The sequence below is a fragment of the Lytechinus variegatus genome, chromosome 18 (genome assembly GCF_018143015.1).
Source record: "Lytechinus variegatus isolate NC3 chromosome 18, Lvar_3.0, whole genome shotgun sequence".
NCBI classification, from domain to species: Eukaryota; Metazoa; Echinodermata; class Echinoidea; order Temnopleuroida; family Toxopneustidae; genus Lytechinus; species Lytechinus variegatus.
Window position 1 is genome coordinate 12,309,474 of NC_054757.1, and position 136,811 is coordinate 12,446,284.

The window sequence follows — 136,811 nt, forward strand, 5'->3', positions numbered from 1 at the left end:
CATCTCCCCGACTGGCCTGCTAAATGTAAATTAATCTCACCGTTGTTCGAAAAGGTTTAGCTGTTTATTCTTGGCAAACTCACATAATTACATGTATCCTCGAAACGTTTGAATGAATTATTCGAATTGCGTTCAAAATATTCTTCTCTCTGAAAAAAAAACAGTAAATAGAATCAGGGACATGATAATTTGTGAAATATTTTTTTTTAATCGAAGAAAAGAAAAGGAAAACGAGTTACGCTCTGTATGCTAAGTGGTCAGTTTATAATAGGTCGCATTGTTTACGTAGAAAGCTTGTGATGATACTAAGGGGAACTTACGAATAAAGAAGACATGATGCAATTTATTTCACATCATTGTACTGAAATAGGCTTCTTTTATCGTTTTGTTAAATAAATAACATATTTTCTCACACATCTCTGATTGTGCTCTTCAGAGATCATAATAATAAGTGGTTTCATCGAGAAGCTTTATAAAAGTATAGTCCACAAAACACCCAGGTCAACAAGGCTAATCTTGTAACAAAAAGTATACAAAGTATCAACATGTATTCAGGGTGTACCAATTATCTTCCACGGAACGTCAATTCACTGACCACTCTTGATAGGAGGGGTACAAGGTTGCACCCCATTGGCACCGATGGATTACCCCTTCATCAAGGGCGTGGCTCCTTAAGGGACTCTTCGGATTCCCTTAACCCCTCAAACATTATATGAATTCTCCTTAGTCATGACATGGGCCAAACTTTGGCCAAGTGTTTCATTTGTAGCGTGTTGATACCGATGTAGCTAGCGAGACGTTTCTCTGCTTATAAAATGACTGGAATGTCCAGCGAGCAGCTGAGCTCTTTTAAATCCTCGTTACAAGTCCATTACTTATCGAAAAAGATGTAGGGCACATATTCCCCGGCATATTCACGATGTTAAGGCAATGCCAACTGTATATGTTGTGAGTCAAGAATTGGAATAATGGGAATTATTGAAGCATAATTTGTGAAGAACCTAAATGTCTTTAAAAAAAAAACCCATAAAATTACAGGGGCCGCGGAACGGGGGGCGGGGGGCTTCAGCCCCCCCCCCCCCACTTTTTCCAAAACCGTGTACAAAAACTAAAAAATGACCATACAATTGATATTTTTTGCGTGGTCAGCCCCCCCCCCCCCTTTGAAAACCGTTCCGCGGCCCCTGAATTATACAACTGTGGTCAGTGGTAATGGTATCATTATATAGATGAACTATCAAGATGCCTTACTATAATCATGATAGGTCCATGCTATAATAGAGCCCGATACAATTTCAATAGGTAATATCAGTAATATAGTTAGCCAATATAGTTTTGAGGAGACTGAATGAGCTAAATTCCTGACAAGTCGCGAGAGCGCAAAGCGAAGCGAGCAAAACGAGCTATTATAATTTCATCTTTAATCAAAATCGAAGATTTTGATAACTTTTGATATGATATGGATATAATATTTCACCATTTTCTATTCTAATCCTTCTGTTCCTATTTCTCTCTCTATTTGTTCCCCTTTGTCGTGAAACTTTTTTTTTGGGGGGGGGGGTCAATTACCCCCAAGCTCCCCATCCTATCTACACGTCAGTGCTAAAAATAAATCGTCAAGCTCCTGGCTCCCACGAAAGGGCGATGGCCGGAGAGAAATCACTTCGATGATTGACCAGTGGTCAATATGACGATGACCGTGAAGAAGAGGGGTGTGTCCTCCCAGACGTCCACTCTTCATTAGACCTATGAAGGTCAGCATACGTGTGGAAGCGTCGGGCAATGAATTTGAATCATGGTATTTTACATTTCTTTTATTAGCAAACATACTTTTTATACACTGCAAAAACTCCGGTGTTGATTTAACACTAGCACGGAATCGATATCTGCCCACACCAGAGAAGCATTGAAATAACACCAGTTTGGAATCAAACCGATGTTGTTGTATCAACACATATCTGGTGTTCGACCAAAACCAAACTGGTGTAGTTTAACACTTCTCTGGTGTGGACAGATATAGATTCCGGGCTGGTGTTAAATCAACACCGGAGTTTGTGCAGTGTAGTAAAATATGCCGTCATGTTCTCGCCTTCCCTTGATTCTGTCCGCCCCCACCCCTTCCCTCCACCCCCCCCCCCCCCTCTACCTAACCTATACACACCGCCATTCACATCCGACATTCATCTACGTCAATCTATCTATCCCTCTATTCATCCATCTCTCTGCCGTCTGCCTGTCTGTCTATCAATCTTTATATTTCTTGATGCATGATAAAGGCATGTAGTCTATACATATTTATATATATTTATCTATCTGTATTCATATTCTAAATCTATATTCTACATTCAACATGTTCAATTGGTGTTTCAATGAGGTTAATGAAAATATATCAGCTTGGAATTGCGAAGAACTGACCAATATTGCCGTCAAATAGATTTTGTAGAACAGGCCTTTGGGCGCTGAGATTTTCCTACGTTTAAATAAAGCTGAATTAATAATGACATAAAATTATACACTCCATAAATCAAAGTAAACTTATGATTCTCAGATTGACATAGAACTGTCTACTTTTTTTGTCTCTCTCGAGAAGCAACTATACAGTTTCATGTGTCTTGCATGGCAGTAACGCAATGTTCCTGCAGCGAACATGTCCAATTCAATTTGCAGACCTGCTGCGCTAAAAATTTATATGTTCTGGATGAATTTTTGTGACGACGTGACCTACTTTCTATCCTCCTTAACATCCCTCGGAATATTTGAAAGTATACAAACGTATTTTAAAGAGTGGCGTAGCGAAGGTCAAGACGTTCTGGGTGGGGCGGGGGCGGCAGACGTAGGAGCCGCAGTGTTCGCAAGGTCGTGCATCTTCTAGGGATCACGATTTTCTTTATTGTTGTTGTTGAATTTTTTTATGAGTTACTAAAATATAAATTACTCTCAATAAATTGGGGCAGGACCCTCCCCCCCCCCCCCCAATATGCCCATCGGAGCCAATCTACTACTTATAATGCATGAGCGTACCTGGAAAATGTCGAGGGCACCTAGAGGAGAATTAGGGGGGCGCAAATACCTTCTCTTATTTCTTTCTCTCCGTAACCGGCTTTTTGTCCATTTTACACTCGTCAGGGGCAGTCTGAATTCCCTCATCCTGTCCCCCCCCCCCCTTCATAAGCCCGTGTATTCAAGACAGACATTTAAAAAAAACACGAGTGTAGGCAGGCGTAAACAAAATCGGAAGCATCGAACGACTCGGTTGCTACGTCAACAGTTTATTCCGGAGTCGTAGAAATAGCTTTCTACGAGTCCTTCTTTTAAAGCTCTGTTTAGCATGACAAAAACATCTTGACAGGTATTCCTCTTGACATAGAAACCAATCATGTTAACCTTGATATTTAATCATCTGGGAAGTCAGAGGGTAGTTGCAGTTAAAGGGGGGGTTGAGGTAGGTCTGACTGTGTATTGGGGTTAGAGCACTGTTGACCAGGGGCGGCGCCCGTACATTTTTTTACAGGGGGTCTAAATATAACGTCTCATTCTTATTCTCAATTTTATATCATAGGGGTATTGTAGAGTTAGTAGACGCAGCAACTCGTTTTGTGTTTCGAAGTCGTCTTTCTTTTCCTTCCTCAATACCATTGTCTCTCTTTTTAACTTCTTGAAAAATCATATAAGGCGCCCCTCCCCCCTCCCCGCTCACCACTGACAAAAATGCGCAAATGAGTGAACGGGACAGGGACTGTTTTTTTCCCCTAAAATTAAAATGATCAAGAACATATGCAAGCGAGTGAGCATTTACTTTTTTATCATTTTGAAAAATACAGTCCAAGCAACTGGTGCACACTTTCAATATGATTTTTTTTTTCGAATTCCAAGGACCCCCCGCCCCCCTCATCTGTTCCTCTCCTCCCCTGCTTGTGACCGTAGTTAAAAAATAGAGGCAGGACACGGTGATACAATTCGTTGTTCATCAACATGGTGTTAATAAAGAAAGGCATCTTGGTGTACGAAAAACTTGAAGGTTATATCCATAGACGAGCAGTTAATTGGGGGCAATAAGGGGACTGGGGCCTTGACGCTATTTTCAGGGGTCCAAACTCATTTCGATTTACTAAGGGGGGGGAGAAAATAAAGAATTGAATAAAAAGCCCACTAAATCACTCAAACTCACAACGTAAGATTACAGTGAAAGTCTCTGGCTGCAAATGTTAAAAATTGTGCAAGTTTTTACCAAATTTCATGGTTGAGAAGTGGTGCCCTATCAAAAAGAAAAGTATATGCATTGTTATTATCGTCGGAAATTTACCTTTTTCATTATCAAGACATTTCAATGGCAAATCTTACATATCAAACATTATATCGCATCATTGACATCGCTTTACTAAATTCTATTTCATTGACTACGAATTCAAACATTGAAACTGAATGATCTTTACAATTACCAGAATTTAAGAAGGGTTAAGCTTCTTCATGTTTGTTAAATGTAGTGCATAATCGCAACAAGTCAATTTAAAGCCCTTTGTGTGCAGAAAAAAGGGAAAAATAGAACACAAGCCACCCTATACAAATTCTCCAGGGTGGCAGCTTCGGGTCACTGGTTCATAGTCCTTCTTGAAGCTGTCGCTGGGTTGACCTGCATGTGATTTTGCAATTAAACTTTCAACTAGCTCACACTTCGTGGGTTATTCGACTCTTATTGAATTTTATGAGTTGTTTCTGGTGGTGTTATTTTCACTTGTTATAAACTCAAGGTTTGGAAAGTGTGAAGGTATTAAAGAGAATTTCATCACATGTGGTCTTCGCCCCCCCCCCCTCCCTCCCCTCCACCCCCACCCCCTCTCTCTCTCTCCCTCTCTTTCGAGATCTCTCTCTCCGTCAAAAGTAAATTTGTTTTGAGTTAAAGGAGAATGAAACCATTGGAACAAGATAGCTTGTGTGAAAACAGAAAAATCAAAGAAACAGATCAACAAAAGTTTGAGAAAAATCGGACAAATAATGAGAAAGTTATGAGCATTTGAATATTGCGATCACTAATGCTGTGGAGATAGCAAATTGGCAATGCGACAAAGATGTGTGAAGTCACTGATGAACAACTCTCCCCATTACTTTAGTATATATTTCACTTGAATTGCCTCTTTTATCACATCTATCCATAGATCATGTGTTCTTTCTACATGAGGGCATGTAATACATATTTTTTAAGAATACATCATGGATAAAGAGTTTGCATCATCATAAGAAAAAGCAAAAAGAGACATTTTAAGGGTATTTTATAGTCCACCAAAGGGAAAGTTGTTCATCAGTGACATCACACATCCTTGTCGCATTGCCAATGTGAGGATCTCCATAGCATTAGTGATTGCAATATTCAAATGCTCATAACTTTCTCATTATTTGTCCGATTTTTCTCAAACTTTTTTATTCTTATTCTTTGATTTTTCTGTTTCTACACAAGCCTATTTGTTCCAAAGGTTTCATTCCCCTTTAATATCGCTTGGAGTGCAAGCGTACAGGTGCAGGAGGCATGGGGTGGCGAGTCGGAACCCCCAAATACCTTAATGATATATTTTTTTATTATTATTGAAGCCTAAAAATGATAATCAAATACCTGTAATATCTTACCAATTGTACTTTTACATGCCAAATTAATGACAGGCGTGAGGATGAATTACTTATATTCTAAAATGCTATCTATTTTCTCGCTCAATCGCTTCTCTCACACGCAATCATTCAAAAGACTGTAATACACTCACCTCCTAAATAACCTTTGCCCCGTTCTACCAATGATATGTCGTAGAATTAATGGTGTCAGTTGATTAAACAGCATTTAGGTCCATACTAGGCCAAACATGCATTGATATTACACACAATTAACAATATTTTTTTAATCAATGCCCCCTTTTTAAAGTCCCGTTTGTCAAAATATGTTTGCGTAAATACCAATCGAATATAATTATGTTAGTTAGTTTATTAAGGGACTATTTACAATTATGCTCAAAGACGATCTATGAGCCAATGATATTAATACTACAATAAGCAATGTATTGTATGGAAACTTAATAACACGGAGAAACAATTTTTGAGGGTTACGGGGGGGGGGTTAGAGTCGGGAAATCACTTTTATTTTATTGAGCAATATCAGATGTAACTTGGTGCCAAAAGTGACCACTGGAAATCGTAAATTAACGCCACTAAAGAAATTTCCTCTTCTGACTTAAACCCGTGACCATGATGACGTCGGCTGCAAGATAGTTGAAAATATCAAGAAAAATTATCGAATTTTTGTATAAGTAACTATATTTATTTTAAAAGACAAGTATTTGCATAGTGAACACGAAAAAATGAATATAAGTGTAGTAAGCGATTTTTTTTCGATTAAATGAAATTGAGTTAATTTGATGTCGGTCTGTATTTCCAATTCACCATCCATTCCCCCCCCCCCCCCCCCCTCCCCTTCAAAAACTAAGTAGAAAAAAATAAGGGCGGCGGTTACTCATGAATTCCTGGAGAGAAAAATACCCTCAAATGTTATGAAGGAAATCAAATCTCGATATGAATGTTTGTGCACAGGTAGCCAGGCTTCACAACAACATCCTAAGTTATTTATAGGACAAGAGGGGGTAAGGTGTTCCCTCAGGTATACCCTACCTACCGTCATATAGGTGCACCCTTAAATCACGCATCACGTTTTTCTTTATTTAGTACCTCAGTTCTACGCATTCAGGTATATGGTTTATAGAGGCCTGCCAGCGTTGGGAGATTAAAACATCTGTATGATATCTGCCATTTGTCCTTGAGCGTTGTCATTAGGACATACTGTAACCATTATTTTCTAGTCACATGTCATGGGTCAAATTCTTTCCTCTTCTTTCTATATTCTTCTTTGTCTATATATACATATCTCACCTTACGCGTTCCTTTCTCTGTCTTTTTCTATTTCATTCCATTCTGTCTCTTATTTTCTAATGTAAATTCCAAGATCTAATCGATCATTTACTCAACCGCTGTTACCCTCCCCCATCTACCTCCCTCCTCCCCCCCCCTCGCTCTCTCTTTCCCGTCTTCTATTTTTTTATTAGAACTATTAATTTTCCTTCCTCCTTATTTTTCCGCATGCAACTTCTGCAGATACACGCTCACACAACAATAGCAATTCAAATGATGTAATGCAACTTTACGAAACTTTTGCAGATCCACGTTAATTTGAATACCTTTAAAAAAAATCACCAAAATATGAGTAATATGTACGTTAATTACTGGACAACGCAAGTCTTGTTTATTGACTGCCAACTTTGGGAGGTTTACATTATGACACAAGCAATCAAAATTAATGAGCGACGAGGAACTACTCTCTTCGCGCAAGAACTTTAACCAATGAGTAAAGAGGAAGCCACTCGCTTCTTAATTCACTGCGTACTAACCCGCATTGATTGGAGGAGATGATGATGACGTATTACAGTAAGCGGCCAATGAAAAACCGGAATGATAGATCATTCGTACACGTGACCGGGGCTTCAGCCAATGAGCAACTCAGTAATCATCATGGTCAAGTGTCAATAATAAGCCAATGAACGCACAGGAAATCACCGCAAGACTCTTGTCATTTAACACCTAACAATCTGAAGGTAATTCCCCTTTTCTTCATAATCATTATGTAACCATCAATTCGATGTCTCCTGAGCGCAAAGAACACGACTTTACTATTTAATTTCCGTTATTATTCATCAACCATACAAAAAAAATTTATAAGCACGCTTTACATGCAAATAAAAATGGATAAATGAAGTCAGGGGCATATTCCTGGGATATGTACGCTCCAAATTAATGTTTTGATCAGAAACAAACCACAAATGTTACTGAATATTAAGTCCACCATGTAGGTCTACTGTACCAATTTACAAGAATGCGTTGTCGGATTTTGGATATATTCCTTAGTTTTACTTGTAGTTCACACATGATTCTGCAAAGCTCTACTGATCTTAAATTGATTTTTGATTTCATTTATTTATTTCCACATTCCAATAACAAAAGTATATACAATTGTAATCATTTTTTCTTAGCATAACAATAAGTAATTGACATAATGAATAACACATGCATATATACATTCTAATAACTAATTGAAATATATTTATATCTGATAAATTTCTTTCTTTTTTTTATTTAAACAAATAGCGGAATCATTTTTTATATGTATACATATATTGACATAGTACATTTTGAAATGTGGGAGATCTTCATCTTAAGCTCATAGAGCTTGAAATTGATAAAGGCCTCAAAAGGAAAGGGGAAGGAAACCCAGACAAACAGTGCAATAATACCCAAAAATATCAATTTCAAAATGGATTAATCACAGTTTGATTGCTGAATGTTTTTTAGGGGTATTCATCTCAAAAGAGGAAATAATGGGCACATTTATGAAGAATTCAAAATTTTCTATGTTGCCAGAGGACATAGCCTCATTCGACGACCTATTTTATCCAGACCGGACTTCCTGTCCAATTGCAGTACGCACTGATTTTTCCTTAAAAATTTGGACGCACTTTTATGCTCCAGTTCACACCAACGAAACCGACTCCAACCCGACGTATGCTATGCCATTGGAAATAGCGTGATAGGTTTGATCGGTCTGGAGTCGGTTTCACCGGTGTAACCGTGGATTCAAGACGGTCTGGAATGTCTCGAAAATCCGAACTTTCCGGATTCCTTCCTTCCGACATACCGCGGCATTGATGCAGCGCAGTTTGGCAGACATATCGGAAATGATATGCATCCCTCCCTCTTAAATAAATAGGTTATAATCCTATCAAGGACATCGAAAAGAGCATATAGAATTTAACAGTGGAAGTGATGAAATATACATTTCAAAATCTGATTTTATTTATTTCATTAATTTTCTTTTAGGGAGAGAATAAAATGTTTTAATTTAGCCGACTCAATTTGCACAGGCTTCGCTTCGTCGGGTAATGAACTTAGCATGAATTTGACGTCATGATTTAGGATTTAGCCTTTTATGTACGCAGTTAAAACCCTTATACTCTATATCTCAAATAATCTCTGCAAAAAATGTACCTTGACTACTGAACATTGGTTTCAAAAGTTGAATTCGGTCAGAACCTTCATTCCATGTTCTCATTAAAAAAAAATAAAAGAACCGTATTTATACCGTTATGTTTCTAACCAGAGTATAAATACTGAATGCATTTTAATCATTACAATGAAATAATTTCTTTGACTTATTGAATTGGCATCTACCAAAAATTGATTAACCTAGTTTTATCTTTCGGATGGGTATTCGCCAAACCCATTTTTCAGTCATGTCAGATGTGTAGCTGAAAATATTGATATAAAAAAACAGCGTTCTCTTCGAAAAAAACAACCACACAAATTCATGACCGACGAGTAAAAAAAGGGGAATCTTTCTTTTCCAAGAAATATTTTGAAAATTGCAAAGAAGTTCTGCTTCTTTCTCCCTTTCTCTTGAAAGGAGCAGCCAGGACGGGATTTATTTATTTTTATATCCCTTACTTAAGATTGTTGTATTGAGAGTGTACACAAGGAGAAAAACAATAGTTTTACTACGATAAACGTTTGCCGTGATATAGTTCATTTTCCTTGCTGACGTCACGCATAGTCCATTTTTTCCCTAGGGAAAAAGTGAACTATACGTTTTTTTGACCCCCCCCCCCCTACCTCGCGATACGCGAGGTGTGCGGTGCGATGCATGCGAGCAGAGCGCTACTCAGCCAAACGGTACTCTCCACTGCATGCCACGGGAAACTTTCGGCGAGCTGCACTAACCAGGTGCGCTCGCTGAACAGACGATCCATTATTATTTTCTCAACTTCTCGACGATTGTTCTATATCAACTTATTAAAAATCGTTTCGCTGTAAATGGTATAAGTGGAAGGGATATAAAACAAATATACAATGACATATTCTCGGAACCGGCTAAAAGTATTCGCACTCAGGAACATCACATAGTACTATTCTCCCTCGGGCCGATGGCCCTCGGGAGAATAGTACTATGTGATGTTCCTTCGATGCGAATAGTTTTAGCCAGATCCTCGAGTGTCATTGCATATTTGTATAATATATTCAGGGACAGCCCTATTTACATATTCCCATATGAACTGCAAGTGCAAATATGTGAGTATTCACGAACTTATTAAACTTTTGTTTAAAATTTAGGGAACTGGAGAGAAAAATGAAGAAGGATAAAAAAAAATAGGGGTTCACTATGTAAGCAGCCTTTTAAGAATGGAAAGAACTCCAAAATGCTTGGATTTAACAGCCAGCTACAGAAGGGAAGATGAGGTGAGAGATTTGCCGTGACACATCACCTATACGTTATTCGCTTCATCGAATTAAAAATACTAAAAACGTCTGGAATTTTCAGCATCCTATAACTTTAAGGTTCACCATTATTAAACAGTGTCATTCCGCATGAATGAACACGACAATGAAATACTAAATGTTGACCTATTTTCTTGCAGGAACCGATAATTTTAGATACCTTCTGACTTTCAAACTGACACACTTGCCACTTGCCAACATGACCAGACAGACAGGCGGATATACGCCCACGCATCATCATTATGGTGTCAATCAAGGACAAATGAAAAAGGAAAAGGATTGGATTTTGATGGTGGTATTTTATGAATGAAATGTTTGATCACCTGGGCATGAACACGGACCTGGGTCCAGTATGACGGGCAATAATTGGATGTGAAGATTTTATTGATTTTCCCCTTTTTTCCGCTTTGATATAAGATTCTGTATTCAAACTTTAATCCATTACTTGCACATTCTTCCACGGATCTGTTCACATATACATGCAAATTTATCTTCATTTTGCCAAATTTCGATGTATTTTAATGTATTTTGATGGACACGATGGATATCGTACATGTATTTTTGTTTCGATAAGACAAATAAAAATTGTATTTGACCCAACAAAAATCTGGTGTCAAGGTTTCATCTTCCTTGGTATGAGCTTGCGTGACATAGACCTTTTACAGTGGTGTATCCAGATATTTTTTCTCACTTTCTTTACAAGCAAGTAAAAAAGAGGTCTCCCTCCTCCTAACGGACATAACTTAAAACAACCCCCTCAAAATCAAAAGAGAAGATAAAAGCGTTAAGGGTGGGCAATTTCATAAAACAAGAAACACAAGGAAACTTTTGCGAGGGGCAACCTCAACCCACCCCCACCCCCTTCCGGTGATTCTGCACCTGGACACGTGACCATGAAACCACTGATATAACTCTGTCATTGGACTTGATAAACATGCAACAAACTTGGTCAGACCAGTAGGCGGTACATGCAGCTGTTTCTCATAAAGGAAAACGGTTAACCTATCTCGTTGGCCTATACTCTTCAGTCTCAAAAGTCGGTCTTTTTCTTTTCAAAAAGTGGTGGACACGGTGAGAATGATTATGATAATTATCATGATTGAAATATACACTTTAAAAGCATGGCCGATGGTGAATCTATCAACTAAATCAATTTCAAAATCGATTCTAAGATGTTGGCACAGTTCAATAGTTATAAATAGTGGCATACTCTTGAAAGATCATAAAATGGGGACTGAATTTGACACGTCAGTTCTCTTATGACTAAAATTATTTGTAAAATCGTAGTAACTAAATGAACAGCTTAAAAAATACAGTCTTGCTCCATCGTAGACCCTTTCCATGGTTGCAAAAGGAGTTGTGTTTAAATGCAACTAAAAGTTAATCGCAAGTCCAAAATAAACCATTCTGATTCGTTGAAAATAAATATAACGTTAGATTTCAACTCTTTATTCAACATGCCCCTGTTAGAGTTGATCTTCCTTGACCTACGGTAGGCCCAGGTCTAATTACTCTAGAAACCAATAAATATATATAGAGCACCGGACATACTACCATGTCAAAGTAGATCTTACAATAATTCTGGAGACAATTACTCATTTTGTAGATGTCTAATGATATCTTTGAACCTTACAATGAAGTAGCCATACGACCAGAATGGGCCGGAATGGAAACCCCTATTTTGTTTAAATGCGTCCCTCAAATATTTTATACAATATCGAACATTCAATACACTGCACTAAACTCTTTTAACTTAAAATTTCAGTAATTGATTTCATTTCTTCTGATGCTTTCAGGCGATGATGACAATGATGATATAACGACAGCAATTATGTTATTTACATGTACATCATTAGGTTACCACTTAGCTGAATCCCCAACAGGATTGGTGCATAGCTGCACCCATTCCTTACCAGGTGAGCGCCCGACAAGATATGACTCGACCGGGTTTCGAACCCACGATCTCCCGTAGTAACTATTGCATGTTTTTAATGGCCGAATAAATAATAATAATAATAATATGGTGATCTGTCACTGATTATGCATGCTACACACAAGGCGCTTATAGTACCATCTTTATTTTCTCAAAACAACTAGGCCTCAATGATATTACTGATATGATATTTTGAAAAAACAAAAAAAATGACTGTTAGTCACTAATACCTTGGTCACATTTGTACTACGGCGGCCGTACGGCGAGTCGAAACCAGCCGTTTTAACCTTTTTTTTGTACCAGCTACATGTCGGTGGTTATAATAAAAATGAATAAAACGACTGTTTCCGACTCGCCGAACGGCCGCCGTAGAGCAAATGTGACCATGGTATAAACATGCTAAATGTACTGTATATCCTAACTGATACACCCGGGGGGCCACTTCCATTCACGAGTGGATACCATGCGCGACCATGGGGTCTCGAAAAGCCCCCTAAACACGTAATTTTCCTAGCGAAATAGATACCCTTTTTCATTATTTTTGTGTTTTTGACACCCTTATCACGTTACGTACGTAACGTGCCCTATCGTGAAAAGGACATCCTTTTTACGTGTTTTTTTGGTCGCGCATGGTATCCACTCGTCAATGTAAGTCCCCCCCCCCCCCGGGCTGATACAGCTTCCAGGTAAACAGCCCGAGAATCACCAGTAGGACAGGTTTCTTCTACAGTTACATCAATGAAACCGACTCCAAACAGACTTATGATGTGCCATTCGAAATACTTTTATAGATTTGATCGGTCTGAAGTTAGCTTCGTTCGTGTGGCTGGGGCATTGGCCATTGCATTTCCTTAGACAGATGAACGGCAAGTGACCCATGCGAGGTAAACGATAGTACAGGTCCACACTTATCCGGCCAGTCTCGCACCAACTTACTAATTCAGATGTTAGAAACGATTAGTGATATTTGATCTATGATCTTCGGTTCTAGCATGACAACTCTAACAATATCTTGCCGGGTCAATACTCAGATGTTTATTTCACTCGATGTGGAGTATGCTCATTCATATACTTACTTCTCAACTGAGATATGAGGGGACATCCTAACTTAATGAAAAGTTGACGGGCAAATGGGTAAAGGTCATGGAATTTTTAAAATGTAAAAATTCGATGGATATTTGCGTTTATTTGGATGGTGTGGATTCAAATGCCTGCCATTTCGGTGGCAGGGGTGGGGAAAGGCTTTCGATAGCATGGATTAAAATGCTACTGCTGCCACCAAAATGGCAGTGTACTAAAACAGCCTTAGTTACAGCATCATTCATGTCATTTGGGTGGCAGCGGTGGGACTTTGAATCCTCACAACGTCAGTGGCAGCGGTGGGACTTTGAATCCTTACACCGTCATTTGGGTGGCAGCGGTGGGACTTTAGATTTAGATTAGATTTAGATTAGATTTAGATTTATTTCCGTTCAACAATTTTTTTTCTTCAAAATACAATCAAAGTAACAATACATATTCAATATAATAGATATTACAGACAAATCAATGACATTTCGTAACAAATGTTGAATATAAATTAAACAAAACTACAATTTGTTGCAGTAATTTGTTGCAGTAATTTGTTGCAGTAACTTTGAATCCTTATACCGTCATTTGGGTGGCAGCGGTGGGATTTTGAATCCTTATACCGTCAATTGGGTTGCAGTGGTGGTACTTTGAATCCTTACACCATCATTTGGGTGGCAGCCGTGGGACTTTGAATCCTTATACCGTCATTTCGGTGGCAGTGCTGGTGGTACTTTGAATCCTCATAACGTCAGTGGCAGTGGTGGGATTTTGAATCCTTACACTGTCATTTCGGGGAGTCTGGCAGTGGTGGTACTTTGAATCCTCATAACGTCAGTGGCAGCGGTGGGATTTTGAATCTTATTTGGGTGGCAGCGGTGGGATTTTGAATCTTTATAACACCATTTGGGTTGCAGCGGCGGGACTTTGAATCCTCACAACGTCAGTGGCAGCGGTGGGATTTTGAATCCTTATACCATCATTTGGGTGGCAGCGGTGGGACTTTGAAACCTCACAACGTCAGTGGCAGTGGTGGGATTTTGAATTCTATTTTGGTGGCAGCGGTGGAATTTTGAATCCTTATACCGTCATTTGGGTGGCAGCGGTGGTACTTTGAATCCTCATAACGTCAGTGGCAGTGGTGGGATTTTTAATCCTTACACTGTCATTTGGGTGGCAGCGGTGGGATTTTGAATCCTTATACCGTCATTTGGATGGCAGCGGTGGGATTGTGAATCCTTATACCGTCATTTGGGTTGCAGTGGTGGTACTTTGAATCCTCATAACGTCAGTGGCAGTGGTGGGATTTTGAATCCTTACACCATCATTTGGTTGGCAGAGGTGAGACTTTAATAATAAATAATAATAATAACGTTTTATTTACCCAGGGTAGCCACTTCAATCATAACACTGCTCTTCCAGTGGGTCCTGCATAACATAATATTTTATTATTACCCTTCTCCAGTCTGAATGCTGAGCGCCAAGCAAGAAGGCAGAAGGTCCCATTTTTATAAGTCTTTGGTATGACTCGACCGGGGATCGAACCCACGACCTCCCGTTCATGAGGCGGACGCTCTACCGCTGAGCCACCATTTTGAATCCTTACACCATCATTTGGGTGGCAGCGGTTGGACTTTGAATCCGTACACCATCATTTGGGTGGCAGCCGTGGGACTTTGAATCCTTATACCGTCATTTTGGTGGCAGTGGTGGTACTTTGAATCATCATAACGTCAGTGGCAGTGGTGGGATTTTGAATCCTTATACCGTCATTTGGGTGGCAGCGGTGGGACTTTGAATCCTCTTACCGTCATTAAGATGGGAGTGGTGTGATTTTGAATCCATAAACGACTTTTTGGTGGCAGCGATGGGATTCTGAATCCTTACCCTCCATTTCGGTGGCAGCGGTGGGATTTTGAATATTTACACCATCATTAGGGTGGCAGTGGTGGGATTTTGAATCCTTATTTTTATTTCGGATGCAGCATTCGGATTTATACGTCTTAATTTCTATAGGGCTTACCCCCAAATATTAAATAGCTCAATTTGACGGACGGCCTAGGTCTATTTGATTGTCGTAACGTTCATATTTATATTTCCTCCTCTGTTTTTGATCAAGTAGAATCGTGTTATATTTTGGCATGATTTAAAATACTTCCGGGGAATTCAACGAGTGTTTACCCGACAAACTTTTTACCCACATTTCGAGAGATTTTGTGATTTAATGAAGAACAAAAATCAACTTATCCCTTAGCAGAGGCAGTAGAGAGCTGGTATATTTAGTCTCCGGTATCATAAGACTGAAGACATATCAAAATATTAAATACAATCTTAATCTCATCAGAATCAAAAAAAATTATTGGATTTGCATTGAAAATCCACATCAAAATCAGGCTTGTCACGAAACATACAAGCAAACATGAGCAAAGCGCAAGAGAATTGAGACTATAAATGTCCAAGGCCAAGAACCATTGAACTTGATCAATCTGCTCAAGGGTGAAAATAATTTTCTAAATAACAAACCACCCCCTCCGATCAGCATGTGATAATATCACAGGTGTACCGTGGTGTAGAGGATAATGTTCAGGATGCAGATTAGATTGAAATCTTTATGGCACATGATTACAATTTTACCTAAAGAAAAATGATGATGATAAAAGTGATGATAAAAAGTGGTGTGTATGACGTAGAGGGGACTACACACTACAGTTTCTGCTTTTTAGTAGATTCCTCCATTTTCTCTGATTTTTATGTTTATGATATTTTGCTTTTATATAATACTTTGTTTTACTTATGAAAAATATATATTTTACCTATTTTAATTTATTGTTTGTATGAGTTTCATTTTAAAATGTCAATGTAATTATTTACGACCATTCTATTTTGTTCCGTTGAAAATTAAATAAAACAAATTTGATCTGAATATGATTTGAACAAATTTTTCATGTTTGTAGCACAGCATGTCTTTGTTGATTTTATCATTTTTATGGTTATCAAATGAACAGATTTTCAAATTCTATGCTTTGCGAAAAAATGTAGCAAGAACTTATACACAAAGAGCGTTGACAAACATTTGAAACATGAAAGCCGAATCAGGAGCACTATCCTATACGTCTATATAATTTTTGTTTCTGATAGGCGTAGACAATTTCCAAACAAAATATTCCTATAAAATAACGGGTAGGATATATATTGGTAATGTGTACAGCCGCAGCGCTTCCCCTTCGGCTCTTTAATCATGTTAATCATACGTTTCCCATTCAAGAATATTATATTCCAACCAAATTCTGGCCCAAAACGTAATTAGTTTGATTGCTTCGCTCCCTCGACGGTGTACATTCATACAACATTTTACCCGCTTTTCCCGCGCATGCCGGACATAACTTATCTTTGGAAATATAAACTCAATCGTTTACCTTTTAGATTAAAGCATTGCTTCCTCTATTGAACATGACTTTGCGAAAACATGAGTTATCAAAAATTTCCGTGAGGACTTTCTGAAACCTGCCAAGTTTGGAGAAACTCCCTCGGCGAAATTTTATAGAACAACCAAGCGGTGTCACGATAGAAAATCCCTTTTAAACAGGCAACTATTAACTTCCTGCTATATTACCTACAACACACGTGAGCTCAATAAGAGAGGTTATGGTTTTAAGATAAGAAATGTCAAAGGAAAAGGGTATATTCATTCATAAATCGCTTAAAACAAAAGTTGCCGTGGTTTTGTCTAAGATGGAATGATAATTGTTCAGGGTTCGGCGGAGGAAACGTGGGTAAGACGAAACTCTGATTTTCTTTTTTAAACACAAAAATAACACGTGATTTCAAGATAAGAAATGTCAAAGGAAATTGGTATTTTCATTCATAAAATCTTTTAAAACACTCAAAAGTGAATCTTCTTGGATAGAAAAGTCATATGAAAAAGAGATAATTGTTCAGGATTCGGCGGAGGAAATGTGGGTAAGCCGAGACTCTGATTTTCATTTTGAAACAGAAAAATGACACGTGTTTCCAATCGATGTAATTATGATTTTAGAGTTTGATAAGGTGTCAGGGGTAGCAATATTTTCATTCATAAAAGTAAACATCTGTACGGGTGGTTGCAAGATATTAATACCAATAATTTTGATTCCGACCCAACGCCACATCGGAAACACGCAACTACCACGAGATACGATTTGTGTATTGAGACAGACCGAATATCACAGATGTTTTGAATATTCCAATCACATTATGTTATTGTAAAACAAAGTGATATTGACATGGAATGCAAAAGTAATTATTTTCACTACGTATTATAATAAAGGTGTTGGATATATTAATCTCGAATAATTTTATATTGACGGAAAATCAAATGTTATAGATATCATATGATAATATATGACGGTATGGTTAAAATCTAGTTTTCACTCAAACAGAATATAATCTGGACAATTTTTTTCAAGGAAATAAAAGATTGAAATGTCCTCATTTGAAAAAGGAAAAATATTGACAATATTTTTCCTTTTTTAAATGAGGACGTTTGATCTTTTGAATAGATTTGACAAGACTATTGCTTGTTCGGAATAAATTAGATCTTGGGTTTTCTCAAAAGATTAGTGGTCAGGTCATAGAGCAAAATCGAAATTTAATGACAAGTTTTAACCTTAAAAAAACTTAGGAATCAATCGTAATAATGACTATATTTAGCTTTGTTCCAACATTTATTCCTATTTTTCATTTATGTTTTTTTAGCCTAATAGAGAGCAATGATTGTACGTTGTTTTGACAGAAGTGAATACTGATATTTCTTTTAATTTGTATTAATCTTATAAGTGAGAATTCTCGAGTACACGAAGCAAAAAGACAAAAAAAATATAAAAAAACAAACTTTTCAAAGGAGATAATCTGTCATTATGTTCATTTATGTCATGACGGTGCAGCAAGAGGAAATCCCAAGCCAAGGTTTTTGTGTCAAATGTAATTAGAAGATTTCAGACAGAGATTCCCAAAAGGATTAAGCTACAAATATAATCTTTAATTACAATTGGAAATCAATATTAGCGATGATTAGAATAAGTATGGTTTGTCTCAAATATATATTTGGGTATCCTCAGAGAGCAGAATGCAGTGTGTTTTCGTGTTTTTCGTCAAGCGTGACTACATTTTTTTTTGGGGGGGGGTTACTATATGAGATTCTGAAGCACATGCAGTAAGAAGACGAGAAAGATGAAAGCTCAGACATGTTAAGGGAGATATTTGTCATCATGTTCATTTATTCCATGGCCATGCAAAAGAAGGAAACCCCTAGGTTTTCGTGCCAAAGATAATTAGACGTTTTAAGACGAAAACACTCCCCTAGGACTACTCTAAAACTCACGGATGCCAAGCACTAACCATCCGTTTAATTATCCCACAACCTACGGGTTCCTTAATCTCACTTCCCGCTAAAAAATCAAAAGAGCCCAGAGGTATTTACAATAGACAAATATTTTGTCAGAAAGGTGTGTGTGTGTGGGGGGGGGTATGTTAAGCATACACCCATCCCTCTCATAGATGCATGTGTTTAATATCAGAAATATAATCAATACAAGGAGAAAGGGTGTTACTGACAAACACCCTTCCATCATATTTTACCTGCTGAATACTCATGAACTGCCTGGAAAGCGAAATGGAGGGGGACTCTAGCAGGGGGATGACGATATGGTAGACGGGGAAGGGAGACTATAGGGGAAGGGTAAGAGGTATTCACAAGAAAATTCATGACATCTCTTTGCTTTATAAATGTATATTTTTCATTTAGAAATATTTGGAAATTTTAGAAATTAACTTTGCAAATCAAATAAGTAAATTTATTTCCACATTATTACTCATAAATATCTTAATTCCAGCTCGTCTGTAATCTTTCCTCATTTTGCATAAAATATTTCGAATTCTCGCTCTATTACTACATAAAACAAATGAATCTTACAAAAGTGATAGCTTAGTGCTTTTTTGTACTTTGAGTGCCCCCGCACTTCCTTCCTATTCCGTAACACCTACCACGCCCCTCCTTCGCCGGCGGGACAGGGCTCCTAGATGATAGGAAATGGTCGAAAAGCAAGCAAGTTCAACAGTTTTGAAGACACTGAACTGTTCGAATCTTCCTTCTGTCTGAGGTTGTCAAAACAGGGGCCACCTGCGGTACATGGGGGCACGGGTGGACGCCCCTCTATAATCGATCAAGGAATCCGAGAGAGGGCAATGCAAACTAGAAGAATAAAAAAAATGTGTGTGTGTGTGTGTGTGTGTATTTGAATTTTGTCAGGCGTGTATCAATCAGATATGATTATTTACGTCTGGGACCGACCTTTAACGTCACCATCCGAAAGACGTGACCAGGGCTCGAATCTCTGCATCAATATGTAACTTCCCCCACATAGCTTGGATTACAGGCGCACGCCACAACCATGACAACGCCCGGTTGTGGCGTAAGAAAGAATAGCATTAAACATTCCTATAATACTGCATAAAAATACATTATCCCACAACGTGATCACAGAGAGTTCACATCGTGGAGTATATGAAAATATTATTCACGCTGTTAAAATGCTCAAATTCAACAGAAAGGCAAGAGAGAGAGAGAGAGAGCATTGGAATTGGTCATCTGGCCAATACAAGACTCAACGACTCCCAGTTATTTTAGTATCGGAAACTGAAAATTCCTTAAAGGTCAGAACTTACCCCCACAAACGAACTAAACAGTGAAAAATCAATCGAGTTAAACAATGAAAATTACACCAAAGTCTGATGTAAAATAAGAAAGTTATGACATGTTCAGGTTTCGCCTGAAAATTTAGGGAATCTCTACATATCCCCCCCCCCCCAATAAAAAGTAGTTCGCCATTGAGCCCCCCCCCCCCGGCCAATATCAATGACACAGTAAGGTGACATCCAATATTCATTGTATTCTACCAAGGAGCTTCAAGCTCCTTGATTCTACCCTCTTTTTAAAGGAATTACATTTTTACTATATAGTTTTGACCACCATTCTTTATCGTCGTACGCCAAACTTGAAGTTCAACATAAATCGTTCAACAAAAGCTTATTACACGAGAGGACATGTACATCCCTAGACTGTCGTAGCTCAAATCAAACCCGGCCATTATCATCACTGAACATATCGCATCTCTTTACATGCTTGCCGAGATGCTTGCACAGCATCGGAAGCCATCGGATGAGGCCATCTTTAGTAGGAATATGAAGTGGTAACCTGAATATTTGACCATGGACCTACTTCTCTGAATAGTAGGCCCATACTTTGACTAAACTCAAGTTTGGGCCCTTTTTAACTGGCCCAAGTGGCCACATGCAGCAGATAGGCCCCGGCAGACGCCCATATTTGCATATACTACATTCATTTCTATATGCTCTAATGGTCAGACGTTGTTGGTACCTTGTTCGTTTGATCAAAATGCACCTGGCTCCGGGTTATAAAGGCCCTTTTACCTAGTCGATCCTTTGTTTAATCTTATAGAATGAAGCTACATTGGTATTTACCATTAAAATAGACTTAATAATTATCTACCACCAAACTCATTTCACAGCCGATTTCTAAACTATTTCTTTTAATTTATAGTTTATGTCCACATTGGGCCCTCCTTTCTTCTGCCCCCAACCAAAAAAGGCAAAAAAAAAAAATGTTTGTGGATCCCATGAGGTCTTAGGGTGCAGACGAAGAATAATACACCCCCACCCCACCCCCCCCCCCCCCCCTCTCTCTCTCTCTCTCTCTCTCTCTCTCTCTCTCTCTCTCTCTCTCTCTCTCTCCCGTCCATAACCCACCACTGTTTAGTGAGTTACGACAGGTCGTAAGACGTTTTAATCCTGTAAGTGTGCCATGGGATGAGATTTAGTGCTGTGTGGTTGAGACCTACATCAGCAACAACCGTCGACGAATTGAGGTCATGCCACCGGGCTATGCCGGGCCAGGCTTCCATCAATGACCCGATTGTCTCATCACGGAGAGTGACGTCGCCGGCCGAACTGACTCCTTTTTGAAGTCTCCTCAGTGACTCTTAACATATCCCTTGGATGAGATCATGGACCCTATACTGATGAGATATAGGATTCTCTGTCGTGGGGTGGCATTTAAAGGTTAGGTCTTGGTTGTATGGTAATAAGGCAAGGTTTATGAGTAAGTAAGAGTGACGTGTACTTGAAAATTTACCACAGGCATGCTACTTACTTACGAGTGAAGAGTCGAGCAAAATTTTGACAATTTTGATACCCCCCAAAATTCTAATTTTGTAATGAATTTTTATATAAATTCGTAAAATGATGTCATATATATTACACCCCAAGCCCCAATCTATATCTTGAATGACAAGCACTCTGCGTAAAACAAATTGGAGTAAAGGAGGGGGGAGTGGAAGAGATGGAGAAGAGAGAGAAGAATACGCAGTAAAAACGCTTTTTACTATATGAACCTTACAGTATTTGTTTAACCGTTTAAACAATCATGTTCAATTTATTGAAGATTAGATATTGAAAATTAAACTTTGTTGCTTAAGATTTAAACACCTGTTTAAACTGTTTAAACAATTGCTGTAAGGTTCATATAGTAAACAGCGATGAATAATTTTTTCACTGCGTAGGTGGCGAAATGCTATGAATCATTGCATCATTTCCATGGTTAGATATCTGTATCTAAAGTCTAACACTACCTACATTACCAAGTAACTGAAGTAAGCAAGCACTTTCAGCTTCATTCCTGAATTATCACACCAGAATCATTGAATGACATATCCTTGTACATTTTGGAGGTGTATAATATACAACAGTGAGTGACCATGTCAACTTTAATTACCGAGGCTCTTATACATCTAAACATAAGATGGCTGGAATCAGACGGCAAGGCTAACACTTCAAAGAAAGTAGAACGACAAAGGTGTCATTTCAAAGGGATGTGTTTATTATATTAAATAAAAGGTGTGTTCTCACAGGCTATCATGCTGTGTTTCTCGACATGCTTCGATCGGGGGAAAGTGTAACGAGAATGGCAAACACAGTAACAAGTTGAATAATTGCAAGATAGGTGTATTTCTTATCTCAAGTGAGTGGCGAGGTCCGAGGGGGCAAAGGGGGTGCGCTCCTCCACCCCTTGAAAGTTTTCTCCTTTTTCCCCAAAATGATAGTAATGATAAGCGAACAGGCAATGGACATGAAGGAAGGGAAGAAGGAGTGCCTGCTTGATTGGTTTATTTCCAATTCGTCTAATGCTAATTCGTCCAATTGCCAACTCGTCTACTACCATTTGGTCTATCATCAGTTCGTCTACTCACCACATGGGCCAAATGGTTGCTAGACGAAATGTTGATGGACGAAATGGCATTAGACTAAATGAAGGTAGACCATGTGGTGAGAGGACGAGTTGGCAGTGGACGAATTGGGAATTTATCGTTTAATTGACCCCAAAGCTTTCATTTCTGCAATGTAAGAAAATAGGGTAGCTATTCTATTTTTTTAAAACATACACGAAAACGCACTGGCGTAAATATTGGGAAAGGGCTTGAGACCATGCCCCATTAACAGATTAAAGTTCCACGACTAAGAAATATAAAAAAGGAGAAAAATTAAGAAAAAAAACGGGTAAAATACCATGTCATTTCTGAATATCAAATTCTATCACAAATATATATTTTCATTTAAAAAGTTCGACTTTTTTTGCTCGCTTGGGAGTTTTAAGAAATTTTGCATATAGCGCCATGCAGCTGCGCCCACTGAAATTTGTTGGCTCACATCGTAAAAAGAAAGTTTACAATATCATAACGTACAGCATTGTTTAGTATTTGCTATTTTTACAGTAATTGTTTCACGGTTTCAACAAGACAGTGTTAAAAATCTTAGAGTTTATACGCTAATGGTAGTGAGTAAGGAGAGGGCCCGCGAGATTTCGTACATGAGTGTGTGAAGTCTGTGGACTCTGGACAAAAATGGATAAATTTTTCTTTTTAAAAAAGAAAAGGAGGTTCTCATCCAAAAGGGACTAATGCTAAAAAAATCCGACAAGAAAAAACGATGATCTGTGGGGCGTTTCATGAAAGGAGTTGTCGGACGTTTTTTCCGATAAGTCTCATTTTATCCGACAGTTACCATATAGGAACAGTGCCTCTCAGCCAATCAAAATCATGGAAAGATGTCAGATCTGAAAACTTGTCGGATGAAAATATTGCTGAAACGCTCCCCTGATAGGCGATTCGGCCCCTCCCCCTGTTTTATTCTGAACTCTGATTTCGCTTAAAACATAAAAAGTATCACTCCTCATAAAATGGCAGACATAATGTCTATTTTGGACAACGGGGGTGCCCCCATTACTCCTCTCTGCATCTGAAACTGGTCACAATCAAAGATCAAAGTTCGGTTCAACTTTTGGTACAGTCGTCTCCATATTTCATTCAGTTTTATGAAAGTTAGAAATTAACTTTTTGAATTGTTTGTTGAGAGATCTTGTGTTCTCTGTATTTTCTCAAAATTCTATTGCATTTCAAAATTATCTATTGATTTGAACTATGAAAACGGTATCACAACAGCGTTATCTCAATCTTTTTTATTCTCCTTGTCTTATTGAAACTATATACTCTTAAACTATTTATCTATTTTTGCTCCCCGGGCATCAAAAAAACATTTTCTGTAAAGGTTAATTCCAATTTTATAACCAGTTCAAAACTTTGTTTTCAAAACCGCGGGAATGCTGGTCTACGGAGGCGTAAAATGTACCAGTCGTCTGATGAATTGGTTATTAGATTACGGGTCGTCCTTCTCCGTCGAAGGATTGAAGAAATAAAATGCCCTGTTTATTCTGGACTTCGGTTTAGCTTAAAACAGGGATTTTAATTTGTAGTCTGACTCTAACTTTTGCTACAGGATTGAAGAAATAAAATGCCCTGTTTATTCTGAACTTCGGTTTAGCTTAAAACAAAGATTTTAATTTGTAGTCTGACTCTCACTTATGCTACAGGATTGAAGAATAAAATGCCCTGTTTATTCTGAACTTCGGCTTAGCTTAAAACAAGGATTTTAATTTGTGGTCTGACTCTAACTTATGCTAGATACGACTCCAGTCTAACAAAAGCTAGTATTTTTACTATCGGTATCGGTTATTTTGGAGTCGGTTGATGTGACTGTGGCATATGCTGAACAATATTATAAGGCAAACGTTTACACCTTCGCTGTCTTGGTTTTATGATTCAATAATATACGAAACTTTCATTGTTTCGGACAGTTTTTGATAGTTTGAGCAGCGATGATAAAACAAATTAATGCTAATAAACATGTAATTTTGAGGATTGTTAACAAATTATGACAAGAGGTATTCAGACTAAAGCATTTGCTATGGTGACATTAACAGAGGTTCTAAAACATCTTTAAAATCTAAAGTATAATATGATTTATGGTTTTAAAGACAATAAAAATTAATTCCGAATGAAATATTTTTTTACTTACTATCTAAAGAAAATAATTGATTTCACTTGTTACCTTTTATTTTGAGGTTGAAGCAATACAGTCTCATATATTTTGACAAACTGGTACGATATGTTTACAATACAGTTTGTCTTAAAAAACATAGGACAACTATAATAGTTTTTGAAAAATTACATTCATCTTTATTATGGACACATTGCAATAGTTACAACTGAATGCGAAGAACGGTTTAATACATCAGCTGTCTGGCTAAGATAGCAACAGGCATGTGACCTCGGATTCCATACATACAAACTCTAGATTGGAAATTAATGACAGAAATGATGGTATCATGACTGGTAATTATTCTCTCTCACGTCAACCTATAAGAGCGCAAGTTAAATCTAAACCTAAGAAATATTATATCAAACCATACCGTTTTCATTGACAACCAATAACACTGATAAGTGGTGGTAGAGATGATGATGGAGATGATGAGAATGATGATGATGATGATGATGGTGGTGGTGGTGGTGGTAGAGATGATGGGTATGATGATGACGGTGATGATGGTGGTGGTGGTGGTAGTAGTGGACAGGTTGAGTTTGATGATGATGATGATGGTGATGATGATAATGATGATGAGGATAATGGTGGTGGTGGTAGAGATGATGGGTATGGTGATGACGATGATGGTGGTGGTCATGTTGAGTTTGATGATGATGATGATGATGGTGAAGATACTGATGATGAATCGGTGATAGTGTTGTTGCTTTTTATAATGTTTATAATTGAGTAAGGCCTTTATATTTCCAGCATTTTTCTTTCTTGAATACAATTAACAGGGACCTGAAAGGCACAGGAAATAGAAAAGGAAAGTTTGGAACCTTAAAATACATTATTGCTCTGAGGCGAGTCTGAGCAGTAGGATTCCCACCATCGCTTTGGGTCATTTCAATAAAGCAAAACCGAGACACCGTCACCTTTCCCCATGTTCACCAAACGTAATTCTGGCTCACAATTTTCATCCACTCCTTAACAAAAGGTACACAGATAGCAGTTCAAGAAACAAATATCAGCATTGGCACTTGCCTTCATATGAAGGGGTCGTGCAAGAGGCGGGGTTATCCCCCCCCCCCTGACACACCTTTACAGTAACCATGTTCAACAAAATCTTGAAAATGACCATCAAATTGTGATCTTATGCAATGTTCAAGCCCACCACTTTCCAAATTGTCCGCGGTTCTTCTTATCTAACAAATACTTAAAATTTTGCCTGAAAGCATGCAATCATATTAGTAATCTGAGCTGTTGTCAGAAATATAGTAAAATAACCGCAAATACTTATAAGCTCATAACTTGAACATTAAAAAAAAGTATCGTAACCGCCACATTACCATCACAATATAATAAATTGATATCGAAATATTGTTCTTCCCATTCACAACATCATCATCAACATCATCGTCGCCGTCATCATCATTACCCTCATCAGCATCATCTTCCTCCTCATCATCATCTGCATCAAACAAACTATCATCACAACGACTGCCACATCAAAAATAAGATATATCATCGCCATAAAATAATGTTTACCTTTAACATGTTCAATTCGACATATTATTTCCAATAGCATAATTTCATGATTAAAAGTAATTGGTAAGTATAGCATCATAGTTCTACTGTAAAATGAAATAAAAATACGTTTTATAAATATTTGTTCACTTACCTATACATATTCCTATCAATGAGACTCTGCTAATATTACATCCATACATCTTGGAGGAATTAATCGTATTCTCCAGAAATGAAATATTAATTCACTCGATAAAGAGCAATCCCTTAATAAAGGTTCTCCTTTCCAAAGTAAAGCTTCCAACAATCATGAAAGATCCACAACTCTAGACAAATATCCGAGATAAAAACGGTCCGTTCGAGTCATAGAAAAGGTCCAATCGCGAAAACATATAAAATCTAGAAATGTTTCTGAAGATAAGAAATCAGGTTTAAACCACGACTGTCATGTTCTTCCTCTTTTGCACATCATCTCAGCAGATTTGAACGGGAGGCCGCTGGAGATAAAGTGTGGCTTTTTGGCGCGAAATGTTTGTGGAAATGTTCGTCTGATATTGAACCACTGCTAACGACTAGGATTCTTCCTGATCATGAAATAATGTCCGTTAACTGTCATCTTGATCGTATCAGTCGAACCTCAAATATTTTCTTTTTCAAACTAAAAAATGTCAGATTTTTCACACGCTAGACAGAATACCCTCAAAGGTTTAGGCTTCAGCTACCAAATCGAACATTGCTTTTACACGGTATCCAATCAAAGATTAAGAAGGCGAATTGCAATTCCACAACGATGCAAATTTCGACATCACAGCCGAACGGAGATTTTGTTCAAGTGAATGTTGATCACGTTCCTTCACTTTAGTAATCCTTGATAATTTTTTTTATCAAATCCGAATGGGCTGAACTGTGGATGGGATGTCCTTATATTGTCGGCTGTCCTGAAAAGCTCAATCGAAGACGAATTCGCCGATTAATTCTCAGAACCGTAGAACATGTAAAATAAAGACTGGGTCCGAGACTGGAAATGAATCACTTGCACACATTCAAAACGCGACCGCCTGTATGTTGTGCATTCTCTCCTACTCCTAAAGAGACAGGTTTAATTTGGATCAAGTCCTGGTAAACTCGAGATTTCCTTGATTTGTCCCATACGCTGCGCTTGAAATAAATGCCCGATCAGCCTCCGCAGACCTATATATAATCGCGAAGACAAATACAGGCGATTAAATTTTACGGTGTGCGATATGAAAATGATATCGCGATCAATCAGAGAAAATATTTTCCCGCGTCGGATGAATGGGAGAAATAATGCACTCATGAAGTGGGAAAAATAATTCGCTGAACTGAATTCCAAGACGTCTGAAAAGAGCTTCTTGTTTACTCCGCTCACAATAGAGAAGTCTGGTCGGGGGAAAAAAATCAAATTAACCAGGTCAATATTTAAAGGATCAGAGATCCCCAAAGTGGCGGGTCAACCAAGGTTGGAAAAGTCTTATCCGAAAAAAAATTAGAGAATGGAGAAAAAGTTTTGATCGATGAATAAAGATGAGAAGGGTGACTTCCACACCGGCTTTCAAATCTGGCTCCCGCTCAAATCGTCTGTCTCTAATTTCTGACCAGAGCGACGGGTCAGTTGTGGACGCATTAAGATTTCCACATCATCCAGTTAAATATTGCATTGAACTTGTCAAATTTTTCCTCAGACGATGACAGAAGGCCACATACTGGGCTGGCTCGGTTTTTTTTTTTTTTTTACCTCGATGGAATGACTGAGAGGAAGTCAATTCTAGCGGACTTTTGAGAGGAAGACACGCCACCGGATTCCGGTTGCCCAAGCAAGCACAGCTCCGGCTGATCGACTCCTCTTGGCCACAAACCAGACAGCAAGGAAAGTTGGTTTGTAAAAAAAATGTGTGAGGGCAGCAGACAACATTTGCAGGTGCTCGTTTGAAAATGCAAACTAGTACTGGGAATCATATCAAAGATTTTAATGTAATTTAGATATTCATCTCCACATATTATTTTACACCTAAACAATGAGAATGTCAAAACAACGCCCAAATGGACTGCAATAATGCTTTTAAAGTACTGCTCACATACATGATATACTTCTAATATGGAGATCGAGATCTGTAAAATATATTAGAGGGGGGTGAAGTAAATTAGTTTTGAAAAAATAAAAAAAAAGTAAAGGCATAGTTCATTCCACACACCACCGCCATCGTCGTCGTCAATGCTTTCATCATCATTACCATCTACACCAAACTCACCAACATGTCATCACATTCGTCATTATCTCGACCACTACCACCACTACCATCGCCACGTCTTCAGGGACATCATATTGCATCATCACCAGGCATCATCATCATCGTCATAATCATCATCACAATCATCATCATCGTCATAATAATCATCACCATCATCATCAGGCACCTTTATCATTACTATCATCATGACCATCATCAGCATTATTGTCATCGTCACCGCCATCATCTTCATTGCCATCATCATCGTCATCACCATCATGGCCATCATTATCACCATCATGATCATCATCAGTGTCATCATTATCACCATCATCATCATTGTCATCATCATGGTCACCGTCATCATCATCATCACCATCGGCATAACTATTACAACCTCAATTTCTATCATCGTCTTCATTATCCTCACCAATACCACCACTGTCAGCATCAACATCATTGTTGCTCCTGCCCATTAGCGTACCTACGGGGGGCAGACTGCCCCCCCCCCCCTGACGAGTTACAACCCATGCAAGGGACGTATCCCTGCCCCACCCCCCCCCCCTGAAGACCTTTTTTTTGCTTGTCAATTTTTTTTTCTGGTACGAAATCCTGCTCCCGCCTTAACCACTATCATTGCCGTCATTATTCGGTCCACCTCTAAAAAATTAATATAATTATATAACATAAAATAAAAACGAAGACATTTTGGTAAAAGAACATTGTGAGCCTACTGGCATTTGAAGTGGATATGGTTAAACGTTAAGCGACCACGAGTTGACGGCGGGCACGGTGGGAATAATTATCAGCGCGCCTTTTGGGAAAAGTGGTATAGATTTCAGTTACGATCTTCAAAAAAGTACTATTTAAAACCTGTTTACGAACACGAAATGGAAGTTGGGAAATCATTATGAAGCCCTGTGACCTATCATAGTCATAAACAAAGACTTCCCCCACAGACAATGTATCTAGAGAGAAAATGAAGAAGATAATATTCGGACATCATCATAACACGAACCTGACCGGGAAAATGAGACTAGGATGTCGGCAATAAACCGAGATAACGAAAGGATGTTGGGTTGTACTATTCAGGTATTATCATTTTTTTTTAACTATGGGAATAGTCTGGTGGGAACGACTCATTAATTATTATTTGCAGATCAAAAGGGCAATTTTGTCGTCCTGCAAGCAACAACACAAAAAAACCTACCAAAACATCATTATCAAAAACATATAGAAAATGTGGGCGAAATGTTCCATGCAGGACTGCACGTAATCCCTTATTAACATCATGAAACTAAAAGAACGCTTTGTTTGACCCCCCCCCCCCCCCCCTCCAAAAATGAAAGAAAGGAATGAAGTATCACAATGCATGTACAGATTCATTAGGGGTTAGTAGAAGACATCATTACATCTATGAATTTCAGAGTTTGTACATAAAGTTTGGGTTAATAATAAAGGAAGGGGTTTCAGGTAAGTATAATGGTGCACGTATTACTTTTGTATTGTAAATGCGCCATCATATGTGTTTTCCAGAAAAAAAAATTATTCGTTTTGATTATTGTTCTTTCAGTGTAACACAACATTTGATTTTTGTATGACTACTGCTTCCGTTTTGAAATGAAAATTAAAAAAAACAAAAACACATAATTTCATTTCGAATTTTAATACATTGACGTATGTATGCATGAGTCCCCCCCCCCCACACACACACACCCTCTGGCATTGCCCGTATTCGATAACGGATAGCTCGGGTAACTCAAGTAAATATTTCGTGTGTAGATACGATCAATAAGGGAATATTGCTAAATTATATGAAAAATTTTCCCAAAGAAAATTATATGTTCAAACAGACCAACAAAGAATTTAAAAATGATAAGTTTGAGGGTCAAGAATCAATAAAAACCAGATAAATTAAACTTTAAGGAAAACTTGAGATCAAGTTTGAAATCTTTTAACTGGCCAGTTTTACCTCGGGTGTTGATGATGTGTGAGATCTGATGATAAGACAGTAATTTAGTAATCAATTGCATCTGTTCTGTTTTCATGTCGGTTGCCAAAGTTTCAAGGCAATGGGAAGCGGCTTTAGAAGTGGTCATTTAAAACAAATTAAAGGCCAAGAACCCGGGCCAAGAATTCCAACTCAACACCAACATCTGATCAAGTTAATTTGAATAAAAATAATACAAATGAAGAAAAGGAAATTACACTGACAGTGTCATCGAAATGGGATGTAAGAAAGCAATTTACCAAACTTTCAAAGACTTAGATTTTTCCCAAGAAACAGCGATGAGGGAGTCGATAGTCCTGTTAAGGCACATGCAATTTATTTTTGTTGTTGTTGTTGTTGGTCCAACAGTGTAAATCAGTGACTCCGCAAAGAACATTATATTATTGAAACTTATTGTGATTCAATGATGAAACTTTTTTATCAAATAGTTGAAAAATGGAAATACTTCAATTATTAATATAGCAAAAAATGAAATCATCCATCGTCGCTCTCATCTGCACACCACCTCCTTATACAAAGTCATTATTTTATCTCATCCAAATGCTACTTGCTTTGTTTACATCATATTTTGACATGTTTTCACCGGGGTTTTATGTGTCATGCTTGTTCAAAATGTAATGTTAAATACATTTTTTTTTCATTTCATTTACTCTATTTTCAACAAGATTCAAAATACAAATAATAATAATGATAATAATGGTAATGTGAATAATGACGATGAAAGTAAAATAGTGTTGATGGTGATAAAAGTAGAGATGAAAATCCTAGATTGTAAAATTCTCTTATTATTGTATAGAAAGAGAATTGTTATCTCATTTGAGGGGAATGTTGAAATGCATGTGATTACGCAACATGCTATTGTTGCTATGTTAGGTGGAAGGGAGATTTCGGGTTAGCTTTCATTCGCGGTCATCACACCATACAGGGCAGTAGCATATTTTTTCCCCCAAGAATTCTTTTATCACAGAGATTTATAAACCATATTTTTAGGGGTCAAAGATTTATTTCCGTACAAAAATCGGAAAGGGTTAGTAAAAATGTAGGATGACCTTGGAGCTATTTTCTTTGTTTGTGTGAAGAAAGGAGACTGAAATGAGATTGTTGGTGATAATAAGTTGAACAATGAATTGTATTAGGGATGATGGGGGGGGGGGGTGATGGCATTATGATGCTTGATTCCACCATACCTTAATACCATGGTCACATTTGTTCTACGGCAACCGTACGGCGAGTCGAAAGCAGCCGTTTTTACATTTTTGTCCAACTACATATAGGTGGTTTAAATCAAAATTAATAAAACGGCTGTTTTCGACTCGCCGTACGGCCGCCGTAGAGCAAATGTGACCAAGGTATAACTTGCCTCAAGCATGTCAGGTTTATTTCATTATGTGTTTTGAAATTGTGTTGCCGTTTTTCATTGTGCTGCGTTCTCGTGTGATTTCGAGGTATACCCGTTTTTATGAATGAAAAACATGTTACTATTCGGCCTTTGGAACGCAAATGATTCTTGTGCAATGAACCATTTCTATTTCTACCTGTTAGAAAATTACAGTGTGGTAATATGAATTAAGTCAATGCGATAAACAAGACTGCACCATATACTTGACATATATGATGATCATAGATAACAAAGGAATTATGACACTATTACAAACTATTTCTATCAATGGAGAGACCTACTACCTACCAACCCCCCCCCCCCCCTCCCCCAAGTCTTGTAATTTGTGGGCTCCTCAAAAGTAATTCAGTCACGTCTATATGTGAACAAGTTAAATGTTGGAGTGGACATGGTGGACCTTTAATATCTTCAATTAATTTGTGTGAAATTAAATGTCCCCACGGAGGAAGAAATAGTGGAAGTGTTGGGATTGAAAAGATGCGATTTGTCACGGAAGGTTTTAGCGGTTGAGACTGAGGAGTTCGTTGACTTGATAGGCTATGGTCAAGAGATTGTCTGAGATGGCTGAAGAAGTACCCTAAGAGTGTGTGCGGCACTCAAAGTGAAGATCTTAATGGCAAATGATAAAACTGTTAGGATTATTTTGAGAAAATAGTTCCCATCGTAAGCTAATATGGCTTTTTTACGAAGCTGTTTTTCGTTAAAGCAATTCTCATTATAAAAGTAAAACATGACATATTCATAATTTACAATCATTTCACATAGAGAATATGTAAGATGTAGTCATATATAAATGCTTAACAACAAATATCGGCCACATTTAAGAAAAACAGGGTTAGGAGTTATCACGTCTTTCGCAAACAGTTTTCCGTCAAAAATGGTAATATAAGGAAATAGAGGAGAATAGATAAGTCCTCAAAAAGAGGGGAAAACATTTCCTCCCCCCCCCCCGGCTTCTCTTCGGATTCGCGCATGGACATGACTTTGACCAGTCTTTTGATGTAGCTTGTAAATCACCGAGAACAAGATGTTTTGGGGGTTTTTTTGCGTGCTGGTTTTAATTCAATGGTCAAGTTCGTTGGATCGCAAAGGTCAAGGTCTTCTCTTGATGGTTAGAGGTCAAGAATAATGTCGGGACAATCAAAGGAAAACTTCAACATGTGGAATGACTCAACGACGTTTTAAGTGAGGAAACTAACGTTCACTTGCAAATCAAAAGGCAGGTCCTGAAATAAAGCGTAATATTACAATGAAGTTGAGTTGCAACTGAACACAAAATCGTCTATAAACATGATAAATTTGCATTTAATTAAAGGAATTTAGCTTGATTACTAATTTGGAATTTAACACAAGTTCTTGCAACACCCTATTAATGGCACACAGCACACATACAAAAAGAGAACACAAATATTGGCGTATCTGACGTTTATTACCTTATCTACATATACATGACATGAAAATTAAATACTTCAGTATTTCCATTTTTTTTCGAGTTAACATACTTGAAATAGGTAGGATTCATCGTTTGATAGAAAAGTGAATATAGTACAAAACCCCGTGTTTTGCAAGATAACTTGTACCTATGCCGTGTTTTCTTGCTACAGAAACTTGCCAAACTATATAACACTAAATTGTGAGACACTGGGTGAATCAATAACATATCTTTGAAAGAAGTTTACATCACCAATAAACTATAAATCTGAGAATAATTACAGTAAAAATGTGCAAATTATCAATACATTACAATGCACATAAATGATTATTGTATTTCTTCTTTCTGAGTGAAAAAAAATTATGGAATGCACACATCTTAAAGGGGTAATCAACCAGGATACCAAGAAAGAAAAAAAAAACAAATGAAACTAATAATTCCATCAACTTCAGATAGAAAATAAGTTACATTTTTCTGTAAGTTTGCATATAATACATGTGGGTTGCACGCATATTAAAGAGCCAACAATGTCATAAGATTACCTTTTTCTTATATTATGAGAAAAATGAAATATTTGTTAATTCATTTTTATGAAATACGTAAGAAAAGGTAACCATGACATCACATCAGCATCTCCATAATTCTTGTTCACTTTTTGGATTGCAAAATCAATGCAAACTTAAACTATGCACTGTAATATGTTATTATTCATTCACTTTGTATGAATTTACCTGTGTTAGTGGCCACCTGTCTATAGTGGCTAACTGCCTATAGAGACCACTAAAACTGATTCCCATGGTGGCAGAATGTGTGTATAAGAGCCTGTCTACAGCAGCCACCCGTCTGTAGTGACCACTAAAATTGACTCCCATGGAGGCAGACTGTGTGTATAAGAACTTGTCTATAGCAGCGAAACAGCCACTGTCCATAGTGACCACTTAAACTGATTCCTATGGAGGTATATTATGTGTATAAGAACCTATCTATAGCAGCCACCTGTCTATAAAGGCCAAATTTTGTGTTTCCCTTGAGTGGTCATTATAGGCAGGTTTCACTGAACATTCATTTAACCTGGGTCGACTACCCCTTTAAACTATGCTTTTTCCCCAAATCCTATTTTCTGTCAAATCATCTACAATGTGAATATCTAGTCATCTTCTTCACAGCATGTGTATACAAAGTGAAATGATTTGAATTGTGAAGACAGCATATAACTCACACCATGAATGCCCTACAGCGCGTTTGTGCTTCAACAGAATCCTTTAACAATCTAAAAACATTTCCTAGCTAAAGAGAAAAAAGTTGCTTTTCAGAATCGGCATTAGATAGTGACATGTTCTATACCTGTTCTTAGTTTAAATATACATATATTGCATACATATCTGAATCTCCTTATAAGTTAACATACATCGAAAGGAAAGCAAGGAAAATTAGATTACAGTTGCAAACAAACATAAGTTGGAAAGCTTTAAATTCATTGGTCAAATAATAAGCAAATTAAGAGCTTCTTCAGGGTGAAGGATCCCCAAATCAATGTGAATCTCAAATCGGTGGTTTGGTCCAGTTTATCATGTACAAAAATATTGATAATGTATATGTACGTCTTATCCCTGAAAGTGCGTTTTCTCTTGTGGCACTTGTGTCCAGATGAAAATAATGTCTCCATAAGTGTAAAGTAGTCATATTTTACAGAGACATCATCTATAGTCCAGGCCCCTGTTGTGTAAAAGTTACTATCATGGTAACATGGTATCATGGTCATTACCATGGTAACAATGCTTAACAGCCAATGTGAATCAAGGATTCCATCGTAGTTACCGTTGGATGGCAAAGTTACTATAATGGTTAACTTTTATGCAACGGGTCACTGATATGTCTCTCTAAGAGTACCATAGCCATACCTCAGGGTGACATTTACTGAAGTCTTGCATTGTCTCTTTAAATGTAACATAGCAATGGAGACATTTTGTGTTTAGTCTACATTTTATATAGCCCTTTAATGTCTCCTTCAGTGTACCATAATCATACTTTTTATGAGATATTTTGTACAGTGTCCATGTTCAGTTGGAACAGATATACACTTTGCATTTGAAATATTATATACAGCCCCTTGGTATGATACAAGTTGGTATAATGCCACAATGGCTGTGACCATAGGTGTGGTCCAAACTTTGTTTAGTCTAACTTGGTCTAGTCCCAACTTTTCCCAATCGGTCATCTCAAGGCGTGATAACTCGGTTGGGAGAGTGGTGGGTTCACGATACTTCTACCCGGGTTTGAAACCCAGTTCCTCATTACCAGGTCCCTCAGATAGGACCTTTAAGCCATCTGTCATTTGTTTGTTTTTGTAATAACAAACATTCATGCTTTATTTCAGGGATGAAACCCGGTGAGTGCACCTTTGATGAAGTTGTTACCAGGTCCCTCAGATAGGACCTTAAGCCATCTGTCTGCTTACTAACAGGCATTCAGGTAAACTAACCACCACTTTTGATTTTGATTTGATTTACTCTGTCTGGTGACCACTCCCACTACAGGTGTTTGTGTATTGTGGTCTTACACAAATAGATCATTTAGACCAAGTGGGTTCTAAACACAATGGACCGAGCCTGACCGGAATTAGAATAGTAAATTGGTTTAATCACAGTGGGTAAAATACTAGAAACATAATTATGAAGAGAGTAGTTAGATAATGCTGGATTAGACCAATGGGAATAGGCCTCCTAGAATAAAGTTACAATAAGATTACATTGCATTGGTAGATCCTGCCAACGTAACTGTTTATGAGGAATATTATCTCTCTGTTGTACATGGTAGGTACAGACTAAGCCATCAGATATTATAGATTTAACTCTGTAGTTTGAGGAAAGGAATCTATAGGAATTATGCTCATAGATTACAAAGAAAAGAAAATGGATTGCAATGTCTTAGGCAAAGCTGAACAAAGAACTCTCTTTCCCTCTCTCACCCCTCCCCCCCCTCCCCACACTCTCTTACTCTCCCCTCCTTTCCTACCCCCCCCCCCCCTCTCTCCCTCTCTAACTCACACACATACCAACACCATCCATGCATAATTGGTGGTTTACTGAAAGGTAAGTTTAGGAAATCATTTGCCAAAGAAATAATTTATATAAAATCCATGCAGAAAGTTAAATGCAGGTAGAATTGATATCACATAATCTGACCAAATAGAATGTGATGCAAGTATTGAATGATGAACAAAAAGTATTCCTTAGCTGTACGTAAATTTGCATCAAGTCATCATCCACTAGTGCCAACTGCCAAATATGTGAGATGTGCAAGATGTTATTGACTTCTTTACTTCTTTGTTTCTTTTTTTTTGCTCGAGTCTAATATCTAGCAATTCTCATTTCTTTGATTTTAAAAATGTTCAACATCAATGGCAAATAACTTCGGTGTGAAAGAAACAAATACGTATTCCTACAATTGAAGATTTGTTTAAAACAGAACATCAAATTAGTGCAATTTAACCAGTAATTTGACATTAAAATCAAGAATTTAAGGAGAATCCTGCACTTGTATCTTTCCCCGAGTAGGTATAATGATGCTGTTTTTTTTTCTTACCTGCGTGGAGGGTAAAAATAATCCTTTCAAAATTCACACATTTCGACAATCATTTACTTCACTCTCTTCATATTACAATAAATACATTTACAAAATAGCAAAACCTCTTTACAGACAAACTACAAGGTGCCATTGAAACAAGCGACAATCCCCAAGCCGAGAGTATCTGCTTGGGGGGACAAATTTGCAAACACTCCAGGGTCCCGTAACACAAAGGTTAGTGATTAATCTTACGCTTGATTTCCATGATTATTTATACATTGTAGTCAATGTAATCAATCGTAAAAAAAAGGTCTATTATGATTGCTCAGCTTTGTGCAACGGACCCCATTTCTTACAAATCCTGACAGTCAAGCGTGTACTAGCATACTGTTTTCGTGCTTCTTGCAAACTTACAAATACACATTTCATGTTTCCTTATCAATGACATTTTGGTGTTAGCACTTTAGACCCTGGATTATAGAAATCAAAAGTATATTAGATTTTTGTGCTTAAAAGGAAAAGTGTTGTATCCCATCTGGTATCAGGCTACACCAATCAATGACACAGAAGGGCTGAATGAGTTAAAGACAAAGCCATAATGATTACATTAATCCAGTTAGCTTTTAATTACTAAGAGTACCTCCGTCACATCTGCTGTAAAGCGAGTCGATAAAGGCCGTTTAATTCATTTTCATTCAAACCACCTACATGTAGCTGGTACAAAAATGTTAAAACAGTTCCCTGTACGACCGCCGTAGAGCAAATATGACCGAGGTATTAAATTATAAACAGTGGTACTTGTCTTTTCTTTTCAAATTCATTCACCTGAATATGTGGTCTGAAGTTAGGAATTTAATGCTTTGCATGGAAAGGGAGGGATTTGAACAAAATGTCAGTTGAATTTGAGGTTGAACGTAATGGGTGCATTCAGCTTCCTTGGCATAATGCAACTTTACAAGACGTGATTTGATTGCAGCCATGCCATCATTCCAGTCGAAGCACCAAGCACAAGAATGGTGGAAATGAAATGACAGATCACATTCAACCAATGACCATCAAAGTGCATTTGAATGAAAGCATTTGCAATCAACTGAGAATAGTTGCATTCATTTGCATTTGATTTCGCATGATGGCAAACAAAGGGACCAATAATTCATTCGTGCTACATTGCATGGGATCTGCCACATCGGGCATGAAATGCATTCAATTCCGAGAACCTGCAATAACACAAATTCAAATGCAATCAAGTTTGCATTCAAATTAGGTTTGATTGCATTTCAAAGTGATAGATTACATGGGGTGGTGTGGGGGACTGATTCTTCATTTGATTCAGATAAATATATTGTTCACTGAGATCAAATGGATTTTTACCCCAAAAAACTCTTTATAATAGGGGCCTAACGTATTCAAAGGACAATAACCATGAGGTACATACTACATGAATACTTTATAATACAAACTCATTCCGATAAAAAAAATATATATATAGAACTACAAGATAGTGGGTGTTTCAAAAGGATACTCAAGCTAATATCATGGTGATAAAAATGTTTTTAATTCCTTTACAAATCACAAGTTTATATTGGACTTTAAATACTAACAATTGCATCAGTAAACCACTTTAAACATCACAAATGTTCATGTTTCTACAATAAATGTAGAAATAAACAAAAACGTAGTACCATTTCAAAAGCAAACTGAATGTGATCAATATGTTCCTAGTTTGTTTTCCCACCATGAAACAGTTTGCAATTTTTTTTAAATTATGAATTATATTTTATATTTTGAATTTTTTAAAATAAAACATGATGGCATGAAAATAAGTCCTTTTGCAAACTTATAACCGATGTTTGACTAGTTTGAAGAAACACCGAGGTATAACTCTAAATGCCTTGGATGCATAATACAAGTAATATGCCGATGTTAAGTCATTCATGAATGCAATTTTCAGGGAATAATTTGTTGCAAATCTACATGATAAATATTGGAATAATAATGAGTGATTGAATAGACTCGAGAAGAGACAATCGGTCCCCTGTTTATACAAGCTGGTCAGGCATGATATGTAGATGGCGCTCTTTGCAACGCTAGCAACAATTGCACAGGGAAAAGCAACATCTATGAATCTTTACAGGAAATCTTTACAGAATCTTTACAGGATATACATTCTGCCCACGACCAGAATGTGTTACAGTCAGTTGCCCGACAATGTTGATCATTGGGGAGGTCGAGCCATTGTAGTTGATCCCTCTTAAAGTGATCGGTTCACTTTGTTCTGATTTCAAAAACTCTGATTTTGGATCTTGAAAATGGGCTTAACATTAGGATTATAGTGTAAAAATGCAATACCAAAAGTTCAAAGTATCATATCTAAAGGAACTATCTTAAATGTTTGGAGATGTAAACCAAATTTTGAAAATAATTGGGGGTTGGTTTCAATGAATATGAGTATACAGCTAATCTGTGTACCACAACACACAAACTCTAAATGAAACCAGCATGACCTACATAAAGTGTGTTCAAGGTACACTGAATGTACAGTGCAGCTAATAATAGGGTGTGCATCGGTGATACACTAAGCAGAAGGGAGTCAAGACAGCTAACCGACTTTTTGAATTTGGGAAAACTGGGCATAAGCTGAATGCGTCTTACAGACGGTTCTCAAAATCAGGCTAATAAATTGCCACGTGAGTATAATATATGAGTTTTTCATTCTATATTGTGGTCTGTTTCAGGGTTTTTGAGGACAAATACAGGCTCTCACACACGTTTCATCTTTGTTTGAGAATGTTTTAAATCAGCTGCTCACAAAGTGAAACAATCCCTTTAAGCTTTTTCTGATCACTGGTTACATTATTACACATCTCCAGACCAGTCACAAGGTAAATTTAAATTTAAGGTTAAAAAATATCACGCATTGCGATACTGTGTCCCCATCGTGATCGTGCAATGTGTGAGATACTGCAATGCCAGCAAGCCAAGTACCACTACCAGCACAGGCTCTGTAGGCCAACTGTAGGCAGATGCTTTCAAGGAGTAATTAAACACCAGCTATCGCTCTATCTTTCACAGTATTCCAGGTGTACACTTACGTTCTGTTTGTCAAAATTCATGTACGAGTAATGCATTAGCCTATAATCTGGGCGGAGGCTGCAGCTGTTGTCTTTGCCTTAATTAGCCTGATACTGTATGCAAAATGCCAGCAACAGGTCTGATGCAGAGAGACTACACACTTTGCAGCCACCGCCTATACACTCCGGTCTTGCATTGGTAATTGTTTTCTTTTTATCGTCGAATGTCAGGCAGCAGTTTTTATTCATGAAAAAAAACGCACTGAATCCTGGTTGATAAAAAGAAAACATCCAAAAATAAAAAGAAGGGTATAATGTGTATGCGATCGCGACAAAGTGTGTAGTCTTCCGCATCAGACGTATTGCTGACGTTTCACGTAACAGCAAAGATGAAGCGACAGCATCTGCTTAGATTAAAGGCTAGTATTACATTGATTTGGAGAAAGTGTGATAAAGTGCAAAAAATCCAGGAACAAAGTTGCACGTAGCGTTATCCAAAAGGCGTAGCAGGTCCCGATGACTGCTTCGTATCTGTCCACAGATTCAAACTGACTCATTAATTACAACGGTGCTTCCCTGAAATGCATCCATAGATGTTGTGCGAAGTGTAATCTACGGATCACGCCTGACCAGCATTTAAAGAGGAAGGAACATGAATGATACATAGAAATTTGATCACATATGTGTGTGGTGTGTGTGGGTGTTTTGTACAGCCCTCCCCCTCCCTTTGTTTTGGGTTCCCGCACAAAAAGAACAATAAAGACATTGGTAATAAGCATAAATCAATAGAAACTAGAGGACCACAGCCATCAGAATGTTCCCCACAATTCACTTTCCTTTCATCGCCGTTTTTGACTTGCTTTTATCCTTTTCGTCGCTCATGGCGTGTTTCGTCGTCCATTCCTTGGCTATATTGTTATACCTTGACTTGTCGACTTTGTACACTCTGGCGATTTCGGGCACTAACGGGTCGTCTGCGTTTGGGTCATCAAGCATCGAACAAATTGACAATAAGACTGCAAACAAAGGAAAAAGAGATGACAATAATGGCTTAATAACTCTTACAGTTCCACTATACTAGAGTTTGCTAGTTTAAAGATTGTTACCAAACAGTGACTATTACTACAAATCCCAAACGAGGTGTACATAAAAATACAAGGAGCGCCTTGAGCACCTAACAAGGTGGATATGTGCGCAATATAAATACCCTATATTACTATTATTATTATTACATCAATTAAGTGGAGTCAGCTCTAAAGCAGTCACTACTACGAAGAAATTTTATACATACATTATACAGAAAATGTACTGCCTTTTAAAGATGATATCCTGTGTTCCTCTTTTCAGATCAAGTTTCAAACAGGATAATGATCATAACATAGTAATGCACTCAAATTTTGGCCTTTGGTTATTTAGTTTCAATTTCTGTTGTGTTACGCTATGGGGTTAGTGGATGATTTGCACAACTGCAATTTTCTTACAAACTTCCCAGGGTAGCATAAAATGAATGGTAAAATCCGGCCTTGGTTTAAAGGTTCACTATAAATCTGAATAACATTGGAGTATCGTGGAGTACCGCATAACATACATATACCATTCCACTGTTACAAAGTGCAGTGACAACTATACAAACTTTTCCATCCCTTAATTCTTGGCAAATAACAATGACAATTGATCCATAAGCTCACATGGGAAATACAATGAGAGAGTGACATGCAATTTCATCCTCATATTATCGAAAACTGCCCCTAAAATCCCCCAAATTGGATGCTGTGGTGTGACCATCTTTTTGGAGGTCTTCAAAAGATTTGCCACAAACAATATTAAAAAAAGTTAAGAAAATCAATTTTCTATACCGGGCATGTACACCAAAGTAATGAGAAATGTTTTCATAGCAGAATTCCTTGAAATGAAAGAAGTTGCCCCAGATATTCAGCAATCGCCATAATGTGGCAAAAGACCCACGGAACGTAAAAATTATTCCCTACCCTGGTTACACCAGAGGGTGTTTTTTTTTTTATAAAATAAATTTCAACTTCAATCTTAAAATCAATCCTAAGATTGATGAACCACTCTCAGATCACTTACCTTTTGATATTGTTAATGCTGGTGACCATTGTGATCTTAGAATATCGAGACAAATGCTGCCATTGCTATTTATATTGGGATGATATATTTTTGTTGTGAAGTTGACCTGTATAAAAAGCAATAAAAACAAAATTCAGTTTCATTCGGGCGTGGGTCTAGATGAGGAAATAAAGGCCTGAAAGTGGTTGGTATTCTCTGTTTGTTAACAACAAATTTTGTATGTTTCTCTTTATTTCAGCAGTCCACCCCGGCTTCTGGAAGAAAATGCACCGGTGGACCGTGCTGTTTGACTCAGGCCTAATATGAAGTTTTCAAATTTTCTCCTCATTTTGATAGGAACAGTGAGATTCCTCCTTGAAACGTGAAATTGACATTCCTGCGATCTATTGCGATTCAATGAAGAATTTCCTTGTCGTCAAATCTTCAAAATTTGAAATATTGATTCATACAATAAAATAAAAGAGAAATAAAGAGTGGGTGACATCACTGACTCTCTCATCACTATGTTGTGCAGATTACTATTTTGTGGAAAATTAAGCAAAAGTCTAAAATGTCATAATTTTCTTATTTCACATCCGATCTTGAGGAAATTTTTAATGTTACGCCTGTCTGATTTTTGTATCGTCAATCAAATCAACTTTTTGTTGGGGGAGACTTGCCCTTTATACCACTCATATAGGTTTTCATTTTGAATCTCTAACAAATTTAATCTTGGACAAAGTTACTAACTACTTATTGATAGACCGATCTACCAATTCTTGATACTTACTTTAGGTGGTTTGAAAGGATAATCTGTGGGAAATTGGATTGTGAGACAAAATACTCCTCCTTCATACGGACTGTTTTTCTGCAAGATAAAAGATTATCAGTAAAGACAATTAGAGCAAAGAGAGTTGAAAGGAAAGTTAAAATAAAATATAGAAATAGGAAAATTTTTTGTTCATGTTCCAATGAAGTAATTTTCCCTAAATTTGTTTATACCTGTATCTATATCGCAGCAAATTAGGGGTTAAATGTCAAAACCTTGGTAGGGTCAATTTCCTCTTTGTAAGCTGCATTTAAGCTACATGTAAGTGCCATAGTGAATGCATGGGACCGTTAGGATGGAAGAACCCTGACATGAGCTGAAGAGTAAACCAGTGCTCTCCTTTTCTCTTTTAATTGCTAGTGTTTTGCTACCAATGAGGTAGAGAGGGGTTTAATTGTAAGTCTGTCCTGCATCCTTTGGCCCTTGTTCTGAAGCAGGGTTTGATTTTATAAACTCTGGTTTAAAGTTGTGGTTAAACTATGAACAGCCATTAGTGGCATAAATCTGTAATGGATAACTTTGATGTATAGATCTGCTAATTTTTCTCTCAAATCATTCCTAGCGTAAGGATAAATAAGAGAAGTTTTCTTCACCATTCACGTGTAAGGAAAGAGGACATTAGAAACATACAATGTAAGGAAAATGTCGACATTTTTGGCTTTCCATAATTTTAGCACGGCGTTAAACCATGGTCTATAAACCCGACTTCCGAATACGGGCCTTTGTGTACCAATGTATGTAGGCTGTGGTAAGTACATGAGTAATTCATTGTAAATTGTATTATTTGGATTTCATACATTCAGTTAGATCTGCAACATTAAATTGTATTTGCTTGGGTCAACCAGAAAAGGAGTTGCCAAGAAACTGTGACAAATGCCAGATAACTTAGGTTGCTTACTTCACTATGGGTGTTGGGACAAATCTCTACAGGTATACCGAGTCACAAGTTCTAAATATTTATATGTTGAAATAATGACTGAGGCCCACCCACACAAATAGAAACATTAAAAACAGATTAGATACTGAAACTATTTAAGATTGTTTTCTATGGTATATATATCCTTTTAATAAAAGCAAGCTATACCTGAATCTTAACCACATACTATCTGTAACACTCCCATAACTAAAATTCACCCACTCATATGGAATTAAGAGTCATTTAGATTCTGAGAGAGCCTCTTCACAAGTGTGAATGTCACCTAAATACAGCATTTAACCTATGAAGCATTCACACAACTTCAGTTTATGTATTAATTGCATTTACAATAATGTCAATGAACTGCTGAAACAAAATAAAGTCAATCATCATTTACCAAGGACTTAAAACGATTACCTAAAAATGAACTTTCAATCAAAGACCGAGTTGAATTCAATGAAATGAAAGTGGTACTTGAAAAATCAACCCTGAATTTTTGTTGGTTTTAATAAAAGCAGAAAAATTAAGAGAAGTATTTCACTGAAAGTTTGATGAAAATGCCATCAAAGAATATCAGTTATTGATATATAAAGCAGCTGCCCTATTCCATTAATTTCAATGGTATTATCAATGCATTGGTAAAATTCATGGAATTAACACGTGTGGGCAGCTGCTTTCGGAAGACTTCACAGAATTAAAATCTTAAAAATAAGTATTACACTATTCTATGATGGATTTTTGCCAAAACTTCAGCGACATGTTTCTTTCATATTTATCTTTTTATTAGAACCAACTAGAATCGTTTCTTTCATTGTGTGTATGCGGATGGGAGAATTTGTCAATATACTTACAGGACCCATTATTGTGGCTGACCAATGCATAACTGTATAGAAGAAAGAAAATTGAACATTATTAATATCATTATTCTTTAGCAACATTATTATCATTATTATTAATATGATGATGATGATGACGCTAGAATGATTATCATGAATTATTGGCAAAATCAGAAATACTATTACAATTATTATATTAGTATACATGTACACAATGGTGCACTTAAGTTTCAAATAACCAATTGAACTATTGTTAAAAAAACTATTTCATTGAGGAAAGATACCATAATTCAATATTAGATGTGTTTATGCATTGAATGCAGACCTGCTAACCTCTTGGAATGAAAAACTGTATTCTGTGATTAAAAAAAATGTATGTTTCCCCAAAAAAGTGTATTTTATAATAAAGTGCTTGGCGCACTCGCTCATCGCGGCGCTCAATCTGCATGCAAGCTAAAATGCACACTGCTCATGCAGATAAAAAAACAAAAACATTGAAACATGTGTATATCTCACCGTTTTTTTTTTTTACAAAAAACATATTTTTAAAAGAAAAAACGCACTGCCGAATTTTGGTTGCAAAAAACGTACTAAAATATGACTAAAATGTACTGGTTGGCAGGTCTGTGAATGTGTTAGGAAAATAAGCAATTTCCCTCCACTGACTTCAATGCCTAACATAGATGTATTGACTTTGACAAAAGTCAACATATTAGCTTGAAATCAAATGAAATACTGCATCTCTTATACTTGAAACATCAAGATAAAATTTTATCCCACATGCACACAGTTATGTTAGTATATCTAATGTGACATCAACTAAAAACAATTTTTCATAGTCAAGAAGAAAGGAAATAGTTTTCATTTTCATGCTAGTTTCCAGATATCAAAGTAATTTCAAGGAAATGTGGATAATTGATGGCCATTTCATGAATATAAGGATGTGAAATGTGAAAATTTAGCAACATTTGGGAATTTTTTCTTTTTTACCCCTGCCGGTTAACCCTAAACCAGTGACCACCTGTTTATTAAAAGCATTTATAGCGTTTTTCAAAATATACGTACCGTAAGGGCACTAGTATTCAACCCGTTTGGAGAGTTTCCTCAAATATATAGAAACATAGAATTTACCTGAATTTCAGACCCGTCTTATTTCTAAGAGCAAATGCTTGTTATTCTTTTTCCGTTATTTTTTTCTTCAACCAGTCGTCTGTGTGCGCGGGCGATCGAATTATAGGGTGGCGGTTTTTTGCACTAGTATTCAACCCGTCTGCACTAGTATTCAACCTAGCGATGAAAGATGGTCCTGTCTCTCAATCTGCCCTTGTCCCATCCGACTATGGACTAGACCATTTGAGATGAGACCAAACAGGGAATTAATCAAAGCCAGAGACTTACATACATGTAGATCTAGATCTAATTTATCAATATAAACCCTTTTGAGATTTGCTATCTATCCTCACTAGGTTGAATACTAGTGCAATTCAGTGCAAAAGGCCATCGGCGCATAATTCGATCCTACGCGCATACAGTCGACAGATTGATAAAGAAAATACCGACAACAGATTACCCTGGAAATAACAAAGGTATGAAATTAAGATAGTTTCCATATTTCTAAATATTTTTGGAAATATGTCAAAATCTTTGAATTATGCCGGGTTGAATACTAGTGCCCTTACGGTAATACAATACAAGAACCTTTTTCTAGAAGAGATGAAACTGGACCGTTCAATACAGGAAGACTGGGCTATTGAGGTCTATCACATCGTTCCATGCATACCTTGCGTGTGACTTTTATTTGCAACCCGCAGGTTGTCCACATTGGACAGTATCTCGCGCGCATCTCACATGCAGTTGCTCGCAGGAGTGCACGCAATTCTGATTTGCAGGCAGAAAAGAAAGTTTTGAACATGCTCAAAACTGTGTTGCAGGTGAGTTGCGGGCAATCACCGGCAAGACTTGCATTGAACAATGTGACAGGACCTTTATCTTTAGATAGTAGTATACTTACTGTCATTATCCATTCCCGCTGAACAGTTTGCTGGTGGGTCCCTCTGAATGTCTTGTAATTCCTAAAAAAAATAAGGGATTCAGAGCATTTTGAAATTCACGAATAAAAAAATTATTTCTATTTACTCAAAATATACTTGTTAGTTAGAGATCTATGTATGGATGTGCTGTATTTGTGAACTACATGTAGTATCACTACCGGTATTTTATTTCTCAATGTTGATAAATTCATCAAAAAAATAAAAAAATATCTGGGTTGGTATTCTGGAACACTGTCATATAACTTTTGTCATAAATTTTGTCAATGTCATTTCTCTCCGAGATGTGACCAGGTATGATTGTCACAAATCGGTATTCTGAACACTGTCTGTTCCCTGTCATATCTCTCGAAGTTCCCGCCCATCTTTTCGGAAACAAACAAATCAAAATCATTGTTAGTTCCCAGTGGGAGCCCTTTTAGCCAATAGGAAGGCCCCGTGGCAGGTAGGACATATCCCAAAATAGTTGCTGGCATTGCGCAACTACGCGTTTATTGATGCACATAATTACAAAGAGAGACAGGGAGCTTTGAAGGATTTTAGAGAAGTAGAAAAAGCAGGAAAACAGAGAGAAAAGGAATAAATATGCAGGGCCTAATTGTAGCATGAAAAAATCAATTTGAAAATTGTCACAGATGATGAGTGAAACTGATACCACAACCTAATCTAAATAATATCATTTAGTGGTATTGGGATATTTGGCACTGAAAGATATGACAAAATTTATGACTGTTACCCCCGTCATAACTTTTGTCATATCTTTCGCTTGCTTTTAAGCGCATTTAAAGCCACATATTTTTGGTACATGCTAAAAAGAGAAAAAATTTATGACAAAAGTTGTGACATCCACCAGAATACCGATTTTGTCATATCTCTAAGAAAATATAAAATATGGAGAAAAGACAATGTTCAGAATACGATCCCAGGCTTTTAATCAAGGTGGTGTAAAGGATTTTCTGTTCACGAGTCTTATAAAGCCGCAGATTACCATTTCTTTTGGCGATGCGAAATGTGTGAAATGATACATGTAGGTATGCGTATGTGATTATTTTTCTAACATTGTTGTCATCCCGCGTACCCACCCCCCCAAAACAACCCATCCCTTTTTCATGTGTTTTTTCTTGTCAATACTGTCAACTCTTCAATAGAAAAGATCCCCCCCCCCCGCCAATTCCTGGTTCCACAGCACAATGAATACTCTGGCTACTTGACAAATTCATTGTTGTCATCCCGCGTACCCCACCCCCCCCCCAAACAAAAAAAAAACCTTCCCTTTTTCATGTGTTTTTTTTTTCTTGTCAAAGCACAATACTGTCATCTCTTCAATGGAAAGATCCGCTCACCCCAATTCCTAGTTCCACAGCACAGGCCCGGGGGGGGGGGGGAGGGGTCACTTAGTATAAATGTGAAAAGCTTTGGTCTCTGTTTATGATCCGGCACTACAGTCAGAGACTGAAGTTAAGTTGTAACTTGATCTGTACAGGGACTAGATTCAAGTCAATGGCCATATGTTTGTATTAAATTCTTATAAACCATGATGTAGGGAAGTGGGAGTTGCGTGACAGCCGAGGTGAAGTAAGTCACTGTTTTTCCTTTCAAGTTTTATTTTTTTCTGTTTTAGTGCATTTCAGGCCAAAATGGAATAATAATATTTTGGTCCAGTTCTTTTTACATATTTATATGAAATAAAGACAAAAATCTATGAGCCCCCTTCAGGGGATTTGTTAACCCCCTAATTGGCGGCTGCACGATCGATCGAGAGCTGTCTGTAACTCTGTATACTTCGTAGTACGAGTCGAGGTCGAGGAGAAATATTTAAAAAATTAAAATGTTTTAAAACTCCTCGAAATGGACGACTGCCAGCCGTCTAATTCAATTGTCTTATTGATTGAGGGACTTGCTGACATTTGTGAACAATTTCTGGTGGGAAATTTGCTCGAAGTCGGTTGGTGCGAAACTGCATTAGCGCCTATACTCGGACTCAGTGACCATATATTCCATTCATCCTACCACAACATAAACATGCACACACACATCATGACTAACGTGTTGTAATCAATACGATTCATGGCAAGTTCCCATCTACGTCGTTCGCACACATCTGTACACACTTCCGCAATAAACAATATAAAATGAACACGTTATTTCAAATACTATTCCACAATCGCATTTTATGAATACATCACAACACTACGCCTTTTGATTTTTTCCTCACTGACATAAAATTCAATTTTACTTACCTTAATTAATCTTTTATGAGCCATTTTGTGTCAAGTATGTGAGTCTCCGTTGTTCTCGATCGGATGCGCAATATCAACATAATGTAACTTGCGTGCGCGTTCAATGATCCGGCAGCGCACGTACGTACTTACGCATTAAATCTTCAGGTACTTGCTTCCGGTTGCTTCATATGGGTTGCTTTGCTAAATAAATGTGACGTCGACTTATCAAGGTTTAAATTTTGGTTATGTTTACTCTTAAGAGCGAAGCGACTTTTCAAAAAGGCACATTTTATTTTGGCATATATATGAAAGCTTAAAAGTGCCACCGAGATGCATGTTGAGATAATTATCTCATCATGTTGACATCTTGTAGAAGAGATGATGAGATGACAAGATCCCGGATCTCATCATGTTGACATCTTGTAGAAGAGATGATGAGATGACAAGATCCCGGATCTCATCATGTCAACATCTTGTAGAAGAGATGATGAGATGACAAGATCCCGGATCTCATCATGTTGACATCTTTTAGAAGAGATGATGAGATGACAAGATCCCGGATCTCATCATGTCTACATCTTTTAGAAGAGATGATGAGATGACAAGATCCCGGATCTCATCATGTCAACATCTTTTAGAAGAGATGATGAGATGACAAGATCTTGGATCTCGTCATGTCTACATCTTTAAGAAGAGATGTTGAGATGACAAGATCCCGGGATCTCGTCATGTCGTCATCTTTTTATGGAAGCTTAAAAGTGCCACCGAGATGTTGAGATAATTATCTCGGGAAGTCGACATTTTGATAGCAAAAGATAAGATGACGAGATCCCAGATCTCATCATGTTGACATCTTGTAGAAGAGATGATGAGATGACAAGATCCCGGATCTCATCATGTTGACATCTTGTAGAAGAGATGATGAGATGACAAGATCCCGGATCTCATCATGTCAACATCTTAAAGAAGAGATGATGAGATGACAAGATCCTGGATCTCATCATGTTGACATCTTGTAGAAGAGATGATGAGATGACAAGATCCCGGATCTCATCATGTTGACATCTTGTAGAAGAGATGATGAGATGACAAGATCTTGGATCTCGTCATGTCTACATCTTTAAGAAGAGATGATTAGATGACATGATCATGGATCGAAGATCTTGTCATCTGATCATCTCTTCTACAAGATGTTGACATGATGAGATCCTGGATCTTGTCATGTCATCATCTCTTCTACACGTTGTTGACATGATGAGATCCTGGATCTTGTCATCTCATCATCTCTTCTAAAAGATGACGACATGACGAGATCCTGGATCTTGTCATCTCATCATCTCTTCTAAAAGATGTTGACATGATGAGATCCGGGATCTTGTCATCTCAACATCTCTTCTAAAAGATGTCGACATGATGAGATCTGGGATCTCGTCATCTTATCTTTTGCTATCAAGATGTCGACTTTCCGAGATAATTATCTCAATATCTCGGTGGCACTTTTAAGCTTCCATATCTTTTAGTAGAGATGATGAGATGACAAGATCTCGGATCTCGTCATGTCGTCATCTTTTAGTAGAGATGATGAGATGACAAGATCTCGGATCTCGTCATGTCGACATCTTGTAGAAGAGATGATTAGATGACATGATCATGGATCGAAGATCTTGTCATCTGACCATTTCTTCTAAAAGATGTCGACATGACGAGATCCGAGATCTTAATTGTCATCTCATCATCTCTACTAAAAGATGACGACATGACGAGATCCCGGGATCTTGTCATCTCAACATCTCTTCTAAAAGATGTCAACATGATGAGATCCGAGATATTGTCATCTCATCATCTCTTCTAAAAGATGTCAACATGATGAGATCCGGGATCTTAATTGTCATCTCATCATCTCTTCCAAAAGATGTTGACATGATGAGATCCGGGATCTTGTCATCTCAACATCTCTTCTAAAAGATGTCAACATGATGAGATCCGGGATCTTGTCATCTCATCATCTCTTCTAAAAGATGTTGACATGATGAGATCCGGGATCCTGTCATCTCATCATCTCTTCTTAAAGATGTTGACATGATGAGATCCAGGATCTTGTCATCTCATCATCTCTTCTTAAAGATGTCGACATGATGAGATCTGGGATCTCGTCATCTTATCCTTTGCTATCAAGATGTCGACTTCCCGAGATAATTATCTCAACATCTCGGTGGCACTTTTAAGCTTCCATACATATAACATAAATAGGAACAATAATGGAAAGAGGGTACACATGCCATATAGCTACTTATACTGAGTCCTAGATGGCCCCATCAGGTAGGAACAACTCCTAAGGTGGCCCATATGGGCTGTATGGGGTAGCCCAACGTGGGCCTCTTAGACCAGTAGGGTATGGCCATACGGGCATGACACCGGGGCATGACAGTATGGGGCCCATGTCGGAACCTACAATGGAGCCCACACGTGGCCCTTCCATATAAGAACTTCCACTAGCTTGGACGGTGATAGCTGATGGAACCAAGGTCCATAATATGATGGGCGGATCCAGGGTGGGGAGGGGCACATTCAACCCGTGCCCCCCATTTGAGAAGCAAAATTAAAATGTGTAATGAAGTGTTCCTCCCAGTGTTCCTCCTCCCCTTTGGAAAGTGAAGACCTTTTTTTTCTTTTCTTTGAATTCTTTTCTTTTTCTGCTTGTCAAAAAGTTTTGGACGAAATATCCTTGATTTTTGGTTGAAACCCCCTTTTTATTTTGCTTGTCAATTTTTTTCCTGGGAAAAATGTGCCCTCCCCCCTTGGAAAATCCTGGATCCGCCCCTGATCAAAACCTATGTAGACCCAATTACTGATTGGCTGGAATCTATCGTGTGACAAGCTATATACCAGAAAAATCGCATGCCAATGGCGGATGGTTTACAAATAACAAATATCCACATCACTGACTATCAGATAGAAATATTAAAAAAAAAAAACATACATCGATATACTACAAACCTTATAACAAATATTTCAGCGTGTTACACAAGTAGGCCTTTGTAGACGTGTAAATCTGACCAATGCCCTTGATATATATAGCCCTGCATCTTGGTCAATCGAAGTTATAGGCATGGAGCTATTTTAAAGCTCCATGGTATAGGGAACTGGACCTCTATATAAGACCACGAAGTGTTAACATGCAAAAGGGACTAAATCCACTTCCAATTTCACCTAAATCTGTGTTTCCTTTCAGGAAGTTCTTACATTATGTTCAAGATTCATCAACAGGCCTATATAGGTAACCGAAATTACAATTTAAAAAAATCCTGGAGATGTTTCATATTTTATATTATTTTTATTCTTATCATTTTAGGGGTTTGGTCCCTTCTGCATGAAAACTAATTTCAAGTTGTTGCTATGTTAGGCAAACCACACTTACACAAAAAATGATGTAACTAGTAACCATTTCAACATCTAAGCTGACAATAGGAAGGGTAGCTAAGAGAAGAGAATTATATTAATGTTAAACATTTTGTAGAGCTATATACCCCACTGGACTTTTCATACAAAAAAGTGATCCAAAAATATATAAAAATTCATATAAACATGATAAAATAAAAGAAATCAGCAGGATTTTTAACTGTCATTTTTATAACTTATATTTATGATTTTGTTAAACATAGGAACAAAACTTCCTGAATGGAAACATTGATTTAGGTTAAATAGATAATATATGTATATATATTTATACAGTGCGTATCAAAAAAAATTTTACACTTTGAAAAAATCCTGTAAAATTACCCTTTTGTAATATCCTGAAGATTTTTCCACATTTAAACCTTGGTACAGATCCATTTAAGCAAATGACGATATAACTGTCGTAAAATATTTCCGCTTGAGTGAGCACCCCTTATTTTTGAAAAATTGGTGAAAAATGATTTGCGCAGAACTTTGAAATAGTTTAGCAAATAAAAGTAGACCTTAATCATTAAGAACGCTTGGAATTTAGCTAGTAAAATTGATTTAAAGATATTTTTACGTTTTAAAACTTGTTTCCTTGCCCCAAACACTAATAAGCATAGCGCGGCCCCAGTCCAATCTCCCATACACCGAGGGCGCATCGAGACGTTATTTGCTTTACACTGAGCTGTGATCTACATGAAATGGCTTAGGCTTGATTTTCATTTTGTTAATCATTGTCAAGCTTAGAAAAAGTGTGGGGAAACAAGTATTAAATAAAAAATGAAATGTAAACCCACTTTAAATGAAAAAAGGAATTAAAAAGTGCTGGAGATGTCTGATATAACCTTTTGTTCAGATTCAATTATGTCCTTATATCCAGCTGGCACAAAAAGGGTAAAGATTGTGCTTACTAAGTGTTACAATTTCAATTTTGGTGGCAAAATTGTTACAAAATGCTTGAATGTGTCCGTTTTATTTTAATTGACTAAAAGTACCAGGGAAATGTATGAGAAATGTTGTGCAGGGTAAGTTTAATTTCGCCCTTTCCCCTTGACACAGCGTGAAAATTAGCATTTCTGCGCAAACAGATTTCTGCGAGCTTTACAAAAATGGACAGTACTCACTCAAGTGTAACATTCTGTCATAACTTTTACTCTCATTGGATAGATGAGACCCAAACCCAAGATTATATGTGAAAAAATTGCCCACATGTTGTATATTTTTTAATTCCCAGGGCTTTTTCAAAGTGTAAACTTTTTTGATACGCACTGTATATATTGAACCATGAAGATTGAGCAAAGGTGGATTTAATCCCTTTTGCATGAAAACGTATAAAATTTAACGTCCATTTTTAATGAACATCTTCAGTTTAGGGAGTTGTACCGTAAGTTTGATGCACACGGTGAATGCCAATTTAAACATGCAAGTAAATACCAAATGATAAAAAAAATGGATTTAGTCCCAAGTTTGCATGTTATATTAGCTCTTCGATGGAATATTTCAGCCCGGGATTTTCAGGAACCTTGTTCTTAACTTTGACAATGTTCGAATGATTTCATGATTAATATTATTCTTTTACTTGACCATCGGTAAATGACCTTGGCAGGGGCCGCAGAATGGGTGGGGCGACCATGCAAAACATGATAAAATGGTATAAGTTTCATGTTCTTGTAAAATGATAATGTTTACTGAAAAAGGGGCTGCATAGATGATTTCATTCTTTTTGAAAAAAAAAATGTTTTTTTTTTCTTACAATAAGAATATTGTGATGGGCCTGCTCTGCTCCAGGGGGCGAATCCAGGATTTCCCAGGGGGTGAGACATTTTCCAGATGAAAATTTAACAAACAAAGAAAGAAAACAAAAGGTTTTCACCGAAAATTTAATTTCACTTTGTCTGCGAAAAAAATGACGAGCAAAATTATTTTTTAAGTCCTCACTTTGAAAAGGGGGCACACTTGGGTAAAATGGCATATTTACATTAAACAAAAATTATATCCCCCCGGATCTGCCTCTGCTCAGTCTTAAAGGTCAAGTCCATGAAAAAAATGATTTGAATTAAAGATTCATCAAGCATATAATGCTTTAAACTTTATCAAATATAAAAAAGTTGTTCATTTTGAAGAATTGCTTAATTAAAAAAAGGTGATAGGCTATGCAAATGAGAGAGTCATGATACCACCCATTTAGACCTACCAATGATGTTGAGTTGTAGTTCAGCTTACGGATTTGACATAAAATCTGAGTCATTATCCTCTTCGTTCCACAAAATATTAAAACAATGAATTCCATTTTCAGGAATGAATAAAACGTTTTTTCACATGAAAAAGGGGGAAAAATAAAATATTTCATATAATAAACTACAAAAGAAATCTGCGAGTGGATGATGCCACCAATTCAGATGCCCTATCAAGGACCTGGGAACGATTTTTGTGAAATTGAGTGGAACTTTAAAATGACATGCTATTCTCATATCCGATCTTGATGACATGCCATCACTGGCGGATCGGGGGGGGGGGGCAAAGTCGGTCGTGTGCCCCCTTTTGAGAGGCACAATTAAAATTTTAAATGTTGTTAACGAAAACAAAAGTGTGCCCCCCCCCCCTTTGAAAGTGAACAGTGAAAAGACCTTTTTTTGCTTGTCAAATTTTTCCTCGGAAAAATGTCCCCCGCCCCCACTCCTTTGGAAAATCCTGGATGATCCACGTCCCCTGCATGCCATGATGCTTGTTTGATTTTTCTCTGTTACTTCAAATAAACTTGTTGTAGTGGACTTATTGCCCTTTGTGTTTCACCCCCCTTCCCTTAATTGGCGGCGGAAGCCAAAAATAATTGTAGGGGGGAACCACCAAACAAACAAAAAAAGGTTATCAACCAAAAATTTTAGATTTAAGGGGGGACACAGGAAACAAATTGACAAATTAAGGGGGGCACGTCCCCCGCCCACCCACCCCCCCCCCCCCGCTTTCGCTATGCCCCCTTCATAATTTCCCTCTGATTTGTTTGGGGGTCTTATTATTTTATTATAATTTATGCTAATTTCTCTTATTTAATTCTTGATTTGTATAAACACTATAGGCATCAAATTAAATCCTTTCAGTGATAGAAACACCAGCATATAGCCTTTTCAATCTTACCACTTTTCACTATTCACTATAGACATACTTAAAATTTTAGAAAGTATAGATCAGTAAAATATTGCTTGGTATGAATATAAAGTGAAACAATTTTTTTCCGTCTTTTCTGATGAGATTGTGCAATATATTACTGAGACTTTGAATTGCAATTAAAATCTCTGCCACATTTTGATGTGGCGCGCCTGCGCCAAGCCTGGATGAAACCTAGTATTCTTCATTTGGTTTGGTATCATTGAGCCTGAGGTTGAGGCAAACTTGTGCTAAATTAGTAAATATCGCCTTTTGACATGGACGCCGCCAAAAGACGAGAGGCTAGAAGAAAGAAGCTACTTGAGAGTTCTGAGGATCGATTCAAACGAATCGAAAGACTGAAAAACAGATGTAAGTAAATACAATATGTGTTTTTTGTTGATGTTTTTCTCCTGGGCAGGTTAGGACGAGGCTCGAGCGGTAGCGGGGTCCCGTGAAACAGCGAGCGGCTGGACTCGGCGTAATGGTAACTGCAGTTTGGTTCTCGATACATGCCATGAGTCGCACAAGACTGAGCTCAGCGCTCAGAAGTCAACGGCTATAAACGCCAACGCCAGTGGCAGTAGTCAGTACGGGAACTTATGGCAGTGTATCCTATTGCCGGACACCTTTATTTCAGTGCTTTAAAAGTGACAACTATTTGCTATTCCAAATATTCTGGAATTTATGAATATGATGAAATTATTTTATATTTTCCAACCGTTTTCTTTGCACCGCACTTGCCGCATACCTAGTCTTGAGGACGCAATTGCGCAATGATCATGATGATGATGATTTTTTTAAGATATGTCATATACTTCTTCATCATTGACGTCTTGACACTCTCTCCATAGTGTCTAAAGCGAAGGACCAAAACAAAGATGGATTTCCCTAAGAAATCCATCTTTTTAAACCAAAATCACGAGAATTCTATTAATTTTATTCATTCTTACACCTTCCTACGCCTAATGCGTAGGAAGGTTTTAAATATTATTACATAAAAATATAAAAAAATAAAGATTTCTTACCTAACTGATGCCGCGTAGACCCCTCGTTCCACATGTAAACAACGGGAATACAATAGCGTCGACCCTTGAACCGCTTATGTATGACGTACTTCCGGAAAGCAATGCCGTCTTAACGAACAATTTAGAGATATAAATTCTTATTTAACAAAAATAAAAATTTATTTTTCAATCATAAATAATTCATATTAATATACATAAATTATTTATGATCACAAATAAATGTTAATATTTGTTAAATAAGAATTTTTATCTCTAAATTGTTCGTTTTCCATTTAAAAAAAGAATAATTGAACTATCGAAATGGACGGCACTATCTCTCTGACCCCTCATGCTTTCTCATTATAGATAATTAAGCAACATGAAAACAAATTTTTTTATAAGAAATTATGTAAGTAAACAAGCTTTTTTTATACTGTTCAGCAAAAAACAAAAAAAAAGCTATACAAAACTAAGATGTTAAACATGCTAAATCATTATACATGTATCTTTATTTCATTTTCATTATGATTATTATTTTTTAATGAGATTTATTTTAATCACTTAAAATTAATTCTTGGATTTGGGATAACTTGAGATGTGAAACAGTGAAACAACAAAAATTTGTAGTAAAAAATAGCTAATTGAATTTAAGATACAGATTAGGCATATAGCTTACGTATCCATCACAATCGTTCCAAATGGAGATAAGTTCATCAAAGAAAAGATTATGGAAAGTCCATACGAAGAGGCGCATTTTAAATTGTAGGTAGGGATGGTAGGCCCCTTTCGGCTGCTATGTCAAGTTAAAAAAATCACTGTAGTCTCTACTCATTAACTTTGAAATGTTGAACACATAAACCTTATATTCTTATATAAACTTCCATAAATTAATTGATCAACTTTAAATATGACCAACGTATATGATCGTTGTAATTTTTAGCATTATTTTTGTTAATAGTATTTTTTCCATCGCGGATCGCACAACTTTTTCTATGTTTTAATTATTATTGCAAAGCACTACTTTATTCACTCGGACATGTTTGCAGCAATGTTCATATTTTCTTTGTCTTCGGTTACTCATGCAATTTAGGTATGTTTACACGCTAAACACTCACATTTGTATTTCTTGCATTATATCTGACAAATAAAATGAATAAATTAGATTTTTCACACGCAGCCTCTCATATTTTCCTTTTTAGTCTCATACAATCAGACACTGTTGATTTTGTTTACTCCATTCAAACCCTATTTTTACGTCAACAAATAACATATTAACGCATAATTTACAAAATTATCATTATATATGTACATGTATTCTATAAAAATACAGAATATTGAACTATAAAATATCGAAATTACTTGGTTAAATCAATTTTTATATCGGACAAGGGTCTCTTTCGTTGAAATATCAATGAAAGGTGTCTCTAAAAGGACACCGTGTTCTAAATAAGGGAAATAATGAAAATTTAGATTTTATTCAGTTATGTTTGTGAATCTTTAAAGTTTTTTCTCTTTTTACCTCATATAGTAAGCTCCATACATCAATTCTACAATCATTAATGAATAAAATATCATTCGATCTCCTTTTATTGAAATAAATTATTTTATGAAAAGTCGTCATTCTGAAATAAAAGGTTCAGGTGACGATGAAGACTAAATATTTTTCTGATACTATTGATATCAAACGATGTCGCGGACTTGGAAGACAAAATTGCCTTCTTGAAACGGAAAGCGCTGATTTGTCGCCAATCTTCCTATCTTGGAAGAATGGTCCTAGGACGTTCCTACGTATCGCTCATCTCGTCATGCAACAGGCCCCAGGAAGCCTTCTGTTTCGAGGAGTTTTTTAACATTTTTATTTTTCCTGGTACACCACTCGTACACAGAGAGCTCACTATCCTGCAGCCACCATTAGGGGGTAAACAATGCAAAATCCCCCCAACAGGACTCATTGATTTTTGTCTTTATTTCATGAAAAAAAATAAAACCACCATGACCACAGAGCTGAAACCGTGTTCTGATTTTGTTTTTGATATATAAAAACACAAGAATGAGAAATTTAAAAAAAAATGAAAGTATTTCTGATTTCAATTTTCTGTTTTTGATCGACACATCAAGTGACTTTTTGATAACCTTCACTCATGGATGAACAATGAATATTTTTAAGTTAGTCAGAGGAAAGAGAAGATTCTAAGCTTTAAAATGACCGATAGGTCGTTTGTCTATAGTACAACGTATTTGTCATTAAGTTAATGATAAATCAATAATTCTCAGACTCAGTTGCATTTTTTCTAGGATGTATTGAAAAAGAATTAGTTAAAATGGTACAGAGGAAAGAAAGTTTAGCCAAATTGTGTAAGATTGAAATGTCAGATGATACTCAAGTATAATCCTCATTACTTACTCTTTATACCTTGGTCACATTTGCTCTACGGCGGCCGTACGGTGAGTCGAAAACAGCTGTTTTAACATTTTTTGTACCAGCTGCATGTAGGTGGTTTGAATCAAAATTAATAAAATTGCTGTTTTCAACTCGCCGTACGGCTGCCGTAGAGCAAATGTGACCAAGGTATTACCAATATTTCAGACTGAAAACCAATTGAATGCACCCTCATATGATCTTCTTTGCCTCACCCCCCTCCACCCTACTCCACATTCCTGCAGCTCAAGAGCAAGAGATTATTCCCTGTGACTCTGGTAATGTAGGATCATCTGTTCAAAGTACAGTTGAGGAATCTCCAGACCTTTGCCAAGATGCAGCTACATTACAACCCCCAAATTCAGGTAAAGTTAAGTCATAATTTTGTAGTACCGGACCTCTACCAGCCACAATCCTTTAACTCACTAATTACACTATAAAAAGCACAGAACAATAGATTTGGTTTACTGAACCTATTCTATGCTCTCACGGTGTAATAGTGAATGAAAGAAATGTGACTGGTCATAAGTGCAAGTCAACCATAGCCTTTCTCAGTTTGTTTGGAATCTGAAGTCACGTAGTCATGTATTGCCTTTGATGATTTCTGAAGGCCGTTTCCAGGTGGGCGTTTCATGAGCATTTTTGTCTGGCAAGTTGTCAGATCTGACATCTTTCCTTGATTCTGATTGGCTGAACGACATTGTTACTATGGTAACTGTTGGATAAAATGGGACTTGTCGGATAAAACGTCCGACAAGTCCTTTCATGAAACGCTCCCCTGCCAGCTCTGTCAGGCCAAAAAAATATTTTGAAAAAGATGGTTTTCGGGGGCTTTTTTTCACGACCTACCGCATAAGTCTGCTACATCAGAGAAGCTTTAACCTTGCAATGAATGGAAATTTTCCAGGGCTCTTGATCATTTCATGGGTGAAATCCCCCAAGCCCTTGTGAAATTTTCCCCTGGTTCCTGACTGTGATATACTGTTGGCTAGTCCGGGATCAAATTCAATGTGGTCTGAAATCTGAGGGCAGGTCTGGAACGTTGCTGGTATCAATTCGACCATTTCCTAGCAGGAAAAAAAATGAAGAGTTAACGGGACAGTTTTGTGACGGGAATTTGATCCAAGGTAACCACAGTATTTTTTTGTGAAATGAGATTGCAAGGAAATGTGATATTAGATAATTGCTCCCTTCTAAAATATTTGATACAATATCTTCTTGATATTCTTGGTGGCTAGGTTCTACTTCTTCTATTGTGAGTAAAGCCTTGTTCAGATATGATGTGAAAATTTCAAGACAGAGGGTAAAAAAATCAGTCTCATAAACAACAATAATTTGCCTTTGCAAAAAACCCCCCCAAAAAACAGAGAATCTCATTTTCCTTCTTTTTCTTGGAAATGGTTGGTATCTGTCAAATGGCGTGTTGCAAGAAACTTGCTACCAATTGCAAGTCTATTTTTGGTCCCTAAATCAATCATATGTCTTGTAGTTAATTGTGAATTAGTGATTGATTGCTTATCTGCTCCTTGAAACAAGAAGTTTAATCTGATATGCTACTGCTAATGTTGATTTATTAGTTGTAAAATTGCAACAGAATATTTGCAATTGATCGCAAATATTTTCTTGCAACATCCCAAATTCTTCCTTCGTATTGATGATGAGTAACAATCAAATACATATTTTCAAACCAAAAAAAGAAATTTTAATACGAGTACAGGTACATGTGCCATAACAGTACATATATATCCATATTAACCCCTTTCTTATTCCTCTTCTACCCTGTGATAAACTCTAAAATCTGTCTGTTATATTTTTTTGAAGAGCAAAAGGCCTCAACAGGAAAACCAAAAGATGGAGATTCTCATACTCACTCATCCAAGTCATCTTTGCCTTCCCATCATGCATTGGGTTGTCAAACTTGTCATCATACTGATAGGTAGGTCAGAACAATGTATGGTTTTAAATAACTGTTGAATTCATTGATGCTCCTTATATGTTTTATTTTTCCATTCAGTTATTTATTTGTGCATTATTTATCACTCGAAAAAGAGAGAATCTTGCAAATAAACGGCTATACTTATTTCCCTTTGGTCAATTTTTTTTTTTACTTGGTTTGCTATGTTGCTTGATTCTACAATTGATTGAGTCTTCCATAATATTATACCAGGGTACAGACATAATGACCTAATATTTGTTTGGTATTTTGATGATTACCTAGACAAAATAAAATTAAGACTTAACTGGTTTTAATAAGTTACATAGAAAATATTTTAGTAGGCCTGTAAGCATTAATTATGATGAATGGTCTTTCCTTCCATGTGGCATCACATAGTGACATACTACTATGTGTCTATTTAATAATATATTAATGAATAATAATGTAGTTCTTGTATAGCGCATATCACTTTATGTCATAACGTCCCTATGCGCTTCCAAAGGACTTGGATATTATTACCCTGGCTTTTATAGCCCTGCAGCCTTTTACAGCACGGTGGCATTTCAAGGAATAAATTCCTGCCAGGTACCTATTCCCCTCAACTGGGTTGAGTGCAGCGCAATGTGGATGAATTTCTTTCTGAAGGAAATTACGCCATGGCTTGGATTCGAACCCACGACCCTCTGTTTCAGGTCAGAAGACTAATCCACTGGGCCACAACGCTCCACGTTTTTTTGATAGAGGTTTCTGTACCTTGAGACATGGTCAAGATTCAGGTTTTCTTAGCAAACCAAAATGTATTTTCTCTCCATCCTTTCTCAAAATTTTATTATTTTAACATTCTATTAGATTTCATGAATCACCAGGCAGCAGTACCGAGTCACCGGTAGAACCGGAACCCATACCTCGAGATATCAGCCAGGATTCTGGTTTTATGGAAGGAATTTCTTCACAAAGCAGGACGCAGTCGTCTGAAGATCAGAATTGCCAGTCCAAAGCTGTTGACCCATCCGTCCAGAGTGTAGTCTCCATCCAGACTTTGGTGTTTATTATCTTAGCAGTCATCACCAGGCTCTGGCTTGTCAACCTAATCCACGGACAGGTGGGTGTATCATAAAGCTTTTCGTAAGTTGCGAGCGACTTTACGAACGACTGGTGATCCTTTTTTTGTGCTAAATGATATACATGTACACCAAATTTTCATTGATGTTCATTTATTGCCTAAGAAACAATCTCCAGTCATCCATAACTCTCAAACAGCTTTATGAAACATCTGCCAGGTATGGTATCTCAGAATCGATAAAACAATGCAGAAAGAAAAATGGTTATTTATTTGGACATGGAGTCCCCCCCCCCCCCCTTGTCATATTTCATTGACACCGATACAAAAAATAATTGCCCCAAAATGTTATATGGGTGATCCCTCTTGCATGTGATATTTTTACTTCTTTGAAAGAAAGTGTGTGTCCTAGATATCAGGCAATATAATAATCACTGTTCACCCATTCTTAATATCAATGTAGGGCAAAGGAGAGGAGGCGATGTATACACAAGACCTTTAAAAGACTTTACTGTGTATCAGGCCATTACATTGACATACAAATTTTAAAGTCCTTGATATGAGATACAAGAAGTTGGATTCCTCTGTGGCCCTTCAGGTTTAACTTAGACCATGGTCTATTACTCTGTGCTAAATCTATGGGAGGCCAAAAGTGTCAAAATTTTCATGAAGTTGTATGTTTCTTATGTTTACTGTGCTCTTTCCTGATTTATCGATGGTGTAGATAATCATCTATTTATATTTCCCAGACAATTATGAATGATTCGAGAACCAAATGAGCTGAAAAATTACATATCTACGGTTAGAGATTTAGGTGACAATTGGCTATCCATACTTAAACCACAACTTTAAAGTTGAGTTTAGTTAAACTTGACTTCAGAATACAGGCCAGTGTGTTTAAGAACAGTTAATATTTCAAGGTCATATTGACGTAAGCTATTTCTGAATGAATTATTGACCCTTCTTTAATGTGGAGATTGGACAGGAGAGAACAGCCATCCTCTTGCAATGCATGTTAGTGTTTATCTTGCTTTGAAAAAAAATATATATTTCATTGGAAAATTTTCATCTATCCTATTAAAGTTGACTTCTTTCTTGTTTTTCCTTTTCAGTCCATCATTGTATTATTCTTAGCAACAGAACTACTGCTGTTTTTCATTGGGATTGAGCAGGTACGTTTATTTATCTCCTTACTGCTGTTACTAGATAATTTATTATTATTTTTTTTAATCATGACATAATTGTTTTGTATTTTGCATGTCTTTTTTCCAAGACGTGTTTTATGTCTCTTGACCACTGGGCAAAAAGTGATAAAGAAGTTTGTACTGGAAGACTTTTCCTCGATGTATTGCTATATCAAAACTGTTGTCATGCCTAATACCTGACACATTTCAAAATATATCTTGGACGTCTTACCCCAAGACCACTTTTTGTGCAAAGTCTTGTGAGCAGTTGGTCAAAACTGAGGGAGTAGTTTGTTCCTCATTATGTGCAATGGACTGACCGCCCAATTATTTGCTGATTCCTATACATATATACCCCATTAAAACTTAGTTTGGGAAGGGTATGAATACTTTTTGTCTCGCCCACCAGAGGTGAAGGCGAGACTTAGCAATCCAAATGTAGATGGACTTGGGGGACCTGCATGTTATGCTGCAGTCGGAGGTCACATGGTAAGGAAAAAGGTCATTTTCAGGTCAACGTTAAAGTTTACATGCAAGACTCTCTTATGACACCTAACTCCGCAACCGTAAGTTGCTTTTCAACCAAACTTGGATGGTAGATGGACTTGTGGGACCTGCATGTTATGCTGCAGTCGGAGGTCACATGGTAAGGTCAAAGGTCATTTTAAGGTCAACATTAAAGTTTACATGCAAGGCTCTTATGACAAGTGTTATTCCATCCCAGTCATTTCACAATGACGTTTCGATATAATTCCAGAGATGCCAACCCTCCCGATTTCATCGGGAGGCTCCCGAAAATTCATCCCAACTCCCGCCCTTACGATTACCATCCTTATCCTCCCGAAATTACGATTTTTTTGCATTGATCAAATTGGATTGGAAGGACATGTATCGTCTGCTAACTTTAGCATGTAGTAACTCCATTACGTTCGCTGCTACTAAATTCTGTGTGAAAGGTAGACAAATAAGGAGCAGCGAAAAGCTGGTGCATGTGATATGCCCAACAGAAATCCACTGTGCACCAGGCCGGTAGGCCCGGCTAGCTTCGCGAGGCGTGTGCGCTCGCGGCCACTGGATTTGTCGAGTCGTGCGGTGGATATCGGTGTGTGATTTCGGCGTATTGATGGGTTGATATTGACACGAAATGGCGGAAAATCGACAAAAGAAGACCAAGAAATGGTCTCAGAAGTATAAGACTGAATACAGTCTCCAGTACCTGTGTGTTCGGAAGTCGGAAAGAGGAATTTACCATGCATTTTGCGCAATTTGCAGCGTGGACATTTCAGTTTAGCACGGAGGTCGTGATGATAATTCGGAAGCACTTAACGTTCGGGAGCAAACGGCATAGGCCTACGGCCTACGGACATTGCGAAGACAAGATCTTCGAGCTCCACTAGTACCCTGTTGTCTTTATTTCACCAAGCAATGGACCAGCGCTGAGCTTTTCTTTACTGGATTTATAGTGGAACATAACCTGCCTATAGCCGATAGTGATAATTCCTCCTTATTATTATTGTTGAACAGGTACTTCTTTTGTCCCCTCATTTTTTTTACATGTAAAAATGCATATTTGATATTTTTTATGTTAAAAAAGTGGGAACAATGTTTATTTGAAAACATGTGAAATGCCCCAAAATAAGGGTCAGATTGCACCAGAGAGCATCTAGAAACCCAGAGCTTCCAGGGCCCTAAGGCGGGCCCTGGACCCCGGCCGCAAGGGTCAAGCTCTCTGTGCTCGAGATGTGCGCTACGTGCACACAATTGGGTGGCGGTTGCAAATCCTCCCTAATTCTGATTTCCAAAAGTTGGCATCTCTGTAATTCTCTTGCATGCCCTCGCAAATCACGATATTTCTGGTTATTTTCATAAGTGGGCGAGACATAAAATTGCTTTTTCCTTGTTTTGCCTTCAAATGCAGTCATAGTTTGTTCATGTGCCATGAAAACTCCGGGCCCACATTTTTGCACTTCATGATAATAATAATGCAGTTTTTGTATAGCGCATATCAAATTATGTTATAACGTCCGTATGCGCCTCCAAAGGACTTGGATATTTTCACCTTGGTTTTAGCCCCGCAATCTTTTACAGCACGGTGGCATTTCAAGGAATAAAGGTACCCGTTTATCTCACATCGGTTGAGTGCAGCATAACGTGGATGAATTCCTTGCTGAAGGAAATTACGCCATGTGGGATTCGAACCCATGACCCTCTGTTTCAAAGTCAGAAGAATAATCCACTGGGCCACACCGCTCCACAATATCTTATTTGTTTATAGTGTCATGTGTAATGCAACAGTCACACCATGAAAAAGGATTCCAGGGCCCCGTATCACAAAAAGTTACGATCGTAACTCTGGAAATCCATCAGTGTCATAATTTTTATACAGGGAAATTTGCAAAATGTCCTTTGTAAACAAAGGAGAACATGCCAAATTGTTAAGAAATCAGTGAATTTATGAATATACATTCATATCTAGAAATTTTTCTGAACAAACATGCATGTTATATGTAGATTTTGCTGGCTGTCCATAGTTGCGAGTGATCGGATCGATCGCAACTCTTTGTAAGACGGGGCCTTGACCAACCAAAGCTATGTCATTGGAAGTAACATCATAAATTTGGTCGGACTGGAGTCAGTTTCTGTGATGTGACTGTGGGCGTCATCTTTCATCTTGCAAACAGTTTTTAACATGGAAAACACCTTCCCCCGATTAACATCAGGGGCTCGTCTTACAGAGAGTTGCGATTGATCCGATCAATCACAACTATGGAAACCCAGCAAAGTTAACATATAAAATGCATGTATGTTCAAAGGAAATTCTAGATATGAATGTGTATCCATAAATTAATTGACTTCTTGACAATTTGATGTGTTCTCCTTTGTTTACAAAGGACATTTTGCAAATGTCATAAGAAAAAATTATGACATTGATGGATTTTCATATAGAGTTATGATTGATTGGATCAATCATAACTCTTTGTAAGACGGGGCCTAGATCTTAGTTTAACTCATTGAGTGCTTCGTGCACGCTACGTATCCTACTATAACATGCCACACTCGTGCTCGCACGCCTACTATTGATTGCTTTGTGCTTGCATTGTTTCCTACCCTCGCCTGCTTCGTGCATGACTGCGCACATTCGGAATAACAATCATTGTTACGCCGTTTTGCATTGTATTGCGCATCGCATGCACGCCGTAATTAGCACTATTGTGTGCAGTGTGAACTCTGCTTTCTGACAGATAAACTTACTCACGCGGTTTACATTCGACTTTTTCGAGTATTTCTACATTTTTTACAAGATATGGCTCCACCTCTGAGAGAGAAGAGACCTAGGTTTTTGATCCATACAAAACACTCCACAAAATGGAACTACTTGATACAACTCATATTTTAGCGGTAAAGATAATAACCAATCCACATAATGAGGACATCATTATAAGGGGTATGAAATTTCCTACAACTTTACTACACAATATTTTGTGGATAAACTAATCGTTAGAGAGTTACAAGCAATTGTAATCATGACTATTGGAAGGAGTGAATACGACTCGCGATCCCAAAATCAATGTGGCACAGGGGGGTTTTGTGGCTGGCACAGGGGATTAGCATCGGATTAGCACTGTGGCATTGGCTTAGTAGTGTGCGTGGCATGTTAAGAGTTAACAGATGATTCAAATTCCCCTTCTCTTTTTATCTCATCCGTTCATTGCAGGCACCCGTCCAAAGTGGCCCTGTCAGGATTCTAACCGCCCTTCTTGCCTTCAGAGGAGTTCCTCCAGCGACCGTACAGCAGGTCCAACAATATTTAGGATTCTTTCAAGGAACTCTCAAAGATTTCTCCACCTACCTCTTTGTGTTTGTCATGGTGCACATCACAATGGAGTGGTCATCTGCTCCAGAGCTTGACCAGCCCAGGTCAGTCCCTGCACTGTGACCGTGTTCTACGCCGTCTACCATGGAGCGGTCAGTGGGTGTGGGGTTTGACCGGCCTAAGTCATTCCCTACACTGCAGCCTTGCTGTAATCCCTGTGCCATGGAATGGTTTAATAGGGGATCAGAAGCTTGTTGACCGAACCAAGTCTGACCCTGCACTGCTGCCTTGTTCTATGCCATCTAGCGAGCAACGGGTACAGAGACTGACCCTCCTGATCAGGCTGTACTTCATTCAACATATGTCAAGTGTATGTGGCCAGAAACTGTTCTTGGAGTTGTTTCCATGAATGTGTCCAGTGCTTGACCGTTCGGAGTCAATTTGTGTAGTGTGCTATGCATCATACATACCTCCCAATGCAGTGACCATCAAGTACGTAGCTCATTCCTCTGTAATAAGCATTTTGCATGCAACATTCTAATGGTCATCCATCTATAGACCAGTCAACTGGTTCATATATTGTTACATCATTCTGTTGTATTCATCATAGATTCTAGTATTGGACTGGTCATTTCATCCATTCTTTGACCAGTTATATAGAACCTTAAAGTGTTTTCTCATTCCACTCGATATGTAATGCCATAATGATGTATTGACTTTACCTAGAGACTAGTGAAAGAAACCAAATTGTCAATATGTCTCCTTAGTCCAGACGCATATTCCGCTTAGGTTTGATTGACAACACAGTGCTCACCAAGCCCTCTTATTGGCCAATTATAATTATGTAGTCACTTTGTATCTGTTCAGTGATTTAAGGGTGTGGGGGAGGGGTGGTAACACGCAATGAATACTCACTGCTGTTTTGGAAAAACAACTTTCCAAGAGATGGAGAGTGTGCATACATTGTATGTTGGGAATAGTCTGTTCGAATCTTACGTCTGAAGTTAGAGAGTGGATACTGCTACAAACTAATTCTCTTTACTTTTCGAATACTCCCCATTTTTTTTTTCAAATTCAATTCGGTTTTATTCAACAATATTCATCAAAAAGTTCGAAGACCGACAATGTGAGTTTACAATAAAAAACACATAACAGAGAAAGTAAATAAATACGTAACATGCAGTGACCTTTAAAAAAATATATATATCATATTTAAAAAAAGAGTCATGTATTCTGTTAAAAAAGGAATTTCAACTGAAAGATCACTGGCGAAAAATAAACAAACTGCAGCTCAGTACGGTGGCGCAAAAAAGCCTGATCAAATTCAGTGTCTTGTGTATTAATACTCTGTAAGCACTAAGTAGATGATTTATTTGAAGCCTAATTCATTGTGTTTGAATGCCAGAATCCACTTGCCATGATTAGGTTCTGGTGTTTCGTCATATTCACAAACAGAAGCTATACATGAACATTTCTTACTGCATTTGGAGAAAAGCAGCATGATATGAAAATAACAATTGTTCTGTGTAATTCAAATCATAAAATAGCCCTGGTTCAAAAAGCAACTTTGAAGAGGCCAAAGTGGTCATAGGAAAATGATGGGAATAAGCTGTCATTCATGTATTTGCCATTCTTGTGTGCCTACAAGTCCATTATCCATTATAAAGAAAGAAAATACTACACAAATTTCAGGTTACAAATATTTTTTATGTTTCACTTCAAAAAAAAAGAAACTGATTATCCTATATTATTCTTTGATATAAGTTGACATCAACTATTTGTCAAAATTATTTTGATAAAGTGAAAAAACCCCAAACAATTGCTTCAATATGTTAGGCACTTTTTGGATGTTCACAAAGGAATGCAATACAACTTTTGATACATACTGCTTTGCCCACTAGGTATTACACAAACTAAAGACAATTATGATGTAAGCATGGAGCTATTACAGAGAAGGAGAACCATCTTCCAATTTCTCTGTTAATCCTTTCATATCGCTTCCTTCGGGCGAAGGAACGATATCTAACATCAATCGGCGAGCTAGCTGCCAGGCGAAAGTTAGAGCCCGCTTACGTAACGCGACAAGCCCCCTCGTAAAATCTGAGGTTAGAGATTTTTGAAGGACCCTGCGAGGCACCGCCGTAAATGACGTGCTCCCACATAACCTCTCCGAGCTCATTTTTTTTTTCAAATTTGAAACACGACTTGCTGTTCTTCTAACATCCATATTTCTTTGTACGGATTCCTGATTCATACAAACAGACACTTGGGTGGTCATTATATTAGATTCTGTAAAAAGTCATTTTGAGAACTAGAACTGGAATTTATCTTTAACGCAGTTGGAAGAGATATGATTTTGTTAATTATGATCTTTAAATTTTCTTTCTATTAATATTGCCCATTGGGGCCGAATATTAGCGTTTATTATTATTTATTATTATTATTGACTGAGCCTATTCAGAATTTCAGCAAGTTCAAGGCTGTCATACTACTAATACTACTGGTCCATTTATAATGCCATAACAAGGGTATTGAGTTGAAATAATATTTTTTTTTTTAATTGATTTAGAAGTACAAAAAAATAATCAGAAGTTAGTTCTACAGTCTTATCAATTAGATTCTTTTTGCCATGTTTTTTTCTATCGTGTTTTTATCTTTTTTTTATGGGGAATTTCAATGATTTTTATTTGGTTTTTGTGATTTTGTGTAACAAATCACATATAAACAAATAATGAAAAAAAAAAACAAGTATTTTGAAAATAATTAAAGTAGACACCCGAAGAATCAAAAGTATTTTATAATGCCTTTTTGTGGTCATCATTGTAAAGGGGAAGTATTACTAATCAGATATATAACTTCACTTTTCAAAATAGTGATTAGAGTTTGCAGAAATCAGCTCTCAAAAATGATTTATTTTCATGCCATATTTCTGCCTTCCACCGGTCCTCTTGCGAGCTCCAGCTGAGTGACGTCACACAATGAGCGTGAGCAGCTGAGCTGACAGCAGCCCATTGAAGACGATCTTTCCAATCAGCGTTTTTTGCTCTTAGAATTGTTTATTCCTCACAAGATTGGTCTTGTTATATAGATAAAAGTTTGAATTTACTGAACAGTGAAATAAAGTGCACATTTAATGTATTTTGGTAACCGATATTTAGCTTAGAAAAAATGATTTTTTTTCAAGAAATATATTTGAATAAACAAAGCATATTTTCACTTAGAAATCACACTTGCGACAAATTAATATTATAATCAATATAAAGCATAGACATTCTTCGTCACGACTAAAAAAAAAATTATGAAATTTCATAACGTAACAAAGTCAGGAACCACAAAATAACACGGCAATATCCATCGCGAAATGATTGAAATTGCAGTTGAATTGCCGAAACATGATTAGCCCACAGCGGCAAGCGGACTTTGTTTCATTTATCTTAAAAGACCACCGGAGAGTAGGAAACGGTCTGTGGCCAAATGTATTGGCCATTGTTTTGTCGTGTGCGAGGACCCTGGTTCAAAACTCGGAATCATTTGGGTATTTTTTTTTATTCCTTCTCGTCCCTACCCAGCTTTTTTTCTTGTGAAATCCTATTCAGACCTGTATTTATCAAATCTTAATTGCTGCTTTTGATTTTCAAGTTCTTGATTAGATTCTAATAGAGTAATTTCCCTTGTTGTTTTTACTCAAAACAGTCACAAAACAATGATATGCAAATTAGTGTTGTCACTCACATCACATTCGTTTCTAATTTTTTGTGGCATTTTGTTTTTTAATTCTTTGCAGATTTGAGGATAGGAAACTCTTCATCCGATCACAATAGGTTACATTTACGGAACTGTAACTCTAAATGTTATTTGGAGGAAAAAATTTTCAGAAAATAATTAGAAAATTAAATATTTAATCTACATGTCATGTAAATATATCAAACAACAAAATACAAAAGAACTTAGTGCATGTGACATAATCGGTTAGTGTAATTTGCACATCGAAACAGATGAGCATATTGTTTTATAAATTAGGCAAAATTTCTCAATGTTAAAATAGTAATTATATAAATTTGAATCAAAGTTTTTATGAAATTTCCTGCAATATCTTATTTTTCTTTGAATTCAAATGAATTTTTGATTGTGTGGACTTCTCCTTTACTCTTAATGTAGGGAATGCATAGCAATATTTATCCAGAAACAAAATTGTCTTAGAATATGCAAATCTGTAATTGGGCACATGTTCACTTTTCTTTCATCCAGGCCACTTCCTCACACCCACCAGGCTTACAGTCTTATAACAAAAAAAATGATGAACCATCACACAACAGCACACAACATTCACAGTGCTTCACAATAAATATTTCACTTCTGTTCATACATGTACATGCAATAAATATTGTGGAAAACAAATAAAAGGCGTACCCATATTCAAATACCGTTTAAAAGGACAAATATATTATACTTTTCGAGAAAAATCAGCACGTTAGATATCTGATAACAAAACACAATTATGGGGCACTGCAAGAAACTTATGTTCCATTGCAAATCAAGCGTAAGTCTTAAATTCAAATTCAAGCGTAATAAGGTCGAGTTGCAATAGCAATTCAACTACATGTTTGTCTTTAATCAAAGGACTTACCCTTGATTTGGGACGTGTGATTGATTAGAAAATTTCTTGCAAAATGCCCTAATAACATTAAAATTGTTCTTTCGTTTTAAGTTGTGTGTTCTTATTTTCGACAAGCTGTATTCCTGTCCAAGTCAAATTTTTTAGTTCTCTCCAAAACTGTGCTCAAAATTGTTTCCAAGATCGATAAAGATAAATTTTCTGTTGCATCATTATCAGTCCAAAACTTGCACCGTAGCTCCTGGAAAGAGTGAAGTAAAAAATGGCTATATCCAAATCATAGTAAGAGGACATGATGGAATCTCCCAGATTGAAGTAGCGAGCAGAGACCAGAAGTCACCAGAGTCAGCAAGTGTGCAGATCTGTGTGTAGAAGAGTGAGAGAAAAAAAAAGAAATAATTTAAATAATCAAATCAAAGTATGAATTTCATTATCTTGATGATTGATGACGTGCGGTGGCATGTAATTCCCGGTCAACAACAAATAATAGTAGGTTTAGACACCTGAAAAATTCCACTGAAAAATTCCACTCAGAACACTGGTGCTCTACCTCAAGTGATGTTTGTTTAGGCCCCACTCTACTTCACTACCGCTTCACTACCATACATGTACGCCACACCTACCCGGGTAGGTGTGTAGCGTAGTGTAGGCTGTAGCGGTAGTGAATCACTTGAGGTACGGTACTCTGTGTCATTACAAAGAGTGCATTTATCTTCATTGTTTTATGTTGAAGGCATTACGCATTCATATGTAGCAGCACTCTAATCAGAAAGAAACACCAGACTCTAGTTTTGGCCAGGAATCAGCATGATCAGGGTAACCACTGCTGAAAATTTGTCTTGCTTCATGACATCGGCATTATGGTGATATAATTCTGTGTATCTGGATGTATACGATGCAGGGCCCTCCTGAGCATAAACGCATTGGTTACTAGACCTGTGTATAATAAAAACTTAAACATTTGGCCTTATCGTGAAAATGTTCGATTCGGCCTTATCGTGAAATTTGGTGTTTATGCGCTCGTTGTGTACAAAGTCAATGGGAGTGGATCACCGCCGTTGACGTTGTGTACAAAGTCAATGGGAGTGGATCACCGCCGTTGACGAAATAAACGGCAGTGAATGGACTGGTGACAAAAACTACGATAATGCCAAACATTCCTCTGAAACAGCATATTTTCAGCCATGGTCCATGCCAGTGCTCCTAAATAATTTAATCGCCTGAGTCCTGACCAGTTTATTTAGAAATCTGAAGAAAAATCTGCTGGAATTGTGCAAAAACATTATTTCGACTAAAATAAAGACTTTTTAATTTTAATAGTAGTCATGCCAAAATGCATGATTCTAAAATTATATCAGATCTGTATCTGTCATCTGACCTGAATGCATCGTCAGAACAAGTACAGACTACAGTTTCCAAACATGCTTACCTTGACTTGACTTTTGACTGGATCAAACAGCGTAACCTGCATCGGCAGCAAGTGAATGGATGGGACCGTAGGGACCGCCTACAGCTTGGAGTTTTTCAATATTCAGAGCAACACAACGAAGACTGTCGAGTGGACAAAATCGGTCTTTCCAGTTCACAATTCAATAAAAAATGGACAAAGTAACACAGTTCTGGTTCTCTTATAGTCTGAAGTTGTCGAAAACAGAAATCGGATATCACAACACATGAAGAAAACGGTAAATTCGAAGAAAAATAGAGACCAGGAAGGTGTATCAGTGTATTATGCACAGAGAGAGATAGTGTGTGAAGTCGATCATGTGACGTCATTATTCTCGACTGTTTTCGATCGCGTGATTGTCTGCCTGGGGGCGGCTGGGGGGCTGAGAAGGGTCTATATTAATTTCATTTCTTGCATTTCCACGACATCTGTAAGACTTTTTAGTGACATATTTGTGTATAAAAAGACAAGACCTTTCCATTCATACATAATTTGTCTATAATCATCACTTTCGTGAATTTTCTTTGTGTGTATACTTTAAGAAAAAAAATGCAGCATACACATTAATTGTTTACATTACGAAAGTTTTTGTAACATTGGCAGAGTACAGCAATTAGCTTCGGTATATGCCCACTTAACCCAAGAAAAGTAGTTCAAGTTTAGTTTTAATAGACATTATAACTAAGGCCTAGTACAAGTAAGCTTATAATCCATTGATTTCATTCATTCATATCAAATATTAAAATTATGTTTACATATAATTACATACTGGGAGTGGGTACTTGTTTTAGTCGTTTATCTGGACGTGCCCCACACTACTCTCTGAATCATGTATTTTTAACTTTTTTATATTCCATTTCAGAAATAGAGGCCTTGTGATCATGGAGTTAGTCGTTCAATGTTGTGACGATTGAAGGTGAATCTGAAGCAGTTTTTGTAGATTCTTGAATTTTGTGTCCTGTATTTTCCAAGGAAGGCAATCATGGAAGTGGACATGCGTGCTCCCACACAAGTGCTTGATCATTTTTTCTTTGATTTTCTCTCCCCCCTGTAGACAATTGTCAACAGAAAGTCTACGGGAAACGAATTCAATAGACCTAAAAAACAAGTATACATTGTCTGACACTACAAAAAGTCCACCCCTGTTTTGGTAGGTCAACCACACTGAAGTGTAGTGGAGAAAAGTATCTGCATTTGTATCTTCATCATCATCTTTTCTCCACCCATTAAGAAAATCTGCCAATTTCTTTGCAGGGTTTGACTGAAGTTTGCTATAGCGTCTGTGGAGAGCAAACGGGATGTACCCAGCCAGGTAGCGGAGGGCTTGTTCCTCCTCACATGATAGATAGTTCATCTACTGGAGCTCCAGCATCAAAGTCCTCCTTAATACTGTCTTTCATGATTTTCTCTAACATGACCCGTAGCACATACTGCTGAAAAAACTTTGTTGATTGGTTGTCACTTCCAAGCAGCTTCACAAATATGCTGTAAGCCCTGCTACTCATCTGATAAACTTGAGAGTTCTTGATGATGGCACAGTTTGCAGACAATCCAGGCAGCTTGCCTTCTGCAGACATTACTACTTGCAAAAGATCCTTTGTGATCACCTCTGCTGCTTCAATGACGTCTTCCGCCTCGTAGTCAATGTGGCTGGCAAGTTCCACAGTCTTTTGTCCCTCAACCGTGTTCAGGTAAATTTCATCCTGCCGGAGATCTGCAAGTGCGTTCCGGGCAAAATCTTGTGCATTGGCGAGGATTTCCTCACGAGGCTTCACTAAAGCACCAAATCTTCAATGAAATAGATACACAAGTTGTTAATAGAAGATCACAAAGACCGACAAAACATTGTTGTTAACACAATATTTTGATACTTTCATATGTTAACTTTTAAAAGATTATCTTCGGAAGAGACATTTCTGTTTAAATCCCCTATTAACATTTACCAAAATATTCTTGAAATTCACATCATATTGATTTGAATAGAGGATGAGTATCATTGATTAATATTAATTTGATTTGAAAATACATGTATTATAACCACCTCAAATTTAACTAACCAAAATGTTCACATTAATAATATGGGAAAGCTTGAAAATGTGTATTGTAGGTTCCCGTGCATTTTGGAGATCTAGTTCTCACTGTCACTGTCGGATCTTATCAGATCTTGAGGTCGGCCGTGGGAACTGCTTTGACTGTTGAAGTAAAATTGGATATACAGACATGGAGATAATGAACATGGTGGTGAAGTAGCAAATCCTCCCCCCCCCCCCGAATTATAGGTAATGACTTTACAACAAACACGTGCATAACAACATGCTCATGAGACATCGAATGATACTTACTGGGCAGAATTGGTCTAGCGTGCTTGGAAGTTTCCTGTGGTCCAGGTCCAGGCATAGGGCTATTACCAGGCTTCACGCTTGTTGACAAAACTGGAGCTGCATTAAAGTAAAATTACAAATCATAACTATGTTGGCAAAGTTACAGAGATATTGGTGATTGGTTATTTCTACATGTACAATATACATGTATATTGAAGAACAGCACAATCAACTGTGCTAGATCTCTTTTGAATTTTTAACTTCTTTCCCAGTTTAATTTTTTTATAAGATCTCTGTTCCTGTAGTTTCGGCAATGGGGATAGATATAGAGGAGACAGTGTCTGTAGCATTGATGGGGGGGGTCGATATCCTACATGTAATGTCTTGGGTAATCTCAACATGTAATTGAAAATAGTTTTAAAAATCAGTTCCGCTTTGTAAATATTTACTGATTTTATACCCCAAATTATCCGCTTGCTTGCAAAAATCGTTCGTTATTTGTGTAAAATGATAAGACTTGTAATGTAATCATTGGCACAGAATAATAGACATGATGGTTCGAAAGTGGCTGAAAAATTTGACAAGCAAAACGTTAAAGTTTACATGCAAGACTCTATTATGACACCTAACTCCGCAACCGTAAGTCGCTTTTTAACCAAACTTGGATGGTAGATGTACTTGGGGTACCTGCATGTTATGCTGCAGTCGGAGGTCACATGGTAAGGTCAAAGGTCATTTTGAGGTCAACGATAAAGTTTACGTGCAAGGCTCTAATTACAAGTATTATTCCATCCCAGTCATTTCACAATGAAGTTTCGATATAATTCTCTTGCGTGCCCTCGCAAATCACAATATTTCTGGTTATTTTCATATGTGGGCGAGACACAAAATTGCTTTTGCCTTGTTTTTTACCGTGTCGCTCACTGACTTTTTATTTTTTATTGCCTTGCCTATCATTTAAGCTATCAGCTGTGTGATTGTAGATGACCGAGATTGAAACAGGAAACGAATTCAATAGACCTAAAAAACAAGTATACATTGTCTGACACTACAAAAAGTCCACCCCTGTTTTGGAAGGTCAACCACACTGAAGTGTCGTGGAGAACAGAGTCTGCATTTGTATCTTCATCATCATCTTTTCTCCACCCATTAAGAAAATCTGCCAATTTCTTTGCAGGGTTTGACTGAAGTTTGCTATAACGCCTGTGGAGAGCAAACGGGATGTACCCAGCCAGGTAGCGGAGGGCTTGTTCCTCCTCACATGATAGATAGTTCATCTACTGGAGCTCCAGCATCAAAGTCCTCCTTAATACTGTCTTTCATGATTTTCTCTAACATGACCCGTAGCACATACTGCTGAAAAAGCTCTGTTGATTGGTTGTCACTTCCGAGCAGCTTCACGAATGTGCTGTAAGCCCTGCTACTCATCTGATAAACTTGAGAGTTCTTGATGATGGCACAGTTTGCAGACGATCCAGGCAGCTTGCCTTCTGCAGACATTACTACTTGCAATAGATCTTTTGTAATCACCTCTGCTGCTTCAAGGAAGTCTTCCGCCTCGTAGTCAAGCTGGCAAGTTCCACAATCTCTTATCCCTCAACAGTGTTCAGGTAAAGTTTATCCTGCCGGAGATCTGCAAGTGCGTCCTGGGCAAAATCTTGTGCATGGGCGAGGATTTCCTCACGAGTCTTCATTAAAGCACCAAATCCTCAAAGAAATTGATACACAGTTTCTTAATAGAAGATCACAAAGACTGTCGAAACATTGTTAACTAAATATTTTGATACTTTCATATGTTAACTTTGAAAAAGATTATCTTCGGAAGAGACACTTAAATCCCCTATTAACATTTACCAAAATATTCTTGAAATTCACATCATATTGATTTGAATAGAGGATGAGTATCATTGATTAATATTAATTTAATTTGAAAATATTATAACCACCTCAAATTTAACTACCGGGTAACCAAAATGTTCACATTAATAATATGACAAAGCTTGAAAATGTATATTGTAGGTTCTCATGCATGGTGGAGATCTAGTTCTCACTGTCACTGTCGGACGGATCTTATCAGATCTTGAGGACGGCCGTGGGAACTGCTTTGACTGTTGAAATAAAATTGGATATACAGACATGGAGATAATGAACATGGTGGTGAAGAAGCAAATCCTCCCTCCCCCCTCCCCCCCCGATTAACCCTATCTAGGCCGGGGTATTTTGTGAGTTCATATGGCCGGGGGGGGGGCCTCCCAGGCCCCCCCTAAGATCTCGACCGCGCGATCGCGCCGAAAATTGGCATGCTGGTTGCCTGGGACATAATCTCCAAGATTGTATAGTAATTTTTTTCGTGCGAGTCGCTATTAAGTGATTATGCTAATTTATGCGTAATTAGTATGCGAAATCATACTTTTTCCTCTAACTCCCTAAATAAAGCTCCAAATGTACTAATTTTTGGTATAGAAACTCTTTGTGGTGTTCTTAGCAAGTGTACATGAAAAAAATTGCGATATCAAATCATTTTCTTATGTATTTTATTGTTTTTTGCAATTTCTTATGTATTTCTTTGTTTTTTTACCTTTTGTTTTTCATTGTTTTTTCAATGAAATTTGTTGGGGACTCTTCTGTGATCATAAAAAGCATAAAATAAATACATTTAGAGCAGCAAAACTAAAAATAATCATACATTTATGAATTTTGGTTGAAAACACAATTTGCATTGACTTTGTACACGAAATCACGTTTTTGAGAATTTTTCGGTCTGACATGCACTTACATAATGTTGCGTAATTTCGGAACCACGTACCCGGAGGACGCAAAGTTGGTCTCAAAAGTTGCGCAAGACTTGAAAGTAAAAAGTCAGCGAGTGGCGCGGTCAAAAAATTTCGCGCGGCGAAAATATTGCGCGATTTGTTGAGGGGGGGGCCTCCGAGGCCCCCCCCCCGGCCTAGATAGGGTTAAAGGAAATGACTTTACAACAAACGCGTGCATAACAACATGCTCATGAGACATCGAATAATACTTACTGGGCAGAATTGGTCTAGCTTGCTCTGCGATTTCCTGTGGTCCAGGTCCAGGCATAGAGCTATTACCAGGCTTCCCGCTTGTTGACAAAACTGGATCTGCATGAAAGTAAAATTACATATCATAACTAAGTTGGCAAAGTTACAGAGATGTTGGTGATTGGTTATTTCTACATGTACAATATACATGTATATTGAAGAACAGCACAATCAACTACTAGATCTCTTTCGAATTTTTAACTTTTTTCCCCAGTTTAATACTTTCATAAGTTTCGGCAATGGGAATGGATATAGAGGAGAGGAGACAGTGTCTGTAGCATTGACCTGGGGGTCGATATCCTACATGTAATGAAGTTTCGATATACATGTAATTCTCTTGCGTGCCCTCGCAAATCACAATATATCTGGTTATTTTCATAAGTGGGCGAGACACAAAATTGCTTTTGCCTTGTTTTTTACCGTGTCGCTCACTGACTTTTTATTTTTTATTGCCTTGCCTATCATTTAAGCTATCAGCTGCGTGATTGTAGATGACCGAGATTGAAACAGGAAACGAATTCAATAGACCTAAAAAACAAGTATACATTGTCTGACACCACAAAAAGTCCACCCCTGTTTTGGTAGGTCAACCACACTGAAGTGTAGTGGAGAAAAGTATCTGCATTTGTAGCTTCATCATCATCTTTTCTCCACCCATTAAGAAAATCTGCCAATTTCTTTGCAGGGTTTGACTGAAGTTTGCTATAGCGTCTGTGGAGAGTAAAAGGGATGTACCCAGCCAGGTGACGGAGGGCTTGTTCCTCCTCACATGATAGATAGTTCATCTACTGGAGCTCCAGCATCAAAGTCCTCCTTAATACTGTCTTTCATGATTTTCTCTAACATGACCCGTAGCACATACTGCTGAAAAAACTTTGATTGGTTGTCACTTCCAAGCAGCTTCACAAATGTGCTGTAAGCCCTGCTACTCATCTGATAAACTTGATAGTTCTTGATGATGGCACAGTTTGCAGACGATCCAGGCAGCTTGCCTTCTGCAGACATTACTACTTGCAAAAGATCCTTTGTGATCACCTCTGCTGCTTCAATGAAGTCTTCCGCCTCGTAGTCAATGTGGCTGGCAAGTTCCACAATCTCTTGTCCCTCAACAGTGTTCAGGTAAAGTTCATCCTGCCGGAGATCTGCAAGTGCGTCCCGGGCAAAATATTGTGCATTGGCGAGGATTTCCTCACGAGGCTTCATTAAAGCACCAAATCCTCAAGGAAATAGATACACAATTTGTTAATAGAAGATCACAAAGACCGACAAAACATTGTTGTTAACACAATATTTTGATACTTTCATATGTTAACTTTTAAAAGATTATCTTCGGAAGAGACATTTCTGTTTAAATCCCCTATTAACATTTACCAAAATATTCTTGAAATTCACATCATATTGATTTGAATAGAGGATGAGTATCATTGATTAATATTAATTTGATTTGAAAATATTATAACCACCTCAAATTTAACTAACCAAAATGTTCACATTAATAATATGGGAAAGCTTGAAAATGTGTATTGTAGGTTCCCATGCATGGTGGAGATCTAGTTGTCACTGTCGGACGGATCTTATCGGATTTGAGGACGGCCGTGGCAACTGCTTTGACTGTTTATACAGACATGGAGATAATGAACATGGTTGGGGAAGTAGCAAATCCTCCCCCCCCCCCCCGATCAAAGGTAATGCCTTTTCAACATACGCATGCATAACAACATGCTCATGAGACATCGAATGATACTTACTGGGCAGAATTGGTCTAGCTTGCTTGGCGGTTTCCTGTGGTCCAGGTCCAGGCATAGAGCTATTACCAGGCTTCCCGCTTGTTGACAAAACTGGAGCCTGCATGAAAGTAAAATTACAAACCATAACTATGTTAGCAAAGTTACAGAGATATTGGTGATTGGTTATTTCTACATGTACAATATACATGTACAGTATATTGAAGAACAGCACAATGAACTGTGCTAGATCTCTTTCGAATTCAAACTTTTTTCCCCAGTTTAATTTTTTCATAAGATCTCTGTCCCTATAGTTTCGGCAATGGGGATAGATATACATGTAGAGGAGAGGAGACAGTGTGATCGTAGATGACCGAGATTGACTGCAACTCGTTTTCCGAAAGAATGAATCCATGGTTGTTGAAGCCTTGGATGAACTTCTGGTTACTCTTTTAGGATGCTTGAACTTCATATGATGTAGCATGCTCCCAGTTTACCCACTGTAGGCCAGTTCAGTAGAGCAAATGTTACATTTTGTGAATTTGTCGTTCTTAATCTTCTCAAAACTATTCCATACAAAAGTCGCATTAGGCATGATGATGCTAGATTATCCTGAACTACATGTAACTGGCAAAGACAAATGAAAGGCTATCGTAGTTGGAACAAAACTTGATGAAAGCGTTGGAGCACATAACTTGCCTGCTCCTTATATTGAGTTTTGGCTGAAGTGAGATAATAAATGATGAAAAAAAATCATAAAGGGGCAACAGTGTTCTCAATTTCAGGCTAATTTTCTTTTAGGGCACCGTCATTCTCATCACTAATCAGTGAAAGATGTGTAATTTTTTGGAAAAGCTTAGCTTTTACTTATTGTGCAAGGGCACATCCTTTTGCCCATTTTATACCACTATGACCTGGTACATTTACAAGTCGTTAGCTCTGGAGGCGGCTCTTCCTCGATATTGATGTATGAAACGTCCGATGATAACATTGAAATACTGAAAATGTCGTCCATTGCCTCTTGAAAACTCTTCATAATATTAGTAATTTCAGCGCCCCCGTTACATCTAACAATTTGTAGCACCTCAGGAATTGAAAAGTGCACACGCTTTATGGGATACATAGCTCATATACTTTGAGTGACTACTCAATATTCCGAGTATTCATCATACCAGCGAATGTTACCGAGATAAAAAGCATTTCGCTAATCCCGTCTTTGAAAATTTAAATAAGCACCCTACTTGGGATAAGTGTCTTTGAGAAGCCAGCGAACGTACATTTGGCTCTATTTATCTCGCCGATTACGTGCCTTTAAGTTGGCTGCCAGTTCTGTTTCAACATCGTACTGGTCCCTTTATATCGATATTCAAGGCTTGCTCCTCCAAAGCTCTCTATCATCTGGCAGAATCTCATTAGGAAGATCCATGTGCGAATAACCTCCTACCTGACTTTGTATGTCTGGCAGAAATACTTCTGATTCAAGTCCCATAATATTTTCACTCATGCTTAGGTGAGAGTTTTCCATTCTGTCACTGGTGCTTGGTTCATACTAGTTTCCTTTATCTATATTCTAATTCAGGCTTGTTTATTTCCAGTCTTTATTGCTCTGAAATGAATCCAATCAGCCTTTTTATGTTGACTACATGCTAAATTAAACTCCCTCATCAGTCTCATCGTCCATACACACCTGTGTGCACAGAATTAGATCTGAAGCTTTAGTGTCTTGCTACATGTAGATCTACAATTTCAACACACCAGGGGGGTGTTTCACAACGATTTAAGTATGACTTAGAGTCGCACTTAGATGTCTAGTTGCGCGCAGTATAAAAGGCATGACAGCATTGGTCAGATCATGCCAAGAGGACGCGCACTACTGCGTATTGATCAATAAGATTGCGCGTTGCATATCATGTACGCGTCAACATTTAAGTGCGACTTAAGTCATACTTAAATCTTTGTGAAACACCCCCCAGACCTTTCTTTGACTGATGAGTCAATTCTATGAATGGACCAATTAATGCAGCATCCTATTGTGGTTCACTAAAATTCAGAGTTCAAGAACAAAACATATCGAAAACTTTTATATAGTATACTAGCTATATAAAAACTTAGCAGACTTCGTCTGTGGACGTTGCGATCATCGTGTGGCTCATAGTGAGGAATGTTCCATTGAGGGATAAAGTACATGAAGAATATTTCAGCGTTGATTTGTAAAGGACTCATCGTGATCTTCAGAAAAATATCCAACTTTTAAAGAATAAAATTGATTTGTGATGGAAAAATAATGGCATCTAATAATATATTTACATCTAGTTAAAACTGGAAATGTTCCTCAAAAAAAAGAGGGGCAGTGGTACTTATTGATATTAAGGCTCTCTCCTGGGGACACTCCCACGCATCTCCATGAAACCAGTCACATTTGTCACAACCGATCATAAACCTGGTTTTGTCATAGGGCTTGCAGCAGATGCAGTACTAGCTCCCTATTATCACACAACGCTGGACTCCCTTCGAAGAGCTCAGGCGTTAAATTTCCGTGGATGGTCCAGCCTGAGCCCCTGGATAGTCCCGGCCAGGGCTGAACTAAGCCCCAGTGCCTTGGGCTCCGCGAAGGAGCACACATTGATTGGGATTCTTCCCTATCCATTGTGGTCCTGATTTGTGGGGTAAACTACAGCCTGGTTACGATTAGATCTAATTAATAATTAGCAAAGAAAAAATTTAATATATGGAAAGTAGGTCTAATTCCAAGCACAACTATTTTATTAATTTCTTCCCTATTGCTATTTCAGGAAACTAAAATCACAAAAATCCCCAGATCTTTAGATGATAAATCATTTGACTTGTTTTGGTTTATGTATTTAAGTGACACTCGAAATTGGTGGAAAACTAAACCACACTATTGTTCAGTTATTGAGCCACGCCACCCAGACTCAACATGCAAAATATTTGCAAACAGAATAAATACACACTCCATGCACCATGCACACACACCACTCTCTTCCCACCACACCAGAAAATGAATGGGTGGGGCTACCCTTTCTCTAGTTCAAGCTAGACTAGATTCTATACCAGGCTTCGAGTGCAAGCAAAGCACAGAAAATCGTCAAATGCACTTGAAATAAAGCAATCAGAAAATGGTACGGATATTGTCCTACTTGTTCCCTGTGCTCACTCCTTTCCCTCAATGCCAAATTAGCTCAGCAAGAAATTTTAGACTCCAAAAATAATAACATTTGTTATTTTGATCCACTTGATTAATAAGATATGAATATTTGTAAACATGGTTACGGAGTGACGCAAAAATGACATGCATATTTGAGGAGAAAACATATTGCTCAAACTCTGTGAATTTTGAATTGCTATCATAATTTTGATTTATTGATTGGATTCTATGTTGTTCTAGCTTTAATATGCTGCACTACATTAAAAAATTGGTGTATTATTTCATTAATTACGACTTAAAACGTAAACCCATACCCGGTTACGGAGTAACGGTTATGGAGTGACATCTGAAATATCCACTCACTGGCAAAGTAAAATGAACTTATATTTTAAAATTTTTGTTTGATATGATGTAAAATGATGACCTTCAGATTATCCAAAAGAAAATTTTACAAAACAAGCAATAGTTTTCTGTTAATTTGAAATTAAGTAAAAAACAATATATGTAGGCCCATGTATAGAGTTTCTTGTATGGTTTGGATTCACCTAAAAGGAGATGCGTAAGAAAAAAAATATGCCTAATTATGTTCCCCTTTTGTATTTATGAAATTCCATATGAGTTTTATTGGAAAAATTTGATCAAGTTTTGAAATAGAGGCAATATAAATTGATGGAAAATGTCCACTTTTGGTTGGAATTGTCCTGATGTTGTTGGCAAAGTTGTCTCACTTCTGTCGTCTGCCAATTTAGACATTGTTGAGTCAAACAAAACTCCAAGATTCGTGCATGATTTGGATGGCATAACATTAGCATTACCTATTCTCAAAGAGGGAAGTCTAGTGCAGCTTTAGAGCCAATATAGAGCAGCTGAGATTTATCTTCATTTATTTTCAAAGAATTGCAGATCATCAACCTATTGATATCGTGATCACAAACCTCAAGATTTTTTACATTATCAATGGCATTGTTATGGTTAGGTATTAGAATGATGTGTACAGTTGGATATCATCTGCATAACAGTGATATTTAAAGCAATGGCATTTTAAAATCTGTTTATGACCACCCAAGTACAATGAGAAAAGGGTCGGGCCGCTAACTGATCCCTGCGGTACACCACAGCAGGATCGCTCTTTGAATTATTAATACAGACTACTTGAAAACTTTCAGATAAGTGATATAATAAGATGAGGTAAATTCAAAAGATGATGTAGGAAACCGTTGTTAGCTTTAGCTTTCGTCTTTATTGAGACTTCGTCAGAAGCGGTCTGAAAAATACAAGGGGATACAACACAATGAATTATCGAGTTGAAGATATTCCTTAATCTCATTAGACAAATGAATGAACAAATAGATAACAAATAATTGATTCGATTAAAAGAATAATTGTACAAATGAAGAAGACATACCTGTAATTACAGACTATTTTGGCAGTAAAGTAGGATGCCTACTGTATCCTATCTCGTTCTTAATGAAAGTGTCACAAATTGCAAAATAAAAAGATTTGATTTATTGATTTCCGTTTCACAATTGTACATATGATAAACATAACATAAGTTGAAAATACTGCAAGACATAATAAAATATGTATAAAATAATCTTAGATTTAAGGAATGAAATTGATTAGTGTAAAGATGGAAGAGTAGTCTGGAAAGATGGTCATCGAATAGGGATAATTAGCATAACAATAGCGAGTGCGGAAAGATCGGATGGCCATTGAATTTGCGCATGTAGATTGGTATAGTGTCCATATTTACAACGTTATAATATCCAAAACGGTTAATTAAGGTGTCCCATGTCCATTTATAGCATAATGGAAAATATATACAATATTGCTCGTTTGTTCTTTTTAAATTAAATTGCCTCCTCCTCCTCCAACTCATTCACTGAAGCAGATTCCGCTCTGGAGTCTGGCGGGTCTTCTTCCTCGTCCAGTTCCTCGTACCCGCTCGAATGATCTTCCCACGTACTTTCAGAGCCCGAACTGTTCCCTGATTCTCCTTCATTCAAGTGGTAGAGGTATGCTCATTCTTCTTCATCACTTGCTTCGTCACGCCAATCATCAATAGCTTTTCCTTCATTCTCATCTTGGTAATTTTCTGGATCAAACTGAAAATTACGTTTTTCAAACCCGTAAATTTCCTCAGTTTTATTTCTTATGTCTGGGAAATGTTCTCCAATTTTATTTAGTTCCCCTATTATGATTCCAAAATTCATACCTTTCATTTTCATTATGAATAGTACAGCCCAACTGTGAGGATCCTGTAAGAGATCGGGATTTTGGAGCATTGCTTCAGAGAGCCTCCGATATAAATGTTGAATCGGGTGAAAATACATACACCTGCTTGCTCCATAGACTACATCTGTCAAATCTAGCTCCTCGTAGGCTCTTGCGCTCCTCATTATTTTAACGACAACCAAGGTCACAAGCTCCAATATAGTAACATATTCCAATATTAACCAAGCTTCTACTTTCTGTTGTGATGTGTTTTCTCTTACAGTAAGAAGTGGAATTGGTAGAGCATCCATGGCTATAATGTCAACCTTTCAAATGATTCTTGGCAAATGTATTTTTGGGGGTAAAGCAAACTTGTTGATAACTCTTTTTGCCGCCTTGGTCGAATAGGTTTTTTTTTCTTATATAAATTCTGCAAATAAACTATATAGCATTAACCTTTCGGTGCACTCTGTTTTTAGGTATTTCTCTACATGGTTGAAGGTTACCATGTCTTTTCGAAAAACAACTTTTGATTGATGGAACAAAGATCTTTTCTTCGTATCTTTGCTTCAATTGGTTATATCTTTACATGGTTAAAAGCTACCATGTCTTTTCGAAAAACAACTTTTGATTGTTGGAACAAAGATCTTTTCTTCGTATCTTCGCTTCAATCGGTTATTTCTCTTGTATGTATAATTTTTTGGTCCAAGGGCATAGATTTCAGTAATGTAGCTTCCTTGTCCAAAATCCTTTTCTAATTCGTCGGTCATGTCACTGAGGTAGTTGGGATGACAGTCAAGGTGTCGTTTGTGAGGTATATAATGGAATCAGTATCAAAATAGAGCACGCGCTGTTGCAGTTGCTCGAGGTAGCTGTACAGTTTGAGTCTCGCATAACACGTGGTGAAAGCTGCCACTACGTTTGTGTTAGGAAGCACTTCTAGAAAATCTTCCTCATGCTGCACTTGCGCAATGTTTTCGTTGTGGAAATGCTTGATGTTCAATGTAGGATTGGTGATATGTTGGAAGAACCCTTCAGGTTGTGTGAAATAACTGATTTTTGGAAGATAATTTCTTTGTCTGAATTTTCCTCTAAAGCTATTCAAACAAATCTTGGCTACTGCCCTCAAATCTTTGTTTGTCTTGATGGCTGCCAGATCCAAAAGTATACCCTCCTTTTCATGGTAATTTTTGACATATTTTTGTCTTTCTTTTTCTATGTTTTCAGTGGGCGCAACATCTTCCGAACGACATTTTTTTTGCCACCCACTTGCTTCCTGTTTGACCTTCAAAAACAAATTAATGTACTCGCTGAAGAGTCCTCCCGTTTGTGAATGTGGATCGTAATGCGATGTGTTGGAGTAGTGCCATACCTCGTACACCTCCCCCACACGATAGCCCAAGTCAAGAGCTTTTTTTATTTCCTCTGTGACCCACTCCTCACTAATTATGTATACCATCAACAGGTTCAAGGTACAAGGTGTCATGTCAACATTTCATATTTTCAACAAAATCAACAACTCAGTACTAACAATAATATACAATACAAACGATAATATTGTACAATACAAATTATCATAGATAAGCATAAATAATATTGTAAAATGTATACCTAATATAACAATAGAAAAAAAAGTACTATAATGTATTCTTGTAATTTGTTGTAATGTAATGACAAAGAAAGAAAGAAAATGAGAGGTGTGGATATGAGGAGCCAAAGGTAAAAGCAGAGCTCGTTGGTTAAAGGCTCCAAAGAAAAGGCAGTGAGAGTCCCATAAAATTATCAATGTGACAAGAAAAATAGAGGAATAAATAAAAGGGCAAACAAAAACGGGGGATACACAAATACATTAATGATGAGTAAGAAAAAATAAGTGTAAAAAAGCAACAAATTGAATTAGAGCCTGTAGGAGCATGGAAATAATTATTGCTAAGAGTGGCAACAAATGGGTCATCTCATGATTCTCACCATCCTCTTTATCCCCATCAACATCAGACCTGCCAACAAGTAATTTAAGCGTATTTAGTACGTTTTTGCAACCAAAATACAGCAGTACGTTTTTTTAAAAAATCGTAATTTATTGAGAAAAATAATCTCTATATGTCTCTATTTCATAAATCGTACACAAATATGATTATTAGATCAATGTAATTTCAGGTAACTTGTTTTTTTTTTTCAATCACTTGTTAAAACCTGGGTGAGATATACACATGTTTCAATGTTGTTTTTTTTTCATCTGCATGAGCAGTGCACATTTTAGCTTGCAGGCAGCTTGAGCGCCGCGATCAGCGAGTGCACCAAGCATTTTATTATGAAATACGCTTTTGGGGGGAAAAATACAGTTTTTTTTATCACAGAATACAGTTTTTCATCCCGAGAGGTTGACAGGTCTGCAACATCATCACCCATCACTATCGTTAACTGCTCTGCATCATAATCATCCTCAATATATGGCATTTTGCATCCCCCTTTCTCATCTAAAACGACAACGACCTCATTACATCCACAGCAAACAATCATCTGCATCACCATCAAGATTTATCCATTCCAACCAAACGACGATATAATCAAACCCATAAGAATACACAATGCCACAACTCATTATGCGTATATACTTCAAGCTTTAATTACAATTCTTTTGATGAATACACCCCTCACATTTGACATACAATTTACTAACAATCTTAAGCAATGCATTTGAAATATTCTTAACATTCTTCTCCAATATTTAACTTTTTTTATCCTATCTTAATCTTCTTCATCAGAATCATGTTCGTATGAGTACCCATAGATAGCGTGGTATTCTTCGAAAAATGTTGGAAACCCCTTTCTTCTGTCATTGGGGTTGTATTCGTCAATCACATTCTGCAATGCGAGATAATCTGTACCTGGGACTCGTACGCTTCTAGAAAACGTCTATGTCTTGAACATGAATAGGAAGTCGTTCCTTGATAAATTCCTGCCAGGTTCGGTAAGGAACCAGGTGAGTCATTTGCGACTCGCCTGTTAAATGACTAAAATAGAGTACCCATTTGTTCCATAGCTTTCCTTTTGACATTCCTTTACGAAGGTTTTGGGCACCTGTTTCGAGATATTGGACAATCCCCTCTTTATTCCAGTGATAAGGCATCTTGTAATTGACACAGGCGTGGTACGAGGTGGGATAGTTGTGGTCACATCCATCTGGACCAGGCAGCATCAATCTACACACGTCTTCAAACAACTCGATGATCAGAAATGCTTCCACAAAGGGTCTCCAGTTTCCGTTATCTACACAAAAGGAATAAACGATATTCCCCCTGTGTATATTCCGTACAGAAATGCAAATTGCCTTAATTAAACTTCAATTAGGATCATGGTACTCTATACAAATTTAATTCTGTTGGATTTTGTTCAATTGTTCACCACTTGCCGAATTGATTTTGATCATGGCTCCGCTTAGACGATCCCAGTTTTCGATTGAAAGGTTGATCCCTTTACGTCCAGCCATCGCTCTTCCTCCCTCCTGTAGTTGGTAGTATTCTCTCACATTCACGTAAACCGTTTTGTTAAATGTGTTAACGACAGCATATCGCTTAGCTCCAAAAGGCACGGCATGGACATCGTCCAGGAATGCCATCTCTTGTTCCAATGCGGGGAGTCTGTCCGGCAACTTCATGGTCATCTGACTCCTTGGCTTCTTTGCAGCTGCATGGGTTGTTTCAGCTTCAAGAAATGGAATCATTACATGATTTTCATCCATTTGAACGTACACATGGCATAGTCAATGTAGTCATCCAACATAGCGAGAAAAGGCTTGTGAGAGTATTCCTGTAAATCAATGGAAATATTTTCATAATAAATATGATTTTTTACTCATCTCATTCGTCGTTCTATTGGGAGACTTTTGTTGGGTGATGGTCAACGTCTCGATAGTGGCGTGATTAAACGAGACCAAACGGCATTCTGTCAAATTCAAATAGTCCCATTGGCGTAGTAAAAGCCGTCCTTTCTCTATCGTGATCCTCCATCTTTACCTGCCAGTAACCACTGGTCAGATATAAGGTAGAGACCTACTTTGAGCCACCAAGTGCATCCAAGGACTCGTCAATGCGAGCAGGTGGAAATAGGCAAAATGCTTTCACCGTGGTGCACAGCACTATTGTCAAGGACTGAGCCAGTAGCATAAACCTCAGTGCAATGAATACTTGCAAGGTTGGTGGAATAGCGTGATTCCTATTTGTCCGATGAGCCAGTTCCTCGCGCAGAAAATCTATCAAAAAATAACTCCTTGTCGGTTGAAACGATATTTCTTAAGCATATCGGTGTCATCATATATCTCCAAAGGCTGAGTGCGATCCCTAAAAATTCTCTCTCTTCTTAGAGCTCTTTGCGCATGCAACATCACAACATACGCCATTCTGAACAATGAACTTGACGTTGAAAAACCCTTTACAATGTCAACTTGACGCTCCCCCATGACCAGCGTCAAATATTTAACCCTATTTGACGCTCCAGTAAAAAGTTGACGCTCCTACTGGAGCGTCAACTTTTTATGAAATGCGCTGCAGCGTCAAATATTAAACTTGACGCTGCAAGTGAAAATCTGACGCTGTTTTGGGACTTGACGCTGACGCTCTACCTTTATGAAATGGGCCCCTGGTCTTTGCATTTAGCTTCCTGGAATCCACACACAAACGAATACTTCCGTCCCTTTTCTTGACCAGCAGTATTGGGGAAGCCCAAGGGCTCGAACTCTCGCTGATGACCTTTTTTTCTAGGAGGCATTGCCTCCTTATCAAGCTGAGGAGGGACTCTCTGATAAGGTTCCTTGTGGGTGTGAGCGTCCCCAGTAGGAATAGAGTGGGAAGCGATATTGGTGCATCCATAGTCGCCATCATTGAGGGAGAATACCTGTCGATGCCTACCCAGGAGCTGCCATGTTTCATTCACTTGGGCTTCAGTTGGGTCTCCCGTCGAACTATCGATTTCTTGAAGGATGTCAGGGAGAGAACTCTCCTCCGAGATTGAGACTTGGAGGGTCTCTGCGTCAACCTGTTCCAGATGGAGGTCGACTTGATTACCTCCAACAACAGCATCCTTATCTATTGCATGGAGCACTGCAAGTTGGGTTCTTCTGTTGAGAATTTTGTGTCTAGGGCCGTCATTCACGACCTAAACTTCAAAGCAGGGTATTAGTAGACAGACATAATGCCACTGAATCATTTGATATCTCATATCACATTGAATTGATTTTATTTAGACAAGTATAAATAGCATGTCTTGTGGAGACAACATAGGTTATATAACCCGTACAGGAGTTGCTTCCCGGAAAACCATACAAAACTGAATATAACATGGATACTTAAAAATACGTAAGTAAAACACATAATAAGATTAAACATTAAAAGCATTGGATGATTGAGGAAAAACTAATCAAGCAATTTTGAAATGAGAAAGGGTTTGAATATCAGTGAGAGGTATGGGAACTAGCATTAGCGAGAGAAGTAAGCCGAGTAAGCTCACAAGGATTCAGCCGATGTATGCATGAAATAATGTAAAGACCGCGGCGCACCAAGCAAAATCTTGCCCCTCCACCAAGAATCCGACGTAGAGAGATAGTGACGCACCCCTCTTCGACACAAGAACACCTGACCTATAATTGACAGATGCCATTCACACAAACGGTCATATGGACATCACACACACATGCACACATACTAACAACTAAACACTCGATGTTCATAACCCAATTGAATAAAAAGAGAGCATGCCTCACGATCTTATGCAGAGATCGGGAAAGGGAGGAACAGGAGCAATCAAATACACCGACCGTCACCCCAGAACTTCTCGACTCGATTACCCCAAGACCACAATCTCACACCAATCACTGATCATGTCTTAACCCATGAAAGAGAAAGAAAGAGAAAATACGTGGTTTGTCAACTTCATTCAGTTTGGTTGATGAGGCGTTTCATTAGGGCATTTTTAAAAGATTCAAGAATTTTTATATTAACTATGGCACTAGGGAGTTTGTTCCATTCATCCATGGTTTTGGGATAGAAAGAATTCTTGTAGTAATCAGTTCTCGCAAAAGATCTTCAAATTATGATCTGTTCTCCCAATTCTAGATGCACAAGTATACCTCTTGCTTCCTGTGTCTAACATACCATTTACTAACGTACAAAAGAAAACCAGTCTGTGATATTTACGTCTAATTTCCAATGTAGTCATACCAAGTTCATTTAATAAAATATAACTTGTTTCCCAGTCTTTACACTACATTCTACTTTTTAAATAATAGAAAAAAATGATTTGAGATCCTTGTTGGAACTTTGGAAGGTCCATTTTTTTGCAGAAGCATGATTTACCTGTGTTCTGTAGCACCCTTCTTCATCTTGTGACAATCCCTTCATTTCACCTGGGGCCTGTTAAAGGACTTGCAACTGTTGTAACTTTGCCGTTATGGCAACTACCATGGTAACAGGGCTCAGCAGCCAATCAGAATCAAGGTTACCATGGTAGTTGCCATAATGGCAAAGTTGCATCAGTTGCAAGTCCTTTAAGAAACGGGCCCCTGATCTTGCTGCAGATGTTTGAAGGCATTAGTAAGGCCGATCACCCCTAACTCACATTATCTCACATTATTTTTAGGGCTCAAATTTGTGCAGACTGCTCACAAGCTCATCCCATCTAATTTTTTTTGTTGATCCACTTCATTGGTAGTGATCAGAATGCAAAGTTAACAGATTATTTGAATCTGAGTAAGATAATCCATTCAACAGTTACAAATTTTGTTTTTACTTATTAGAAATAATTTGTATGGCTGTCTCACCTCTCTAGCCGAGAACTGTAGCAGCACAACGATTCAAGTTATTCTAAAATAGACATTTACATAATTTCATTTTCCTATCGATAGTCCTTGACTTTAATACAGAGAAATATTATTTTCGTCATAGGCCTGTTCCACTAAGAATTCAAGAGGACAGCACAGTGATTTTTCAAAATTTCTCCTCCCCCCACAAAGAAAAAGAGTCCTTTCGGACTGGTTGGTTTTTATTTCAGATTCTAAATTTCAATTTTGTTTCATTTGAATAAGACGGGTTATATGGAGTAATACAATCCATATCTGACTTCATGATATGGCTGAGTCAGTATTCTTTCTCCACACTAAATTGCATATTAAAAGTAACTTGTTTTCCATTGTGCTTTCGATGGAAATAGTTGGCAACACTATTGCGATCATAAACAACATGAGATTATTTGATCTTTAATCAGTAATATAGTGAAATAATACTATATTTATTGAATTTTGTCTGGAAGCAAACTCTGCATTTGATTTTTACAGGAAATACGTTTTTGAGCTGTTTTATGTGTGATATTTTCTTTTAAAATGTTACATAACTTCAGAACCGCACACCTGGGCATCGCAATGTATAAGTATGGTCTCAAACAATGTGTGAGAAATGAAGGATATACCTGTGGCCATAGCTATTCATGTTCCAGATGTTTATCACAAAAATAGATGAGTGGGCAAATCCCCCCCCCCCCCCTCCTGCTCTTCCAATCTCTTTAAAGATAAATTCCAGTTTTGGTAACGATCTCAAAATGACTTTTGACAGAATCTACTATAATGACCACCCAAGTGTCTGTTTGTATGAATGAAAAATATGTGCCAAAGGATTCTGGAAGAAATTGTGTAATTGCTGAGAAATAAGCAACATAAGCACAGATTCTGTCACTTCCGTTGGGTCTTTATTCCAGGAATATTAATACACTGTCCCACGTGTGCCTATCTGTGTTGGTGATCTTTAGCGTGAACATTTTTCAACGTAGATTTCACAAAGTTCAGTTTAAGTAACTGTACCAGATCTAGATCCCCAATGATATTCTGACAAGCCTGGTTTTACAGACTTTCTCATGAAATCAGTGTTTACTGCAACTACTGGCATTTATCTTTAAAGTTAAAGGGGAAGTTCACCCTGAAAAAATCTTTGTTGTAAAAATAGCAGAAAAAATAGTAAAAAATATTGGTGAAGGTTTGAGGAAAATCCGTTAAAGAGTAAGAAAGTTATTAGAGTTCAAATTTTTGGATTTGTGACGTCATAAACGAGCAGCTGCCCCATGTGTTATCTGATATAAAATGTATGAATTTCAAATTTTGTATGGTTCCTGATGACTTAATTTTGTTTTCTTTTCATGATCGGGTGTGAAATGATTTGTCTATTGATATACAAAAGTTACAGTGAAAACCATTTTCAATTTTCTGAGAAAATGACATTTCATTGATTTTTTACCATTCGCTATGTAGGAATGCTGCTCGCATAATTTATGACGTCACAAATCAAATAATTGAAATTCAAATAACTTTTTAATTATTTGATGAATTTTTCTCAAACCTTCGGCAATATTTTTTATTATTTTTTCTGCTATTTTTACAATAAAATTTTTGTCAGGGTGAACTTCCCCTTTAAAGGAGTTTTCGAGGCACTATAATGGTCAGTACAATGAAAGTTAAACCATGCATGGACCAACTTTTCCTATAATTGGTGTCTGATTGCTTGATATGATTACTAGATGATGTATGGGTGACACAACATTCGCTCCGGCGACAGTTGCTCCGGCGACAATTGCTCCAGGCTTTGTTTCATATAAGATATCGGGTTAGGGTTGCAATAAAGTTTTATGTTAGGTTCTACGGTTAGGTTTACAATAGGGTATGATATCAAATCTTGGTGGGTGTTTCATAAAGCTGTTTGTAAAGTTACGAACAGTTGGAATGACTGGAACATGTTCTTAGGTCCTAACTCATTTACATAGGGATATCACATAGCACAAGAAAGGATCACCAGTCGGGCGTAAAGTCATTCGTATCTTATGAACAGCTTTATGAAACACCCACCAGGGTTGAAGTTGGTCATTCCATTAGTGTGTGGAATTTACGGCGGAGCAATTGTCGCGAGAGCAAATGTCATGGAACCAATGTAGAATAGTAATGTTGAAGGCTTTCCACAGCTCAGTTAAACCTCTGTGAATAGCATTGCAGTACTGGTTTCCTCCTATTTATTTCAATATGGTAGTACTTGCAGATGTCCATTGGTGAGAGTGGGGGTGGTAGTAATGTTTTATGATATTATTTAATGCTCAAATTGTTATAAATGAAATATGATAACATTATAATATTGTTTCATTGATGTGCAGTTGAGCGTCAGAGAAAAAAATCATGTCATTGTTATCTTAAAAGAAATTCAAACAGAAATCTAACAATTGTATGCTTGTATCATAAAATTGCATTACCATAAAAATGACATTTACCGTAAAAGTTTTTTTAATAATAATCAATTATTCATATTCTTATCCGATTTGTTTCTGGGTAGACTAGATGGTGAATTCTTTCTCGGGCACAAACATGGCAAAGATATATTTCATCTGAACTCTCCCTAAAATTATTTTTTGCTATATGAGGCAAAGAACAAATTGAGTTCATGGTTTTCCTTTTTATGCAGTTTCATATTCACTCATATACTACAGTGTCCCTTGGCATTATGAATGCATATTATGTTCGATTTCAGTTCACATTTTTTCTGCTTGTGAATAAACATTCTGTATTAAATCTCATAAATGTAATAAAATTGTCTTGTATGCAATTGACTTAACAAGCCTTGCTCATTTGTTTCCTTTATTACCTTTGTTTACTAAGAGTGAGAGAGGAATTTGTACAAAGGAAAAATTATGCTTGATTGCTTAAGTGAAGATTTATTGTGGAATGAGAAGGAATGAATGAAAAAATTGAAGAAAATGGAGAATTAAAATGATAAAAGTAAGAAAAATGTGGAGGGTGGCAGAGAGGAAAGATTGTAAGAGAGGGGAAGGTAGGAAAAGGGAGATGATAGGAGAGGGAAGGTGGAATGAGATGGAGGGTTTTAAGAGAGGAGTGGGTCATAGGTATAGAGGATGGTAGGAGAGGGAGGGTGGTAGGAGAAGGAAGATGGTAGGAGAGGGCGGGTGGTAGAAGGAAGATGGTAGGAGAGGGAGGGTGGTAGATGAGGGAGGGTGGTAGGAGAAGGAGGGTGGTAGGAGAGGGAGGGTGGTAGGAGAAGGAAGATGGTAGGAGAGGGAGGGTGGTAGGAGAAGGAGGGAGGGTGGTAGGAGGAGGGTGGTAGGAGAAGGAGGGTGGTAGGGGAGGGAGGGGGGTAGGAGAGGGAGGGTGGTAGGAGAAGAAAGATGGTAGGAGAAGGAGGGTAGTAGGAGAAGGAAGGTGGTAGGAGAGGGATGGTGGTGGTAGAAGGAAGATGGTAGGAGAAGGAGGGTGGTAGGAGAAGGAGGGTTGTAGGAGAGGGAGGGTGGTAGGAGAAGAGAGATGGTAGGAGGAGAGTGGTAGGGGTGGTAGGAGAAGGAGGGTGGTAGGAGAAGGAAGATGGTAGGTGGTAGGAGGATAGTGGTAGGAGAAGGAAGATGGTAGGAGAAGAAGGTCGTAGGAGAGGGAGGGTGGTAGGAGAAGAGAGATGGTAGGAGAAGGAGAGTGGTAGGAGAGGGGTGGTAGGAGAAGGAAGATGGTAGGAGAAAGAGGGTGGTAGGAGAGGGAGGGTGGTAGGAGAAGGAGGGTGGTAGGAGAGGGAGGGTGGTAGGAGAAGAAAGATGGTAGAAGGAGGGTAGTAGGAGAAGGAAGGTGGTAGGAGAGGGATGGTGGTGGTTGAAGGAAGATGGTAGAAGGAGGGTGGTAGGAGAAGGAAGATGGTAGGAGGAGAGTGGTAGGAGAGGAGGGTGGTAGGAGAAGAAAGTTGGTAGAAGAAGGAGAGTGGTAGGAGAAGGAGGGTGGTAGGTGAGGGAGGGTGGTAGGAGAAGGAAGGTGGTAGGAGAAGGAGGGTGGTAGGAGAGGGAGGGTGGTAGGAGAGGGAGGGTGGAAGGAGAGGGAAGATCATGGTAAGAGAAGGAAGGTGGTAGGAGAAGGAAGATGGTAGGGAAGGTGGTGGTAGGGGAGTGGATGATAGGATATGGAGGATAGTAGGAGAGGAGGATGTTAGGAGAAGAGTAGTCTGCAGGCACAGACCCTGATTGAAACTATGATCAACAAGTGTGTCTCCAAGCAACGACTAGCATATACAAAACTTGCTGTTTTCTGAGCGAGAGGGCCTTCAGTACACAAGGCATGAGCAGGCTGCAATTCAGACCCTTTACTCGAGGAAGGGTTTGCACAGCAGACTAGGAGAAGAGGGTGGTAGGGAGGGAGGATGATAGGAGGGGGATGGTGGTAGAAGAGTGGGAGGGTGGTAGGAGAGGAAGAGTGGTAGAAAAAGAGGGTGGTAGGGGAGGGGTGGTAGGAAAGAGAGGATGGTAGGAGAGGGAGTATGGTAGGAGGGTGGGAGTGTGGTAGGAAGCGACATTTTTACATTATGAATTTTAATTGTGCCTCTCAAAAGGAGGCACGGGCCGGCTGTGCCCCCCCCCCCACCCGGATCCGCCAGTGGTAGGACTAGGGATGGTGGTTGAGAGAGGGAGGGTGGTTGAGAGAGGGAGGGTGGTAGGGGAGGGAGGGTGGTAGCTCGGGAGGGTTGAGGAGGGAGGGTGGTAGAAGAGGTAGGATGGTTGGAGAAGAGGGTGGTAAGGGAGTGGGTGGTAGGAGAGAGAGGATATGGTTGGGGAGGGAAAATGTGAGGAGGGTGGTAGGGGACTGCATGGGAGGAAAGGAAATGATAGGAGAGGTGGTAATGGGTTGAAGGCATGGGCGGAAATCCCACAGGGGATGCGTTCCCCCTACCCAAAATAGTAGGGGGACCAAAATGTCCCCCTACTATGACTAAATGACCTTACATTTTGGGTGAAAACCTTTTTTGGGGGGGGGGCTTGTCATTTTTTGAGGGGTTAAAATTACCTTACATTTTGGGTGATAACCTTTGTGTGTGTGTGTGTGTTGCTTGTCAAATTTTCCAGGCCCTGGTCCCCCATCTCAAGTTGGGGACAGATCTCCGCCCATGGTGGAAGGCTACCCTCGAACCGGTAACATACATATATAGCTTATATCGATCTTAGGGCTGATTTCTGTGATTAAATACATTATTCATTCTGTTTGAATCTCTTTGAATAGGCCCTACATATTCAAGTTGTGCATGCATGATTATTCATCAAAATCAACTGGTGAGTCGCCAAGCTTTATACACCGGGATAAAAAAAATCTAGCCCTATAGCTATCAGCTCAGTGCAGTCCCATCCCTTTAGCCACCGACTATTGTTTAAAAACTTCCTTAGCGAGAGAGTATACTGTTCATGTATATCCATTTTCGGCGATTTTGTGAAATTAATTTTGGTTCGTATAGTATTAGGCCCTACATAGGGGCGACGATCGACCCTCTCCCATACACTGCTTTTCGAGTTTTAAGGGGCCGGGAAATTTGCTCCGCCCCTCTCGATGATTACAATAGGCACAACACCGTGACGACAAGGCTATATCATTCTAATAATCATAGTAACAAAAACAATGATATAATAACAATGAAATAATAGTAATAGGAAGAAAAACAATATAAATCATTTTTTCCCTTCGGCTTTCTTCTTCACTTCTTCTTCTTCTCTTCTTCTTAAGTTCTTCGTCTACTTGTTTTCCACTTTTTTTTCTTCTTCAGTAACTTTTCCTCCTCCGGGGCCCGTCTTATAAAGAGTTGCCATTGATCCGATCAATCGCAACTATGAAAAGCAAGCAAAGTCAACGTAATTATAAAATGCATGTTGTTCCAAAAAAATCGAGATATGAATATATATATCCAATATCAAATTCATAGATTTCCTGGCAATTCGTTTTCAGATGACATTTTGCAAATTTCCCGCAGAAAAAAATATGACACTGATTTCCAGAGAGTTACGATTGGCGTAAATCTGCGCGCGTGTTGATGGGTGGGGGGATGACTGAAATATTTTGGCATTTTTTTGCAATCATGTATTTAGATATGCAAGGAATTGTCATTGATATGTCCACAGTGGTGTACCGTGGGTCACGGCATTGTGGGGGCACCAGCAAAATTTTTGAATCACTGAGTGAGCGCGCTAAGGGCGCTCATTTGATAGTTATACTGACCTGGAGTATGAGAAATTTTAAGGACAATGTCATTAAACGGATATGTATCTCACTGATCAAATAATGCGAGCGCGAAGCGCGAGCTGATTTTTTTTTATATTCACACCTAAAAAGGGACATTATAATCAAATTTGTGTAATCACGATAGGTACCTGTCTTGCTAAATAAAGCGAGCGCGAAGCGCGAGCTGAAATTTTCGCATATTTTGACCCCAAACAGCGAGATTTTAAGGAATATATTTTAGGAATCCATTAAGAGTATGCATATCTCACCATAGTCATCTAATGCGAGTGCCAAGCGCCTGCTGATTTTATTAGAATTACATCTGAACACATGAAACACTTTTAGTGATTGCAATCATGATTATCATACGCATCTCACTAATCAAATATTGCGAGCGCGAGCTGAAAATTTAGACAATTTAGACCTGAAGTGGGGCATTCTAAGGTTTCTTTGTAGGAAGTAACTGGGACCATACGTATTTCATTAGTCAAATGATGCGAGCGCGAAGCGCGAGCTGAAAATTTTTGATATTCAGATCAGAAGAAGGGACATTTTAAGGACTGATTTTAGGAATTCATGAAGAGCAGACATATCTCACCAATCCACTAATGCGAACGTAATCACGGACAGGAAATGTTTCATATATACGAAGACCTTAACATGGGGCAATCACTTTTTGAGTCATGTAAAAGAAGCATATGTCACTACATAAAACAATGATAACTCAAGTGCTAGGAAATATATTTGGTTTATATTGACTTGAAAACGGGATGTTTTAGTACTTCAGGATTATATATCTCGTTAAACAGACAATGCGAGCACCAAGAACAATGATTTGATTTTGATTTTGATTTGATTTTATTGTTTACTTCTGCAATTACATCATTCGTATATAATACATTTTCCATAACATAACAAACATAGTATATTGATAAATTTTTTGGCATGAATCATAACTAAATGTACTAAAATTATCATTACAAACAAAATTGATCTCATACCAAATTAGTTAACATTTACAATTTGCAGGAGAAGGATTGTCATCATAAGCAGATTGCTTGAAAAAATGACAACCCCAGGTTAAAACTCATTGATTAATATAATACATTAATACAGCAGAATCGATATACAGTACATTTTATGAAAAACAGCAGTAATCTAATTTGAGCAATGAAGATGGAGATGATAAGGATGAAGATGACGGTGAAATGGTGAAGATGAAGGTGATGGAGAGGATGATGATGGTGACGTAGGCCCTGGGCAAATTATGTTTCATAAAGTTATGATAAAAATGTTTCTTATGTAATGTAACATAACATAATTATAATATAATATAACATTATAATGAATAATATTTTCTTCTTTCCCACTACGTTTCTCTTCCTTTCTCCCTCTTTTCTCCTTTTCCCCTTTTTTTGGGGTCAGCCGATGGAGAGGGGGGGGGGGGTATGTGCCCCCCGTAGTTACGCCACTGTATGTCCATATGGCAAATACCCCTCCAATATTATTATTTTTCTTACCCCATGATGGTTCAATGGTTTTATTAGAGATTACATTAAAAAAAAATGACTTTCCATCTTAATCCCTTCCCAAAGACCCCAACATTGATGAATTGGAAGAAACGAGGGTTTCTCTTCAATAAGTATTTCGTTTGGAAATGGTGAACTGGCTCTTTATTTGCATTTTATGATTCAATATTGTTTTATTTGTTAAGCGGTATTTTAGGAAGAATTTTTACCAATAAAGCAACTATATATCTCTTGTGATTTTTTTTTCCATTTCTTTCGTAAAAAGTGGGGGGATGTTTGTACAGGCCACCCCCCCCCTCCTCGAAAAGTGGGGGATATATCCCCCACCCCCTCCCTTTGGGATTTACGCCAGTGGATTTTTTTTTGGTATTGAATAGTTTTTATTGACAACTTCAATTCATATACAAACATGACAAAATAAAATATATATAACAAAAAAAAAAGAACTTTGAAACATAATATTTTCATGAATGTTACAATAAAACACAATGTCAGACATCTTCCAATACATAATTATGAATAACATTGATGATAATTATATGCATCAAGAAGAAACTTCTACAGAAAATTCCAACATATTGATTTTTTTTTCCAGTGTCAAATAAAAAACCGTAAGAGAAATTTTCCAAATACAAAAATAAATAAATAAATCATTAATAAAACCTAAACGAATTGAAGCCATCAGCATATATATTTTTAACCCATCACCTCGGCCTCTTCACCCAAATAAATTCAAACAAAAACTCAGCCCTTGTCATTACCCCCCCCCCCCTCCCTTAAACACCCCCATCCCTAGTATCCGGTGGAGAACTGGCTCTAGGCTCCAATATTTAAGACCATTTAGAGAAATGGATTGTAAGAGTTCCCCTCTTTGTTGCTAATTTCTTTTCTTCTCTTTGATCCCCCCTAATACTATTTTTCATTTCAATCAATGAAGGAGGTTTTTTTAATTCTCGGTTTTTGTAAATAAGATATTAAACTAAAATCAAGACATGATTAATTAATTGATATTTACCTTTACTTTTCTCCTGCTTCCCGAAAAGAATTTCCTGCCAACTAAATTTATTTATTTCAAAATTTAAACTTCTTGCACATAGATCCCAAAGTGATTTTGAAAATTCACAAGTATAAAATAGATGTTCATACGTTTCTTCTTCCTTTTCACAAAATGAGCATAAATTGGTCGAAATAAGACCAAAACGGAAAAGGTGGTGGTTAGTGTATAAAATATTATGCAAGAGTTTATACTGGAACTTCCTGAATCTACTATTCGGTGTGCAATATCTTATAAGATATTGCACACTGAATAGTAGATATACTTTCTATTCCCTTATTGGTAAGATCATAATTCGTTTTAATTCTGTCAAAAATAGAAGGTTTAATTTCATTTTTATACAACAGCTGTTCGTATATTTTTTTTTATTTTAAAAAACATTAAATTAGTCGTTTTCTTACCCAAATTGAAATCGATTCCAGAGTTATGCTTTGCATTTATTTGAACTATTGTTCTTCCAACTAACATGACTAACAGGTAAACCAGCATAAATATGCTTAATCTTTTCAACATCATTTGCATCTAAATTCAAATTAAGAAAATGTGTATCACATTTTAGTTTACCGTTATTATCCAAAATATGATGCAGTCTATAAACCCCTTTATCGTATAGAATCTTATCAAATATACAACTCCAAGTATTTCGAATAATTAAAAATCACCACTTTCCCAAACTCTGTACTTCTAATAGGCCTATGTCTTATATTTACCCACTCTGAAGTCCATGTAAAATTTGGAAACTGTTACTTTCAATAAACCTGGTATATAGTCACATGAAAATAACAAATCTCCACCCAAATGTTTAATGGCAAAATTAATTGATTGGATCAATCGATCGTAACTCTTTGTAAGACGGGGCCCCGGGCTCCGTAACACAAAGATTAGCGATTAATCGCTAAATGAACTGACCAATCAAGATCAATGTTACACGCGCATTTGGCGCAAAATACTGACTAGGAACCAATCAGAAGCGTTCTTTCATATTTGTTATTCATCGCAAACCTTTGTGTTACGGAGCCCCGGTCTTCTCTTTATTAATTTTTTTTTCTGCAAGGCAGGCGAGACCAGCCGGGCGCTTATTTCGCCCCTGGCTCATTGGATCCGCCCTTGATGTCTATTCCTTGATGATGAAGTCGTTTCCATAATTATCTAATCTACTCATGCCTTGGTTTTCCCTGCCTACCAAGAGGAACGTTGATAACAAGCCTTATGGGGCGTTGCAAGAAACTTGCGATCAATTGCAAGTCTATTTTCGTTCTCGAAGTCAAGCATAGGGCATATGCCGTTCAATTCTTGCAAATTTTCGATTGATCGCTAATCTGCTCCATGAAACAAGGAGTGTAAATGTGATCAATCTACAGAATATTTATGTTTGATTGCAAATATTTTCTCCCAACACCCCCTTAGACTCCATTTTATAGAAGTATACGAAAAAATTACCAAAAAGGTGGGTCGGGATCAAATAAATTAAAAAGCTCCCGAAAAGCTCTCAGAATCCGATTTCGATTTTAGTGTTAGAATTCGACCCCAATTCGACATGGATTTCCACTTTTTCAGAGTCAGTTGCATGTTTATCTAGTTGTTAGGGTAAAAGTTGTACCGATGACAATGTAATTTAGTCACGAAATATCAATTTCCTATCCATTGTTTACTTCTTACTTGATCTTCTTTGTTTATTTACTACGCCTCACTTTTTCAGGAAATTACGTCATTTTTAACTTGGGTCTTTGTATTGTGTGGAAATCATTCCAACTCCGATTTGTGCTCTTGCATGGCCATTATTCGATCGCGCAGGGTCTGTCGGGTTTCCCGCCTGACTCTCAGGGAAATTGTGCGCAGAGAAACTGTGAATTCAGATCAGTTTGCGCACTGTGAATACATGTGCAACAACATTGCCCGAATTTCATGAGCCCCATTTTTAATATTTTTTTCGGTTTTTGATTGTAAGGAAGCAGCATAATTCCAAATACCGATGAAAAAATAGGGTTTCACGAGGGACAGGAAATTATTCTACTTGTGCAAGGTGAGTTTGGTGATTTTGTTTTATTTTTACCATTGTTATGATGTGAAATGCACGTTTTCGTGATTGTGCCGGTGTTCATGATGTGCGTCGAATTTATGTCGAATGATTTCCTTCCTGATCTTTCCAAAGGTGCAATTTAATGCTTGAAATGATGTATAATGATTAACCTCTGGAATAAAAAGGTGTATGATATGCTAATATATATTCCCTCCTCTTTTGTAGTCATGATTTGCTTTAGTTTATTTTTTCTGGCCCAATTTACATCCTCCATACAATGAATGAAATGACTTCACGTGAGAGTGAGTGGGACATGGGAATGTGGATCACGGGACTGTAGCCGCGACGTACGGTGCAGGGCACGGTTGCATGATACCTGCTGCATTTGCAATCACTGCGGCGCGGTACAGTGTCGACATTGTCACTCATTGCCATGTCATGGACCTGGCCTTGCTTCATCATGACTTAATATTATTATCAAGTTCAGAATTCTAACTGCTTTATAATTCCTAATGATTTGCTGTAATTTCTAGATAAATAGCCTTTGAAATTAGACCTAGAACTTATAATTTATTTATATAGAAAACTACAGTACAACCATGGCATGAGGCATGACAACTGAATCTAAATTCGTCAGCAGGCCAGGCAGGAAGACGAATTTCAGGTCCTTTTTTTTTTTGGGGGGGGGTAAATATACACATACATACACATTGGACTGATGTTGATTCAATTTTCAAATTATATTTTCAATTTCAATGCAAAAAAACCCTTGTTGAAGAGTTCATGGTGAAGTTCACCTCGGGCCTGATAAAATTAAAGTCTTGACGTAAAAATAGAATAAATATATATTGATGTAGACAGCTGGCATGGCTGGCAGCCGTCTGTTTTGAGGAGTTTTAAACATTTTTTTTTATTTCTCCTCGTACACAGACGGCTCGCTATTGTGCAGCCACCATTAGGGGACTTGCAATGCAAAATCCCCCCGTCGGGGCTCTTCAATTTTTGTCTTTAATGAATAAAAATTTTGAAAATTAACGCAACCAAAATGCAAATTTATATTCCCTCTTGGCACTAATTGCCCAAAAACGGAGAAAAATGAAGTTAAAAGGAACAAAAACAGTGACTTACCTCGGCTGTCGCGCGAATTCACTTCCCCGTTTTATCCAATCTTAAGTACATAAACATATGGCCATTGAGTTCCCTGTACAGATCGCGCTAGAACTTCGGTCTCTGTATTTGGTGAGTGAAGCCAACGGAGTTCAGCTGAACAACCAACAAAACAGAGACCGAAGCTTTTGGTCTAATATTGATGAAGGTACAGGTTTGACTTTGAGGGAAATCCATTGGAATCTAAGCTTAATTGAATTCAAAGATTTTGATTTGCGATGTATAAATTACAGTGGCAGCTGCCCAGGCCACATGCATAAATTCTAATTTATGAAAGGGGGATGCATGAAACCTTTGAAACAAGTTGGCTTTTGTGGAAACAGAAAAATCAAAGAATAAGATCAAAGCAAGTTTAAGGAAAATCAGACAAATGAGAAAGTTATAAGCATTTGAATATTGTGGTCACAAATTCTATGGACATGCTGTCTGCAATGTGACACGGGTACGATAAAACCCATTTTCAACTTTTTGAGCAAATGACATTTCACTGATATTTTAAATTCACGATTCATGGGAAGCTGTTCGCATATGTCACAGATAAGAGAAAATAAATTCTAATAACTTTTTAGATCTTTGAAGCATTTTCCTTAAACCTTCACCAATATTTTTATTTATTTTTTCTGGTATTTTTACAATAAACTTTTTGTCAGGGTGAACTTCCCATATCAACCAAGGATTTTTTTTGCTACTGAATGCAGTAGTGATCAGATTTGACGGTTTTTAATAATGGGATACAGCCCAGACATTCGGAAGCTTGTATCGCCCTCCATCGTTCTAAAACTTTTGTGCAAAATGATTGTGATAGAAAATGTTCTGTTGCTCAGAAATTCAGTTTCAAACCTTTCATTTGACATCCCTTGCTGATCATTGTCCAAATGTTGTTGATCCATGGTGGGGTCAAATCATAAATGTGTACAGGAGCTGTTGACTTACACTACATGTACATGGCACAGGATGTGCAGATTCAGCTTCCATTATTTTATCCTGGTTGAATCAACAAATCCAGTGGCAGACATAGGGACAGTGTTTTTCCGCGATCGCGGAAAACGGACGGAATTCACGGAAATGGCCTTTTGAAACGGAAAGTGGCATTTCAAACGGAAAATCACGGAAAACATATTTTTCCTCAAAATACACAGAACAGCAACATAAATTACTCCAAAATCTCAACAAAATACGAATATTAAATGGCCACAAAACACGATCTCACTTCACCGCAATCACAACAAAATCAACACATCGTGACTGCTCTTCACTCCTTCACACCCGATCGTACCCCTCGCCCCGGTCCTTCCCGGCCGCTCTGGCAGGTTACGGTCGATCGGCCGTATCCAAAACATTCACATGCAGGTCGTGTTTTGCTGCCCTCTATGTTTGAAAATGTACAGCATGATCTTGAAATCCAAAATGGCGGATAGAATGAAATCGTTGACTGCTCGAAACGATGTCCAAAACTAGGCCCGTTTCGGGTACACGTGTACACGCACGGTCAAGTCAGTGCACGTGTACTAAAATTCCATCACCGTGTACACGGTAGCATCCGCATAAGCTTGGGTGGGACTGTAAAGTCAGTGAACAAGCTCACAGCCTCACATTAATTCTTAGTTCTAATACACTGCACATGTTTTAATCACTAATATGTCAATATATTTCAATTAACCTAGAGTGAGTTTACTTCCAAAATCGCCGATTTAATCCACATTTATTCTGGAGACTCAAGTTTTTGTACCACACGAAATGGGTATGCTCCTGTCAGTGCAGGGCCCTAGTTAGCGCCGACGTTCGTTGGATGCGCAATTTGCATACTGTACCGTACATACATGCACAGATCGCTGCAGAATTGAGTGTAACTGAAGTTATCGATTGATTTTCATTATTTTATTGCCAATTTGAGGAGCGTGTGTTTGTAGGCTTGTAGCACATGTGTATGAGCGTATAACACGTAACGAGACTCTCGAAAGCGTTCTTCAATCACTTTTAGAGCCAATTTGAGAATCACCAATTGCGACAGCGATCATTGCTCCAGTTACGTGTTATATACGCTCATAAACATATGCTTCAAGCCTACAAACACACGCTCCTCAAATTGGCAATAAAATAATGAAAATCAATCGATAACTTCAGTTACACTCAATTCTGCAGCCATCTGTGCATGCATGTACGGTACAGTATGCAAAATGCGCATCCAACGAACGTCGGCGCTAACTAGGGCCCTGCACTGATTTACTTTTGCATTCTTTATTAATTTAATGCGCTGCTAAGCTGAGTAAACTTTTTAATTGCACCAATTTTTGTGGATTGATACTTCTAACTTCTCAGGTAAGCTTTAAAACCATGACTTAGGCTACATGTAGGAAACACTGAAAACATACTGTAACTCACTCTCACTCAGTGTTTACAACGTGTACACGTGTACACGACCGAAAAACACGCCGTGTACACGTGCATAAAAAATTGACTTTCAAACCGGGGCTATCCAAAACCCCCCAAAATTATCTATAAAAGTTCATTCAACAGTGAAATAATGCTAGAAATGTGAAAGGTGAGGATGTATTCATTTTAGATATATGTATAAAAATATTTTTTGTGCCCGCATAGATCCAATTAGAGCGGATTCTACTGCGTTGTTGGTACAGTGACATATCCAAATTTTCACCAGCGCGAGCGTTAACTTGTGTTATTGCTACTGGATGGGTAAACGGAATTGTCACTTTTCTGTGTGTACAAAGTCTATGGGGAAACGGAATTTCTATTTTCTGACATGCAGAAACGGAATTCAAGATTTTCTGAAACGGAAAAGGCAATTTTTTGAAACGGAAAATCACTGTTCCTACAGACAGGCATTCCCATCATCCCAGGCCTTGAAGGATAATATTAGGGTAAGGACACTGTTTCGAAGGCACTTATCCATGTAACAGCATAGAAAAATGTATGCTCAGAAAAATCTCCAATCAAGGCCAATTAGAGGGCCCGCGGTATTGAAAAAGAAAGGAAAAAGAAATGGAAAAATTACAGGAGAAAAAAACCTTGAAGAATATGAAAGAATCTATTGAAAATGTTGAAAAAGCTGTGACAGAAATTGTCAACTCTGAATGGTTGCCACCTGGTTGCCATTATACATACATGTAACAAAGCCAGTCATGGAAGAAGCTGGTCAAGTGGGCATCCAAGGCCATGGCCTTCAACAGCCTTGGATTAATTTAATCCCTGTAGACAACTTCAAACAATGCATTTGACACTTTGCAGTATGCATTTGCTTAAGTAAAGATACCATAATTCTGTCAGGCTTGCAATCCATTTTTAAATGAAACAAATTTCAGACTTCATTTAAAAATTTGATGGTGACCTTTAAAAAGATTAGCTGTAGTGTAAAGCCTCTATGTTGCTTTCCAAATTTTTCATGGATTTTTTTTTTTAAAGATTGGTGTCAAAGTTAAATTCAAAGAATTTGAGGAATATAATTTGATGGCTTGTGATATGATTGGGGTTATTTTTGTAGTCACTGCCTCAGAATGTACAGGGTAAGATGCATTTTTATACCCTACAAGATGCAAATACACATGACATGCTCAGCTGCAATAGCAGAAGTTCATGTTGACACATTTGCAATTTTGTGTTCTATTTAAAAAAAAAAAAAAAAAAACAAGCCTTAGTGACTGAGAAATGACATAGCATTGAAAGAAACTGCAAGAAACAAGCAACACTCACAATATTCTGTGTGACTGAAATTCAAGTATGCCATACTCATTACATGCTGATTGAAATTGGGCTAATCTTGGTGGGAAAGGGGCATTCATTCACAATGCTACATGTACAGTCAGGCAAAAGAAAGCAAAATGGGCGACCAAGGAATATTAATTAAAGTTTGAAAGTTGCAAAGCTTCATGCGCCAGGGAAATGACCTAGGCCTATTCATGACATTAGCCAGCATGACTCTGTGTTACAATTAATCTATAGGGCCTAAAAATGATGATGATGTTGATAATGATAACAATATCAACAATAATAAGACATTTGATTTCTATAGTGCACTTAAATCTTCATTGGATGCTCAAGGAAAAATGAGCCATTGCAAGTTTGTTTACGCAACTTCGTAAAATTTCTAAAGACTAATATGCAATTTATTTATGTAAGTGGGGCAAATTTTTCAACATGTTAAAAAACTATTAAGGGCTGCTTAGCTTTGCTGCACTATATCATAATGGAGATTTGTTTTTCAAATTGGAAATCAATTCCTTATTCTATTTCCAACTTGCAAAATATTGATGAACTTGCATTAACATTTTAGTTAAAATTGGGCCTGAGTCATATCATTACATTTATTTTATTTTTAAGTTTAAATGCTATTAATATACAGGTGTTTACAGTGTAATAAAATAAATATATATGTTCACCAGAAGTTGCTGAAATGTAATATTTTGCATTTTTAAATTCATGAAATTCATGAAATTTTTTCTCCATATTTCCTTAAAATTGTTTTATATTTAGTTGGAAACTTGTCAAGAAAATGAGAATATTCACCTCCTTCTTGACTCTAAAAAAAATTGTTTTATGATGTTACACTCTGTAAATAATGTAGATTCGTAATGTTGCAACATTAACTGAAAACGTTTCATTTTGATCGTTTTTGATACACTCAGTCAACACCCTGAAAGTCTACATGTGGGTTACAATATTTACTGAGTGTGACATAATTCGATTTATCAGAATAAAGGAAGAGGTGAATATTCATAATTTTTTTCAGTAGTTTCCAACTAATACACAACAATTTCAAGGAAATATGGAAAACTTATATTTTTCATGATTAATGAAAAAATACTTAATTTCCTATTCATTTTTCAAAGAAGTACATTGAAACTAAACTCATATAAATTAATTGAGTACACATTTGATACACATTTCTGTCCATGTAGTACACTGATCAATACATGCTGTCTTGAATCTGTGAACAATCTGTTGCCCTGTCCTCGTGTGGTAAATGATATCTAATACAGCTACATGTGGAATCCCTGCCCTCCAAATGAACCCATGTTATGAAATTTAATAAGAGCTGATAAAGAATTGAGAGGATTGCAAATCCCTTCCCCCTCACCTCCCCCACGTACCCCCCCTCCCTCTTGTTATTTGAACCTTTTAATCATTCACAATCTCAACATATTTCTTTTATGATTATGATTTTCTTTCACTGATAACTACTTGTGCAATAAGTTCTGTACAGGTACAAATATAGTATTTTGCTTTACATATTTTCTGCAGTGGTACAGTCATGGTAATGGCCACCAATCCTCCGGCTGCGCCTCAGCCTGCTCCGGCCACAGCGGCTCCTACAAACCCGCCAAACTCTGCTCAAGGACCCAACCCTACTGCCCCCGTCAACAATGTCACCCCCCAGTCAGTAGGAAGAGAGTTTGTGCGACAATACTACACTCTACTCAACAAGGCGCCCAAACACTTGCATAGGTAATTGTCAGGCTGATATTCGTTTTCATTAAGGGACAATATAGAATAAGCAATGGAAATTCAAAATTTCAAAAGGCTTTGATTGCATTGTATTTGTAAATATATTAGATCATGAAATTTTATGTCATTTGTGATTCAAATGTTAATTCCATTTTTTGTGCCAATTGGACATATAATACTAAAGGTTTAATGCACTTTTTTTCTAATAAAAGTCGTCCTTTTCAAGCTCTACAGATACTTCTATTCAATTTACAAGGAAACACCAATGTTGTAGTTGGTAATAAAGAGGAAATATAAGGTTTTGTGCAATCTGAATGGTAATAAACCCCCAAAAGACTAAAGATTAAAAAAAAAGCGGTTCGTTACTTTGAATTATTTGGAGAATCATGTTGATGTGATAAATTTCTTTGCAGGTAATAAAAGATTGTTATTCTTTGCATTGAAATTTTGCAATATCACTAGCAAATGCATGTTGCTGGTTTCTAATTATATTGAGATGTTGATCCTTGGGTGAGGTGGTTTTTTTGTGGGGGGGGGGGTGGGGGTTCATATCCACCCGACCTAATACCAGCTTTCTGGAAAAGTGTGGAAAAGTTTGCCTGTCCTGTTATATTTATTAAGATAACAGGAAAACTGTCAGATGGATCAACTTTCTATTTGTCATACAAGAGTACTGATGATCTGGGCCCCATTGCATAAATTAAAAGTTTCTTTTATGGTACCTTTGACTACCAATGGTAACTACCGTGGTAACAGTGCTCAACAGCCAATCAAAATAAAAGATTTCAGGGAAGTCACCATTTGATGGCACATTTACTATATAAGTTTATAATAGTAACTTTTATGCAACGGGTCCCATATCAGTTTATTATTATTTTTAATATGGATATTAAAGTTAGACAACCCAAACTTCTATTTTGGATAGTACCTCTTTTCACTACTTTAAGGGGAGGGGGGGGGGGTACCCCCTGCAGTCCTGCCCCTGCAATGCATGTACATGATGTTTAATGTGTTCAGATGATTCATAATATTGATAATTTTTACTTGGGTTGCCTCCTTAGTTTAGTGTGCTAAGATATCAGTTTTCTTTTCCACTGTAGATTGATGGGTTATGTTTGTTTAGAAAACCTTAGAATGGCCTCCTGTTGTCTTGTTCATAATCCTCTACCTTGAAAAGAATGTGTCATATGATCATGTAATGGTGTGTTATTTTACTTTAAATGGTTGTCATGGTAATCAAGCAACATTTTCTTAGTGACAGGGTGACTGAATAGGCCATGACAATTTGCTTAGACAGTCACCAACATTGATACATAAATTGTTTCTGTGTGTCTTGTCTCTTTTCCATGTAGGTTCTACACGAATGCATCATCATTCGTGCATGGAGGAGTCGACCCTGATGGGAACCCGGAGGATCCTGTTTATGGCCAGGAGGTGTGTTTATTATCTTTCACATGTTGGAAATGAAATAAATACAAATGAGTGAGCATGTGACCTCAGCTCACTCACTTACATTTCCATTTCACAATTACATGCATGGCGAGACTTAAATCCCCAAAAGCTGTCTAATCCTTTTTGATGAAATTTCTATCTAGCTTGTTTGATTTGATGATACATGTATGTATTCAAATCATTTTGATTTTGGGTAAAGAACCACTGTTAAAAAAAAAGATGTCAAATGTCGGGTCAAGTCTGGACGGAGATTGAAGATAATTAACCATTTAGTTTGAGAACCAGTTTGAAACATACTTCAGTGGTATAATAATCTCATTTACTTGTCCACTCGTTGCAGGCCATCCATGCTAAGATCGTGTCACTGAACTTCCGTGACTGTCATGCCAAGATCCGGCAGGTCGACAGCCACGGCACGGTAGGGGAAGGTGTCGTCGTGCAGGTGACCGGAGAGCTCTCCAATAATGGGGAGCCCATGCGCCGCTTCATGCAGACCTTCGTGCTGGCGCCCCAGGCAGCAAAGAAATACTTTGTGCGAAACGACATCTTCCGCTACCAGGACGAGGTGTTCCAGGATGACGAGACAGAGAGTGAACCCGAGCTCCCTGTTGAATGTAAGTCAATAGGGATTGAAAGTGCGGGATCACTATAGGATTTTTCCTGCATGCTACAACGCTCATGGTGGTTTACATGACATTGAAACAAACGTGAATGGTTCATGGGATAATTTTACTCAAATTTGATTTGCAAGAGGAAGACATTAAACTATGTTTTGTAAAGTCTTATGATGTAAAAAGAGAATTGTCACATGGAAGAAACTTTGTGTAGCATTTTGTGTGACATCTGGAAATGTGGAGCAACTTGCAATAATGTACCAGGAAAATTATTCCCTGTGGTTCTGTGAATTAAACAATGGAACCTCTAGTATATCTTCCATTCAGGGAATAGTTGCTTGTAAGATATTGAGAGTGCTCACTTGGTTGTGCATGCTTAAATTTGGTTGATAATGTTCTCAGATCCATTTTCGCAAAAGATTCCGTGCCATTTTGTGATGTCTCTAATCTGAAGGTATGGAGGTCACAAAAATGCTACAGAGTGATTTTAACAAACTTTGGATGGTGGGGAGTCTATATGAGCATGCGTCGATGAAGTTGTCAGATTTGAGGTGTTGGGTACAAAGGTAACAAATTCAAGCATTCCTTGTTATTGCATCAACTCCTAAGACATATTTTCCAACCAGAACTATTTTTCTTGTATACGATGTATGTAGGTGATTCTGATGGTGGTCGTGAGGAGATCCGCATGGTTGCAGAACAGCAGCAGAGGATCACCACCCCAGAACTGGCCATCATCCCCAAGGAACCACCCCCACAACCCCAGGTTACTCCATCATACTATGAGCCCCAGCCTCCTGTGAGGTAAGATCATGTTACAATATATTCTGTACGGTTAAAATAACTGCAAGTAATTACAATAAATTGCAACTACAGCTTGCAGAGGTTACACAAGCCAACCTCCCTTATTAAAGACAGAGTAGTTTTCTGACCAGGGCCCCATTGCATGAAAGTTACCATTATGGTAACCTTGCAATCCAATGGTAACTTGTCTGGAATACTTTTGTTTGGTGGGTGATCAGTGTTACCTTGGTAGTTACCATTGTGTGGCAAAGTCACCACGATAGTACGAGTGGACCTTCCTAATAGCAATACTGCAAAGTGTTGCCCTCTATGTTAGTGAACTAAATTGAAAACCAAAGTTAAATAGAAGATGTTTTGTACTAAACCTGGTTTGAAAGTCCATTTTTGATGCACGTTTACACGGCATGTTTTTCGGTCGTGTACACATGTACACGTTGTAAACACTGAGTGAGAGTGAGTTACGGTATTTTTTCAGTGTTTCCTACATGTAGCCTAAGTCACGGTTTTAAAGCTTACCTGAGAAGTTAGAAGTATCAATCCACAAAAATTGGTGCAATTAAAAAGTTTACTCAGCTTAGCAGCGCATTAAATTAATAAAGAATGCAAAAGTAAATCAGTGCAGGGCCCTAGTTAGCGCCGACGTTCGTTGGATGCGCATTTTGCATACTGTACCGTACATGCATGCACAGATCGCTGCAGAATTAAGTGTGACTGAAGTTATCGATTGATTTTCATTATTTTATTGCCAATTTGAGGAGCGTGTGTTTGTAGCATGTAGGCTTGTAGCACATGTTTATGAGCGTATAACACGTAACTGGAGCAATGATCGCTGTCGCAATTGGTGATTCTCAAATTGGCTCTAAAAGTGATTGAAGAACGCTTTCGAGTCTCCAGTTACGTGTTATACGCTCATACACATGTGCTACAAGCCTACAAACACACACTCCTCAAATTGGCAATAAAATAATGAAAATCAATCGATAACTTCAGTTACACTCAATTCTGCAGCAATCTGTGCATGCATGTACGGTACAGTATGCAAAATGCGCATCCAACGAACGTCGGCGCTAACTAGGGCCCTGCACTGACCGGAGCATACCCATTTCGTGTGGTACAAAAACTTGAGTCTCCAGAATAAATGTGGATTAAATCGGCGATTTTGGAAGTAAACTCACTCTAGGTTAATTGAAATATATTGACATATTAGTGATTAAAACATGTGCAGTGTCTGAGAACTAAGAATTAATGTGAGGCTGTGAGCTTGTTCACTGACTTTACAGTCCCACGCAAGCTTTATGCAGATGCTACCGTGTACACGGTGATGGAATTTAGTACACGTGCACTGACTTGACCGTGCGTGTACACGTGTACCCGAAACGGGCCTATTTTGTACACTTCTGATGGTTGGGTTTGGGGTCAATGAACCATTTGACATGCCACATAATCCTGCTGTGTCTTTCCTCCCCTGTTAGCAATGGGTCAACTCATCCAGAGTCGCCTGAAGATACCCCCATCAAGACTGCGGCGCCGGAGGTAGAAAGCTTCTCACCGGAGCCTCAGATGGAGATGGAAGATCCTTCCCTCAACCTGCAGCCTGTCGGGCCTCCTACTCCGCCTCCTGAAGAGAACCATCAGGTGGAGCAGGTGGAGGTGGAGAAGCAGGCTCCCGTGGAGGAGCCTGTCGATAACAGTAAGTAGGGCAGGAATTCTTGCTTCTCATTTATACCTGAGCTTGAAAGTTTCTGCAATATATGAATGGAGTTCAACTTATTCTGTTTCTTGCCTACTGTGGTACATGTATTTGCAAGGTAGCATTGCTGTTTGGGATATCTATTAGTATTTCATGTTCTGTTGTTGCCTTAATGCGATAATGGAAGAATGGAAATGCAACTTCATGATTTCAGATTGTTTATTTCTCTCCTCTGGCACTAAAGAATATAAGTGGATTTTCAAGTGTTTGTCTAGTCCGTTCTTAAGGAATTTATTAAAGGAGCCAAGACTTCCTCTTGGTAATTCTTCACAATTACGCACTCTGTGAGTGAAGAAATAATTTCTTACTTGTGTAAGATTTGAAATGTTAAAAATGTATAATTATATGAAGCTCTGAAATGATAAATATACTATTGTATGTATAATAGTACAGTATTTATCCTATTATTGAAACTACTAAAAACTTAAGGACAGGATTTTAGTGATATGTATATAGCTATACACTCAATATTGTTTTCTCTTCATAGCACCCAAGACATTCTCATGGGCCGAGAGAGCCAGAGGACAGACGGCTCCAAACTCTGGTTTGGCAAGCAAACCCATGGCAGCACCGGTGAGTCATACTTCTCCGCACCTTAAGGCAACTTGTCAAAAAACTTGTAAATAGCTTCAAAAGAGGCAGGAGTTGCATGTAATCTTTTGTTTATGTTGATTGTTATTAATTGTGTGCATATAATTGTTTAAAAACACTGAATAGTTATGAAGTAAATAAATGACCTACAAAGTGTTGGGAATAGATAACCTGTGCCATTTTACTCATAGCTCTTTTTAATGGAAGATAATCAAGGGGCTTATACTTGTGTTATATTTCAGAGCCAGGTAGTAGCACCCAAGCCGAGTGAGCCCATCGGAGGCATGACTACCCTCTCCCGCGACCCCCCACCCAGGGGCAAAGAGGTCCTCCCTCAGAGGGAACCTAAGGGAAGGGAACGTCGTGGAGTCCAAGAAAGGATGGGTGCTGGTCCTGGCCCTAACCCTGGCATGACTGGTGGACCAGGTCCCGCTGGTGGTGCTGGAGGAGGGGGAGGAGGCAGCGGTGGTGGAAGGCGTGGATTTGAGGATGGGCTTGACAAGGGAAGGGGGCCATCATCGGCAAGATTCCCTGATAGCCATCAACTCTTCGTTGGCAACCTGCCGCAGGACATCACTGACAAAGAACTCAGGAGTTTTTTCTCAGGTTTGTCACAACTATTTTGATCTATACAATAGGTTTTATCACGAGGTTACTGCAAACTTTGACAGGTGCTGACACCTTGCAGGGTCACTTCGGCCGATATGCAATTCAAAAAAATGATCCGGACCCTGTGAACCTCATTCTGATTTTCATGAACTAGATACCAAAAGTGGCACACGACTTGAGAAAATGATTTAAGTCCTGTTTAAGTATTGCATTCAGGTCTAAGATCTTTACTCTTATTTGTATGTATTTATCTTCAATTGTTTCTTCAAATCTTATCTTTTCAAAATTTCTGATGGCTTAGATTTTATTAACATCTTGATCTAAGACAGTATGATTATACATGTATATTTCATCTTTGTAACATGAAGGATATATTATTACATCCAATGCAGAATATGGCAGAGTTGTTGACACGAGGATAAACCGTAACTCTGGACCCAAGCTACCTTACTTTGGTTTCATTGTATTTGATGATGCTGAGCCGGTAGAAAACATCCTCAAGCAGAAGAGGTCAAAGGTGATTATTTTCATGTCTGAACTATCATAATGATTTTAGGGGGAACTTTTGACTACTTAATAAATTAGATTATGTTGCAGGTGAATCATGAGTCCTCATTTTCATCGCAAACGTCCATTCATTTACCAAGATCATAGGGGCATGGGCGCAAAACCCCTTGCCCTCCATTCTTTGTAACATCTGTTTGGCAAATCATTGCTTCAGGACATGCCTACCGAGTGTTCCTATTGACTATGAACATTTCCGTTTAGGGGGACAGAATTGCCATTTTAATGTGTGCATTCCTATTTCTGTGGAAAAAAATTTCTGTAGATTTGAAAATACAATTTAGAAATGTCCCTTTGTGGTTGCAATGTCATTGAAAAACCAATTCTATTTCTGGAAATTTCTTAGTAATTTGTACCTCTTTCATGGCGGCCGACTGAACTATCGTAAGGAGGCGCGATAGCTCAGTCGGTAGAGCAGGGGATTCGTATTCCGGAGACCCGGGTTCAATTCCCACTTGTGCACTAGTGCCCCTTTGTTTTAATTAATCCTCAGTACCAGGTCCTTCGGAGAGGACCTTAAGCTGTCGGTCCTCTGGTTGCTTGCTTACAAGCATTCATGCTTTCTTAGCAATCAGGTAAAAAAAATACCACCATATTTTACTAATTATTCACATTGTTTAATCCTCTCTTCTAATTTATTTGTTATATGTATTTTCAAATTTGTTTATGCCTCTTTCAGCCAATCCTGCTCCGCGGTGAACATCGCTTGAACGTTGAGGAAAAGAAAAATCGCGAGATGAGGCCACCTCGTCTCCCCCGCGGTGACCTAAGGCCCGGAAGCGGTGGACCGTCCCGTGGGGGACCCCAGGGACGTGATGGAGGACGCGGCAGCACCGGCGGTGGTGTCGGCAAAGGAGGTGGTGGAGGTGGACGTAACTACAACCCACAACGCTAGATATACAATTATGGGACAGACACGGGAAGGGTAGGGGTCAGCAAAGGGAGATATTAAAAACTAGCTATGGCAATCCCAACACTTGCTTCAGTGATCCAACATAGCTTACTACGGTACCTGGTGTACAAAGGGATTGATTATAGAAACTGGGATATATGAATTCTAACTGTGTGTGTCTCTTAGAAGGTGGGATACATCAAATCTGAACCAAATTCTGGTTCAGATCACGTATATATCTTGGGGGAAATACAAATTCACACAAGATTGTGATGCCATGGTATGTGCACCAGGCTGTGCACAATTCCTGAAATGAATCTCATCGAAACAGGAAGAGTGATTTTCTTTGTCAGGTGTCTTGGGAGATAGGATTACTGTATGTATGCAAACAAAACTTGATATTTCTTTTGAAACTTGTGATAGTCTAGTACTGAGAAATGCAATTAAGGGGTATATTTTAATAATCTGTCATGACGTTGTGCCCCGTTCGTTTGATAAATAGATTTATTTTCTTGCTTTTCCCAATGTAAATCATTTATGTCGTCATGTGATTGTTAGTCCAGTGTTATGTGTTATGTACTGTATAAACCTAGAAATGACAAGTGGAGGGGGGGGGGGTAGTAGGAAAGGGGATTCTTTTGTATTGTGTCTGTTTTGGAGAAGTCATCATAACTCATTTTTCTGATATGCTTCTTATGCCAAAGGACACAGTGTTGACTTCATTTTATGTTTGTTTTTTCAGGGTTCCTAACAATCGAGTCAATTTGGGTATCATGTCCGGCTTCTTTGAACTTAAAATTTGAGTTAAACAATACTCTTGTGATAATTTATTCCATTTAACAGTTGTATATGTGCCATTTAATAGAGTATTGCTTAATTTCAGAGACAGATATTTATTCCTCGGTAGGAAAAGGTCACCCTCAAAATAAATACAGAAGGTACAACTGCTGTGACTGTTGGAATTTTCCATCAGTCACATCATTTCTGAAAGATTTATTTTATAAGGAAGAAATGATTGACTTTAATAAATTATATCGTAATCATGATGTAATATTAGCATTAAGAGACTTCTAACAGTATTTATCAGACTAATCATATAGTGTCTGATTGTGGAGGCACGTCCATTTTCGATATCCAAATTGACTCGGTCTTACTAGTTGATAATTGTGAAACTCTCCTGGTTTATGCCTCGGTGCCTTGTAGATTAATGAGAGTATAAATCGAAGGGAAAAAAGCAGGTCAAAAAGGGAACAGGTTCGGTTCAATTTAATCAAGAGTATTAGCAATGATATAAAAAAAAATTTAAAAGTATAATGTATTAGGAATTGTGTGTGCTGAGAACAGTATATGCGTTGTATCTGTTTCATATGTGGCTGCCAATCATTCACTTTTTTTAAAGAAAAATTAGTTATTCCTCTTTTTGCATTTATTCTTATTCCAAGCATCTTTATTTTGGGGAGAACATGGTCACTCTGGGGCATTTTTGTTCTTTTCGGTGATACCTGCATGCCTAGCACAGCATGTTGAACACTGTAGGAAAGAATGTCATGTATTGCTTTAATGTTCTTGACCTGAGTTTGGTGTGTGAGTGTGAGTGGTGTTTGAGAGAGCGATATCGAGAGTGCATGGATGTACACTGTGTCAGGAAAGACTTTGATGCCTCAGGAAGAACACTTCTCAAATATTTTGGCCGGTTAGTTGTTCATTCCACAAAGCGGACTAACTGAATCATTGTGTGTCCCCCCTGTATCCGACCACTGATTATTGAGTGCCACAATTTCTCTTTATTGATTAAAAGCATACATGTATCGCTGTGTTACTAAACAGATAGTACTCTTGTCATACAACTGGTTTTTCCATTTTGTCTATGACCTGTTTACTACTTTTATCAGTGGCTACATTACAGAAGAAGGTTTTCTTCAGTGTGTGCCCTAGCACTTGGTATTGTCAGACTGGGCCTAGTGACTGAAAGGTTCCCAATCAATTGCACTTGGTAAGGACCAATTGAGATCATTGTTGCATGGATAATTTGTTCAGAAGACTGACATAAAGCCAATCGGGCTTCTTCAAAGTCACAATTGAGCGCAAACCTTTGTGTCACTGAGCCCTGGAGAGCATTCAGTTAGTCCGCTTCATGGAATAAAGGCCATGGAATTTGAAGAAGTTTTAGATTTATTTGCTGGATATTTATATCGGAAGTTATGATGTAAATACTAATACTACTATTAAAAATTAAGAGGAAAATACCCTTTGTGATGTTCATCCATTAACTTCAGTAGTGTAAGGAGGATAATTGCTTAAAATAAAAATATACAAAAGCCATTTTTCTGCCTGTCAATCCAAAATTTACAGAATTACAGTTATTTTCGAAGTTGGCGTTCAAGTAGATCAATACCACGTTCTCCCTTGCTCAAAATCCTGCATAAGCCATATTCTCGATGGTTCCTCCCACTATTTTGTTATAAGCTTAGATTTATAAGTTTCCTTGTTTTCTTAGCGCAAGATCGGAACAAGTACATGATGAAATTACTCTGTTTCATCAGATTGAGACGAGGTCGCTTGTTCTTTAATATCTAGACTATTGATTCGCTACCTTGCTTGTAATTAGTGTCTATAAGAAAGGGCCATTTATTATGATAAATTAATGCACTGTTACTTATCTAATCTAATCTATTCATAAGTCCACTATTGTATGGAGGTCATGTGAAGATGGAATTTGATGTTAAGTGTGTGATGGGGTGTCATTTAGGAGACTTCTACAAGAAAGATGAATTGAATGTCATTGTAAAAAATTTCTCATCTTTTTCCTCTCATTACACATTCTTTTCACGTCTTCATGTTATTTATCCTCTTCACGTTCCTTAGATCTGTTACGTTGTATGATACTTTCCTCTCGTCATGATGTTGTGTAGTATAATAAGTGGTAAAAGAGAGTATCAGCCGCACCTCCGCTTGGAATATCTCAAACTTTAAGTATGTTTTTCCATAGGACAATGAGCTGTTGAAATTGAGATTTTATTGTTGTCGGTCACTTTTTGAATGCCTAGCAAATTGTACAGTTTCATCAATGAGAAGCAGCTTAACTTGCCTATGAAATCGTTTTGTCAGAATTTGAATAACTTTCCAAAACATTTGGCACATCCAGCCCCCATTTTTTGTTTCATTTTTACCTAAGTGTGCCAAATATTTTGGAAAATGAATAGCAAGTAAGTGAGCATATTTTGAGAAGTCTTTGTTATATTTTCTTTTTGATACAGTGCCAGCATGTGAATTTGTTTAAATTATGTACAGTTTTTTTCATGATAGGAAATTAAAAAAAGAGAAAATGAATAATTGAGATGATCCTGTTAGTATTTTGAAAACAGGATTGGTAATTTTGTGAATGGCAAACCTGCATTCCTTTTTTGATCACAAGGAGATGTACTTTTTGCATGTAATGTTCGCTCACTCGTCGGGGTGCAGCTCTCAAGTACATCTGTGTCCAAGTTTTGTTTTTTCGTCTTTGTTCAGATACATCAGTACACATTGCTCCATTGTGGTTTCTTTCTTCCTTTACAAAAGGCATTGCCTGGTCCCTTTCATGTGTTTTTCCGTAGTGTACTCCTTTGTTGTATGTTGCTTACTTACACTCTTTCACCAAAATGCATGTTAATGAGGTCTGAAGAGGATTACTTTGATACCAAGCAAGCTAATATTATAGTCGTCCCTGTTCACATTAGAAGTGAGTGAGTGGAGGAAGTGACATTGATGTATTTTGTTCATAATAGAGCCTGGTATGAACAGCTCTTCATGTAATAATAGCGTGTGTGCAATTTTTAAATCAAACGTCGGATCACTCAATGTAAGGGTGATGTATGCGGTTAATCTCGTATGTTAAACTTATTGGTCAAACCATGTCATCTGCACACCACTACATACCTTTGTACTTAGAGGGAGCCCTTCATATTTGGTAGATCTGCAAACTTTCATGTGCTGGGGAATAAAGTATACATAGTTTTCAGCTTTTCATATTTTTGTTCTTTTTTGTGTAAAATGGGATCCCCGGCTCATGGAAGTTTTATATCAACCAGGATAGGTTTTCCTCGATGATTGATTATTAGACAAAATACATAATTCCGACAGGATTCGTGACAATAAAACAGAACAGTTATTAATGCAAAAATAAATATTGTCTGGTCTTGCTTTTTGTCGAGTTTCCAATAAGTGCCAAGTTGAGATAATTTGGTTGAGAGCGTGCAATTTCTACAAATTGAAAGAACATTAGCTACATAAAACCTTGAAATTTTTATGCCAGCCAAATATTTTGGTTTAGAAACTCAGAGTAGCAGATTTAGAAAATTACCTTTATTGCTCTTCAGTTCTCACCAGCTGGAATTCTTTCACATCTTAGTATGTGAACAGGGTGTGTGTGCTCAAATAGAAAAGTTGATTAAATTTGTTACACAACTGATTTTGTTCTCGAAAAAGATGGCCAGCAACGTTAACACCTATTATGCAGGGTTGTTCAAAATATTTTTTATACTATGATGTATATTCATGCATTCCATTTTTTGTCTCACCTGCATAGCAGAGTGAGACTATAGGCGCCGCTAGGCGGCGGCGGCGGTGTCAACATCAAATCTTAACCTGAGGTTAAGTTTTTGAAATGACATAACTTAGAAAGTATATGGACCTAGTTCATGAAACTTGGCCATAAGGTTAATCAAGTATTACTGAACATCCTATTAGAGTTTCATGTCACATGACCAAGGTCAAAGGTCATTTAGGGTCAATGAACTTAGACCATGTTGGGGGAATCAACATCAAAATCTTAACCTGAGGTTAAGTTTTTGAAATGTCATCATAACTTAGAAAATATATGGACCTAGTTCATTAAACTTGGACATAAGAGTAATCAAGAATCATTGAATATCCTGTGCATGTTTCAGGTCACATGATCAAGGTCAAAGGTCATTTAAGGTCAATGAACTTTGGCCGAATTGGGGGTATTTGTTGAATTACCATCATAACTTTAAAAGTATGTTGGTCTAGTTCATAAAACTTGGACATAAGAGTAATCAAGTATCACTGAACATCCTGTGCACATTTTAGGTCACATGACCAAGATCAAAGGTCAATGAACTTTGGCCATAATGGGGGTATCTGTTGAATTACCATCATAACTTCGCAAGTTTATTGATCTGACTTTTGAAACTTGGACATAAGAGTAATCAAGAATCATTGAATATCCTGTGCAAGTTTCAGGTCACATGATCAAGGTCAAAGGTCATGTGAGGTCAATGAACTTTGGCCACATTGGGGGTATTTGTTGAATTACCATCCTATCTCTGTAAAGTGTATTGGTCTAGTTCATAAAAGGTGGAAATAAGAGTAACCAAGTATCACTGAACATCTTGTGCGAGTTATAGTAGTTTTCAAAGTCAGCACTGCTGCTATGTTGAATCGCGTGATGCAGGTGAGACGGCCAGAGGCATTCCACTTGTTTTCTTCAAAATTCACTGTGCTTGTCTTTGTTTACAAAGGACATGGTGCGAATGTCCTGTAAAAAAATTATGACACTGATGGATTTCCATAGAGTTACGATTGATTGGATCAATCATAACTCGTAATACAAATCCCTGTTTGATCATTGATTGGATTCTGTCCCTGTATAAAACTCATTTTGAAAGCGTTACCATGACTGGCATTTTTTATATTCAAGCATATTTTTAGTGTCGCTTTCCTCTGAAAATTAAAAAAAAATGAAATTGTAATTGGAGCAAGAAAATTGATATCATTGACAAAAGTATGTAATTAAGACTCTGCTCACACTGTTTGACGTCAAATGATGCATGCTGGTGAGAAGCACAATGAAACCTATATTTGAAGCTCAGAAATTCATGTCTTGCTCTGATGGGGTTTTTAAAAGCAGTGGTAAGCTCAAGCTGTAAGTTTAATATTGCTAGTGTCCTTTTCTCTATTATTTACAGGACAATTGCTCTGATGGGGTTTTAAAAGCAGTGGTAAGCTCAAGCTGTAAGTTTAATATTGCTAGTGTCTTTTTCTCTATTATTTACAGGACAAGTCCACCCCAATGAATAGTTTGTTTGAATAAAAAGAGAAAAATCAAACAAGCATAAAACTGAAAATTTTGTGTAAAATAAGAGTTGACATTTCAAAGTCTTGCCTAATTAAAAAAATTGTTATATTCACATCCTGGTCAGTATGCATGCAAATGTACTGATGACATCATCCACTCACTATTTCTTTTGTATTTCATTACGTTAAATATGAAATATTCTAATTTTCTCCTCATTGTCATGTGAAACAAAGTTGTATTCCTCCTTGAACATGTGTTATTGTCATTTTTTGCATTTTGTAAGGGTCATTGTAAAATCTCTATAAATGTAAATATTGTAGAATTAAAACAATAAGAATCAAAAGAGATAGTGAGTGAGCGACTATATCGACTCTCTCATTTGCATATCACTGAATTAATGTGCGTATAACTCTTGTGTGAAAAATAAGGAAATCAACTTTATTTTACATCCGTTTTTTTAATGAGATTTTCAGTGTTATATGCTTCTTTGTTTGTTTCTATTGATCAAAACAACTTTTTTTTTTTTGGGGGGGGTCAGACTTGACCTTTAATTGTAAGATAAAATTCCTGGCCATGGCAAGAAATAAAAGTATTACAATTTACAACCTTGTAAATAAACAACTAGGTTCTCCCAATCGCGAACTGTAGCATGAAAAAATCTAATTTTTATGGACGCTAGTGTTCGTTGTGTTTTAAATGAGGCACACTCTTTTTTTTTACATCAAAGAATTACTGTCATCTTTCTTGTCATAAAGAAGTATAATTATATTGTTATCATATATAGCAAAGTCCAGTGGAGGGGGAGGTCAAATAAGTTTGCTCTCCGTTGTAGCTATAGATATGGGAGGGTCAGTTGCCCCCCATAACCACAAATTACGAAAAGTTACACATTTTTGCTGAAAATGTTTGATTTCATGGTCCTAATTACCATTTTTTTTTACAGAGCCGTTCCCCCAAATATATGGGCACCTTTGGTGTTTGCCCCCAATCCAGAATGGCGCCCCTCACTTTCTCATTGGTTGTCTGTTTACCACTGCACTATATACAGCTGCCACTATAGTCCAGGGGTGGTATTCTGAGGTCATTTTATCTTTAAAATATTTTATTTTATCTCTTAAAATGAAATTGGTATTCTGAGATGAGATTTTATCTCTCAGATAAAATTTTAGATTTTATCTTGCGTATAAATTTTATCTTGCGTATCTACAGATGATACGCAACAGAACAATGCCTGCGTACACCTACCCATCGCGTATCTGGCCGTTGCAACGCAGATGATGTGCTTGCGCCCATGTTACTTTGAAGAAAAAATAAAATAAACTTAAAAGAGGGTAGAGGCTATTTTATCTCTGCGACGTTTATTTCACCAATATTTCTAGGTGAATTAACACCAAATGGTGACATAAAAATGACAAAAAAAATACTTTTATTGAGAATAACACCTTAACGTTGTTCCTGTACAACCAGAGAGTATTTCATAAAACTTTTCTTGACTAATATTGTCTTTGAAATGATGCTTGAAAAGATGCGATAAAGACTTCGAAAAAAGATGAGAGTATTGTCCTTTTTGTTAAAATGAAATCTCGGTAAAGACGCGTAAGCGTATAGTGCAAGCGTATTTGAAGTCAATAAATTGACGCAATCTCACCCCTTTGCCACACCTCCTGGCGGAATGGATTTTAATTGGTTGAGTGATATGAGAGAGCTATAAAAGCGCGTTTCTAATTGGATATTGATTAAAAAATAGGTGTGTCTTACAGAGATAAAATGAAGATAAAATGGTTCTCAGAATACCAATTCGGAGAGATTTTAAGGGTATTTTATCTTACTGATTTTAACGGAGATAAAATATTTTATTTTATCTGAGATAAAATGGATCTCAGAATACCACCCCAGGATAGAAGAGGCATAACCTTGTTTTTTCATATATACAATACTTTTTGATGGTTCCTTATCAATTCGAGGGTACTGATTACGAATCTGAATGATGCCACTCGTGTAACCTTGAGCATTTTCCGCAAATTGGCAAAATCCAATATGGCCGCCAAAATATGCAAATTACCCATGAAAATCATAAAATTGTCCGCACATTGGCTGTGAAATGCATGAAATTGTGTGGCAGGAGTGAAATACAATCTTAAAAAATAATTTTTGACAAAAAATTTATCTTCCTGATATTCAAAATGGCCGCCATAGGCCATTGTATACACTATCATGTACAATATGAATAGGGAAAACTACTTTTCACAAAAATGAGCACTAAACTGCAAAAAATCGCGATGTATGAACGAAGAAATATATGCAAATCACCATTACCAACGAGATATATCATTTGTAATGTCATATATGGAAAAATTGCAGTATTTTGATATCTAAAATAGCCGCCACTGGCCCAAACAGTATTGCGTACAATGGCAATGGGGGGCCAAAAAATTCTCAAGAGTGATCACTAAAATGCTTATTATGAAGATTAAACAGTTGGAATACTGACTATAAATACAATTATTAACGAAATATATTATTAATATGCCATGTATGTGGTGAATGTTGTATTCTGATATTCCAAATGGCTGCCAAAGGCACTAAAAGTATTATACACAATGAGAAATGGGAGAAGAGAAATCACAAGAGTGAGCGCTAAAATGCATATATATGTGATAGATTAATTGGATACTGTCTAAAAACGTATTTTCTAACGAAATATATCATTCAGGTTTCAAGTTTGTGTTAAATACTGTATTTCGACTTTCAAAATGGCCGCCATCGACATTAACCGTATTATGTACAATGCAAAGTGGGAAACCAATATTCACAGGAGTGAGCACCATAAATGCACGTAATAGTGATCTATGAGTAAAATATTGTCTGAAAGCATCATTTCTATTAAGATATATCATTTATTCTGCCAGTTAGGTGATAAATACGGTTATTTTTAAGTCAAAATGGCCACTACGGTCCCTTACGGTATTATACACAATATGAATGGGAACAAATCATTTGAACATAATTTGGTTTGCTTGGTCAATGGTGATGGATGAGTGGAATGTTGTCTGAAAACATGATTTATAACAAAATATATCATATCTTATGTAATTTAGGTGATAAATACTCTATTTCAACATTCAAAATGGCTGTCATATGCTCTTTTTGTGAACATCATTTTGTCTCCACCCAAGATGTATATTAATAATAATATAGGGTATTTATATTGCGCACATATCCACCTTATTAGGTGCTCAAGGCGCTCCTATATTACCCGGCTAAGCTAGGCGTTCATAGCGCACACAGCTTTTTAAGGAATTACTTCCTACCGGTACCCATTTACCTCACCTGGGTTGAGTGCGGCACATTGTGGATCAGTTTCTTGCTGAAGGAAATTACGCCATGGCTGAGATTCGAACCCACGACCCTCAGTTTCAAAGTCCGAAGACTAATCCACTGGGCCACAATGCTCCACATTATTATATTATACGATAAGTGCCTATGGTGGCCATTTTCAATTTAAAAATGCAGCATATATCACCTTAATTACACAACATTATGATATATCTAGCTAGAAACCCTGGTTTTAGACAATAATTCACCTTTACATCACAATTCACAATTTAATGCAATATTTAGAGTCAAGCAAAGCCAAATTCTGTCAAAATTATATGTCCCATGTTACCATGTACACAATACTTTTAGGACCTATGGCAACCATTTTGGATTTCAAAATACAGCATTTATTACCTCCACCATATCCACGACCCATATGTGATGTATTTAGTTAGAAATAATGTTTAAGACAATATCTTTACCCGTACATCACAGTTATATGCATTTTATGATTCTCACTCTTGTAAAAATTAGTTTCCCTGTTCGCATGTTACATAATTTAGGGCTTGTAGAGGTTATTTTGAATGTCAAAATACAGTATTTATCACCTATATGAAAGAAGAAATGCGATGATTAAAAAAATGTTTTCAAACAACGTTTTACTCATACAACAGGATTATATGGATGTCATAGTCAAGCAAATCCAAATTCTTACAAATTATATGTCCCAATTCACATTGTAGATAATACTGTTAGGGCCTATAGGGGCCATTTTGAATTTCATAATACAGTATTTATCTCATGCATGACAAAAGAAATTATATGTCTTGCTATAAAACATGTTGTCAGACAATATTTTACTCGTAGATCACAATTACATGCATTTTATGTTTCTTACTCGTGTAAAAATTAGTTTCTCTATTCGCATTGTACATGATAAATATAGGGACCATGGCGGCCATTTTCAATTTAAAAATACATAATTTACCACATAAATGACATATTTACAATCATGTTTTTAGTCAGTATTCCACTCGTTTATCTTAATAATATGCATTTTAATGCTCAATCTTCTCATTTTTTTGGCCCCGGCCATTGCCATTGTCGGTTTTACGCAATACTGTTTGGGCCAGTGGCGGCTATTTTAGATATAGAAATACAGCAATGTTCCCATATTTGATATAATAAATACTATATCTCATTATTAATGATGATTTGCATATATTACTTCGTTCATACATCGCGATTTTTGCAGTTTAGTGCTCATTTTAGTGAAAATTAGTTTTCCCTATTCATATTGTATATGATAATGTATACAATGGCCTATGGCGACCATTTTGAATATCAAGAAGATAAATATTTTGTCAAAAATTATTTTTTAAGATTGTTTTTCACTCCTGCCACACAATTTCATGCATTTCACAGCCAATGTGCGAACAATTTTATGATTTTCATGGGTAATTTGCATATTTTGGCGGCCATATTGGATTTTGCCAATTTGCGGAAAATGCTCAAGGTTACACGAGTGGCATCATTCAGATTCGTGATCAGCACCCTCGAATTGACAAGAAACCATCAAAAAATAGTGTATATATAAAAAAACAAGGTTTGGTCAATTTTCTATGGGGCCTATCCTGGACTACTATGTGGACTCCGGCTGGACTCCACAAAAGCAGCATGACGCGTGCAATGCCCATGCCACTATATCCCAAGAATATTGTAACACCGATTCATTCTTAGTTTAGCATATCGTCCCATCTTGCGATCTGCTGAATATAAAACTCCTTCAAGCCTCAAGCACCCCAACCCCATCCCAGGCCTAGCGCGTCCTTCCACCCACAATTCCAGCCCCACCCTCCTTCCGCTCCCCAACGCACCTGTTGCCGAAGTTCTTTACCCTCGTTATCGAGATCGACTTCTCTACGCATGCGCTTTAACCACGTTGCCATAGCGAACCCAAGCAGAACCCGGAAACTCGCCAGCTTTGCAACTAGCACTCGATCTGATGTGGACAGGATCAGGGCATTAATTTTCCCCTTTATTCGGCACAATATCATTCATCATTAAATTAAAACAATGAGTCAACAACAGTATCACTGGGAGGCTTTGAGGAAGCAACGAGTCATCGACAGGCAATTAGCAGTTAAGAATAAATTGGCTGATGAAGAGGTAAAATATGTTTGTTTACATTCTGATTTTTTGCTTGACCATGTGTGTGTGCGCGAGTGAATGCAACATGCTAACTAAATTGCACAGAAATGACTGTCGCTTTTCTTAGCAATGTACTGTCAATGCAGGTTTGGGAAAGAGTTCATTTTGCGACAGCTACCCTAAAACCCTTATATATTGTTTTTCACTTTGGGTGGCAGTTGCAAAAATAGATCTTGGCTACTAAACAAGCTAGAAAAAATTGTCAAGTGACAAGTATATACCCAGTTATTGTGTGTCTGGACATTCGATTTCAAACAGTCATTTACAAAAGTTAAGCTAAGTTAGATCAATTTTTATTATAGAAAACAAAATTGTAGGTGATTATTCAGGTATTGAATTCATGATTTTGTTTAATTTAAAAAATTAAAGAAAAAAAAAGGCTTCCAAATTGTGAAGTATCCGGACACCTCGCCCCATCCTATTATTTCAATAGATCCCCTGCTCGATCCCAAATAGAAAGACAAATCAACAAAATATCATCATCCTAATCACTTGGACTCTCACGGTGCACCCTTATAAATGAATTAAGTGAAAGTTAAAACCAATTAAAGAAGATTCCTCTTATGTCTTTAAAAAAAATCAGAGGAGAATGGCTGAAATGTGCTCTGAGGACATGGCCAGGGAACACTTAGGGAGTAGACAGATGGATCATGAGAGAAGACGTCAACTCGCCGATCAGATCCAGAAACGAGATCGACAAGGAATCCGCAACACCTACAGAGAAAGAGAACAGTAAGTACTTGGCAGCCTAAAAGCCAATTAAGGATTGCACATTCAACGTGATCATATTTTTGTGGACTTGCCCAATTTTTTTATCTGTAGAGTCCTAAAATGCATTTATGGGAAACAAAAAATATGAAAAAATCTAGAGCTGTTTGATGAAAATTGTTTATTTTAAAAAAGAAAAATCATAAATTGCCTAAGTCTGTGCTGGAATATTTTTACAGAGTATTTCAATATTTCTGGACAGACACTTTACACCACCATCGCAAACACAGCTAAAAATATGTTTTTCAGTAATCATTTTACTTAAATGTCAATATAAAAATTAATGATAGGCCTATAACTCTATAAGATAAAGATTTGATAGGTGGTATAACATTAAATCAAATTATGTTCACATAATACTAATGTATTTTCTGATTATATTACCGTAATAAAGTATATGAATATATGGTCATTAAATCTTAATTTGAATTAAAGTGTCAGATTCCTCTTAAACATAAACACAAATGACATTCGTAATGTAATGTTCATTCTATCCCTTTCTATTTTTATATTTCTCACCTAATAACTCATTTGGTTCACTTTATGTTGGAACTTCCTTTCTTGTCCATTTCATTCATAAAATTGATCACCTCTGCTAAACCATATCCTGATCTGTTTTCAATCCTTACACATTTCAATTTTTGTATCTCAATTTAATTTCTTTTCTTTAATACCATTTCTGCACCTTTATTCCCCCATCACCCCATTTTCCAATCCCTCTCTAATTTTTTTGGAATTTTCATTATTTTACAAATAGAATTGATCCATTGAACGGAACATTCCATTATCAACAAGGACATAGAACACTTACTGTCCATTTACAAGATTAGATTTTATCTAGAATAGATATTCCTACCATAGAATTCGATTAAGTGCAAAACTTATTTCAAGACGGTGGAACAACCTATTTTGTGGATTACAGTTGGGAAAGAACTTTGTTGCAAATCCTGCAATTTGTAATGTATAAGTTTGTGCAATACCTGAATGTTTTTATCCAATCATATATCATGTTTGAAGTTTGATTTTAATTGAGCAAAGTATGTATGTAATTGATCAATCTAGCCTACATTTCATTTTATTGGCTTTGGTCAAGCTTTTTATACACTAATACACTCTCTGTAATAGCTCCATGGTATAATTTATATTTCATCACTCTACTTGCTATAAGATCACTTGAATTTGCTCTGCTATATGCATATATTTTTTCATATTGAAATGGACAATATTTCTTCAAATTAAATCAAATACCTGCACATACATTCCACTTGGTGATATCATACATAATACATACAGTAAATGAGAACTTATTACTTGCACATGAGCATGCTAGTGTATGTTATACAATATTATTTTTGCAAACAAAAACTTAAAGCAATGTTTTTATTAGATTTGTGATCTCCATGAAAATTCTGTTTTCTTTGTTTGTAATTGTCACATCCATTCTTTCACTGTTTTGGGGTTCTTTTCACAAATACATACAATTATTGTACTTTTGCTGTTATGGTAACTACCATGGAAACCTTGTGTTTGATTGGCTGATATGATCTCTATCACCATGGTAGTTACCATTGTTTTCAAAGTAATTATAATCAAATTCCTTTGTGAAATGGGCCCCTTATATCTTTTTTTAATCCTATGTGTGGTAGAAAATATTTATCAATCAGCTGACATGATAATCATTAAAATCTATTTATTTTGATATAGTGTTATTCTGATACTGTAGACCTTTATGTAATCAATGATAGTGCACGTGCCGTTGTGTACTATGCGAAACTTCATCTTAATTGTAGTATACTGTTAGAGTAGATGAATGAGATAATAGCAATTCAGTTTTGTACTGCAGTTGCTACCACTGACAGTTAAAACAGTAAAGGCTTTGGGCATTTCTTTCTTCAATGATTTCCTTCATCCTAACCTATCCCACCAAACCTCCCTCTTCTTGCTGCCCTGCCCTAAACCTCTACAGAACAATCCAGAGGCTGGTTAGCGAGAGAACATGGCACGATGACCTCATCGCAAAGATGGACCAGAAGGAAAAAGACGACATGCTTCAGGATCTTCTCCGGGACCACGCCCAAAAGTCTAAGATTCTCAGGGATCAAGGCTTGTATCGAGGAGATGCCAAGTTCTTCATCGATCCCCAGTATAACTGATTATTCAGCCATTGTTCTTTTCCTCATCTCTCGGCTCGATGCCGTCTCTGATCCTGGATGCAGGGATCCATCCATGGGGAGTAATTCATGAAAAAAAATATCAGTAACTTTCACTCACTGATTTTCTCTCGGCCAATCATAACTGAAAGAATTTTCAGTGATTTTAACAATAGTCAGTGAAGACCACTGACTGAATTATTTCATGAAATGCTCCCACAAGGTCCTGTAGAATTTTAGTATTCAGTGAGAGGATTGCAGGTCCTGCAACACTTAACTATTCAATTTGTAGCCTAACGACTGATTGTATGGTCAACTTTCATGATTGATTGTATTTTGTGGTCAGTGCAATCAATCGTAAAACCTTGATATACAATCAATTGCTGAGCTTTGTGAAATGGGGCCCTGGTCTTTGATCACTGGTCATTAAGAGTTCCCTGGTTTCTCTCGAGATTTAACCTTGTTCCAGTGAAACTGGCAAAATCCAATGGAAGTTATTGTTGGTCTGTATAATTTCTGTCGGGATGCATAAAAATCTCTATAGAAACCAGTGTTATGCATTTGATTAATCAGGCTCTTTCTGACGAGAATAGATCGGTAGAAAACATTCAATGTCTGTTTTATGATTATATACTGGTATGTGTGGCTTCTATATTCAAGTTGCAGTATTTGGAAAGCACTAATGGAGCACTGTTTTGTATGGTATTCTGAAAACAAATGTGTTGACTGTTCGCCAGTGGTGTTTGATACACAAGCAGGGATCCTCATTTCAAGGATGTATTAGAGAAGGCCTGCTATGTCGTCTGAAGGGGAATATATACTCACGAAGGATGAAGACTCTCTAAATTATACGATGCAAAACCACCTTGATCGGACCAGAACAGATCACAAGTCAAATGGTAGGATTATCTACAGTGCGTATTAAAAAAAAGTTTACACTTTGAAAAAGCCCTGGGAATAAAAAAATATACAACAAGTGGGTAATTTTTTCACATATAATCTTTGGTTCTGGTCTCATCTATCCAATGCAAATAAAAGTTTTGTCAGAATGTTACAATTGAGTGAGCACTGTCCATTTCTGTAAAGCTTGCAGAAATCTGTTTGCGCAGAAATGCTCGTTTTCACGCTGCAGGGCGGGGAAAGGGCAAAATCAAACTTAACCTGCGAAATATTTATCATACATTTCCCTTGCACTTTTAGTTAATTGAACTAAAACGGATACATTCAAGCATTTTGTAACAATTTTGCCACCCAAATTGAAATTTCTAAACTTATTAAGCACCACTTTTACTTATTTGTGCCAGCTGGATCTGAAGACATAACTCAGCCTGAACAAAAGTTTATTTCAGACATCTGCATTTTTTCACTAAATTTTTATCATTGAAAGTGGGTTTACATTTCATTTTCATTTAATACTTGTTTCTCAGAACTTTTCCCAAGCTTAGCAATGATACACAAAATGTAAATCAAGCTTAAGCCATTCCATGTAAATCACAGCTCATTGTAAAGCAAACTATCATCACGATGGCCTCGGTGTGTGGGGGAGTGGGGTGGGGCGAAATGCACTCTTCGAAGTGTTTTGGGCAGGGAAACAAGTCAAACAAGGTAGAAGATATCTTCAAATCAATTTTACTAGCTAATTTCCATGTGTTCTTTATGATTAAGGTCTACTTTAATTAAAAAACTATTTCAAAGTTCTGCGCAAATAATTTTTCACTAACCAAAAGTAAGTGATGCTCACTCAAGCGAAAATATTTTTCGACAGTTATATCGTCATTTACTTTAATGGACATGTACCAATGTTAAAATGTGGAAAAATCTTCAGGATATTACAAATGCATAATTTTACAGGATTTTTTCAAAGTGTAAACTTTTTTTTGATACGCACTGTAGAATAATCCTCACAAATCCCATTGAATGATATTGAAAGTATAGAACTAATGTTTTCAGAATGTCATCCCAAGATTCATTGCTCCATTCAATATTACACAATATACCAGCATACAAGTGGTAACTGTAGTAGTACACTGTAAAAACTGGTGTTAATAGAGGACCACACCCTGAGGTGTTAAAATTACACCCTAAAGATTGAACATAACACCAAAAAGTGTAAATGTAACAACCAAAGTTGTTTAACTAACACCTATAAGTGTAAAACTAACACCACCAATTTAACACCGGTGTAAAATAACTGGTGTGGTCCTCTATGTACACTGGTTAACACCACAGTTTTGCTGTGTACGTATCGTGATATATAGTATGAAAGAGCTTAGTTTGAAAAAAAAAAGAGAAATCAAATATTTTGTCTTTAGGGAGCAAATATGACCAAACCTTTCATCGTTTTACAATTCATGTACACCTACTCTCTTTGTTCCCTTAATTTTTTTACCCAAATTTATGAAAAAGATAAAAAAGCAGAGAGCCTAGTTTCTAGCATTGATAGAGATGATTATATTTCAAATTTATCATTTTTGTGGTTTTATTTTTATGTCTTAATCATATGTTTTATGAATATATAATTATTGTTGCTATTTAAGTGTTCATTTTCGTGCTAATATCTATTCTCCGTCCAGTATTTTCATTCAGCTTTGTGAAAATTATTTCAAGTGTATTGGGATGATGCTGTTATGACTAATATCAATTTTACTGTATTGAGATAGAATCAATTTTTTTGCGGTTTGATTGGTCCACAGGTTACTAAAATTCATTTTAGGCGTAATAGTGAATCAAATCACCCCAATGCCATTGAAAATTTAATTTTATATTTATGTATTTTTATCTATGCAATTTTTCTGTGCACAACTGACTTAGCATAAATATATTTAAGTGAGCACCTATAATGCTATTCATGCCTATCAAGATGGTATGCCCCCATTTTTCTCCAATTATTTGTATAATTCTGATTGAGATTTGATTTGTTTACTTTCAGAACATTGTAAAGAAAGGAAAATTTTCAATGTTTAAACATGATGTATCAAATATAAATTTTGATTATTATACTCATTATTGCTAATGCTATATTCCTTGAATTGTTCAAACCTCAGCTAACAATTTTGGAAATTTAGTAAAGTAGAAATATGAGATGAATAAATGATTCAAGATCAACAATTAGAGTCAGCTTCCCAAAATTGTGATGAATATCAATTTAGAATGATGTAAATAATCAAAAAGGAATGTAATAAACTGAAAATTGTTAGATATTTTCTTCACTTAGCATTAAAAAAGTAAGTATTGTATATTTTGGTGTGCATTAAATTTGTTCTCATTTAATCAATCTAGCTGGAAAGTTGTTTTGGGAAGGGGCTATATATATATATATATATATATATACCTGGTATATAAGATTATTTTACAATATGATTTGAGCTTTCAGTTGACAGAGCTAGGGGCCACGACAATGCTATTAAAGCAGGGTTAGGTTGAGCCCATAACAAGTTGATAAATTACAGTGGTCTTAGGTATTGGCATCAGCATAAGATAATTATTGCATTTTGAAGTTTTGATTATTTTCACAAAGCAGTTGTAGGCCTCAGTATCTTGGAGTCTGAGTTAGAGAACTATTATGCCAAATATTTGATGAATAATTAAGACATATATATATAAAAGGACATATTTTGTGGATTTGCAAAGGACCTCCACTGAAACACCACTGAATCATAAATTCCAAGTTCTACACTTTTGCCGGAGGGAAGATGGAAATACTTGATATTTCATCGCACTGAAAGAAAGCGATCGTCAATTGTAGTGCATGAGTTTTCAGGGGGCGCGTTTCATGTTAGGACTTGTCAGACATTTTATCCAACCCATTTTATCTGACAGTTACCATAGGAACAGTGCCTCTCAGCCAATCAAAATCATGGAAAGATGACAGATCTGACAACTTGTCGGATGGAAATATTGATGAAACGCTCCCCAATGTCTTTAAAAGATGAAATGAGAAGCAAGTTATCTCCCTGTTGTGGCAGTGAGACTCCTTCACCCAGTGAATGAAGCTTTTTACTTAAAGGGGAATGAACCTTTGGAACAAAGAGGCTTGTGTAGAAACAGAAAAGTCAAAGAATAAGAATAAAGAAAGTTTGAGAAAAATCGGACAATTAATGAGAAAGTTATGAGCATTTGAATATTGCAATCACTATGGAGATCCTCCCGTTGGCAATGCGACAAGGATGTGTGATGTCACTGATGAACAACTTTCCCTTTGGTGGACTATAAAATACCCTCAAAATGTCTCTTTTTACTTTTTCTTATGATGATACAAACTCTGTATCCAAGATGTATTCTTATAAAATATGTATTACATGCCCTCGTGTAGAAAGAACACATGATCTATGGATAGATGTGATAAAAAAAGCAATTCAAGTGAAATATATGCTAAAGTATTGGGGAGAGTTGTTCACAAGTGACATCACACATCTTTGTCGCATTGCCAATTTGCTATCTCCATAGCATAATAGCATTAGTGATCGCAATATTCAAATGCTCATAACTTTCTCATTATTTGTCCGATTTTTCTCACTTTTGTTGATCTGTTTCTTTGATTTTTCTGTTTTCACACAAGCTATCGTTTTCCAATGGTTTCATTCTTTAAAACAGATTGAAGGTGTGAAGAAATTATAGGTGTGATAGGGGAAGGATGAGGAGAGTCTGAGTGAACTATGTTCATGCAGTGGAGTGAGCCGGGAGTGAGTAGGGTAGAATGAGATGGATAGTGAGATGGAGATCGATGGGAAGCTAGAGGAGACTGAGAATTAAAAGGAAAATTGGATGAAATGAATGAATGAAGGTGGCTCAGTCAGTATACACGTCTGCCCGTCAAACCAAAGATCGTGGGTTCGAGTTACTGAGTGGATGCTGGCTGTGTGTATAAACGTCTCTAGATATGTTTCATAGATGCACGTTATGTTACAGTGGAACACTCTGTCCCTCGGATAGGATGCTATAAATGTCACGTGTAGTCACCACATACCTTGGCACTACAAGAGTGGGCCGGGGACCCATGGTGTAGTGCTCCACCTGCACTCGATCCCCAATCAGTCATAACGGGAGGAGATCGAGACCTGCGGGTCATAGTGATTCAGTTCACTTTTCGTCTCAGGCACAGGTGACATCAAAACAAATGATGTAGGGGGCCTACATATAAAGTTTGCGAACTAAAAGTGAAATTTTGGTTAGAAATA

General features: G+C 37.4%; 6 protein-coding genes across 7 annotated transcripts; 3 read left to right on the forward strand and 3 right to left on the reverse strand.

The window, feature by feature from the left end:
- Nucleotides 1–33,419: 33,419 nt before the first annotated feature.
- Nucleotides 33,420–49,112, reverse strand: LOC121431854 (ubiquitin-conjugating enzyme E2 2-like). The gene is made up of 6 exons (XM_041629621.1): nucleotides 49,016–49,112; nucleotides 46,739–46,799; nucleotides 44,743–44,774; nucleotides 42,937–43,014; nucleotides 42,168–42,273; nucleotides 33,420–41,095 (listed from the first exon to the last, which is right to left on the reverse strand). Exons 1-6 carry the CDS (start codon nucleotides 49,037–49,039, stop codon nucleotides 40,908–40,910), a joined length of 489 nt encoding a protein of 162 aa, XP_041485555.1. The 5' UTR covers nucleotides 49,040–49,112; the 3' UTR covers nucleotides 33,420–40,907.
- Nucleotides 49,113–55,812: 6,700 nt separating this feature from the next.
- On the forward strand, nucleotides 55,813–69,340 carry LOC121432086. 2 transcript variants are annotated; one of them, XM_041629934.1, is made up of 6 exons: nucleotides 55,813–55,954; nucleotides 59,254–59,373; nucleotides 60,827–60,944; nucleotides 61,794–62,046; nucleotides 63,117–63,176; nucleotides 66,904–69,340. In XM_041629934.1, the coding sequence occupies exons 1-6, from the start codon at nucleotides 55,861–55,863 to the stop codon at nucleotides 67,123–67,125; spliced, it is 867 nt and encodes a 288-aa protein (XP_041485868.1). In that variant the 5' UTR covers nucleotides 55,813–55,860; the 3' UTR covers nucleotides 67,126–69,340. The 2 variants fall into 2 exon arrangements, with proteins under 2 accessions (XP_041485868.1, XP_041485869.1); XM_041629935.1 differs by having other exon boundaries at nucleotides 60,830–60,944.
- A 9,774-nt stretch (nucleotides 69,341–79,114) lies between these two features.
- Nucleotides 79,115–79,915, reverse strand: LOC121432085. The gene has a single exon (XM_041629933.1). It carries the CDS (start codon nucleotides 79,648–79,650, stop codon nucleotides 79,213–79,215), a length of 438 nt encoding a protein of 145 aa, XP_041485867.1. The 5' UTR covers nucleotides 79,651–79,915; the 3' UTR covers nucleotides 79,115–79,212.
- A 15,538-nt stretch (nucleotides 79,916–95,453) lies between these two features.
- Nucleotides 95,454–96,452, reverse strand: LOC121432189 (extensin-like). Its single transcript, XM_041630045.1, has one exon. It carries the CDS (start codon nucleotides 96,450–96,452, stop codon nucleotides 95,454–95,456), a length of 999 nt encoding a protein of 332 aa, XP_041485979.1.
- A 6,513-nt stretch (nucleotides 96,453–102,965) lies between these two features.
- Nucleotides 102,966–121,274, forward strand: LOC121431829 (ras GTPase-activating protein-binding protein 2-like). Its single transcript, XM_041629583.1, has 10 exons — nucleotides 102,966–103,208; nucleotides 109,629–109,832; nucleotides 111,185–111,266; nucleotides 111,625–111,898; nucleotides 112,555–112,702; nucleotides 114,175–114,392; nucleotides 114,940–115,025; nucleotides 115,286–115,649; nucleotides 116,045–116,169; nucleotides 116,896–121,274. The coding sequence occupies exons 2-10, from the start codon at nucleotides 109,639–109,641 to the stop codon at nucleotides 117,109–117,111; spliced, it is 1,707 nt and encodes a 568-aa protein (XP_041485517.1). The 5' UTR covers nucleotides 102,966–103,208; nucleotides 109,629–109,638; the 3' UTR covers nucleotides 117,112–121,274.
- Nucleotides 121,275–128,442: 7,168 nt separating this feature from the next.
- LOC121431635 lies at nucleotides 128,443–132,957 on the forward strand. The gene is made up of 3 exons (XM_041629233.1): nucleotides 128,443–128,674; nucleotides 129,300–129,448; nucleotides 131,451–132,957. The coding sequence occupies exons 1-3, from the start codon at nucleotides 128,582–128,584 to the stop codon at nucleotides 131,635–131,637; spliced, it is 429 nt and encodes a 142-aa protein (XP_041485167.1). The 5' UTR covers nucleotides 128,443–128,581; the 3' UTR covers nucleotides 131,638–132,957.
- The last annotated feature ends 3,854 nt before the right edge of the window (nucleotides 132,958–136,811 follow it).

What these genes read in the sequence shown, in the direction of transcription:
- LOC121431854 (XM_041629621.1), bottom strand. Translation starts at nt 49,039, where the DNA reads ATGGCTCATAAAAGATTAATTAAG. An exon ending in AGCGGGAATGGATAATGACA is followed by an intron (nt 44,775 to 46,738) that starts GTAAGTATACTA and finishes TCTTCTATACAG; the next exon opens with TTATGCATTGGTCAGCCACA. An exon ending in ATCCTTTCAAACCACCTAAA is followed by an intron (nt 42,274 to 42,936) that starts GTAAGTATCAAG and finishes CTTTTTATACAG; the next exon opens with GTCAACTTCACAACAAAAAT.
- LOC121432086 (XM_041629934.1), top strand. Translation starts at nt 55,861, where the DNA reads ATGGACGCCGCCAAAAGACGAGAGGCTAGAAGAAAGAAGCTACTTGAG. An exon ending in CGAAAGACTGAAAAACAGAT is followed by an intron (nt 55,955 to 59,253) that starts GTAAGTAAATAC and finishes ACATTCCTGCAG; the next exon opens with CTCAAGAGCAAGAGATTATT. An exon ending in ACTTGTCATCATACTGATAG is followed by an intron (nt 60,945 to 61,793) that starts GTAGGTCAGAAC and finishes ACATTCTATTAG; the next exon opens with ATTTCATGAATCACCAGGCA.
- LOC121432085 (XM_041629933.1), bottom strand. Translation starts at nt 79,650, where the DNA reads ATGAAGCCTCGTGAGGAAATCCTCGCCAATGCACAATATTTTGCCCGG.
- LOC121432189 (XM_041630045.1), bottom strand. Translation starts at nt 96,452, where the DNA reads ATGATCTTCCCTCTCCTTCCACCCTCCCTCTCCTACCACCCTCCCTCT.
- LOC121431829 (XM_041629583.1), top strand. Translation starts at nt 109,639, where the DNA reads ATGGTAATGGCCACCAATCCTCCGGCTGCGCCTCAGCCTGCTCCGGCC. An exon ending in ACCCGAGCTCCCTGTTGAAT is followed by an intron (nt 111,899 to 112,554) that starts GTAAGTCAATAG and finishes CGATGTATGTAG; the next exon opens with GTGATTCTGATGGTGGTCGT. An exon ending in GAGCCCCAGCCTCCTGTGAG is followed by an intron (nt 112,703 to 114,174) that starts GTAAGATCATGT and finishes CTCCCCTGTTAG; the next exon opens with CAATGGGTCAACTCATCCAG.
- LOC121431635 (XM_041629233.1), top strand. Translation starts at nt 128,582, where the DNA reads ATGAGTCAACAACAGTATCACTGGGAGGCTTTGAGGAAGCAACGAGTC. An exon ending in ATAAATTGGCTGATGAAGAG is followed by an intron (nt 128,675 to 129,299) that starts GTAAAATATGTT and finishes AAAAAAAATCAG; the next exon opens with AGGAGAATGGCTGAAATGTG. An exon ending in ACCTACAGAGAAAGAGAACA is followed by an intron (nt 129,449 to 131,450) that starts GTAAGTACTTGG and finishes AAACCTCTACAG; the next exon opens with AACAATCCAGAGGCTGGTTA.